We start from the raw sequence: 132333 nt of genomic DNA on the forward strand, positions 1-132333 counted from the left end.
TACTCAGTAACTCAGTTGGCTGCATTAACTTATGAAGTGGTAGCTCCTCTGTTTTCACAAAAGAAAATACAAAAACAACAACAATCAAGTCATGAGCATCAAAAGTATATTCCAATTAACTCATTTATTCCATGTATGCCACCTCAAGTCTATAAAGCTCTACACAACAGAAATCAACATTATTTTTTGGTACCACACTCACCAATTTAATACTTTTGTCTCATGGGTTACTTCACGCTGACAATCAGTGGCAGCTGGCCAATAGAGGGCGCTAGGGCGCCGCCCTCCCTAGTGGAGAGTGTGTTTTTATTTTTATTTATTTTATTTTAAAAAACTAATATTAACCAAATTACTTATATAAAATAAATATGTAATATATATACGTGTATATATACAAAAATATATATATATTAATTAATGTTCATTGGAAATGTGGGAAACGAGCGTTAGTCTACTCGTCTCTGCTTTAGGGGCGCTGGAAAAAGCACCCATAAAGCAGAGACGAGTAGCCAATCAGGGACTGTTGCTGGGGCAAGATACTTGCATATCAACGTGAATTTGGCCAATCAGCGTCATAGAAAATAATCCCAGAAGGGCGATTCTGAAATCGCATTTCGGGTAAATTTGGTTTGTCTCAGTGGTTGAAGTCTGATCAGTTTATGAGTGATGGAAATGACAATGACGGACGCTGACACCGCAAACAACTCTGTACGCTCCGTAAAAGCGTCCTCCGTGTAAATCCGTTCAAGAGGAGAAGTTTAAGTGAAAAATTACGGATTAAAGAAACTGGACCAGATCAGCCAGATATTAAAATCAACCAACAAGCGAGTGAAAAAGGTTAAACCTACACCAGAGGATTTTCTTGCAACTGTTACACCAGAAAGGCTAGAAAAGCTAGATAGTGGGAAGTAACGCGGTGAGTCAAAATCACGGGGGAATCAGAGTACCTTTTATTTGTTAATCAAAATATCGATATTTGGTGCCAGCCTATCGATAATTGTGTTGCACAAATCAGGACGACGATATATTGCCGTATCAATATTTTATCTCCTAATAAACACTAAACAAATCTTATCATTACTCAATTGTTTGGTATAGATTTAACATTTTAAGCACATGAACCAATTTTATAAACTGCAAACACCCCTCGAGTAACAGAACAGTCCCTCAAAAGGAAAGGCTCTTCACTTCCTGTTTGTAGTCACTTCCTGCTTCCTGTCACAATAATATAACTCCCAAATAAGGGGGTACCCAAAAATGTGCAGCACCATCTACTGGCTTCAGTGTGAACACAATTTACTCCACATGGCTACAACTTAAAATAATTAGCGCCACACCGTCTCCAGACCACTGCTTTCATGTTAAATATGAACAGTCAGTCAGTCTCATGTGGAGCATTTTTCTGACTTCTATTTGATACTCTTTCCCCGTACGTGTTTCTTCTTCTTGTTTTAGTTTCACATTTTAATTTGTGTTTGCTTGTTTAACTAGTAACTAGTTTTTCGAAAATTCTCACCCCTTTCATCCCGCTCCATGAAGCTTCATGAGGTTCCATGAGATTATCCTGAACACAGCACTTCTGCCCAGGCTTGGTTCTGTTTTAGGGCTGTGTTAACGTCTCCTGGGAGGAGGGGAACACAACTGAATTTACACATCAAAGTCTGTTTACAGAAAAAAGTTATAGGCTATGAAGCCCTTTGTGGCTTGTTGTAGACGGAGCTGTTTGAAATCTGATAAATTGCCTCTAGTGATGTCACTTGAGTCAGTTTATGTTGGGGCTAAAGACTACAATTAATATAAAATCTGGGCAGTGAAAAAGAAGTGAGCTTACCAGGCCTTGTAGCCCTCTTTTCAACTCGGCTCGAGGCTAGCTGCCTGAGGCTACATTAGCCCCTACTAGCATAACACCAAAGTGTCTGACAGAACTCCCTGTGGGTTAGTTGCACTGTGGAAAATGTAAGAGCTAGAGTACTTAATAACAATAAGAAATGGATTAAAATAGAAGATATATTTTGTTCTGTTGAATCAATTTTAATCCTTTTTTTTTTAGCATCATGAGCCTGGCAATGACATAGCAACAAACGCTAAATTGGTCAGATTATTCCCCCAAAAATGCCTTAAACCATATCTTTACAATCAGCTTAGCACAACCCAAATCTACATTTATTTTTAAGTGGAAACCTCTTGTGGTGGTAGTAATCTTTATCATGATGCAAGTCATGGGACGCATTTATGACGGCACATACTTTACGGAAACAGCAACATACAACTCCTGCTAGCTAGCAGCTGCTTACCAGCTGTGGCTAACTTTAGCTCAGCGCACAAAGCACATGAAAGAAGTACCTTACTTCAATTCACGATGATAACTGACAGCTTTAATGAAGCTCTTTTAGACTGTTGTGTTCTTCATCCTTCTCGTTAACTTCCATTTGTGGCAGCACGATATCTTCGACACGTTAGCATCCTTGTTGCTAGAATTAGCAGTCTGCACTCCCTTGTTTCTAAGTGATAAAAAGGTCAACTTGTCCATATGCAGTTGATTAGCTAGAATGCACAATAACATATAAAGCCCCTGGAGTTGTATGTGTCGTTTAAGGAGCCATTGAATCAACATATTGTGTAGGTATGAGGATGTGTTGAAATCGGTGCAAGTGTAAAGTCAGGGAACAAAAGTCTCACCACAGATTACATAACAGATTTGAACACAAGTGCCTATTTTCCCTCTGCAAAACAGAGTGATGCAAACCTCTGGGTATTTTAAGTTTGGAACAGTGCTTCACCATGCCCAGAAGTAAGTATAAGCCATACACCTGCAAATAGAATCACCAGTACAGCTTTTGTAATCTTCTGCATTTGTTACAGGCACTCTCGCCGACTCACACGTTTGTATGAAAGTCAAGAGATCTGAGGAAGAAGCTGCGGTGAGGTGCAATGTGTGGCTGTGATTGTTTCAGTCTCTAATCTCTAAGCTGCACTTCCTGTGACAGAATCCTCTTTGGCCCGCGTGTGTGAAACAGGTTTAAACAAGGAGTCCGGATGAGACAGAGGGAGAGAGACGGAGGAGATGGAGAGGAAGTCGGCTGTGAGTGTGCTTAGAGAGAGAGAGCGTGAGGGAAAGAGGGACAAGCCTGATTAAGCATAAGACATAAGTTTGACCCCAGGTGTTGAAATTAAAGAATTAAAGAGCAGGAAGATGAGAAATGTAGGTGTTTGTGTGTGTGCCTGTTAAATTTGTGCTTTCCTGTGAACATAATGTTTGAATCTGACCTTGTTCCTTCGGAACGGAAATAAAAGACCTCCCTTTTTCATTTTTAAGAATGTAAACAGCTTCCTCCTGGTCGTTTCTTTTGTCGTATTTAACTGTTCACGCGGATTTCTAACATTTTATTGTTTACTGCATGTTGTAATGTTTTTGGCTGCAGTTTTAAAGGTGTCTCTTTTTGGGTGTAAAATAAAACACTGCTACAAACAGCTTTAGTAAGGAAAACTACAGTTGTACAGCTAGCTCAGCTGTACTGTTGGTAGGATATAAAACTTTGGCCTGTAGGAGAAAGAAGAGATCAGAGAGGGAATAATGAGATTCAAACTCTACCTTCCACACCTGTCATGGGAAATGTGCGGTTGTTGAACAGAAGGTGGATAAGCTCTCCGCCTTGATCTTAACTCTTTGGGAATATCACAAATGCCTCCTAATATGCTAGACGGCGAAAACAGGGGGAAAATAAGTGAGTCATTGATCGTGCCGAAGGGTTTTCACAGAGTGTGGGCAGACCGAGGGTAAAACAGAAACTCTTATCAAGCTGTGGTTTGAAGTTGACTCAGTGGAAAGTGGAAAATGTTGACCACAACATTTAAAGGGGATGGTGCAGACTGTTTAAAATGGGTTTTATGAGGTTCAAAATGCAGCCCAATTGAAGTAGTATTCTCCTCTCTTTCGTCATTTGTTCTCGTCTTGTAATTTTAGGAGCCACGTGTTCCACCTTAACGAAGGCAGATCATGCCTCACACCTGCACACGAGTCGTACATCTTACAACCCTAGCCTGTCGTCTTGTATGACAGATAGTGTTGTGGGAAACACTGGCCTTAACGAGGAAAAATAGAGGGGGCAGGAGGAATGCATATCTGCATTATGTAAGTTTGGAAATGCTCTAATCTTTAATCACAGCGGGGGCTCTAACTAAGAACAGCATCTCACAAATGCATCGACTGTAGCTCTGCTGTGTGTCTGTTTATTCCCCATTTACACATTATTCTATAACCTTTGTTTTAATATGATTGCCAGAAAAGGTCACTGGTCCATGGAATAAAATTGAATCATTTAAGTTTAATAGTGACTACGGCTATTACGCGCCGACTCCATCGAAATAATGGCAAAGCCCCAGATCATTAAGAAGTCAGATGTCTCAGTATAAAGAACGAGTTCACTTGAGTGGCAGTTGCAGGCGATTCACGTGTCAGACAAACACAGGATTTTGATCCAGGAGACCGGAGTTTGATTATGTGAGACCAGAAGAAGAACATTGATTTATTTACTTTAGGTCATGTTTCATATCTTATGCATGTAACGTAACTTTACTTATATCATTAGAGTAACAGGACAAAATGTAACCTAACGAAATATAATGTAACAAAACACAACCTAATGTAACATAACATGATGTAATGAAACATGACATGGCGAAACACAATTTAATGCAATGAAACCTAACGTAACAAATGTAATGAAACACAATGTTATAACGTGAGGTGACGTAATGTAATATGACATGATGTAGTAAAACGTAACGAGACACAACAAATCAAAACACAATGTAACGATACAGCACAACAAAACACATTGTTATGAAACACAATGAAGCAAGACACAACGTAACGAGACACACAAGGTAGTGGAATGCAACGTAACGAGAAGCAACGTAATAAACACAAGGTAACAAAGACGCAAGTTGTCGAAATGCAACGTATAGATATGTAACGAAACGCAAAGCGAGACAACGCAACAAGACAACATAGCAAGGTAGCAAAACACAAGGTATCGAAACGCAACAAAACGCAGTGCAACAAGACACAAAGTAACGAAACGCAACGTAACAAACACAAGGTAATGAAATGTAAGGTATTAAAATGTTACGTATCGAAACATAAAGCACGACGCGACGCAACATGACGGAATGAAACATGACATGACAAAAGATACCGTAATGTAATGTAATGAAACAAAATACAAGGTAACGCGATGTACTTCACTCTTGTACACTTTCCCTCGGCATGTTTGTGTTGTGGACAGTAACAATCATCTAGTGTTGAAAAGTGGTCAGAGGACTTCATTTGTTAAATTTATGACTAATTTATGAATTTATTTTTATTTAGTTTTGTCTGGACACCACGAGCTTTCGTTGGCATCCATTTTGAAGTGCCTCTTTTTATGTATTTAAGCTGAACTGGTGTTTGACTGATTTAAAAAATAATTAAGGTTATAAACCTTAAGTAAAGTTTTAGTTTGGATGTTTAGGACTCTTATTTATTGTATCAACATCAACTGGTTTTGATTTGCCGAGCTGAGACTTTGTAGAATCAAACCACTCAGAAAGTTTGCTAATTTGACTGCTAACTATTTGTGGGCTAACTTTATGGATGTTATGTATGTCCATGTAAATTGTTGCTGGGCATGTGGTGCTGAATTGTAATTCAAAGTATATAATTTCTCTTCCATTTAATGGCACCAACACTGTGCGCCTCATGCAGCATTAAAGTGGAAGGGAAATACACCATAACTCCATAGAGGACAAAGGCGGGTACACACCAGTTCTTTTAATGCAGGGAGACACATAGCTGAAGCCACTTTCTGCACAGCCAAACGAGAGATGAATATAATCACAGACATATGGAGACACCCACTTACGAGATCAAACACATAAACCTGCCTTAAACCCCATCAGGAAAAAACTGCATCACTATAACCAGATGGGAACCCTGGATACAGAGCTGTCTCTGCCTCTCTGTCTCTCTCTCGCTCTCTCTCTCTCTCCCTGGCAAGCGTTCAGCAGTTTTGTTGAGCAGAGGGAGAAAGTATGGAAGCTGTCAGAGGCCATATGATGCTGCCTCTGCAGTTTACACACGGAGGCAAGAGGAGAGATTGATGACAAGGACACGGAGACTCCCAGAGGACGGTGAATCTCATACACCAAAGAGTTTAAGGTAGACGTAAAAGACACAAATTTATTTATCCAACAACCGCTGGGTGTTTCCTCTGTGTACCTTCATACCTGGACTTTTTGTCACAGAATGTGTGTGTGTTAAAGGTCACTACTGTCTCCACCACTTGGCTGACCTAGATTCAAAAGGCCCTTTTTGTGTTCGTGTGATGGTGTGTACATTCATGTGTGTGTGTGTTAGCCTGCCACTGTCTGTATAATCCCCCTGGTAGCATTTGGTTTCAAGCATAAGTCAGAGAACAGTCAGGGACTCGGTTTGCAATACGCCTGACCTACATCGGCTGCTCACAGTGTGCTTAAGATGACACGTGAAGTCACACTTGTTCCGTCTTCCTGCAAAATGTCTGTTTTCAAGGGCGAGTGTGTGTGTGTGTGTGTGTGTGTGTGTACAGGCAGCCTGCTTAGTAACACACAGTAGCTCAACAGTTTAGTAATGATGCTAGTTTCACAGAAAATGCTGTTGTCACATTAAGGAAAGGATTAAATTCTTCTTAAGCTCATCTCACCAGGCTGCCTCTCTCCAGGTGGTTAGGAGGAGAGGTATAATCTCCACACACACACATACACACATTTTACACACACACACACACACACTGACAGGAACACGAAAAGAACTACAGGCGCTGAAATGTAGCGATTCAACGTGCAGAAACTGACTGCTACAAACACGGCACAAACACGGGAAAAAACTGGTCCGGTACATGACACATACATTACACAAATACATCTACATATGCCCACACACGCACACACACACACTCCACCCATTTTTGGAGCTATATGGCAGCAGTAATTAGAGGTGCGACAGCCAGACAGGTAGAGGCGATGATAATGGGCTGTAGCTATTTCAGTTCCCTTCACCTCTCTGTCTCAGTCTCACACATTGTCTCGGGTCCAGGAGGAACTGAAACGGAAGGAGGAATTGCACATCCACACTCCCCGACACACGTGCCTCCCTTCCCTTATTCCCACTTCCCCTCTTCCTGGATGCTCTCACACTTTATCTCTCACTGTTTTTCTCAGCTGCGTTTCCTTTGTTCCCCGCGTGCGCCGAATTGACGTGATGTCAGCGTTTCCGTCGGCATCATTACTTCCTTCAGTCGGTTCCTCCGAGCAGCAGAGACGAGTGGGAAGGCAGACACTAGTTGAGGTGTTAAAAAAAAGGAACAATAATTGTCCAAAAGGGGATTTGAGGGAGAGGTTATAGCGCAGGTTTTTTGTGCCTGCGTGTATCTTCCTTCACGTCACACCCAGCCTGTCATACAGGTTGGCAGACAATTAGCTGCATATAGCTTAGCATAAATAAAGAGTAAAACAATCTTACCAAGAAAAAAGGACCAAAGCCAGAACAATGCCCGTAAATTAACTACTGTCTATTCAATAAACAAAGCTGAACTCGTTGGATATCACCAATTAAAAAATAATTTAATTTAATATTTTTTATTTAAGTTTAAACCTGTGTTCAATTTGATTTCCACTTTTGTCACTTGGCAACAAATTGTAGCAAAGCATGTTAGCATGTCAGCATGTTGATGACAATGTTAGCAAAGACATGCTAATTTCAAATCCCAGCAGATGCAGAGCTTTTTATTTGGAGTAGTTTGTTTTACATTGTTGATGATGATGATATAGTAAAAAATATAAATATAGAAAAGAAAATCTGCTTCTACACACCCTGTGTATTACCTCTGCTGCCTGTCCTCACTTGGGTCCGATCAGACTTTAAGATAAGATAAGATAAGATGGACACATCGTCTAGATCCTTGCTAGTGCTGTACTAACTCTCACATGTGCGTCGCTTTGGACAAAAGCGTCTGCTAAATGAATTTGTAACATTTTACACGACAAATGTAAATGAAATATTCGCTTTTTCCTTTTACCTCCGTTTTGGTCTCCACCAAGTCCTGAGAGAAACTCTTTAGCGAAGACAATGGCAGAAAGTTCTGAAGACAAGTTGATAGACCAAGTCTGCAACATACACGTCTGTACAACGTGTTATTGCCACCTGCAAAGCTAAATGGAAACAAGTCCGGGACCGTTACGTCCGTGCACGGAGGAACATGTTGGAGAAACAGAGCGGGGGCGGTGCCGGCCGTGTGTTCTTTCCACTGAACACACAAAAGCTGTCGCCTCTTCTGCCGTGATCTCAGAATGAACATAAAAGTAACCTTCTCAAGTGTCTGTTGTTTACATCCTGCATATACGGTAGTTGCATACAGCCTAAGCTCTCTGGTCTGCCCTCTAGAGGTATCCTCCAGTAACACACGCAGTGCATAGTCGAGTATGTTAACAATTACGTTCACGATGCAGCCGGTTGTGTTCGCGACATCAAGGTTTAAAAGCAGGTATATGTCCGGCATTATTTTACGTGCATGTGCTTGCAGCCAGATTTTATCCATCCACATGTGTATCTTAACAGCTGCTGTCAGCATTTTTGTCTGTACATGCATCTAGAGCCAGAACGTGCCACTTCAGTGTGTGTGTGTGTGTGTGTGTGCGTGTGTGTGTGTCTGTGTGTGTGTGTGTGCGTGTGTCACTATGAACATTTCATCTCAGCAGGTTTCCATTAGAGCCGTCCAGATTTAGCATATTATCTGTCATCTGGAGCGAGCCTGCTTTGACCTTGAGGATCTTACGGTACCCAGAATCCATGTTATACATTATTCTACTCAGGTGTTCCTCCTTTCTTCTCCCTCCATCCGGCCATCACTCACTCAGTCCTCCTTTTTTTTCTTACTCTACTGTACTTGTTTCTTCTTTCAGCTTGAAAGGACGCTTCTTTAGAAGGCCGACCCCCCTTCGAACCCCTCCCCTGAATTAATTTCCCTCTCTGGATGTGTCAGGATGTTTGGTCTGAAATAACCTGAGCTTTCAAAGGACTGTCATATCTGATCAGGAAAGACAGCAGCTCCCCACTTGGTCTCACAGCGTTATGCTTAGTGACAGTGGAGGCCTTCACATCAGTAGTTCAGTCGGCTTAGTCATCACCAAAGACGTGTGTTCGCAGGTGGAAACGTTGTTTTGACAGCGTTCACATTAGTGTTAATTAAATAATTCTGCAGCAAACAGGTAAAGTGCAATTTCTGCCGCTAGGACAAAACAATAACAAAAGAGTTAGCTTGATGATGTTGTCAAGTAGTGTTGGATCATGGATGATGTTATCTTCACCGTTAAACACAAACAAGGTACTTAAAGTTTTAAGCATGTTACGTTTAGTCATGTTTAGAAGTAACTTTGACTTCCATAAATAGATCAACAATTCTCTCTGATGTATCATCTGGTGTTTCCTGTGATTCCTCAAGATACAGGCGACCAAATTAGTAACAAGTGGTGCTCACAGAGGTTGCAAGCGCTGCTGGGTGCTGCTGCTGTTGCTTCAGACCTCCAGAAAGTGTGCCAGTGGGAGGGACCCTTTAAGAGGCCGCACTTAAAACGTCTCGTTTTAGACAGAGGCCAACCTGATGGGCTGCACTGAGCCCGATTATAAGATATATAAGTTTTTATTTTCAATCATGAATCATGTTAAGCTACTCCAGTTGAACCCCTGACTAAAAATATGACGCTGGAAATGAGCACTATAGGTCCTCTTTAAACACCTACACTATGTGCCACCTCAATAATATTGAACTTGTTTTCCCCTGTAGGAGTTGTTACAACATACTGTATGTATGTTTAAGTCTGTTTTTACTTTTTTGTGTATATTTGTGGACGCGTGTGTTGCTCTGTGCGTGTTTGCAAGAGCTAACGCACTTCCACATCACAAGTAGACCCCCCACTGTTGTGCCAAGATGCATCAAAGCATCTGCAGGATGACTTCAGGCTGCCTGATGGCAAAAGTCCCTCTAAGCCCAGTCGAACATCACAGCGTTGCATTCACGGCTTTAAGTTTTAAGAAATTCCTCTCATAATCATCTTCAGAAAATGTGTTTGTTTTTCTGGCCTGGTAGGAGAAAAAAAAAACACAAGCTCCTTAATTCCACTGAAATCAATCAAAAGGGATGAAAACTTGAACCAACACTTAACACCCCGTTGCCTGAAGTGCATTTTAAATAAGCCAATTAGTCTACAGGAACTTCTAAGCACTTAAGTTACAGTTAATTATACCTCATTAGCTAGAAGAGGAGTTGAAGTTAAGATACATTAAAGGGGATTTCCTCCTCATGCACCATTGTTCTTCTTTTGGGGAGATAAAACAAATTCAACAAGCTACACTATCTAAAACACAGATTTCACAGCGACACTTTAACTCCAACAAGAGTTTAGTTTTTGGTCAAATTATGTGAGGATCCTCTCCATGATGTTATCAAACATTTAAAATAACATTTTGGGCCTTTCACTTTGAGTGCACCTGGCTTGACTGGATCACCTGCGATTGCCCCAAAGGATTACATTGCAGCCATTACAGCCATGTTCCAACTGCTTTCTTAACCTATTGGAGCAATTTTCAGAACAGTTTGAAGCATAGACGGTATAAAGAGATTGGACGACATGACAGCTCCCTAAAAGTGAAGCCAAAATATTTCGAGCGCCCCCTGCTGACTGGCTGCAATATAGGTCATAAAGCCCGCCTCCTCTATGTTAACAGATGGGACATGAGTCAAACTATAAAACCAAAATACACGTCAAATAAATGTTTCTCAAACATGGTTTCTGTCATTATAGTTAGTTCTTATCATGCTGATTTACATCCAAGTGTTCATTTTTCTGACAAGTTTATTTTGAATTAGTTGTTTGATGCTTTAAAAAGGATGATTGACAGCTCTGTTGACAAATACAGCTCCTGCAGACTAGAGGAGGAACGACGAGCGGAGATGTAGCTAACACTAACACTACAGTCGTTGAACTTTCCATAACTGTGAATATCTGCTTCAGACCAACACAAGAAGCTGCTGTGCTGTTGACTGTGCTGATCTAAGCGATCTTTGATGTTTTTTAGTCAGTTAAATGTGTGTTTTGGTCGCGCAAGTGGTCGAACGTGGGCTGCACGGTGGTTCAATGGTTAGCGCTGTCGCTTCACAGCAAGAAGATTCCTGGTTCAAATCCTGGTTCGGACGTAGTGGGCCTTTCTGTGTGGAGTTGTTCTCCCCGGGTACTCCAGCTTCCTCCCACAGTCCAAAGACATGCTCGTTAGGTTCATTGGTGACTCTAAAATTGCCCGTACAGTGGGAATGTGAGCGTAAAAAGTTGTCTGTCTCTATGTGTCAGCCCTGTGATTGACTGGTCATCAGTCCAGGGTGCAACCCCGCCTCTCGCCCAATGACAGCTGGGATAGGCTCCAGCCCCCGTGCGATATAAGCGGTATAGATAATGGATGGATGAATGGATGGAACATCAATACCTCAGCTCCACCAGACGATCCCTTCTGCGACTCCAAACGCATAACATGGCAGTGCCCACCTCGGGGGCTGTTTTAGCTTCACTTTCGTACAACAAGAGGAGCTTGAGACGCATCATCCATCTTTATATACAGCCAGTGGTTTGAACCAAGCACTCATTTACACACCTTGTTCCAAAAAAACATAGAACCCAGATTGAAAAATACAGGAATTCCCCTTTAAGGGCATTCAATACCAAATGAATTGCATATACTTTTTTTATATATACCGTAGAGAGCCCAACTCCTACCCCACTTCAGCGCTAGCTTCTGTTGGAGAAGCTTGAGGGCGGATGAAAGGAGCTTTGGGGAAAAGACGGAGCAATGAAGGCGAGGAACAACCGGCATGAGTTAGCTCTCTGAGGACATCCAAATTCAGACATCTGACATCAGTGGTGGAGCAAAAAATGTACATTTAAGAGCTGTTTATTCACCCACACACACACATACACACTCTCTTTTGTTTTGGGCTTCAGTGGGAAGCCTGGGATGCCCACTGTTAAAGAGATGTTAGCCTGGCATCCTCTGCTCCCCTCCATTATTAGCTAAAGAGTTTTTATCAGCCTATCGCACGCCTCCCTCACAAGCCCACCCATATCCTGTTTTCCGCCCTCTTGTGACTCACTCTTTACACAGCACATTTTAACCACCGTGTGTGTGTGTGTGTGTGTGTGCGCGTGTGTGTGTTGTATCTGACTGTGTTGCTCTGTCCCTCTCATGTAGGCTTACAGATGCTGTGAGCTAGCTTTTTTCTGTGTCAGTGATTTATGCCTCTTCAGAGATGAGCAGCAAGGTTGCCGGTGTAAAGACAAGCAAGATAAATGTGCATATGAGCGTGCAATTATGTTCGGCTATGTAGCTCAATGCCATTAGCTTTTGTAATTTCACACACGGTGGGGGAACGAACACACAAAGGCCTCATGTTCCATTTTAAAGCTTTTTAAATCAAAGCTTTTTTATTTTAGTCGGAAAGATCAAAGGCGTCAATGTAAAGTTTATCTTGACAAATGAAAAGTACATCTGCAAATCGGCCATCTGCAGATACTCTCCTGTCATACTGAATATTTATAGATGTTGTTTAAGAGGAAGAGTGCAAACAGACAGAAAGAGCTTTGGCATTTTTTAATACAAAATATCATAAAATCCTGATGGTACTGTGCCGCATGTAAACATCGCATTGTAGAAATATTATTCATACAATTTCCAATAAAATAAATTATCACATTAAATATTTATATAGACTTTAATTCAAGGGTAAATCTTGTGAAGTAGCATTATGTCTAATGGAAAAATAAGACACTATGATTCACATTTTAACATTATTAAATATGTAAATATGAGTACTTTAACATCCAAAATAAATTAGCTCATTTTGTTTTCAATAGACGAATCCGGCGACCAATTTGTGTGTTCCGCCATCATCACTGCGGTGGCAACTCAGTGTCTGCTGCTGATGTTAGACAGCTGCCTCCAGTTACTGATAAAGGTAAGTTAATCAGGCCTTCTTAAAGGGCCAGTTCGGCGATTTTCAACCTCAGTCCTATCATGCTATTACGGGGAGCTGATGCCATTATGGTAGGAACAAAATGCAGTTTAGCTCTGTGCCTTTGGAGGACGCTATCTGCTTCTCCAATGGGCCCTGGAAAACCTCCACCAGACTACGTAAAACACGTCATCTGGCGGAGGCCAGGGAGCTCTCTAAACTACACATCCTCAATCTAGGACGCCCGCCTCTGATGTCATGTCTCGTTCAAAATCGTTACGTTTGAAATGTAGACTGCAGACCTGGAGATTTTTTAGACGATCCACCGGTATTTCAGATTCTGTACCGCCCTGAGCCGTTGCCTGCAGAGAAACGGTAGTATTTCACTCCAGCGTCTCTCTCTGGGCCGTTCCTTTCAGAGGGAGGGGAGTAAAATGTGACCATCCGCCACATATTTGTGATGAAGGGCTGTGCAATATAACGTTATTCTACTGGCTAGTTAGCTTAAATTATGTGACAATGTGCAAATACTACTGGCCCATTTTTGGGTAAACTAAATAGAGTAGTCTTACATGTCACTGTTTATAAAACAGGGCGTCTATCCTTTGCTGAATGGGCTGCTCACAAACAGAGCATGAATTAAGAGTATACCTACTTCTCCAGGGACCACTACATCACTGGAGACGCCACCGCAGTAATGACAGCTTGTCAACTTAATTCGCAGGATTATACCCGTTTACCTGCAGGAACCTCAACCTCAACTCTTATATAGTCTACCACGGCACAAGATTGTGATTCAGTGTTACATAAGTTCAACAATTACTTCAGAGAAAATGAATAAATCAAGAGCACAGCAGAAGTTCTAATGTATGTAAGTAATGTTTCAGTGATACTAAAGAGGCAGCAAACTGTTTAAACATTTACGTGGAGACGCACAGTGTATTTAAATAAACATGAGATTCATGTTTCCTCAAATTACAGAAATTCAACATTTTACTTAAATAAATAAAGTATTAAGTCTCTAGGAAAGGATCGTCTTTCAGTATATCTTTAGTTATTGATTAGCTGCAGCCTCCACTGTAGTGGTGAACCATTGATTATCATTACAACAAAAGGAAACTCAGTCCAATTAGACAAAGGTCAAACAAACAAATGTACTTCTCCTCCGAGACTTGGTGTCTGTGTCAGAGATATATCTATCAACTATCAGGTCCGAATCCATAATGAGGATCCTCAAATGTGTTCGTTGCTGTAGAAGCGAGAGCAGACCTCGGACCCGCCTAATGAACATATGAAGGAAATCAATACCGCAGTGTGTAAATAGAATAAATAAAGGTCAAAGTGATTGAAGATTCATTAAACCAGAGTGTGAGAAGATGCAGAAGGAGTTCTCTAATGACATACTGAAGCCTCCGTGATCAATTACATGTTTTTGCGCATGTGTATTCCCTGTATTGGACGTTTTCCAGCTGCTATAGGCAGGAGTCCCAGCGCATCTGAAGGTCAGAACTGTCCAGGAAGTCTGTGGAAAATACACTCGGGGGGCTTTGGGGGCCAATTGTGCAGGATTCTTCCTCCTTTATTCCTCCCACGGTGAGCTCCAACCAATCCATACCGTCCAGCCCGTGCTCCCTCTCGGCTGCCATGTCGAAGATATCCATTGGGGACGGGGGAGGGTCCAGGATGCTCGGAGTGCACAGCATCTGACTGTGGAGGTCATCAATCAGCGTCATTGGACCGCCAGGCTCCACCCCCAGGAGAGGCTTACCGGTGGTGCTTTCCAGGAAGTCCTCCAGCCGTCCACATCCAGTGTCACCGAGATGCTGCTTCTGCTCTGCGGTGTCGGCCGGAAGCTGAGGCACAGAGGATGGGGATGATAACATGTGGAGTTGGAAGCGGGGCGGAGAAGACATAGAGAGGTTTGAGTTCAGGCAGTCCAGAGAAGGGTCAGCGGCTGGTTTGGAAGTTGACGTCACTTCTGAAGGGAAAAACACAGTGATTTAAAAGTTTGTTGCTCCATATCAGGGGCGTATCCGGAGAGGGGTTATCTGATTGGACAACCCATAAAGTATGATTTTGCTCTCTCTTTGCTCTCAACAAACAGAATTGATTATAGTATTGCATCTTACCTCCTTTCTGATAAACGATAACCTTTGTATCTGTATCCTGAGGGCAGACACACAAATGATACAACACGTTACCTTCAATTCAAAGTCCTTTAAAAGTCGTTGGATGATACAAGTCGCCTTGAAATCATCTGGAGATAACTTACAACTTGGGTTAAAGGCGATGAGGTGTTTCTCCCTGGGAGAGAAGTCTCGTGGGGCTCGGAGAAAGGCTGCGGAGCGGGAGGCCCTGACGAGCGCTGAGCAACTTCTTGCTGGGGTTGGTCCACAGACATCTTAAGTCCTCCATTCTGTGCCTTCAAATTATTTAAAAATCGAAAGATTAGTACCTCTGACAAGGGCAGCAGTTATTTCAGTAACATATGAAGTCTTTCTTTCCTAAGCCAACCTTGGACTGTGTGTAAGAAGTGGACGTTGATGCAAAAGTGATGTCAACCACTGGTTTGCGGACAAACCGTTTTGAAGCCTTTAGTTTGGCAGCTTGAGTCGTTTATTGGAGCCAGATGTGACCATATTTGGTAGTTGGTGAAACTGAAGACATGTAAAATGCTTGCTAAACAGCGCTATCTTTGTTAGCAAGGTGCAACCAAATTCATGCTAATTTTGCTAGCAAACCAAAAACTCCACATCTTTCACAACTCTTTGTAATTTGGCACTCCCAACATTTTTAGGTTGGAGCGTTAGCAACTTGTCAGTCACAGGTTGCCACATCATAAAGCAAACCATTTGTGGGCAACTGTTTGGAGGCATTTGTTAGGTAGAAGTGCGCTAACCGCACATGCAGCGCCTGTTTTGTCTTCTTTTTATCTCACTTGTTTGCTTCCAGAATTTCAGGCATAAATACAGTATATCTGATTCTGATTTAGCTGTTGCCATGTTGTTGTTTATCAGGATGTGGCCATATTTGGACAGGTGTTAGAACTGGAGAATCACAAAGGGTTAGCAAACGCTAAACTATCAGCTAACAGTAGCTCTGTCTTGGTTAGCAATGTGCATCCAGTATTCCTGGCAACTGTGATATTAATAGAGATGCTAATTTGGCTAGCCAAAACTTAAAACAATAATGCACTTACTAAAAATAAGTAACAGTCAACCCGTCAGAGTTTTTAAGTTAAACAGAACTCCAAACACGTCATTCTTCAGGTAGCAGGGCTAACGACTTGTCAATCACAGGTAGCCCCACCCTGAAGCATAGCCTGCTTTATTGTGTATTTTACTCTAAACGCAACAATAATTTACAAAATAAACTGTATTGACTTGAAACTAGTGATGCTAAAAAACTCATTAAGAAAATGTTTATTAAAGTAATAAATCAAGTAAGAGGTAGAGTCAGTCTTTCATCGACTTCTGTACAATGAAACCTTTTCTCAAAACCAGTGGAGTGCCGCCTTTTTAGAGGTCAAGCCCACATTTATACAGTCTGTACCTCCAGCCTGGTATTACAGCTGTCATAAAAGGGGTAAAAAACTCTGCAAAGATTGCTCATATCAGCAGTATGTGGAACCAGCACACAATGTTCCACTAAAGGCTTTGCTCCGGCTCACCTACACTCAGCGAGAGACGCTGTATATCTCAATCAGCCAAGACGTTATGTCGTCTTTGTTCGTCCTCAGTGAACAACATTAATCATATTAATGGAGGATGTCGTTAGAGTAATTAGCAAAGCAATAATTATCAGCATCATGATAGTGTCTGACTGCGTTATCATGGACCGCTGTCACGTCTCAAACGGCATACATCATTAATTTCTGCCGCTATCGGACTCACTGGAGCACTTCTCTGTCACCCTCATGTTTGGCTCTCTGTTAGTGGAGCATTAGCAGTCTGCTCTGTTGTTCCAGTGACAGGGGCTGTGGGGCCTTGTTGAGAATGAAGTGTGTGTGTATGTCAGTATGATGAAACGTATAAAACAGGTGTGGGGACTTTTTTTTTTTAATATACATTAAATAAAAACTAAACATCTGCTGCTCAGCGACTGTTTGTGGAGGCAAAAATGGACCAGTCCTTGTGAGCAAAGCAAATATACCTTGACGCTGCCAACGCACTTCAATGGAGGCAAATTGGACTTTCTTTACTGCACTCATTGGATTGAAGGATTATTGTTGAATGTGGACAAAACAAAACCGTGTTCCTAAAGTCAATCCAGACCTCACTGTGGACAACTATACTTCTGCAACTATTGACCATATTCACTTGGGGGCCATTTTCCTCTGACGTCAAGCTCAGGGTGGGAAGCAAAAATGCTATGTACCAACACTTCAGCTGTGTCTCAATTCAGAGGCTGCATCCTCCGAAGGATGTGGTCTACCACTAAAGGCGAACTGAAATGAGATGGTCTGGTCTGCGGAGGATTTTCCTTTGCATTACCAGCTGTTCCCGCCCTTACCCTTGCGTCACCAAACACCGCTCTTGTCATCTAGCAACAGGTACCTAGCGGGCTAACTAGCTAGCATAACTAACGCCACGTCCTCGGCCGTTTAAGAGTCCGCCATCTCGTTTGAATTGGCGAGCGTTGAATCTCGGGATACGTTCTGCCGCGAAGGATGCACCCAATGGATTCTTTGTGGCTCGGGAAAAGGAGGACACATATGTCGGCCGCATCAGAAGGAGCCTTTGAAATGGGACAGCCTTCGACGCATCGCTGTGACGCAATCGGCCTTCAAATACGCTCTTCAAAGGATGCAGCCGCTGGATTGGGACACGGCTTTTGTTATCATTTCATTACATCCTGTTGAATTAACAACTAAAAAAACAATGGGTGGTTAAAATCTTGAGGGACATCGGGCCATAATTCAACGCCAAAAAGCTGATTCGATGGCCCATTAGCAACTGTTGGACAACAGCTAACGTTCAACCATTCCTTGCTTAAATTTCTTTTTGATCATGTTACACCAAACAATAATAAAAGGGTTAAATCCTAACCAACGGAGATGTTAGCTTAGATGTGCCTTTCCTATCATCTAGTTCATTGACAAGGTTACTTGTTAGCATTGTCTATCTACTTTCCAAGCTAACGGGCTACCCTGCTGCAGCTAACGGTGATGTTAGCTAGAAATAACACACCAGTCCAATCCTAGCTGCTGTGTTGGTTTCCTGAATCATTTACCTGAAGTGGGATGTGATTGGCTGCTTTGCTCCCAGGTGTGTCAGTTCTTTGGTTCTCAGTGATGTGACTGGTCAGTGCAATTAGGAAGTGGTTACCATTGCCGTCTGTGACCAGAGCCGGAGAGGACTCCTGCTTGAGGACATCCAGAGAGAAATAGGGGGAGGAGCCTGACTGCTGGTTAAGGTTCGCTTGAGGCATCTGTGCAAAACAGATATCAACTTTTAGAGGAAGAAACTTGATTTGTGCATATTTAACTTCCTACTTCTGCCAAAAACATGTTAGCACGAGAGCTGTGGCGACTGTTGTTGCACCTTATGTTGCTTCAGGTGTATCTTGGTCTGCATCTGCAGCTGTTCAGTCTGCTGCTGCTGTAAGAACGATCGTAGTTGCTTCAGTAGAACCTGTTGCTTTAGCTGCTCCTGCTGTTGGCGTTGCCTTGACAGTTGCTGCCTCTGCTGCTGTCTGAGCTGATGTTTCTGTTTCCTCTGCTGAGGAAGTTTCTGCAGGTTTTGCTGATTCTCCGGCGTCTGCCTGCTGCTCTGAAGCAGCTGCTGCCGGTTCTGACTGTCGTGTTGCTGCTCTTGTGAATGTTTCTGTAAGGCCGGTTGCTCGGCCTGTTGCACGTTGGTTTCCTGGAGACGCACATGTTGTTGTTGTTTTGTCTGTGTAATAGTCTGCTCTGACTTGATTTGCGGAGGAATTTGCTCTTGTGTCTCCTGAGTTTTGAACGAAGACTGTGGTAATCCATGAGCGTCTGGTATTTGCACAGTTGTCTCCGAAACAACCTCCTCTGTCTCGATGGTTTCCTGTTTGACAGTAACTTTTGGTACATCCATCTTACATGGTGGATAGTGAAATGAGAGCGGGCCACTGGGCTTATCAGGAGGTTCTTGTTTAACTCTTACAAGAACCGGCGGCTTTGGAACCTGTCCTCTTCCCTTACCACGCTCCAGCTGCATCGTCAGCACATCCACCACCCTCTGTATCTGCCTCAGCATGCTGGTCAACTCCTCTATCTGCTTGTCTTTCTCCTTCAGCATCTTATCTTTGTCTATTGTTACTACTGGAGCTGTGGCTGCAGTGGTGAGGCCAGGTGCTGAGGCTGCGCAATGTTTCTGCAGACCGGCTGGCTTTAAAGAGAATTGACAAGGTGCTGAGGTGGAGCACATCTGCTCCTCTTTAATATTTGCTGTAAGTGGAGCAGCTGAGCATGGCTGGAGGCTCAGCTGGGTGAGAGGTGAACTCATCTAGACGGAAAGAGAGAAAAAGAAGGGTAAACATGCAGCAGGAGCCCTTGAAATGGAAATATAAATAAGTGCTAGAGCTTGAGACGACTAATCTTACGTAATAGTCTCCAGCCATGCTCGAGCTAAATGCTAACGTCTGCATGATAGCATGTTTGAAATGGGGCTTTTAACATACTGATGTTGAGCAGGTATAATGCTCATAATGCGCACCGTCATGTGAAGCATGTTAGCTTGTTTCTTAAATTCATACATGTCATTAGTTTCGCGGATGTTTTGCAGACCAAAGATTTGAACACATCCAGATTTTGCGCTCGAGGACAAGTCAGGAGATCATTAAAAACTTCTCTGCAATCCGTCCCATAGTTGTCGACATCACCATCCCTACAGCCATGCCGCCAGCATAATTTAAGCACCTAAACTGTGCTAAATTTGACATTTTGATTCTGTGTTTTTAACTTTTCAGACCAAGCATTACTTTTAATTAGGGATGCTCTGATACCGATACCATTATCAGGTATTGGAGCTTAAGTAGTCATACTCGTAAAACTATGCCGAGTACCGCACCTGAATACCGCCTTACAGCTTGACGTTAGCCTCCCGTTAGCTAAGCAGGTAGGCGGAGAAACAAAGCTGAGTGTTAAAATGTCAGCAGCAGTTGCATCATTCTGTCGATTTACTTTGTTAGAGTCAGAAAGTGAAGAACATCTGATGAAAATGAAACATGCTTTTAAAGTCTTTATGAGAACTGCAATCATTAAGTACTCATATCGGTACTCGGTATCGGCAAGTACCAAATGTAAGGACAGTGCATTCCTACTTTTAATACACTTGACTTAGTATTATATTAGTATTAGTATTAAAACGCACCTTCATACTTAAGGAAGATATTCTTGCAATATAATCAGAATGTTGTTGTTTTTTTAAGATAATTAAGAGGACAGTGGACAGTGGCGGAATTGGGGGAAGAGAGAGCGGGGATGACACGCAGCAAAGGGCTGAGGGTGGGAGTTGAGCCTAGTCCACTGCATTGAGGATTGTAGTCTCTGTATATGGTCACCGATTCAGCTAGCTAAACCGGTGACCATAATCAGAATGTTATTAAATAACTAATTCAGGTGTGATGATCACATTTATTAAGTATATTAAACAAGTATTATCCGAAAATATAAGGTAATATACAGCATTCCATTATTAAAATAAATAGTTTAAAGTGATAATCTGGAAGATTTTTATGTAAATAAATGTCTGTTAAGTCTCTATCTATCACTGAATGAGGTAACACAATGGAGACTGAGCCTATGGCCCACTGATGAAAGCCTTTGTATTTGCAGTATCACAGACCGAGTGTCTGTGGTGACTTTCACTGAAAAAAATGACAAGCAGCGCCCAGTTAGTGACGCGTTTTCCATCACCCAGCAGTGGTTGGTCTGCCAGAGAGGGTAGGCGGAGCTAAGCGGAGTAAACAGTAATCTCCTATGGCTGAACAAACAAAGAAAAGATGGATGACTACAGATACAACTTCAACAATAAGTGAAAATCCAAAGAAAAAGAAACAAACTCGACGCTCAGATGAAGCAAACAGTCTGAAAAGGAAAGCGACCGTCAGCCAGGAAAATCAAGAGTTACAACCGGAGCCAACCGTGGACGTCACACATGCGACACTGTCTGGATATCTGGGAAGTGTGCTCCTGCAACTACTGTTTATCACCACAGGCGCCACCAAAGAGAACGAAACTGAGATCTTCATAGGCTACATCCAAATGGTGCCATGTAAAACAATTAAGAATCCATCAAGTTGTACTAATTATATATTCCTAAAAACACTGTACAATACTAGTATGTCAAGTACACTTTTATTTAGCAAAATTGAGAGATTTTTTTTTTCTTTTGGATATAGCATGAAGATCATTCAACATGCTCGATGTGGAAGAAGCTGTTAGTTGATAACCATGCTCAAATGTTTGAGGTGAGTATCAATACATATCTGGGGTTGTCAAAGGTTAGACTGTTGTATTAAAACAGCTACAGGAGACAGAATACTGACCATGTCATCCAACGGGTCACAGTTAAAGCTGCTGGAGCCAGGCGAGCAGTCAGAGGGGGTGAGCGAGACGGATGTGGGGGAGAATAAGGCTGGAGGAACACTGCAACCTGCAGCAGAGATACAGAAACAGGAGAGACATCATACATTATCTACACTGTTTTCTACGTCTGCCTTATCTTTTAACACTTGATACATAATTATGTGAGGAGCTGTAATTGATTTAATCACCTGACTGACCGGTCAGAGAAGATGTCTGATGTTGTTGTGGTGTGTTTTTCTCGTTGGCGGCGGTTGCAGCAGTTCTGGAGGATTTTCCTGCTGCCTCAGCCGTCAGCCCTGTGGTACCCCCTGCTGTCAGAGAGGAGGTACTGTCACTGCCTCCATTCACTTCCTGGTAAGTCCTCAGCCTCTCAATGAGGTCGACTTTGGTGCCGGAGACTGGCAAGCTGCGCAGCTTTAACTCAGACTTTAGTTCGGCAACCTGACAGACGATGAAACGAAAGAGACTTGAGATTGAAGGACAAGAGCGGAGCGAATACTACAGGAAAATTGAAATAGATAATAATATAGGAGAAAAGAAACAGCTCTGTGGTGACAACATCTTGTTAACAGACCCATAAGCTCTTGATAATAACCATGCACTTGTTTAAGAACGTTTTGTGCAGTTAACCTTCATTTCTCCCAGGTTTGGAGGTAAAGCCGTTGGTTTTGTCCCGACTACAGGAGCAGAGCTCTGATGCCTGTGACTGCCCTGGTTAGAGGGAGCTGTTGAAGGGGCAGGGACTCGTGGTGGTGAAGAGGAGGTGGTCGTTGAATCAGGGGAGGAAGAGGAGGATGACTGCTGATCAGGTCTGTTGAAGAGAAAGTCACAGAGAGAAGGATGTAGTCGGTCTTTAGAAAATTACATGCCAAGTAAACCTTTACAAAAGCCACACCCAGCCATACAAAGTAATGTATGTTTACTTGGGTGGTGCAGGCAGGATGGCATGGTAGTTGCAGTGCTGCTGCTGCTGCTGCTGCTGATTGATGATCTGGAGCTGCAAGACGAGCTGCTGCTGCTGGACGATTTGAGCATAAGAGGAGTCCAGATGGGGAGGAGGCTGCTTATCTCCCTTATGGTCAGGAGGGATGTACTGATGGTACTTTAACTTTTTAATCTAGAAGGCAACACATACAGAAAATAGCAAAGCGTTTAGCATTAGCATTTACTTCTACTTTTTGTCTGTATGTCTAAAAACAGAAGCAGAAATGTACCTTGGGTTTGTCGTCCTTTGGTTTCTTCTGTTTCTGTGCAGAGCGCTCAGAGTTTGGTTGAAGCTGGGAATAAAAGAAAGGTGGGATGCCGGTAAGTCTGTGCTGTAGCCTTTAAGCGGCTAAATGCTAACATTACCTGTTGAAAATCTCATCGTATACGATAGGAAAGACGTCTACAGACTTAACTTTGCGAGAAAACAGACAACAGCTAATGTTAGCAATCAAACACTGTCCTGCTAACATTACCTCTTGCTAAGAATAAACACACCGTTTCTATCGTATCGAACGACACTATCAAAACGTAATGTTAGCATTCAGCCTCCTCCAAGCTAATATTATCGTCAGCTAGCAGAATGCTAACATTACGTCTTGAAAATGTTATGAGATCTGACAGAGAAGGCATTTACAGATAACATTTAGCTACCATCAGACAACAGCTTATGTTAGCAATCAAACACTTCCTTGCTAACATGACCGTTAGCTAGAAATGTATATTTTTTCTATTATATTGTACACCATTAAAAGGTAATGTTAGCATTCAGGCTAGCTTACGATATTATTAGCTAGAAAGTAGCTCAATACTAACAGTACCTTTGGAAACTATTATAAGATAATACTTAAACTTTAAAAAATGCATAATACTTTATTATCTATGAGCTACCAGACAACATAATGATGGTTTCCCTGCGAACATGACCGTTAGCTAGAAATGTACACCTTTTCTGCCGTATTGTACAACACTATCAAAAGATAATGTTAGCATTCAGCCACTTCCTAGCTGATATTATCTATAGCTAGGCAGAATGCTTACATTACCGTTTAAAATGTTTATAAGATACGATAGAAGGTACAGAATAACATAGTTCAAAAACCATAAGCTAGTCAACAGCTAATGTTAGCAATTAACCACTTCCTTACCTATAATTAGCTAGGAATTTTTATTGTAGTGTTGAACACTATCAAAAGGTATGTTAGCATTCAGCCAGTTCCCAGTTAATATAAGTGGCTGAATGCTAACACTAGCTGTTGTCGGACGGTAGTTTATTGGTTGTCCCTTCTGTCCCTTCATACAACGTAGCCTAAAGACACAGCATGACGACCTCCGGCTTCCCACCCTGAGCATGATGGCAGAGGAAAATGGCTGCTGTTTTGCTGCTTTTACTCATGTTCTAAAATACTGAATTTAATATGCATATTTTGTTCCCTTCTCTTCAGTGCCATCGTACCTGTGTGGGAGATTGGATGCTGCCCCCTGGCTGTGTCTCTGGCATAGAGGGGAGAGGTAGCAGGAGCAGAGAAGACTCCTGGTTAAGCGGCTGTTGTGGAGACAGACTGTAGCCGCTGTCCTCATCATATGACAAGCTATCACCTGCAGGGTTTGGAAACTGCGTCTCTGAGAGAGAGAGAAGGGATTGTGTGAAGAGAGAAAAAGGGAAGGATTGACATTTAGGCAGATGATACGTCAAAACAAGCATCTCAGAACACACTACTCTACATCTTCGCTTGAGTGTGTGTGCCAGCCTGGCTTGGGCATGTCCCTACAGTGACAGGCCTGGCAGCAAGTTTTTATCACCTACATGTGAGTGTGTTGAGCCCTGTTATCCAAACATACTGCACTGTGCCAATGAACTAACACCCTGTGAGGCTCCCTGAAGTCAGCCAAAATTATCACCAGTTGTGTGGCCGGGATGAGCCAAGTTTTTATCCCTGAGATAGTTTTCATTCATCTAAGTTTACTCCGAGTGCAGCCAAGTAAGGCTCTCCAGCCCATTCATAATGCTTTATGAAACAGATGGCATCTGGCATCATCGAAGCTCAACTTGAAGAAAATGATTTAATTGTTATTCAGAAGATGGGATATTGTTAGTCTCTTAAAATGATTATTACCACGACAAACACTGAAAATATGATGAATCCAACCACCAAAAGGCCTCCGTATGTCTCGCATTAAAACAAACATAGCCGAGTAAGATAAACATGGACGTGTATTTGAGGAAAAGTGTGTAAAAATGAACTAAAAGACAAATGTTTCCATGTCAGCCAGCATCAGTTTGAGACAGATCCAAGCTGTGCCTCAGGGGTGTAACATAATCATGTCCTTATTATGCAGACTTCTGAGTCGTTGAAGGCTTTAAGGAATGAAGGTGCCTGCTCAGATCCCCTGGACTGAGAATAGAGACTCTCCCTCTGCCGGTGGGTGTGTGTTATTTAATTACGGGAGCTGCTGTGGGCCAGAGCAGACAGCTATATAAAATGACCCGCTGGTCATTAATTCACCATCAGCGGGCGATGATGAAAAGACAACATGGGGCTGATTTAACAGCCGCAGATCCAATAACGTGATGACTTTCCTGCTGCCGCTCTGTGCATTGCGCTCGGTTTGTTTGTATCTTTGCGTGTCAAACTCTGTGTAACTCAAATGTGATGCAATTGTGTTTATTGTGCAGCGCTGACAGAGACGGATAATCCACTGGCGCTGCACGTTATTGGATCTCAGCGCTCCTCCCGCCACACATCAATCAGGCAGCTGGACCCCGTGCGTCTGAAGTCCTCATCTAATATTTGACACAACCAGCGTCGGACCAAAGATATACAATCGAACGAGACAGCTCGGCTTTTTGTTTCTTTATCGCTGATGCTGTAATGGAGAAGGGTGAAATTGGGGTCCTTATATCTGTCGCTGTGCCCGAGTTGCTCTCTTTGATCAGTATTTAATTCCCCTAATGAATGAAAGATTGGATTTTATCACAGACATGGTGGACATTTAAAGCTGACTGCAGAGAAGGAAGAGATGTCTTCACTTCCTGTCTGTGTTGTCCTTACGGAAACCTTTAACTTCCTTTAGATAGTCACGTTTTTGTAACGTGGTTGTTGGTTGGTTTTACACATTAAATGCAAATGTGCATTTGCGGGAGGAACATCCTGTCAGGAGGCTTATAGTGTTGGTGTGTTTTGATATATCACACTTTTATATTTATATTACACCTCCATTTTCCTTATATATGCAGGGCATGTTTTATTTACAGTGTTGGTACTGGCCTCTGATAACGCCTAAAAGCGGTATTGGGTATTGGCAAGTATGTCACATAATACACTGATCCAAAACCATAACAACTTGAAGCCTCAAAAAATCAACTGGTTTTGACTGATGGAGGTTAGCGCTGTCGCCTCACAGCTAGAAGATTCCTGATTCGAATCCCGGTTCGGACATAGGAGGCCTTTCTGTGTGGAGTCTGCCTGTTCTCCCGGTGCATCCGCGGGTTCCCTTTGGGGCTTCCTCCCACAGTCCAAAGACATGCTCGTTGGGTTACTAGATGACTCTAAAGCCCTTTTTACACTGCCAGTTCAAGGTGGCCTCTGTCACGTTTCATCTTCTACGTAGAACGCACGGAGGCGGAATGGTGGGGCGAAGTCGTTCCTCCTCTGAGTGTTTACACCTCGCGCACGTTTTGCTTCCGCAACGTCAGAACGCTGCGTAAAAACACACACTGGGGCGTCTTTACGCTGAGGCGGAACCCCAGTGTAATAAGGGATTAAAACTGACGGTAGGTGTGAGTGTGAGCATGAAAGGTTGTCTGTATGTGTCAGCCCTGCGATTGACTGGCAATCAGTCCAGTCCTCGCGCCCAATGACAGCTGGGATAGGCTCAAGCCCTATCCCTGGATGGATTGATGGGTGGTATTGAAGGAGTACTCAGCCAATACTCGAGTCTAGGTATCGGAATCATTATCAGGAAGGGAAACAATGGATCTGAGAGTCTCTAAAAACATGTAGACAGATGAAGAGGCCCTGGAACATCAGGGTTTATAAGTTGTAAAGGCTACATGTGAGACATCCAGCCTAAGACTTGTTCTGCCACATTGTTGGTGTTGCTGGTGTTCAAAGTAGAAGGCGTCATGGTCAGCTTTTTAAAACACTAATAATAATAATATAGTTAGCTCCACTACTCAGAGGTAATTATAAGAGAGGAGGTAACTGTAGCCCATCTGACGATGGAAAACCGTCCAAGGAGCAGTTCATTTGGCAGGAAAATAATTGCAGAAACTCTGAACTGTCTTGGATGGACTCCATGTCATCATTTGGACGACCCTTAGGACTGTAAATGACAAATCGAACAAGGCTTGGCTTACCTATGATGGCCTGTTTAAAGCTGGGAGAAACAGGCAGGATGTTTTTGTGGATCAGCTCCATGGGCCCCGGCCGGTGGGAGATCTTATCGTTCAGATCATCAGCGAGGCGAGCTCTCTTCAGCTGCCTGGCCTGAAGCGTCGACTCTGCGGATGTCTCTAGAAGCACAAAGACACAATGGAAAGTTTTTTGCCAGTGTCCTAGGTTGCTTAAAAGTCATTTGAAAGACTTACTGAGGCTCAGGACAGGATGGATGTGGCACTCACCCTCCAGGATGTGCATTTTGATCAGTTCAGAACGCTCAGGCCGGCTTCTGATCTTCCTCTTCAGGAAGTCCTCAGTCTGAAGAAAGAGAAAAAAACAGTGAGAAAATCCCTGATAATTACTTATTCTCTCACAAACGTTTATCTTCTTAGATCTGTAGATCATATTGTTGTCTTCTTTTGCTGTCATCATTATCTGTGATACATGTTAAACCATTTAGGGCAGCAGACATGATTCTGTCAGATTCATCTCTTCAGTCCTGTTAGATAAACTCAACTGCCCCGTCATGACTGACTTTGTAATTTATCCACTAATTTTAGCTTAACTTTCTACTGTTTATGTTTATCCTTAACTATAAACTGGCTTAACTATTTATAAATGCCATTTATCAATTACTTTTAACTTAACTATTACAACCATTTACCAATTACTCTAAGCCAACTATTTCAATGATTTGTCTGTTATTTTTAGCGTACTAGTTCAACCATTTATCGATTACTGTTGGCCAACATTTTTAACCATTAATACCATTTTACTATTAGCCATCTTTTTTCACCATGTATCGATGACTTTTAGCCAACTATTGCAACCATTTATCCATTTGTTAGGGGCAACTACTGTATTTTAACCATTCATCCATCATTTTGGCCATCTATTTCATTCATCTATTACTTCTTGACAACTATTTTAACCATGTATCCATTAGTTGTGGCCATCTGTTTACTATCTATTCCTATCAATTACTTAAGGCCAACTATGTGAACCATTTACCCATCACTTTAACATACTATTTCAACCATTTATCTTTTACTTTTGGCCAACTATTTCCACCATTTACCCATTACTTTTAGTGTATTATTTTAACCATTTTCTAATTGCTTTTAAACAACTATTTCAGTAATTTATTTCTGACCTTTGGCCAAGTTCTAAACCATTTATCCATTACTTTTGGGGAACTATTCTTAAGATTAATCCATAACTTGAATCTAAAAATGTCAACCATTTACTTTAAGCCAGTGGTTCCCAACCTTTTTCCCTTGGAGCCCCCTCCGCTTGTATCTAAGGAAGCCTGAGCCCCCCTCGCCCGCACACACGTACACCAAAAAAAAAAAGTGATTAATTACAAATCTTTATTGGCAAAATTAACACCAATCAGCTGATAGTTCGCAGAGGTGTGGCAAAATTTTATTATTATTATTATTTAATTTTTATTTTGTGACAAAATAGCTACTATATTTGAATGAGGACCAAAAATATATTTTATAGTTGAACAGACTTTTGATTATCAAGTAAGTGCTTTCTAATGTACAAATCTAATCTTGACAATCTCAAAGCAGTCAAAGCCTCGCGCAGCCCCAGCGATCTTTGGCGCCCCCTTAAGGGTTGGGAACCACTGCTTTAAGCTAACCATTTCAACCATTTATCAAAGTATTTAAACAATTAATCCATTACTTTTAGACAACCATTTCAATCATTGATACATACTTTAAGCTAACTACATAAACAAGCTTGCTATTTCAACTATGAATACATAACTTTAAGTTAACCATTTCAACCATTTGTACATACCTGGTAGCTAAATGTAAAAGTGTTTTGCTGCTGGATAGCCCGTGCCGTGTTTGGAGCTGACTCTTTTTTTTCAGATGATTTTTGTAACTTCCAGTAACTTTCAGTTCAATCAAAGTAATTGTGTGAGTTTTCAAGAGTTGCTGCAATGATACATGAATGTGTTGAAATAGGCCAGTTGTGACTCCAGCAATCGAATCGAGGGATAGCACACTCACCTTTGCTCGTTCCAGGCTCCTTCTCTGTCCGTGGAAAGCAGCTGAACTTTTCAGGGCTTCAAGTGTAAATAATGACAGCAGAGCAAAAGTGGAGAAAAAGAGAGAAAGAGGACATTAATGTGTACGTAACGCCACTGAGGGAAAATGGAGAGCTACATGATTTTAAATGGTTCAGCTCCAGTTCAGTTTGAATAGTTTACTGATGCTGAGGGTGATTGCTTTCATATTACCAACTCTGTCCCATTTTCTCTCACTTCTACATCCATGTCAGTGTGGTGAATGCCTGCTCTAAATGTACTGGCTCACAAATTTTTAAACCATGACAGAGCTAAATGGAAAAACAGCCTGGGCAGCGGACCCATTTACAGGCTGTAAAAGACCAAAAATCTCAAGGTAAAGGGAGAAATGTATCCGGGCGTTCCAGTCCAACAAGCCTCTTTGCTGTGATGGAATTAATAAAATCTGTTCAGCGTTCATAAATGACTCGAGCAAGATTTCCTGTAGGCCTTTGATTATGCAAAAACCCAGGGATTAGTGGTGATAGAATTCTAAAAGCCTTAAGGGCTGTGATGACACCAAAACGCTACGTTATATGAGCAACACAGGACATGCAATATGAATATGCTTCTAAAACAAGCATCGAAACCTCAAACTATTAAGTAACGTTATATGACATAAAAAATATAGAACACAGGAAGGTTATTGGGAAGCAATGTAGACAAATATAGCATGGTGTGAAATTGCTGTAACCAGTATCACTATACCAGTTAAGATTTTATCTGCTATGTTTTTATTTGCTGACCAATCATAAGCCCGTATGAAGGAGGAACAAGGCAGTGCCAAATAACAAAATAGATATAAGGGTATACGGGGATTCATTGTTGGAGTAAACCAATTTTTGAGGTTGTAGTGATCTGATTAGGAAAACAACATGTCCAACATACAGCCAATGTAGACATCTTAAAGAGGGGGTACTATGCTGTTTCACATTTTAAGAGATACGTATAATGTTACAATGTTGGATATCCAGACTAAACGTGGGTGAAGTTTCAAATCTGTAGGTAAAAGTATGTTGGAGTAATCCCCAGGCTGCTCAGCTCAGGCTGCAGGCTGCTGTGAATGCCAGGTTTCACTTTGTGACGTCACAGAGTGCAGCCTCGGCAGGCTTCGGAGAGCTGGCCAATCAGAAGAATGCGGGCTTGTAGGGGCGGGGTTTCTTAATCGTTTCTGCATCGTTTTTTAAGTTTGGGGATGGTTGCCCTAGACAGTCTCTTCTTAACTTAGATGTGTGTCAGAGTCTATTTCCGATTGCTTCCTTTATCGGTTTACTAATCAAGGTGTGAAGTTTGCCCGAGAAAACTGCAGGGGTTAGTTGTTGCTTTCTCAGAGAAGTAGCTTAGCTCTAACACCTTTGCTCAGCCTGTTATTTCCTGTACCAGTGATTACAATCTTGACCGGATACCCACTCAGGTCAGAGAGGTTTCTACAGCTTTGTTGTGATACTCAGTTTTTCCTCTGCACAGTGAATAAAACATCATGTCGTCTAAACCCGCCGCAAAATTGGACCTTAAAGAACTTTCTTTCCCACAATGGCAAAGAGAAGAAACTGCAGCAAAAAATGTGCCTAATACTCACGACATGCAAGTCCAGTCATTTCCCATACTGTATAGTTGCATATTTATGCGTGCAGCTAAAAGTGCCACAGTAAAACAAGTTTATGTGCGGGTGCTACACACACATGCAGAACGTGAACGCTGCTGTGTACAGTGAAATGTTTTTCAATGTTTTGGCAGCACAGTAGTTTGAAATGAACCAATGACTCAGAGGTTAATGTGGGTGTTTTATTCAGAGGCCTTTTTTAGCACAAATTAAGAGCCTTGTTTGTGGCTCAGCGCACAGAGAAGGCGACAAAGATGTTTTCACTGAGCACGAGGCCTGCACGATATGAGAAAAATCTTCATAAACATATATTTGTGTGATCATTTTTAACTTTAATCAATTTTTTTACTTATTTGTTTGAATATTGTCTTTTTAATGTGTCTCTCTATGTTCCTGCCAAGGGACTACAAATGTGAAATAGCATTCTTGCTAACTCAGGCATGTTTACAACTTGTATCTTTACAATGATGTCCATCAACATGTTCTGTCCCTATCAAAAAAACCTGTGGACAGTACAGGATCTGTATGCGCCGCGTTCTGCGTGCGCCGCAGTTGTGGTCCGTCAGACGCCGTGCGCACTACCTCACAGCAGGCTGTGTTTGTGGTCCGCAGTGCAGCGGAGCGCTGGCCCAAGCAGCTGGATCCGCGAGATCACAAGATCGTGGGAGAACTGCATTATCGCGCAGGAATTGCGAAATCACGCGATAACATCAATGTTAAACAAATGACCGGATACTCTATGCTGTTTTAATGTCTGACTTCCTGTTTGGAACGATCTGCTCTGTTCAGCTTGACACGTGCTTGTAGAGGCCTCCGTCAAAAATGGACTCGACGCGTATACCCAGATAGAATATTTTTGTTCGAAGACCGTTCTGAGAATGTTACGGGTGATGTTTTTAATAGCAGGAGAACGTTCTCTGAAAACATTTTCAGAAATTTGCAGTGAGAATGTTCAAATCACATTTCATAAATGCTTTACAAATCATGTTCTGATAGTTCAGGCCTCAATAACATCCTGAAAATATCTTCAGAATGTTGCAGTTAAAACGTTTTCGTTCAAACATAATAATGTTAGCCAGTGTTATAGCTGCTGCTGTTATAGATGCTAGCTGGGGTAGGCACATATTTTTAGTGGAGCAGAGCGGAGAGACGCTTCTCAGACGTGTCGGAGACGGAACGTGGTGCGTGCGGTGGAAACACGAGCACTGACTAGAGTGGGCGCGATCATCTCCGGAGGTCGCGGCGCACACGGATCCTGCGGGTTGTCCGGGTTACTGCTGTTTTCCATATTTAACACAGTTCCTGGGTTTGTAACCTTTCGTCTGTTCTATATTCCAAACAATTCCTACAATCAGAAATGCTGCTCTTTTTCAACGCAACCTGCTTCTTTCTCCTTTCTCAGCCACTGTGCTAGCTAAGCACGTTAGCTGATGGCTAGTTGGAGCTTTATCCAAATGACCGAATGGTGCGATCGCACAGCTCTTGTAGCCTGAGCTCCATCTGATTGGTCAAATGTTTGCATGCTGAGAGTGAATACACGGCAGAGGCTTTTGCAACGTGTTTATTGACAAGGAAATGCATATTTATGTGCAGCCCTACTAGCATGTGTTTTAATTGCTGAAGGCCGGACTCACTAAGACCACTTCCAAGTACGAGGCGACGATGGCAGTAAATGTCGACCAGGGAAGAAACCACATGAATGAAAGTAATCGGCCTAAAATTAGAGCTGAGGGTCCGCACTTTAATTACATAACAACGTTTAATTTAAAATCCAATGTTCTGGAACTAACACAACAGAAAATGGGTTGTTTTTCTAATACTTTCTGACTGAACTGTACACACAGAGACACACACACACACACACACACACACACACAAGTGGTGTGACGAGATTAGCAACCCTCGGGGAAGACTGCTGGTACCTGCATAAGCCTGAGTTCACGTCGCTGAGCACTGTCACACTGCTGCTACACACTCACTCCTGCACACCCCGGGGACATTAACCCTCTCAGACCTTTCACCCGTCCACAAGGGCGCTATGTGGCCTCCTTAAGGGTCTATGAACCTGCCTGTCAGTCACCTACGTGAGGGGAAACAAGTGTCGGGACCGAGGGAGGGATGAAAGGCTGCAAAATTCGGAGGCGGGGGATGAAAGTGAAAAGGATGAAGGGGATGATGGAGAATCAGAAAACAAATGGAGGGGAGACGGGGAGAGGAGATAAATGGAGAGAGGCAGCTAGAAAAAAAATGAAAAAACAGACCAAAGGGCAAACGAAGAAGAGGAAATAGAGAGTGGTTAGATGAGGTCAGAGAGAAAAGACCCCATTATGTGCATGAGCGGCTGCATCATGGCTTCTTGCCACCCTGCTGATGCTAACCAGCATCGCTCTGTCTGTAGACTTCAGGAACATCTCTGGCTGTGGCTGCGTTTTGTGTCTGCTGCTGTGGCTGCTGCTGAGCAGAGCTTTCTTCTTGTTTGTTAACCAAACAAACTGTATATCACTTTTCTGTCCCACAGGTCAGCTGTTTAAAGATTCAGTCTCGTTCTCTTTGGCGGCACCTGTTGCGATAACCGGTAATTGCGGGAGCACACTTCCCAGATATCCAGACAGTGCTGCATGTGTGACGTCTACAGATGGCTCCGGTTGTAACTCTTGATTTTCCTGGCTGACGGTCGCTTTCCATTTCAGACTGTTTTCCTTCATCTGAGCGTCGAGTTTGTTTCTGTTTCTTTGGATTTTCACTTCTTGTTGAAGTTGTATCTGTAGTCATCCATCTTTTCTTTGTTTGTTCAGCCATAGTAGATTACTGTTTACTCATAACACTTGCAGAGACCGGAAAAGCAGCCACTTAGCTCCGCCTACTCTCTCTGGCAGACCAACCACCGCTGAAACTCTTGGAGATTATCACTTTAACTTTCAGCTGCGTTCATCTTTCTCTGTGCTCGTTTTATTGCTAACAAATCTTTGCCGTAAGCTCTACTAGTTCCACAAGTGCATTGAAGTTTGGTTTAGCTAACCTGCTAACCTTGTGTTGATGAGCATGAACTGAGAAAACATTGAACAAGTCTGAGAAGTGTATTAGTAAAGTGCTAGGTAGGGTATCACACCGTTGACTTGAAGTATTTAAAGAACACACCCTACCACACACACACACACACACACACCAAGGTCTCAAGAAACACACTCATGCAGCTAAAGATACACAGACACAAACAAGTAAGCTAAGTAAGCTAGCTCAGCTTGGATTGAATGGTTAGCATCAACAGAGCTCTAAATCAAACAATAAGTCAATCCAAACAAAAATTAATCGCTTACAATTTGATTATTGGTTAATTGTTTCAGCCATTTTTAAAGCAAAAGTGTTCGTCTACCCTCGTTAGCTAGGTGTGCGTTGCTAATGCTGTAGCTGGCTGATGTGGCTAAAATTGGGCATGATTAGTTAACTAGGTATTTTATCTCAATTTTATTATTGTTGAGTTTTCGTGAACCGAGTTATGGTTATGAATACATGAAAATACATGAACAATTGAATTATTTGGTTTTTAACTTATCAACAAACACTAAAAATAGGTTTAAAGTGTTGCGTTAGCCAAATGTTGCTAACACGGTGGCTTATTTAGTAGTATGACTGACTCAAAAATAGAAACAATAACTAATTTAGAGTACTGACCAACATTTATCGCTTAAAAAAAAGGATTGCTGTCTACTTACGCGGCATGATCCCCAGGCTGACCAACTCTTCTCTGGACCGTCTCTGCTGTAGCTTCAGCTGCAGAACTACACACGGACAAAGCGAAGACGAAGAAACAAAAGCAGATCGAATAAAGAGCCTCATTAAACAGCAATACATCAACTTTTATCGCAGCTCCCAGCCAGAGAAAGCCACAAAAGTAGTGACATTACTCATAACTGAGAAAGAACATTACACAGAGAGGCTCTCTGTCTATGAATATGAGTAATAAAGGAGTGCTGTTACATCTAAGGTGCTGTGCAGGGGTCTGAGAAGCTGTACAAAGGTTATGTCACACGCTCAAAGGGATCGCAAACATGAGCGTGCCCACTCAGACAGACGCACAAACTGTTTCCTGTTTCCAGTTTTGGATTAAAATGCAGCAAAACGCTTCACACAGTGTAACACAGATGTAGACACAGGGAAGTGGTTTATATGCACGTTTTTAACATTTTATATTTCCAGTGATTTACTTTATTTAGGGGAATAAAAGTTCACGTCCAGGTTGAACACAGACCCACAGCATCATCAAACTCCTAAAGGTTTTTTTCTTTTAGCATTTTTAGATCTCGCCTCCGCGCTCCCCTGTTCTGAGAAGCCATCAAACTTGTTCTGAGTCACCACGTCCCGAGCCAACCTCACATTTTCTCAGAGGACATATCTGCTAAAAAAAAAAGTTTCCCCGACTCAACTTTTAAGATGAAAAAATGACTTTGCCAGGAAATGTTCTGCAGATCAGCAGCTCCTGTATATCTGGGTCAGGAAATCAGCATTTCAGCAGTGTGACAACATCTGGACACTTTTTACTCACACAGCCTGACCATCCGCAGTGTAATATTAGCTCACACCTTCGTACTGCAGAGCTGTGGCTGAGGTGTTGCACGGAGAGGTACATGTTTCTCCAACAAGTTGAAGATAACTTATATACATGTAAACTGAATGCTGCATGCACACAATTAAAGTGCATGCTAAAACTCAATCAGAGGCCAGTTCCTGTAGACACAGATGCAGAGTTAAGTGTAAAATTCAGGCTTTAAGCTGATGTCAGAACAACAAACAGAAAAACAAATCACTGCACGGTCATACTGGCCACATGGGGGCACATGGTGTCACATGATCAGCAGTCAGGTGATGTTCATCAAAACTAAGAAACTAAAATTTTCCCCAAAAAATTAAAGATTTTACAGGATTTGCACCTAAATGGAGGGTCAAAGGTCTCAGTAAGTAAGTTAAGGCCACACTGTAACATCTATTGATAAGAAATACATTTTTATGCCACTGTGACAGGGGTGTTTCCAGAGGTGGCCTGAGTATCTGATGAGCTACCTCAGGTGCCACCTCTTAATCCTCAGCTGCGATTGGCTATCTGCCCCGTAAGAGGCAGGACTTTTGGTCCGAATATAAAACCACCCTCATTAAAGAAACATTTTTTTTAAAACTTTTTGAAAACCAAATCTTGTTTTTATAAAGAAAATCATTTTATTTTACCTTTTAAATAAAATCAAGGTTTAAGTATCTTTACATTAAATTGTCAAATTAAAATTAAAATTCCTTCAATTCCTCCAATAAATCATTAAAGTTAATTATCTCGAAGATCTCCGTTTCGTTGTCTTTGGCGGCCTGGTGACGAAACAAATTACCGCCATAGGTGCCCCCGGTAATTACCGGAGCACACTTCCCAGATATCCGGACAGTGCTGCATGTGTGACGTCCACGGTTGGCTCCGGTTGTAACTCTTGATTTTCCTGGCTGACGGTCGCTTTCCTTTTCAGACTGTTTGCTTCATCTGAGCGTTGAGTTTGTTTCTTTTTCTTTGGATTTTCACTTATTGTTGAAGTTGTATCTGTAGTCATCGTCTTTCAGACGATCTTTTTGTCTTTGTCTTCGGACATTACGCTCCGTGACACATTGTAGAGTACACTCGCTTTATAGAAGTGAGTATAGAAGTGGCGCCATCTGCTGTTGTGAACATGTGTTGGCATTTAAAAGTTTAATCCCCGAATATAAGACGATCCCACTTTTTTAGATGTATTTAAAGGGAAAAAACATGTCGGACCAATTTGGTATATTTTAATCAACTTCTTGGACTGTGTTGCAACAAGTTGCTAGTAGCTTTTGTGACATTATAATGTAGCACATGTTTCATGAGATACACATGAGTCTTTAAAGCTTTTTGAGTCCTTAAAGGGCCAGTTCACTGATTTTTAACTGATTTTGACCTGGAAAACCTCCGCCAAACGACGTGAAACACGTCCGGCCAGGGAGCTCGCTAAACTACACTTCCTCAATCTAGGACGCCCGCCTCCGATGTCATGTCTCATTTCGTCAGGTTTGAAATGTAGACTGCAGACCTGAAGATGTTTTAGACGATCCACTGGTATATTCTCGTCATGTTTTGGATTCTGTACTGCTCTGAGCCATTGCCTGCAGCAGAAACGACAGTATTTCACTCCAGCGTCTCTCGCTGGGCTGTTCCTTTCAGAGGGAGGGGCACAATGCATGCTGGGTGTTCGCGAGCTGTTTGTACGACTTCCTCCACAGCTATGGCGCCAATTTCAAATATTATCGCTTCTATCGATTACAGAGAACACCAGCTTTGACTGACAGCGGCTCCTTTAAGCATGAAAGATTTGTACGGTGTAACATCTGCATGACTCCTTGACACAGCTGCCTATTAACACGTCCAATTAGGAGTCGTGTTTCTTGCCACCTGCTGAATGTTTGTCCGAAGTATACTCTCCTTTTGGCAGACTACTGAATGCACGACTATGTTAACTGTTTACTGGTTCTGCGCAGGCAACGTTTGGGGTTTTCAGAGCTTAAAAACAGCTGCATCCAAGAAGCACAGATGAAAGCAGTGAGAGTGCAGCGTGCTCTGTGTGGGAGGATGAACCAAGTCTCCATTTGGCACCCTTATTTTGCCCGGAAACTGCATCCAAAAGCTTACATTTACTTCGTCCATACTCAGGTTCACAAAGAAACATCATCCCTCACATCACAGAACGCAGCAGTTCTTCTCTGTGGAGTCAGCATTAAATACAAGCTAGTCTACCCTCATGTCTCCGTACATGCAGAGTCGCACTTATCTTCCTGCTCATCTTGTTCACTCACTTATATGTTTAAATGTATGTTTTTCCACACAGTAACACACAGATGCGTGTTCCAGTGTTTCAGCAGCACTTCTGGCATGCCTTTGAAGCACGCGTCTGTATCATTGGGAGCAGGCTCAGTCGCTGCAGCCTATTGAAGTCAGAAGCAGCAGACAGTCCCTCTGCGTGTCCTACTGTAGCCTGAGATAAAACATCCCTTTGATTTCTGTGATGTGGACGCTGCTGACGCACGATGGTGCAGTTTCTCCCCGTGGCAGAAGGGAAGATTTAACTGGCTCCTTCAGGCAAACACGGGCAGACTAACAAAACAAACTCCAACACTCGTTACAGGAATGCATAATATCAGCATACACTCACACACATACTCAGGAGTGCACATTTTAAACGCATTGATAGCTCCATTTACGTCGTGTGAATATGCATTCAGTCATGAAACAAGCCCACGCACGCTCAGACATGCAGACGCACGCAAACAAAAAAGTGTTTTCAAGGCAGATGATTTGTGCCAAGAGATGACAGGCGAGTGATGCAATGTGCTGATACAGAATCTATTCTGGGAGAGTGCGCTCATTGCTCAAATGTCACTACATGACAGCAAGTGCACCTTCACTCAACCACACACACAATCTTACCAGCCTACAACATACAAGAACTCTGAATTCAGTTATAACTTCAAATGTGGGTCAAACACGGCTGAATGCCAAAACGCATTTGTCTTTAATGAGATTTTAAAGCAACTTAAAACAGGACGTCATCGGCTGTTATTTGACGTCAGCTGCACCAGCTCTTCTTTACGCAAATTAAAGGAGCAGTTCGCCTCTGGAAAAAGCTGCTGTCAGTCAAAGCTGGTGTCCTCTGTAATCGATAGAAGCAATAATATTTGAAATTGGCGCCAGTGGAGAAAGTTGTACAAACAGCTCGTGGTTTCGCCCATTCTACATTCCTACAGCACCCAGCATGCATTGCGCCCCTCCCTCTGAAAGGAACCGCCCAGCGCCCAGAGACGCTGGAGTGAAATACTACTGCTTCTCTGCAAGCAACGGCTCAGAGCGGTACAGAATCTGAAACACGACGAGAATATACCGGTGGATCGTCTAAAAAATCTTCAGGTCTGCAGTCTACATTTCAAACCTGACGATTTTAAACGAGACGTGACATCAGAGGCGGGCGTCCTGGATTGAGGAAGTGTAGTTTAGCGAGCTACCTGGCCTCCGCCAGATGACGCATTTTACGTAGGCTGGTGGAGGTTTTCCAGGGCCCGTTGGAGAAGCGGATAGCGTCCTCCAAAGGCACAGAGAGAAATTGCATTTTTTTCTACCATAATGACATTAACTCCAAATAATAGCATGATAGGACTGAGGCTAAAAATCGGCAAACTGGCCCTTTAAGGACCCTCTTTATACTTTATTTGTCTTTTTTGTACCAGTTCAACCCACAACATTTTTGTCTTACATAATGTAATTAAAGGTGGGTATTATGCAAATTTCAAGCTTCATATTTCACTCTGTGATACCTGTGGAGTAGCTTAGCATAATTTACTGTTAAAAAGTCTCATCATGTTTCTCACACTGCTGCTCTGTGCAGGCCTTCATACAGCCTCTGCCTGAAACGACTCAGTCAGCTCTGTCCCTTTAAGAAACCCTGCCCCTACAAGCCCACTTTCTTCTGATTGGCCAGCTCTCTGGAGCCTGCTGAGGTTGCACTTTGTGACATCACAAAGTGCAGCGTGTAGAAAAAACTGTGTGAAACCTGGCGTTCACAGCAGACTGAGCTGAGGAGCCTGGGGATTACTCCGACATACTTTAACCAACAGATTTGAAACTTCACCCACGTTTAGTCTGGACATCCAACATTGTAACATTATATATATATGTTTTATAATGTGTAACAGCATAATACCCCCTCTTTAAAGCAACCTTAACATAAATGAATCAACAAAGTTTGGTCACATGGTACAACTCAGAAACAACAATAAGACATACAGTACATTTGATATGGGGGTTGACAAAGTCGACTAAAATGACACAAGTGTTGCACCACACGTCATCTCAAATGAAGACCACTTTCAGGCATTGTTCTATCCTATCTCTCCTCTTAGCTGCATGCTGCTATACCGCTTGTTTTTCATTGATACTGTAGTACAGCACTTCCTGTACAGTCCCTGACCTGGGATACTCCTCTCTCTCCTCCTGGCTCTCTCTCGCACCGTTTTCTATTTGTGTCCATGTTGTAACCGCTAGGAACCCGATCCCTCTGGACAGGCAGCTGAATTAAAAGGAACACTACTGTAAATTGCAAACACACACGAGAGGGGTGAAACAGCTCAGAGGAGTGTGATCTTGTGGTTTCACTGGAGAAGAAGAGCGACAGAACTGCAGATGGAGGGACAGATTGAAGTGCTAGCTTATCTTTGCTACAATTCTGTCATCACAGCACCATCCCATCCACACAAAACACAAAAAGTGTGTCGGTTTAGAAGAATTAATACATTAAAAAATATATTTAATGTTATTTTTATTGGTTAGATTAAATTAAATCATAACACTTTCCACTTCTCTGGAAGTCTCAGGAGGTTTGCAGAGTTTGTTCAACTTGCTCTCATTTCAGCTGCACTGGTCCGAGGCCCGTGACGCTACAGTCACCAGGTTGCTGGGTTCATGTGCGCGAGGCAAAGCGTGCTGCGCCCAGTCTGGCTGAGCCTCAACTGTAACCCTGCCACTTGTAGACTATTTGATCCACCCAACAACCTGAGCCTGAAATATAAACCTGGAAGAGAGTCTAGGGCTGGCCTGTAAAGTCAGTGCAACTTATAATGATTCCAAACTGGCTGCTTACATTTAAAAAGCATCACCAAGTTTGACGTGCAGTAAGCATAAGACACACAACAGGTATCCCACCTTGTTTGAGAGTCTGACAGGCCCGGCGCTCTAACTCAAACCGTATCGCTCTCTCGTTCCTGCTCACTGGGGGAGGCCGGAGAGCGGCAGGGTCGATGCAGACGCAAGGCAGCTGTTCCAGCATGGTGATCAATAAAGTATGTTTCTCTTAATGAAACAGGCAAAAAAAGAAGAAGAAAGAAACAGGAAGTCGGCTTTAGCACAATGCACAATGTAATCCTCTTTGACAGTTGCCGAGTTGTTCAGAACAGATGTTAGAGAGAGTTTTCTCCTCCTCATGAAAATGGGCCTTTCCTGCCACTTCTTAAAAAAAAAAACTTCAGAAAAAAACTTGGGCTGCTATAACAAAGTCCTCATTGAATGCTGAAATGAAATCAAACTAGCATGTAGAAGCACGATGCTGCTGTAACAGAGCTGCCGCACAGTTTCAGAAGCTACAGCTACAGGACTGACTAAGAAGTGTGTGTGTGTGTGTGTGTCAAATGTTGACGAATGCGTGATCCAGCAGTCACTCACAGCTGTTGCTGTACTCACTCAAACGCTGACAGACACAAACAGGCGCACACAAACACACAAATGTACACATACACACATTTCGAGCAGAGCCCCTGCGCTCCTCGCCAGATTACTGTCACTTAGCGCTTGTGATTAGAGTTCAGCGTGGTGTCAGTGATGTCCACCTGTGTGAGCACCTACACAAACGCTAAAACACCTGCGGACAGCTTTTTTTCGTGTGTATCTTATTTTTTTGTTTGGCGGTGTTGCTCCCCACCAGCCTCGTCCTGTTTACCATAGGTGCTTTTCGACCTAAAGTACCAGGAACTTCTCTTAAAGGAACTACCGCCATTAAGACTCAAAGAAGAAGAAGAAGGTATCATCATTTGTGCGACACTACAGTTAGCCTGTTAGCATGGAGGAGATTCAACTTGTGCTGTGTTTAATTGTGCTTTGAAGCTCACCACCTCCTACTTCCTGTTGGCACACACAACCTCACGCCGTGTGTGTGCTGCAGATGTAACCGCTAAGAGTAAATACTCCACGGCAAGTCCGCTCCGTGAACTCTCCGTTTATGGTTCCTGTAACAGCGGCACCTCGTCCCGGTGTTGGTGAATGCTGTGGCTACATAAACGGACAGCAGGGTCTAAATTTAGTTCAGGGTAACTGATTAACCCCCTGAAAAGTCCGTGCTCGGGGGGTAGTACTTTCCAAAGGTCCAGGAACTTTAAGGGCGGGGCCTGCAGTGCTGATAGTTTCTGATTGGCCGAGTACTCGCAGCATTTAATTTCACCCGCCTTGTTTAAAAGACTGCAGCTGCCAGCTCACTGTTATCACCGTGCTTCGAGGTTGAATCTCCTCCATGCTAACAGGCTAACTGTAGTGTCGCACATATGATGATACCGGCCCGTTCGTCGCGTTTTATGGCGTCTTCTTTGTTGTATGGCCTTCATCTTCGTCTTACCGCCAGTGCAGTACTTTTATTGCTTCTCTAGGTCACTGATTTGCATAATCTTCCTGTGACTGTAGGCCGCTGTGGAAACGCAGACAACAATGGGACACAGGAAAGATTTAGTTCCTTGAACTGGTTCCTGGCACTTTTGGTGGAAAAGCACCTAAAGAGGCAAAAAAAAAGGTATACCTCCATTTCAGTCCTCTTACAGCTTATCTGCTTTCTCTCTCTTGCAGCCCGCCTGTCGTCTCCTCTCCCTGCCAGTATAAAACACCTGTCACCGTCCACTGACAGCTTCATTCATCTCCATTATTGAGGCTCTGTCAAAGCTGACATCAGACAATACGACACAGAATTAAAAGGTAAAAGAGCGTCGCGTCAAGGTTAAAAACAAAACACAAGCAATCTATTCTGATCTGTCGGCTACCATTGATGTTGCGTGGCTCAGTGGCTCTATTACAGGCTTTAATGGTTGCTACGTGAGCTGAAGCACACAAAAAACACTCCGACTATCTGTGTGTACATGTTAAATACGCGGGATGATGTATCTGAGGGTGTTAATATGCGAGATGTGGTGTCCACAGGCGGGGAGCAGATGAGTCTGACAAGGGGGGGGGGCAAATCAGGACTCTGATCCGCCATTACTTCAGATAAGGCCCCAATCAGAACGCTGGTAGGTGTGTGTGCGTGTGTGTGCGATCGTTTAACTGAAGAATCCTTGTGTTCAGTCTGTGCACCACTAATATATGATTTCATTTTCTGTATCAAATAGAGTATGACTGTATTTCAAGATGTATCCGCACATCTTTGTATCTATAAAGTGTGAGCTCGTAGAAGTCCCACCAGCTGAGATAAGAGCCAACAAATTGCTCAGGGCTCCCGGTGGACTGAAAATGTTCGCGTCTCTATCTTTCTCCTCCAGACACAGAGCTCAGTCTCGGATCAGTGTTGGTAGATGCAAATCACTCTTTATTAATTAACTGAGAAACAGCTCGAACAGTTCTGGCAACATTTCTCTTTAATCCACAAATGTGAGACTCTGAGGGAGCAATCTGTTTACATCATCAGAGAACGACGACTCATTTCGTTCAATCCAGGTCCTGTTATGAAAGTAGGAATTGTTTTCTGCTCAGAACTTTGCCAGACATCATTTTCTTACAGACTGTCTGGCTATGTGTCCATCAATGTTATCTCAGGGGAGGTCTGATCTATGGATCTGCTGAAAGAATTTGTTGTTGTGTCACTCAGAGGAGTTGATGAGACTGGAGGTAAAAAGTCATCAATATAAAGATATCAATCAAAAACCCTCTTACAAAATAACCAATGATTTTAATGCCAACCTAGTCTACTTACTATTTTGAGGTGGTACAGTTGAGCTACACCTACTGAGACTTTTTTAATGCTTATTTAATTTGTTTTGAGCCTTATTGGCCTCCATATAGGTCTGTCAGACTAACTTGTTTAATCACAATCTAAATATTAAATTTTGAAGGTACCAAGTGTGGGAAATGTGAATTGAAAATGAATAGTGACAGCCAAATATAGCCTTAACCATATAAATCATCTTCCAGTTCTTTCTATGTCCAAAGCCACCAGCAGAGAGCGACAAAATCAACACTGGCGCCTCCGCACCTGGGGGGAACCATTCATCTGGTCGCAGAAAAGGGGACCATTATTTATGATGGACCAACATGGCGGCAAAACTAAATGCATATCAAGCGCAAGGAAAACAAAATATGTTCGATTAATCGGTAATTAATTAAAGTGTTAACGTATAAAATGTGTACACTTAATGGACAGAATTCTCTTTTTGGTATCCACGACAAAACAGAGACGTCACAACGGTCAGAAAATTTATTTATCGTTTGCTTGTCGTTATTTAACCGCGTCGTTCAGTAAGAGCCACCGGGAAGACACTTAGTTAGGAAGCTTGCTTAACAGTTAACTATGTGGGGCGAAATCGACCCTCCCGTTATAACAAAACCGAGTTTGTGTGAGAATGTAGACAAGAGCATATCACCACCAGAAGAGCCGGTGACACTGCCCCGACCCCGACCCCGACCCACAGACACAGTGCAGCCACTGCAGGACACTGAGGTGAGACCAACGGCATCTGATTTGTTTACATTGTTGTTACAGCAATTGTAATTCTGCATTACTGGTTTTCTTTCTGCTTGTTGTGCCCTTGTAGTTCTTTAGCCAGGCTGAGTCCGTCTGTGTAAATGACATGCTGGAGGCTATAGCCAAGAGCGGAAGCCCAGTGAAGAGCCAGCAGATTGGGGACGCTGAGCTCACCCTGAACGAGCGCAGAGAGGAGCTGCTGCATCAGTACAGGAGCAGACCACTGGTGTTCCTGGAGAAGTACCATGTATGTGTACACAGTTTGAATCGTGTTGGTGTGTATATACTGTTATCAAGAGCTGAAATTGGCCTTTATGCAGAAATTGCGTCAAATAAATGTAACAGCATCTTTGAAAGAAACAGTGCATCACATAGCAGAAGAATTTAGGGCTCGAATCAAGAATCATGCTACATTATCTACTTGCCCCCGTTTTTAGGCCTGCCTGAAGCCCAAGGACCTGTCAGCGTTTGCCCACGTCAGCTCGGACCCCCGGGTTCAGCACTACGGCAAAGTGATACAGAGAAGAGCTGCAGCATGCACCAACAGGACCAGGGTTCGGAACCAGCGCTACGCTGCCCTCAGAGCGCTGCAGAGGGGTATGGACTGTATTTTGCCGTCTGCATTAACACATAAAAGTTTAGACTTCTTTAGCAGAATTATCTCCATGCTGTGCTTTGTTACATGTTTATTTTACTCTACCTGTTTTAAAATAACTAAAAATAGGCTTGTAGTATTGTGCGTAACACAAATCTAAAAGAACTACTGTTTTACTGCTTTTAACTGTTTGGTGTTGTCATCCCTCCTCTTCTTCCAGACGGTCAGTACTTCAGTGAGGAACAGATGCGGATTAGGGAGCCGCTGCTGTATGAACAATATATCGGCCAGTACCTCACTGATGAGGAGGTGAGTGACTGATTTGGTCCCCGTTTTGTTGTACTTGCAAGCAGGGGTGTTCCGATATTGTTTCTAAACCCAAAATCGCTTTTAAATGAGTGTTCAACTTTTATAATTGAAATCTAAAGCAGGATCAGTGATTCTGTTTATTTCCTGACTATTGTTGTACGTCCAAAGGAAAATGAACACTTCAAATACCAACCAGTGTAGCTTTCTGTTAGCCTTTGAGATATGATCGCTTTTAGATTCAAAGAAAAAATATCAACAAGTTCAACTCAACTGGAAAATCCTCCTGCCTCCTTGAATTCACTAATGTGGAAACATTTTACACCCATGAGACTTTATATTCTAACAGTAACATTGTAATAACTTTTACATGTACAAAGTATTCAACTCTTTATCTGAAAAAAGACAACACTCCTGCTGAGCTGTTCACATAATGGAAATGTATTGTCAACTGATACAAACACACAGAGCTAACCTTAAACATGCATGAGGTTATGTGTTGCGAGCTGCCCTAAACACCCAACTAAGACTTAATTCTGAACAGCTGTATCATAGACTGTATGAAAAGATGGACGACATGACAGCTCCCTTAAAGTGAAGTCAAACCCTCTCTATCGCCCCCTGCTGACTGGCTGCAGTATAGGTCGTAAAGCCCGCCTCCTTCATGTTAACAGATGGGACATGAGTCAAACTATAAAATCTAAATACACGTCAAATACATTTTTCTCAAACATGGTTTCTGTCATTATAGTTCGTTCTTATCATGCTGATTTACGCCCAAATGTTTTTCTGACAAGTTTATTTTTGATTTGTTATTTGATGCTTTAATAATGATGATTGACAGCTCTGTTGACAAATCTGGCTCCTGCAGCCGATCTGTTCTGGATTAGCAGAGTAGAGGAGGAACGGCGAGTGGACACATAACTAAAACAATCACTACAGTCAGTGCAGTTTCATATCTGTGAACGTCTGCTTCAGACCGCCACAAAGAAGCTGTTCTGCTGTTAAACACGCCGCCATGCGTTTGTTTGTTTTTTTCCCGCTAAGTTAAGTGTGTGGTTTTGGTTACCCGCCGATCTCTACTGCGCAACTCTGGCTCCAAATGACGTCATCAGGGCAAGATGGCAGCGCCCGTCACGGGAGATGCATGGTGCATCTATATATACAGTCATTGTTCGTATACATGCAAAAAGATTCCTCCTTAAACCTGATTAATAATGCCACAACCTGCATGTGTTACTCAGAAAATGTTAAGACGTTAAAATCTGGAGGCAAATTGGATTGTGGATTTAAATAATTGCGGCCCAAACGAAATCATTTGCATTTTTAGTGATTTCTGAATGTTTTAGGTGCTGGAGCGCTCCCAGGAGGCCATGCAGGATGATGCACAGGGAGCACCAGCAGGGGGCACTGGAGGCCTCGCCCACCTCCTCCTCAACTCCTACCAGGAGCGCCTCATCCAGAATCGTCTGCAGGAGGAGCAGGAGCGAGAGGAGGGAGCGCAGGAGGAAGAGGAGGATGAAGAAGACAACGGTGAGAGTGGATAAAATACATTTACATCTTCGTCTAAATGCTTCCCTCTCTGTGCTGTCGTTCATCCCTCTCTCTCTCTCTCTGCTGTAGATTATTCTCTCCAGCAGAAGGGGTGGGAGCCCAACCCGGAGGAGAAGGCTCTGCTCAGGGAGGAGTTTATCAGTCAGATGCACCAGCGCTTCCTAGACGGCAAAGACAAGGACTTCAACTACAGGTCGGCTACACCACCGCTTTATGCTGATTCCTGCTCTTTAATGGCTGCATTTGTGATGCAGTGCACTGATTTGCTTTACAGGATGTATGAGCTGTCAATCAAGTCCACCTGACTATTTTTGTGACTATATACACACTGAATGCTGTTTCGGATCGTTAGGGATGTAAATATTTTATGAGAAATTAAAAAGAAAGTCTAAAAGAAGTTTAGAATTGTTTTTAAACCCAACTATCTTCACATGTAGATTGTAAACAAAATAACTAATATATTTATAACTTAAAGAGCGGGTATTATGCTGTTACACATTATAAGACATATATATAATGTTACAATGTTGGATGTCCAGACTAAACGTGGGTGAAGTTTCAGATCTGTAGTTAAAGTATGTTGGAGTAATCCCCAGGCTTCTCAGCTCAGTCTGCAGGCGGCTGTGTAGCCAGGTTTCACACAGTTTTTTCTACAGGCTGCCTCAGTAAAATTCAGAGAGTTGGCCAATCAAAAGAAAGTGGGCTTGTAGGGGCGGGGTTTCTAAAAGGGACAGAGCTGACTGAGTCGTTTCAGGCAGAGGCTGTATGAGGGCCTGCACAGAGCACCTGTTTGAGAAACATGAGGAGTCTTTTTAACAGTAAATTATGCTAAGCTACTCCACAGGTATCACAGAGTGAAATATGAAGCTTGAAATTAGCATAATACCCCCCCTTTAATGTGTTGATAACATTGAGATTATAAGAAGCCAACAAGATTATAAAATATTTACTAATGTTGAATTTGTCTGAATATACAAATTAATAAAATAACATTTGCTAAGTAACAGTCAGTTAAAGGGGGTATTATGCTAATTTCAAGCTTCATATGTAACTGTGTGATACCTGTGGAGTAGCTTAGCATAAATTATAATTAAATCCTGCTCCTACAAGCCCACTTTCTTTTGATTGGCCAGCTCTCCGAAGCCTGCTGAGGCTGCACTCTGTGACGTCACAAAGTGCAGTGTGTAGAAAAAAACTGTGTGGAACCTGGCGTTCCCAGCAGCCTGCAGACTGAGCTGAGAAGCCTGGGGATTACTGCAACATACTTTCACCTACAGATCTGAAACTTCACACACGTTTAGTCGGAACATCCAACATTGTAACATTATATATATGTCTTATAATGTGAAACAGCATAATACCCGCTCTTTAATGTAAAGGTCACCCATAGAAAGAGTTTTTCAAAGCTTTTCTTTGCGTTGCTTAAAAAGTGCATATTGTGTGTGTGTTTGTGCATTACAGTGAAGTGGACGAGAACCCGGACTACGACAACTTGGACATAGTCAGCAGAGACGCAGAGGATAAATACTTTGATGAAGACGATGATGAAGAGGAGGAGGAGGAGGAGGAAGAGAACATGACAGAATAGCGGCTGCAGCAGGAGGAACGACTGTTTTACACTTCATTGGACTGTAAATACAAATGTGTAAAATAAGGGTATGTACTGAATGTTTTCATGTCACACATGAAGGCAAACACAGCCGGAAATATATGTTGTTTTTGTGTATTTGGCAGTATGTGTGAGCCTCAGCCTCCCTGGTCCTCCTTTTGGACGAAAATGGCTCAATAAAGATTGAAATCTGAGAATACACTGACTTCATTTCACTCTCAAATCACATCTATTTTCTCCTCAGGGTTTAGACAGAATAGGACACGTGGTGTTTTAGAGAATCAGGCACTACCAGGTAGTTAACACGAAAACCTCCACAGGGAGGCGCCCAGGAGGCGTCCTAATCAGATGCCTGAACCCCCTCATCTGGCTCCTTTCGATGTGAAGGAGTAGCAGCTCCACTCCGAGCTTCCTCAGAATGTCCGAGCTCCTTCCCATATCTCTGAGGCTGAGCCCAGACACCCTGCGGAGGACACAGATTTTGGCCGCTTGTATCCACAGTCTGATTCTTTCGTTCTCTACCCAAAGCTCATGATGATAGTCGAGGGTCGGAGCGTAGATCGATCAGTAAATCGAAAGCTTTGCCGTCAGGCTCAGCTCCCTCTTCACCACGAAGGAACAGTGCAACGTCCGCAATACTGCGGACGCTGCACCGATCCGCCTGTCAACCTGACGATCCATTTCACCCTCACTCGTAGACAAGACCCCGAGGTACTTAAACTTGGGAATTACACACTCGAAATCCATCTTTAGTTTGGAATGTGTGAGATTTTCAAAATAAGAAACTTCCTCTCCAAAAGCAGATAATATTTTTAATCCTGTACAAATAGACAGAAAACATATTTTTAAGAAAATACAGGAGCCACATATTATAACAATATAAAAAATCAATGCTGCAACATTTTCATAATTTTTTTTATATCATAAGTGAAGGAGCGTGTAAAAAAAACTGAGTTTAAAGTCTCATAAATCACCCTAAACAATCCACAGCTCAGACCTCTGGTAGGCTGTCGATCCCTTTGTAGAACTGTCCCGTATATTACTAATTAATATTAATAGGATGAGTCTTTTTTATTAAAAACTACCACTTAAGCATGTACCGGACAAAGTCAGTAAAGAGATAAGAGTAGGCACATTATCGGTATCGGCCGATGTTGGCTTAAAAATCGGAAATCGACGAGTTGGCCGATATCAGCCGATATAATTAACCGATAAAATAATGGGCTGCTGCATACTTGATTAAATGCCCGACCTCGGCGCAATGTCCCCGGCGCGAAGAAGACCTGCGCGGCGCAGCGTGATGACGTCACGTGTGTCTACCTGCAGCATGAGAGAGTTAGAAGCCAAAATGTCCGTGGTGTGGAAGTTTTTCAAAGTGTCCGAAATAGACAGCAAAACTGCTATTTGCAATGACTGCTCAGCTTCGGTGATGTGAGGAGGAGCCAAGGCAAAGTCTTTCAACACTACAAACTGGATTAACCATCTCAAGACCCGTCACCCCGACCGTTGTAACAAATGTGATAAGAGTATCAACATTATACTGTACGCTAATTCCAATACAGAGAGAGTTGATGATCTCTGCAATTAGGTGTGCGGGAAAAAAATATCGGTATCGGTAATCGGCTAAATGAGTTGTAAAATATCCGCATATCGGATATCGGCAAAAAATCCAATATCGTGCATCCCTAGATAAGAGTGTTTATATATTTCTCTTAATTAATATTAGTTAAAAACAAAAAGATACTGCTTTCCACGAGCAAGAAATCATGTGCTCTAAAGAGAGTTCTGCAGTTGCAGTGAGGTAAGTGTTGACATAGGCTGCTTCCCAACTCTCTTATTTGATAGCTCCTCGCTCCTCGCTCCTCGCCCGAACCGGAAGTAGTTCCGGAGCCGCCATATTGAGGACCGTCTCAAAGCTCTTATCGCTGCTCGGAGGAGCGAGGAGAGAGGAGGGAGGAGGGAGTTCCGAGGAGCGATAAGCGAGGATACACGAGAGCAGCCTCCACGGAAGTCTTTTACTGGCCGACACGCCCCCTTTCAGTTAGTGATTGGACGCTGCAGCAGATCAGACTGATGTGAAACTTCACAACATCACCGGAGTTTCATATCGCAGAGAGGAAGAAGCGGACCTTAAAACAGACTTTACAGGGCGCCTTGAAACCGACCATAAACAACGTCGGTATAATGAGTTGGTATCTGACAAGCTGAGATCGTTTAGAACGAAATATTAATCATAACTTGTCGTAAAATATATAAAATGCAGTGAATAACTGAAGATTTGATTTGTTTTCTGAGTCAACATCTGAGTAAAAATAAGTTGTCTAAAAATCAAAAGTGGCAAAAACAGATTCATTTCTATTAAATTTAATCTAAAAAAATACCTCTCGTCATGATCAGTTATTCCCCTGCTAACTTTTATTACAGATGAATGAATGAATTCAGAGGGAGCAGGAGAGTCTCTCTGTCAGCAGGTCACACTTTTTACGTGTGAGAGTGATCATCAGTGAGGTCGGGTTTGATCAGCGTGACGTGATTTCTATTTATCCTGAAACTTTGAGCCTAATCAATAATGTTCATAGTTCATGAACAGACAGTATTTGGGCTTATTAAATAATTAATTCAGATCAGATGATCAGTGATCAAAAATGTAAATAATGAACAAATAATATAAAGACACAGTGCTGGTAAGAAATGTCCGTCTGGCTCTGCAGCAGGAACACAGACTGCAGCCTGTTCTTCATGTGCAGGTGTTTGTTACACAGGTAACAGGATACAGAGAGGAAACACTGTTACTGTGTGTTTTATTAGAATTAATACAGTGCACAAAGCAGTTCATCATCTAATGCAGTAAATAGTTGTCATCCAGATTGAAGGGGAACTCCACAGCTGCCCTAACATGTTTATTAGCTCTCACCTTTATTGAAAGCGTCACCTGCTGTGGATTCCAGTTCTTCATTGTTTGTTTTGGTCATCAACTTTGTAGTAAGTTATTCCCAAAGTTTCATTCGTTATGTTCCTTTTTATGTTTCTTTATTTTCAGGGTGAAGTACTCCTCTTGCAACTTCAACACTTTCATCTGCATTTTGATTTTCTCTCTCTTCAACTGTTCGGTGTCCAGTGTGTCCAGATAACAGCTGGAGGATGGACCCTCCATCATGCCAGAGCTCTGGATGTCTTCTGAGGTTTTGACAACGCTGTAAAGAGAAATGAATTATGTCCTTGCATGTAAATAAGCATCGTTGTTCATCTAAATAATGTAGCTGTAAGAGCGTACCATTGCTGTAGCATAAACGTCATCATTTGTGGCGCAGCGTCTCTCCCTGTTGCTTCTTTATCGTCTTTGCAGAGAACAAAAGGAAGAAATATTAAATCAAATCTTTAAATTCTTAAACCATCTTATAGGCGTATTTTTATTTGAAGCTGACCTATCGCGTCTTCTGTGACTTCCACAGTTACAAACGACAAAGGGTCCGGGCTGAGGCCGACGCTGCGATCGCAGTTTAACTCACAGGCTCCAAGGATTTCCGGTTTGACCCCTGATGCCGATTGAGTCGCTTCAGTTTTGATTTCTCTCTGTTCAGCGCTGTGTGTGAACATCTGCGGAGGATCTGGGTGTGTTGCTTCACCTGTGGTGAAGGTGACATCCGTTGTCAAAGTGGTGAGTTTTCTCTCCTCTTCATACTGTGCGTCCTCATCCAAGTCATTATACCCTCTGTCTTCACAAAGAAAACCCAGGTTACTAAACACTGGAATTACAACGTAAAATAATGATCTGTCAAACATTCAAACACGGTATATATATCACAGGATATACACTGCTCTCACACCACAGACTGTATAAAAAGATGGACGACATGACAGCTCCCTTAAGCGAAGCCAAACCCTCTCTATGGCCCCCTGCTGACTGGCTGCAGTATACGTCCTAAAGCCTTCATGTTAACAGATGGGACATGAGTCAAACTATAAAACATGGTTTCTGTCATCATAGTTAGTTCTTATCATGCTGATTTATGTTTAAAAGTTTATTTTTAATTAGTTATTTGATGCTATAAAAAGGGGGCGTGACCTCATGATTGACAGCTCTGTTGACAAATCGGGCTCCTGCAGCCGATCTGTTCCCAAGTAGCAGGGTAGAGGAGAAACGATGAGAGGAAACTTAACTAAAACAATCACTACAGTCATTGAAGTTTACATATCTGTGAATATCTGCTTCAGACCAACACAAGAAGCTGCTCTGCTGCAGACTGAGCCCACCTGAGGGGTGTTTGACGGACGGGGCGGGACCTTGGTACCGAGGCTCCACCAGCCGATCTCCACTGCACAGACTCTGGCTCCAAATGCGCAAGATGTCAGCGCCCACTTCCGGGGGTATTTTTGATTAATTTTTGTACAATTAGAGAAGGTGGAGACGCGTCGTCCATCTTTACATACAGTCAAACACAAACACACAGCATCATTTACAAACCGAATACTGGGCGCGCCGTGTCGTTGGACTGACGATCGATCGTGGCCTGTGACGAGAGCACATACAGAATCATCAAAGTACTGTTCAATGATACAAAGACTTAATAAAAACCATAAATGTTAGTGTGCTTCAAAAAAGTAGGACACAAAAGTGCACTTCTTTTTCAACACTGTCCAAAAATTTGGGAGTACCAAGGACAGGCTGAACAACACGTTTTCAGATTGGCAGGTTTGTAACGTCACAAACCTAAGGAGCCAATCCCGTTAATGGATGGGGTGACTCTATACATATCATTATGTGTAACCTATGGCAACCACTTCGGTGATGCGAGAGCCAGCTGTAACCGTAATTTTTGCAAACTCACTACTGACTACTAAAGTTAACGTTACGACTTCTAATTACTACATATCAAGCTAGCCAAGTTTCACCAAGTTGCCACTAAACGATGGCAGAGACAAGTTTTGTTTTCGCGACAGAGGGGGCGGTTTGAAATTTGCATAGTGGGCGGGGCCTATGCAGACTCAGGAGAGAAGAAGGAGATGCCTTGGGAGGATTTTTAGAAGGAAATTAAACATATTTTGCAGAAAAAACATATTAGACATAATTTATTATTTCAAGCAGAGCATTTTATGTGTTAAAGCATGACTGGAGCTGCTCTTTAAATGTGTATGCGTGTGTGCGTATTATACACCGAATTTGATGGTAATTATTTCCATTGGTCAGTTAAGGGAGGAAAAATCAGCATTTCGTCTGATTGATTTTGTTTAATTATAATCTGCATTCTGTTTCACTTCAGTGCTAAAACACTATAATTTAAAAAATATTATTTATTACATTATTTTTTAAGTACAAGAGACTTCAACAAAAGCGTACACCCCCCCAAAATTTCACACGCTAAGAAATCAACTCCAAACTTCTTCTTACCTCTGCGAGCCTGTCAAGGACAACTTTAAGTTTCATCTGCAAAGCACTCCTCCAAATTTTGTCTTTCAAAGTCTTCACTTCTGTCTCCCGTCCTGAAAGAAGAAGAGTAAAATTAACGCATCCTAACAAGAACCAGTTGGTTTCCTCACGTGCTGAAATTAGTCTTTCTATAGACGATTGTTCCTGTAGGAAACGTCACCTTCAAAGACACGGTTGTCTCGGTCGTTAACGGCAACAGCAGGCACGTTTTCATCTTCCGTTTCTCCGTTTTCCATTTCATCCTCTTCTTCACTCTTATCGTCTCCTCCCCCGTTTTCAGCCCCCGCCCTCTCCTCCTCTCCCTCCTCCGGGCCCAGCACCATTTCTTTGCTGCTTGGAAGACAGTCAACATCATCCTCCTCCTCTGCCTGTGTTTCTGACTCTTTGACAGGGACAAAATAAAGCGTTTATAACACATTAATACCAAACTTTGCCTGCACTCTGATTATTGTTGTTTTAATTCTTGTTTATGTGACAGTTGCAGGAAAGACTGACCTTCAGAGGAGCTGTCTGACGAGCGATTTGATGACTTTATTTTCCTCTGCTGGAACGAGGTAGAGAAAGACTTCTTATTAATAAAGTTCTACACAACAGTATCTTGATGTCTGACGTTCAGTTACCTTTCTTTCCGTTCCTCTCCTTGTAAAGCCCTTCGTGGTTAAGGAACCTTGCTGTGATAATAGAAGGAAGTTTATTTGACATTTGTTTGGATTTTTTTAATTAAGAAGTGAACGTTTTCACCGGCTCTTTGAAGACGATTAAATGTTTATGTTTAGACCAGATTTCACCTGCTGCTGTCACAAGATTCATCACAAATTCACACACATATTAACGCCAAATTTCAAGTCTCTATCAGCTAAAATAATTAAATAACTGAGCCGTGCATCACCGTTGCCAACATTTTTTTTTTTGAAAAATAGGCTGACCAAGATTCGATGCATTCAAGCCGAGCACTCAACGGTCGGCTACCAAATTCTCTCAGGTATTAGAGTCGTTCTGCCTTCACAGTCAGACCTGCACAGCCTAAGAACCTGGGCATGCGCAGTCTTTTTTCTTCTTCTGTGGGGAACTCTGTGTCCGTCTGGTTAACGTAACACAGCTCATAAAGCTCGGCGTTTATGAATTTTGTACGAAAAATAAAATGTGTTGACATTACATCTTTGTGTGGACGGTATTCAATCCACCGATGCAAAATGATTTTTGAGAAATTTCGCTACAATCATCACTTTCGTCACCATTTCACAGCTAAAATGAACAAAATAAATGATTAAACAAAACGTGTTTCTGACACTTTGATGTTGTAACCTTATTTTAGCCGGTTGAAAAAAGGTTGAAATTTGGTCTTAGACATTCAGACCTGATTTCACCCTGTTTCAACCAATTTTCAAAGTTCAGTTGGTGCTCGCTGGCCGCCGATGATCGCTCCTTTTTGTGCGTAAGAAGCGCCAAATGATGCGTAAAACGCCCCTTTTTCTGTGAGCGCCCACGCAGCCAGAAGCAGAGGAAGTTTACAACCACCTTTGTGATCCGTTATCTCCAACCGGGTTACTGGAATTAATTTCTTGCATTTTGACAAACACATTAGGCACACAGTGGGGGAAAATTTTAAATGTCCGACTGTCCACCACTAACATTTTAATCCTGTGTCGTTAACGAAAATAAAACATACGTGTCGTCAGAGTTTTTATTATCAACGATCTGTTTCTAGCTCATCGTTTACGAACACTGGTAGACTATTTAAGACATAAAAAAAAAAAATCTTACCTCAAGCCAAAACTGCAGAGGCTTGTTGTCGTAGTAAATACTTGCTTTCCATTTTTTACTTTGGCCTTTCCCACCAAAGGTTTCAAATTCAGAGGGAGTAAACCAGCTGCCCTCACACTCGATACACGCCTCACCTGAACATAGAAAAACAACAGATAAACAGGTCAAAGAAAAAAAAGGAAATAAATTATGGCGTTAACCCAACAGTTTTAGTTTGTGCTTACCGCTCTGTAACTTTTCTACATCCAGGGTGCCCGTTTTGTTTCCACAGGTCACAGGCAAAAGTTTAAGATTTGGCAGAAATTGATGTATTTGTTCTGTAGAAAAAGTGGCACACCCAGTTGTCTGTCAGCATATTTACCAGCAGGACGATAAGACAATACTGTGATTGTGCTTTCATGTCATAGTCAATGTTCAACTTATAGTACAGATTCTGCCCGCTTGTGTTTTTAATGCGCACAATATTCTAACTACGACAACTGAACACTCAGCATTTTCTTGCCTCTCTGGTTGAAAGTGTTGCATTGGGATGGGCCCGGTTGCTCATTGTATGCCTCACCTTCTTCTTTCTCCTCCTCCTCGTCTTCTTCACTGTCACTGGTGATATAAATGATTCTCATCTTAAGCCTTTTGCTGGTTCTCCTCTTCCCATCTTCTTCTGTTTCTTCGTCTTCTGAAATGGGTCTCGTCCTCATTTTCTTCTGCAGTCAGTCTTTTCAAATTAAAAGAAAACTACAATAAAATAAAAAGTTGGCGTCAAAACATGTGGTTAAGATCTATTTTAACTTTAATCTGACCACATCTGGAGAAAGGCATTTTCACCTGAATAATCTTCCTCAGAGAACTACAATCTCTTTACGTTTTTCTTTTCTTCGGGAAGAGAAAACATTTTCTTTTTTGTGTATTGTGTTCACGTTTTTGGACCACAGTATATCATCAACTGTATTTCATACAGTATTTTAAGCATCATAGTCTAATGTATTGTAAGTTTAAATAATGTTAAGCTTTTTATTGTTCCTGCACAAATTACAATAAACATGAACATGCCACTCCCCAATATTGCTAGTCCACAATCCATACATGTCACAGCCACTTGGGAGAGGTAACATCTCGGCATTACATATTTGGACTCACTAGACTACTATTGTAAACAGCAGCAAGAAAGCGACATCAACCAGCTGTTCTTTGACACATCACATAAAACACAAATTAAAAGTCGTTGATAACGAGCCGAACACCGAACACCATTCGTTTCATCCTTCAGACATTTAAATCTATTTCCGCGTTCCCCGGCACGCGCTCAACGCAAGATGACTGGGCTTAACAATATAGTGGGCTTTGATCTCTCCTTAATGGCACGAGCTATAGTCACGATCTTTTAGATATTAATCGAGCAAATTAATCGACCCTTACCCTTGGAGGTGGTTTCGCTGATCTGAAGTGCCCCAGTCAGAGATTAAGTGGAAGGCAAACCGCCGAATCAACCGTTTAAGCTATGAATGTATGCAATATAACTTAACTCGCGAAGCATTTCTAGCTGCTATGGCTGATAAACGGCACATATAGTATTCAAATTCACTTACTGAAAACAGGAAAGGACGCACTGCTATACACTCATATCGGTGTATAATTACTCTGCAACGGCTGCTCACAGGAAACAGAAAGTTTGAGTTGCAGACACTCCTACAACTTGCAGACACTCCTACAAAATCAATGATGTTCAGCGTTAAAGCTACCAACAGAGGGCGCTGTGATCATTAAACTGTCCCTTAAGGTGAGAAGCCACTCAAGAGGCAGGTGACATCATCCATAGAACATCCAACCCAATACAGCTCTGATAGCAGGATATATGATGACAGCCTTTCATGTAAAAATGGCTGAGACTCTGGCAAGCAGATTTAATCAGTAGCGGTAATAACAATTGCAGATGTCAACAATTGCTTTTTTCAACATAATGTTGTTTAGACTAGTTGAAATTCTAATTACATATATCTACAATTCAGCTCACTAGTCACAAAGTACTGCCGTGCTTTCAACAATGACTTTCTTACTAGTGGAAATGTTCATTGTAGATATCTGTTACTTAATTACAGCTAGGCATCTACTTATGTAATGATGTCCCAGTGATGCCATAATGTTAATTATGAACGTATGCTGTTCTTTTTCTACAGTTACATTTTAGACGAGAGAATTTTCTAGGCTAGAAGTTACTATAACTGTTGAAACCATTCAGTGACATAGAGTCTGTGCCATTTAGCTGACTATTGACCTCGTTACTTTTGTTATTGATAAAAAACAAAACAAAAAAAAACGAGGTAAATAGATGTTTGTGGAAATGATTACAGATATTGTGGGAACGTTGTGATGCCAAACATGGAGGATAATGAGGACAATGATGAGGATGAAGAGGAGGACTGCCCTACTGAGCTGCGTTAATACTGTAAGTTAGCATTGTGAGCTAAAAGTAAGCTACTTTTGTCATGTGCTGTGTCTCAAGCTGATGTTAGCTAGAGCTGGCAGGCAGCTGCTTGCTAGCTTGAGTTCTGTGTGTTGCTGGTTCCGTACAAACATCAGAAGACTTTTGTACATTTAGTAACATGTAATACAATTATACTCGCAGCATAATTAAATCACACTTTTCTGTAGTCATAGTTGGTAATTGTTGTGTCAAAAATAATTAGCTATAAACATGACCTAATTCACTGCAGTTCAGTGTTTGCTTCGAGCAAATGGTGAAATAGTTTGCACTGGAGAGAAAAATAATTGCTTTCACCATTTGTTAGGGGTAAACAGTGATTGTTTAATAAGCGTTACAAATTATTAGCATGTTAAACCAACATTTTGTGCTAATTGTATGTTAAAAAGAGGATGACTTGGATGCCACTGACTTCTAAAGATGGTAGCTTCAGCTGAACTGCATTTAAGCACAAACATTAACTGGATTTTGTCCACATTCACATACATTAAATGGTATCAGGAGAGTTTATATGTTAAGGCCAGCATGGATAACACTACACATTACATATTAATCATAAAATACATTGAGTCTTTGCTCGAGTAAATCATTTAATATTCTGTTTTTAAACTTGTTGCAAATTAAACATTATTAAATACAACCTCAAACCCAGTGTATATGAAACATAACATCATATATTCATTCAGGTTGTGTTACATGACAGTGCATTAATTCTTAATCATGGGAGAGGGAGAAAGCAATAAAATATAAAATATTAGATTTGTTAACGATGTATGTGGGATAAAATCTGTCACGTAATTAAAGATGCGTTATAGACTTGAGTAATAGATGACTAACAATGCATCAATACCTCAAAACTATTTGTTTTTCTTAGAAAGCCATGGTATCTTTCCTGAAATAAATGGAAAGTCTCGGAAGTGAATGCAAATTGGAATAGCCATTACTACGAGAGGCCACATGTATCGTACTAGGAAAGTCCACAACACCAATAGCATTACCAGGGTGACACTCAAAGTTTTCCAAATGATGGAGTTGCACCTGGTCTCCTTTTCTGCAGTCAGCCTCGCCATTTCCTCTTCTTTCCTCCACAGATCCCTCACTTTCATCTTCAGCTCTTTCCCCTGGTGATGCTCCTTCAGCTCCCTCTCCTTGTGGCAAATCTCAGCATCTCTCTCTGCCAGGATGCTCTCCTGCCTTTCCCTGATCTTCCTCTCCTCTTTGGGATACAGGGCGCTGTGGTAATGACCCCCTCCATTCAGGGCCACCAGGGTCTGAATCTTCGTGATGAAGCTCGTCACCTGGGTCTGGTCTTGTGGCTTCTTGTTGTTGAAGACGTGGAAGCCGCCACTACACTTGCGAATGAAGTTGCGGAGGTTGTCGTCGCTCTTAGTGATGATGTCATTTATAGTTTTATCCTCCAAACGATCCCCATGGGTGAACAGCACGATGGTGTAGTCCCAAACTCTGGGGCCAAACATTGCTTCGATCAGTGCCTGGGTATCTTGATCTTCCTGGGTCATCCGTCCTAGAGGGACTACAAGCACAAAGGCGTGAGGTCCTGGCTCCTGGAGTTTGACACTCTTCAGAATCTTTCGCACAATTTCTTCTCTCTTGCTGTCTTTCTCGAAAAGGCCGGGTGTGTCAATCACAGCGACAGGAACATCCTCAACTTTGCCGGTCTCATCCGCGGGCACATCCTTGACTGTCCCAACCTCCTTTTCACAGTGTAGAGTGACTCTCTTCACGCTCATGTCTGAATTGAACTCGTGTCTTCCAAGGATGGTGTTCCCACTGGAGCTCTTGCCTGTCCCACCTTTCCCAAAAAGCATGATCCTCAAGGGCGCTGTAAATTCAACAGACATGGCATGAGTGATTACCTGGAGAAATCTGATGACCATGTACGAATGCCGTTCATCTCTTTTTCCTATGTTGCTCACTTGTAAGTTTTGACCAAGACACACACTGCTAAACATTTTCAGTTTGAGACATTGTCTCTTCAGTGCTCTCTGGAGGACAAAAGATGTAACTCTGATACTGATTCTAAATCTTCCCACATCTAGTTTGACATTTCTGTCCTGCAATTTCTTTCTGGTTGGACCATTTTAAGTTGAACACTTTATTAGTCAAGTGTACATATAGCTTACTGTTTTACTCCTTTCAACCTATCAAATGGCAAAAAGAAATGTGCTCTCACATGGCAGCACACACAACGTGTTGTGCCCTGACTGACGTAGGAAAGCCAGTGTAAGCTTTTGGTTTGTGTAATAGTTTTAACGGTTTCCTTCCTGGCTGAAAACTCCCTCCTTTGTTCCCCTTTTGTTGCAGCTCAACGTGTGCTTGATCAAAGTGAGCCATATGAACAAGAAATAGAATTAATGTAAAACCCAGTTTGTTTTAAATAAATTTGGCATTTGTCTCCAAGTGTAGCTAAAAGCAGACAGACCTACTGTAAGACTTGTATTTAAACTTAATTTCAGTACTTACTGTTCATCTTGTCCTCTTGGTCTGCACCCGACATGCTGTCAGAGAAAGTCGCCAACTTAAACGTCCGAATCAAGGCAGCTTGTAAAGCAGTTTCTGAGCGATAGATCGAGTTTAACTAAAGCGTCTTTGTTCTGATCCTCCCCCTTCCTGCTGTTGTAACGTGAAAGTGAAAGTATGCAGAGAAAATGCAACAAGGCTGAGCATGTGCTCAAAATGTGTTATGTTTGTTTCCAAGAGCGAAGTGAGACACAAGAGAGGCACCTAAAGCAGACTGTGACAGCAGAGCTAGGGAAGTTTCATAACTTTACTACAGCTAAATCACAATGCTTTTATGATAAGGCAGGGGATAAAATCCACAAGAATCAGTCCAGGAATAAACAGGAAAAGCCAGCCTTTCCCAATAAGTAAAAAAGCCAGGTGTTAGCTGGTGTTAGTGGGTCTTTTGACCAGTGGGAAAGCGGCTTAAAAGGGCTGTTGTCAGCTCTGTGGTGCTGGGCAGCCGAGTCTCTGTGGCGCCACATTTTGAAAAATCACCCTCATTGACCCTGGTTTTGTCTTTGACGTAGACAAAATCATGAGTTAGCATGATGAGGAATTCAACTTCAAAATGATCTGCAATTATTAACAGTTGTTCCTTCCTGTCGGCCTTCACAAAACTCCTTACCAGGATTCTGCACAAATTCAGATACAGGTTGCATTTTCACACCAAATGAACAAAGGTTCAACAGAAAACAAAGCCTGGCAAGCAAGGCTTACCTTGGGTTATTAAGCTACCACACTACTGACCACCAAGAGGCTACAACAACTAGCCATGACTACCCATCAAACCAGGGTCTTTTTAGCTAACTAGACTATATGAAGAAGATTTGGCTGGCAAATTAAACAAAGCCAAACTAAAATAACTAATGAGTCAATTCAACCAGACCACATTTCCTTTGTGATCAGGAACGTGGACACCAATCAATCGCCTCTCTTTCTCTAAAACACACCAGATCAACACTGAAATGTCTAAGCCTTAAGTTCTGACAGTACACTAAACCTCTCTGGGCAACTCCAAATGACAAATAATAATAATACTGCTGACAGGCAAAACTGAATGCACACCCTTATTTTCTCCCTGCAGTGCAGAGTAACTTACTTACCAATAAGAAGAAACAGCTGGGGAAACGGCATTGAGAATCCAGAGCAGCACAGGAAACCAGAGGGCTTGGCCGTCATAATAAATGTTACTTTCAATCTAATAGTTGGAGGTTTTTAAGTTCCAATCGGTACAAGTTAATCAAACACAAAGTGCTCCACACACACAAACACACACATACAAAGCAACATACCCTTCACACCCTTTGAGGGGTAAATAGTTGTGTCATCAATGGTTACACATACATGCTCATAATTCTGTAACATCTGCATTATGAACATAATTTTAGATGTAAGAAAGTAATCCCAGATGCCATACCTGATAGGGAAAATAGAATAATATGTCCGATATATCTGATATGCCGAACACTGCAACAAAGTACATCTGCAGTAAATTTTATAAAAGCAACTCTGACTCAGAAGGCATTCCTCGCTGCTCTGACTGATGCATGGCTCGTATTGTATTTCATTTTAGTGTCTTACCGCAAACAGAGTTAGAAGAAGAAAAATAACACACTGAATTATTCATACATGACTGTTTATTGTGTCCATGTACAATTATCACAAACTGTTTTTCAATCAAATTTTCTTTTATTTTTCTTTTGCAAAATTTACAACCACTAACGAAGCAAAAAATCACTAACTTCATTAAATAATTGCCGGAGTAAATCATTAAAATCTCAGTTCCTATTAATGCAAAAACATACTACATACAAAAACAGAACATTAATTATTCCAAATGAGCAAGAAAGTTATAAAACTTAACAATTTATTAGGAACAAAGTCCACAACAGTAATTGAAGATCCAGTATAGACTCAAGTATGTGATGAATTATTTTTAACAATGCTTTGCTATCTCAATCAATCCGTTAATTGTTACTTATTCATATAAAGTAGAATTCAGTCTCTGATCAAACAACAACTGTGTTTTCTCCAATATTGATGGATGTGGAGCAGAGAATGTTGTCTGAATTGTAGCTGATGTTTATCCTCTCCACTTCTTCCATACATAACTTCAGTGTTTATGTTGCAAAAACACACCGGGAACCAAGTCATTAGAAGGGGAGGTTTACAAAGTGTTAGGCTGCTCTTTTCCACATCCTGACCAGTCCTAAGCTTAACCCAAAAGGCAGCTGGACTTGGTTGAAGTTCTTGCTTCTTCAGTTCTAAACTGACTGGTTCTAACTGCCTGGTTTAGAACTGAAGAAGGCTTTCCAGTGAGAGGTGAAACGTCTTCAAGAACTTGAACAAGTCCAGGTGCCTTTTGGATTAAGTTTAGAATTACCATGACCTGGATGACTGAGAACCTTCACAGACATCCTGATCAGTGACTCATTATCATATGTAAAAAAGAAGCACAAATCTAGCAAGGCTTGCAAATAGGCAGCTGAAGAAGTGAGCGCCATCTAGAACTAAGGAACTAAGAACTAACTAAGTGTGACCTCTAACCACTAGAGGTCACACTTGTGGTTTGAGAACATAGACTGTAAGGGTCGTAGCCACCTTGACATCACCCATTGGCTTGTCTGCCATTTGGCCACTGCCATGTTGGTTTTCCAGAGCGAGAAGTGACCCTGATTGGACAAGAGGGTGGTGCTGGAGAGGAGGAGTTGGTAAACACCAATTTATCATGGCTATACAAGCTGTGCCTGTGGCTAATTCAGTAGCTGAACTATCTAGTTACCAGAATAGGATTCTATTTGTGGTGATATCTGACCAGAGTTCTTTATTTATTAGACGTAAAGAAGCTACAAGAGTGTGTAGAACGCAGTGGACTCACCGCTCACTCACCAGAACCTTTGGTGAGAGATGACGGGGGAACAACACAAACTCTGTAACCTAAAATGAACTGCTGTTCTCATCACTACAGCCCGCCATCATCATCTGCGGGGAATAGCCAACAACAATCCTCACTCCCATGCACGAGCCTCCAAAGATAAATCAATGTAGGACAAATACTGCTAGCTAACAAACAAGCTAATAAACCAGGTACTGTGAGCAAAGACACAGATACCTGCTTATTAGAGCTAAAACTGAATAACATCATACTATATTTTCACTCTACTCTCACTTCTTTCATTGTCTGTTTGTACAATACACTGCACAGCAAGCTAAAATGCAATTACAGTTGAGATGTTAAGTTTGGTGACTGAAATGTATCGGGCTGTAAACATGTTTAATTCTGCTGAGGAACAGCAGGATTTGGATCATCCGCATTGGCTGCCGCTTGTTCAGGGTTGTGCAAAAACCATGCCATTGCTATTACTATTACAAACAGGATTAGGAGTGATCTTAGGAGTGTTCTCAAAGTGTTCCAAATGTTGGAGTTTGTCTCCTCTGCAATCACCCTGGCGTTTTCCTCTTCTTTCCTCCACAGCTTCCTCATATTCACCTCCAGCTCTTTCCCCTGGTGATGCTCCTGCAGCTCCTTCTCCTTGCGCCTGATGTCAGCATCTCTCTCTGCCAGGATGCTCTCCTGCCTTTCCCTGATCTTCCTCTCCTCTTTGGGATACAGGGCAGTGTAGTAATGCCCCCCTCCATTCAGGGCCACCAGGGTCTGTATCTTCGTGATGAAGCTCGTCACCTGTGTCTGGTCCTGCGGGTCCTTGTTGTTGAAGACGTGGAAGCCGCCACTACACTTGCGTATGAAGTGGCGGAAGTTGTCATCGCTCTCAGTAACAACATTATTTATGGTTTTTCCCTCCAAACGATCCCCATGGGTGAACAGAACGATGGTGTAGTCCCAAACTCTGGGGCCAAACTTTGCTTCGATCAGTGTTTGGGTATCTTGATCTTCCTGGGTCATCCGACCTACAGGGACTACAAACACAAAGGCGTGAGGTCCTGGATCCTGGAGTTTGACACACTTAAGAATGTCTCGCACGATTTCCTCCTTGCGGTCTGGCTCAAAAAAGCCGGGTGTGTCAATCACAGCGACAGGAACATCCTCAACTTTCCCAGTCTCATCCACGGACACATCCTTGACGGTCCCAACTTCCTTTTCACAGAATCGAGAGACTCTCACCACCCTCATGTCTGATTTAAACTCGTATCTCCCAAGGATGGTGTTCCCACTGGAGCTCTTGCCTGCTCCACTCTTCCCAAGAAGCATTATCCTCAAGGGCTCTGTGAATTCAACAAATAGGAAACATATTACTCCAAAAATGTCTTTGTTTTTACAAGAATTTTTTTTGCCCTTTTATGCCTTTATTTGAGAGAGAGGACAGTGGGTAGTGTGGAAACTGGAAGAGAGAGTGGGGATGACATGCGGCAAATAAGTCAAACCCAGAGCCACCCCAGAAAACATTGTTGGGTGCGCCAGTTTACCTCAGCGGTCAAATCGCTTTTCCAATATACAGTGGCTGCAGTCAGCGGTCCCGGGTTCAGCTGCCACGCTTGGCCCCTTGCCACGTCATCCCCCATTCCCTGCTTCCAACACTATCCACTGTCCTCTTCATGAATAAAGCCCAAAAAATAGCCTTCAAATTTCATTACAGTTATTACCGTGACCACCATTGTTCTCATTTGTCATATTTGCTAACTTAGCCTCACCACTTAATTGGAGTTTAACAGTGACAACAACACGTCAGCTGATGTTAAAACAAAAACACCCACAGAAACTAACAATCTTGATACGAATGCCCAAGATGTATTTTGTTTCCCTTTTAGTTGTGTCCAAGATACAAACTGTGCTGAACATTATGAAGAGCTGAAAGCAGCTTGGCTTGTGCGTTCTTGTGAAACTATGTTATAGTGACTGTTTATAAATGTCCTCAAACCTGGTTTGGCATGTCTCCTGGATTAAGTGTTACAAATGGGTACATGTAAGCTATTATTGGTGTATTAGCTCTGGTAAACATTTCTCGTTTTGACTGCAGCGCACCGTATTTCAGACCGGGGGTCTTGGAGGCTCAGGGGTCTCAGGCTTGGAGCTGTCCACTAGTAAACGGATCACCCAGGACACATGCGTAATACCAAATGTGAAAAGGGCCATAGTTTTCTTACAGCTAAAGGCCTCGGTCTTTAAAAGACAAAAACAATTTCCCCCAATTTCCTTGTTCCGACCTGCCTGTGGCTGATTGACATGTGGTTAAAAACTCCAGTGATGAGACATGAGGTCAGGGGTTGTCCTCTTACACAAAAGTAAAGTGAAGTGTCAGTTTATATTTTAATCATTCAGCATTTTGAGCAGCGAAAATAAGAAATACACTAACTAAAAGATTTAAGCAGCAAGAGTTAATTTCCATACTTACGTTTCTTCTCATCCTCTCGCTCTTCAGCAGGCAAATTATCAGCGTCCATGGCAGACACAGATCCAGCTATTTAAAGTAGTCAGCTACAATGACTATAATGTCAGAGTTGAAGCAGTTAATGACCGAGTTCGTCTGAAGTTGTTTGCGTATCAGTCCTCTCCCCGGCGTCCTCTCCGCTGCTGCTGCTCAAATGTGAAAGTGAAAGTATGCAAGGGGCTGGAACAACTGCAGGACTGTTGCTCAATAGTTAATAATACCACATGGGACAAAGAACAATGTTCTCTAGATAACTGTCATAAGAGTACAACATATGTGCAGTAACATTTTGATCCGTTTAACAGGAGTATTGGGGTTAGGGTTAGGGTTGTGTCTCACTGTCATAATCTGTACTGACATTTCTGATTTAGTAGATGAGCGCAGTCACTGCAGTGAGTTAATCCATAAATAGCAATCTGGCCTTTGAACAGCCTCTCATTTGTTGGTGAACTCAAAGGGTCACATGGCTGGTGAACACCAAATGGAGACTATTGAATGTGTTTGCACTAGGAAGTACCACTGCTGGGGTATGAGAACTTCAGCTGACTTAAAGCTCCATCTAGTGGCAAAAAACTGTCATTGATTTTGAAGACAAGAAACAGGCTGGTTTCACATTGTCTCCACTCAAACAACACTCAATTGGCAATATATTCATTGGTTGCTGTAATTGTTCCTCCGTTCTAATCCTATAAAGAGATACCTTCATGTGATGATGATACGAGTCATGATACGAGTTTTCAGTAGTCGTTGTAACACAAGTCATCCCAGCCAATCCCTCTATGCAGCCACGGATCGATATCCAGCTTGGACAAACTGAACTCATACACTAAGTCTGCCCGGAACCTGGGCATCATAAGTGACGACCAGCTAACCTTCAAGGTTCACGTGGCCTCGATGACTCGGCCATGTCGATTTGCCCTGTACAACATCAGAAAGATCAGACCCCACCTTTCAGAGCACGCAACACAACTGCTGGTCCTCACAATATCGTGCATTGATCACTGCAGCTCCTTACTGGCAGGCCGTCCTGCATGCACATTCAGACCTCTGCACATGATCCAGAACGCAGCAGCGCGACTGGTCTTCAAAACAGCACGTCACTCCACTGTTCATATCCCTCCACTGGCTCCGAGTTGCTGCTCACATCAAATTCAAAACCCTGTTGCTCGCTTACAAAACAACAGAAATGGCTCCTGCCTCCCTGCTAGTCTACACTCCCTCCCGCCCACTACGCTCTGCCAATGAAAGGCGTCTGGTAGTCCCATCACAACAGGGCCCTAAGTCGCTAACTAGACTCTTCTCCTCTGTAGTCCCCCGGTGGTGGAACGAGCTACCAAATTCCATACGGTCCGCAGAGTCCCTTTCACCTTTAAGAAGAAGCTAAAGACCCAGCTCCATCTGACCTTAATGATATTGACGCTATTGATGATGATGACATCGAGGATGTTGTTGATGACGATGATGACGCACTTGAAGCCGTTTGTTGACACATACTAACTTTGTTTCCTCCTGTCTTGATCGTTGCTTGTGTTGTATTAACTCTCAGATGTACGTCGCTTTGGACAAAATCACTGCTAAATGAAACTGTAACATTCTAAAGTGTAAGTCATTTTTTGATTAAAAAATATTTGTTGAACATGGTAATTCTTCCTCACTGTTTTCTCCAATATTAACATATTTTCATAATACAGAAGATTAGACACATCATAGCAATTACAAGTCATTTTCGTCTAAACCAGTCAGACAAAATCTTTTAAGCTGAAGCTTCAAGGAGAATTTATTTTATTGGTAGTCAGTGCTGTAAACTGTATTGCACTAAAATGTAAAGCATGTCACAATAACATCCCGCATCACTACGTTTAGAAAAGTGAACAGTTCATAAGGTTTCATTCATGTCTTTTCCTTTTCAGGCTGAGACTCTGCAGGAGTATCATGAGTTCATGATCTCTGGATGTGATAATAAAAGTTTACTGAGCCCCTGCCCTCCAGCCTTTCACCCTCTCACTTCCGATCAGCGAGTCTTTGAAGGAGGGCGATGACTGTGTCCTGCTTGGAGGAGAGCAGCTCCAGGGCTGTGGCTATCCTTCCGAGGGACTCCGCCATCCGCACCTCCCTCCTCTCGCGCCTCTTCTCTCGGGCTTCCACCCTGCGGCGAGCCACCCGGTCCAGGTAGGCCTGCTCTTCCTGTCTCTTCAGAATCTCTTGGAACGCAGCGGTGCCGGGTTCACACTCGTTTCCTTTCTGGTTCTGACCTTCGGCGTTAGAAGCTCCGGACAAGGCTGTCGCGGATAGCGAGGTGGGGAGAGAAGAAGCAAGACAGGAGGAAGTAGGGGAGAAAGAGGAGGAGAGGCCAAGGAGGTTCTGATTGTTGCAGAGTGGCGCATTGCTAAGGCGAAAGGGGATGACAGTTGATGAGAAAGACGGAGCTTTACGGCCTGCGTAGCGTGATGTGCCGAGGTCTGTGTTACCCGTCAAGCCGAGGGAAGGGGAAGTAGAAGCCGTCTCTGTAAAACAAGGCGAGGAGATAAAAGACGGAGATGGCACAATGGAAGCCGGGTGAATGCTGGTGGTAACAATGTCACTGTTGAGGACGATCAGGGGCTTGATCTCTGGAGCGTGTGTTGGGCTAACGGTCGCTGTAGTCATTGAGGCAATGGCAGCAGTGCTACTGATCATGTGACTGCTGATGGCTCCCTGACCTGCTGAGTCCACACAATCAGACGGAGCAAAGTCCCCATTAGGGTGGATGATGGAGACGGGCTGTGGAACCTGTGGCTTTGCAGCTATCTTTGCTAAAGGACCAGGTAGCGTAGGAACAGTGTTTCCGCCTTTGCTTCTTTTGTTGTTGATGATCTGAGTGCCGACTGTGTCACAGAGTGTCGCATCCATCAACTAGAGTGGGAAAAGACAAACACAAGGAAGCAAAAAAAAAAGGGAAAAAATATACTGTGGTTATTTTTGGTAACCGGATCAGGTGATTATCGGTTGATCTAAAACACAGTCATTCACATGATAGGGCTATCTTTTCATTTAATAGGCTCCATATGCTGCTGCTGATAACGAGGAAAGGACTGGATTTCCTGTATTGAGCCATATTACACAACAGTGTCAGTGTATCTGCTCTAATAGTTCTGCTTTTGACCTGAAAAAACTAGGTTCAGTTTATTACATGGAGTTGTTGAATACTCGAGTCTGATTGGTCGGTTACTTCATTCTATAGTCTGTTATTTTAAATAACAGACTGTTTCTATGGATGCAGCTCTTATATGAGACTCTGGAGGATCGCAGAAAGCTGTGTGATAGGTGGGGTAATGCAGAGCGAGTGGGTCCTCTGCATTACACTCTTGGGCTTTATTTCCCCAATAATGACCCACTTGCTGTACATTAAGCCATGTTTTACAAATGAAATCTTCAAACTATAGCCGCTTTCCCACTGGACAAAAACCCCGCTAACACCCGGCTTTTTTGCTTAGTGGGAAGGGTTACAAACGGCATTCAGACCCGGGTCAAATTACTCTGCAGTAGACCCGGGTAGTTATCGCCTCGGCTCCGATCGGCAATGATGGGAACACAAAACCTGGGTGGACATGCTAATCTCCGCCCCCTTTCCGGCGCGATGCTATGACGCGCCTCTTTGTCATCTCAGCTAATCTCGAACATTGTTCCAAATTTGTCGGCGACAAGTTTGATAAACAGACTGAAAGAGTAATCAATACAATAAAGACCTAACCACCGTAACATCTTCACTGTTTACTAACCCTGTCTCCGGCGCGTTTGTGACGTCAGACGGTGATGTAGCAGAAAAGAGACCGAAAGCAGGCTACTCCACTGACAACGGGAAAAGAGACAATCCGCATCTATAAAGCAGGTCTTCCCGTGTCTGATTAACCCAAGTCAATGCGCTAATTTTGGTGGGAAAGGGGTTTTAAAGTGAGTGTAGAAAGTAATAGGGTGCCACTGGGAGGTTTATTCTGTATACTTTCACTATAAAACTTGGTTTCTGGGTCAGAACTCAACCTGATCCAGTTACACTTTAGTCCAGTCCAAATTAGCCCCAATTTTTTTATGAGTTATTGGAGGTTTTCAGATTTAATCCAACCATTTTGGGCATTTTGCCAGTGTGAAAATAGAGCACAGGAAGCAAAGACTTACATCAAAGAACTCCCAGGAAGTCTTAGCGTGTCCCGTCTCGCGGCTGCGGTCTTTGACCCTCTTGTATGTGACGATGAGGTTGTTCCACTTGCGGCGTATCTTTTCCACAGGCAGCATGTGCCCCTTGGAGGCCATCTCCTCCTGGACGCTCTGAAAGAGCTGCGAGCGCTCCCGCGTCTCATACAGACCCCAGCGGCGGCCGACTGCCTCGATCAGACACAAAACTGCTTTGGAGGAGAAATCGGAGCCGGAGGGGAGCGTCTTCTCTGAAGGAGCAGGAGGCATCGCTGAAGCTGGGAGAGGACACAGGTAACTTTGACTTTAAAATGGTAATGGGAGATCTTAAAACTTACATAAATTGAGCTTTTCACTGCCACAGGTTTACACACCTTTAACAGGGACAACTTAAGCCTCCTGTGCACCTGTCCATCAGGTGTGCATGATTATTATCTAATTATGACGATGGGAGTAGGTTTAAGAGGACACACTGACAACAATCTCAATGAAAGTATCATACTCCTTCACTTACCTGGAGCTATCTTCAGGTAAGTTTTCCCATCCCCTGATGTGGCGAAGAAGCGGTCAGTACTCACAGGATCTTAAGGTGACAGATCAAAGATGATGATAAAGAAATAGATTCATAATTTAAAAACAGATTCAATAATGGAAGTAAATACCCAAACACCACCCAACTTAAACTCTTATGTGCTTTAAATTTAAAGATAAAGTTACGTGAAGCATTATTATAAATAAACTATGGTCTACACTCACAGAGCAGTACAGGGGTAGTTGTCGTGGCTGCATGCAGCTCTGTGTCAGCCAGCTCCTCTGCAGTCTGATCCCCTCCTCCTCCTCCTCCACCTCTGCATGCGGTACCTCCGCAGGGCGCAGGCGACTCCTGGCTGCCCAAAACCAGCGCAGATGTGTTCTCATCGACAACCTCGGTCTTCACATGCATCGCTGCGACGTCGCTGCTGCCTCCTTGCAGATTTCCCTCCATTACTGACACAGACAGACAAACATGAGCCGAATGGAGGAGAGGGAGACTGTTCTGTCTGCGCAGGCGCTGGATTGGGAGAAAGTTTGAGAATCGCAGATCTCAGTCGGCGATGCGGAGTTCAGCCTCGATGTGTGCTACGAGAGTCATGACTCCCGCAAACGTTGGTCACGCGCGTGCTGGAAGAGCGTCATCCTGTGTTTCATGAGGGGCAGAGAAAAGGCTGCGCTGTGTCCCTCAGACGACGGATGCGCAGAGCGGCTGCGCAGCTCTCAGCACAGATTTGCTGCTGGCAACTGTGACAGTGACGTCAGCTGACCGCACACAAACACAACAGCGGGGGGAGGAGGGGCTCTAGCAGGCCCTTCAGCCCCCTTTAAAACGCAATTTTGTCTCTTTTTATTGAGTAAAATATGTTATATATATGCACATTCAGAGACTATAATTTGGCATATATTTATATTTATTAAAAAATATACAATCATATTTTCATTTACTTAATGATGTTCTAGTAACCCAGTGATCAGTGATGATGACTGTTGACTCTGCTTTGTTGCCTACCTAAAATAGCTACAATAAGTTTGTGCTAGTGTGTTAAAGCTTGTAAAGGACTGTTTTACTTTTGCTATGGATAAGAAATGAGGGAAAGTAAATAATTTTGGTGGTGACGATGACAACCAGCACATTTCAGCAATGGCACTGTAACGTGTCGGGAGACATGTTATTGCCACAGATGTAGGATAAAAAAGACGATGTAGAAGAGGACTGTCACACCGAACTGCATTAATACTTTCTGTTAGCTTTGTGAGGTATAGTGTCAAACAGGCTAACGTTAGCGACAACCGGCAGGCAGCTGCTAGCTAGCTGGAGTTTTGGACTGTCATACCGAATTGCATTAATACTTTCTGTTAGCTTTGTGAGGTACTGTGTGAAACAGGCTAACGTTAGCTACAATCGGCAGGCAGCTTCTAGCTAGCTGGAATTTTTGACTGTCACACCGAATTGCATTAATACTTTCTGTTAGCTTTGTGAGGTACTGTGTGAAACAGGCTAATGTTAGCGACAACCGGCAGGCAGCTGCTAGCTAGCTGGAGTTTTGGATTGCTGTTTCCATAGTAACATTAGAAGACTCTGCTCTACCATAAAGTGTTCAACTCAAGCATTGCTGTGGTGGTGTTTGCTCACAGCTTAAATATTTTGTAAATCCACAGATGCTTTCTGTGGTGACTTTGTAATTGTTTGTGTTTGTTGTTACATTTTCTAAGCATTATGTTTGTTGCACATTATTTTGTGGAATTTTCTGTGCTTGTGTTGCAAAGTAATTTCAATTATATAATTATTTATTTATTATTGTTTTTGCTCCCCTGATCACAAATCCTTGTTCCCGCTTCTGTTCTTTGTTCCATTGTTCTGGGGGAAACCTAAACATAACACACTTTGTGACTCCCCCACTCTTCCAACTCCAAAGAAAGGCCAGTAGAACATACAGTTTGAAAACAGTTTATTATCTTTGGAGCTGAACAATGCCCAAAACAACAAACAAAAGTTGGCTTGAACAACCTTTAATCCTTCAAACCAAAAACATGAGAAGAAGTTAGCGGCAGAGAACAAGAAGGGGCTTCTCACTCCTACCAACCAGCTCTGAAATGCTTTATGCTTAGAGTGGATCATTTACAACAAAACTATTAACAATCACTTTTAAAACTACAAATTCTATGGGAGGAGATACAAAAAACTGTCGCGTTAAAACAGGTAACAGATATGAGTCAGGGTCAAAACGTATGTCATGCTAGTAGCAGCTAATGTAGCCTTGACTCACAAATCGAGATGAGGTCTGGTAATCTCACTTAAAAATGTCAGTCTCACTTCAGCTACGACTGACATGACACACATCTCATATAAGTAACTGTACTTCCCAAGACTTACCTTGTTGTGTAAAATTGATGAGGTTCATCGTAAACAAAATATAACATATTATTAAAACTGCATATGCTAACACTTTTTAAAACACTGTTTACTGTACAAAATAAAAAAACTACAAACAGTAAAGATAAAAACATAAATAAAAATAAAACATAAGCAACTATTTCATGGAGAACTTCACATGGAACTTCAGCAGTTGTCTTGGGTGGGATGTACACCGGTATTGTTATGATATGACTGAATTCTCTTGGTACATAGTATGGTTGCAAACCAACTGCCAATAATTCAATATCTGGATAACACATCTTCTCCTTGACAGCAACACGAGCAGGATTACACCATCTCTGGTTCTCGAATAAAGCCAGACCCCCTCTTTCTCTCTTGCCACTAGCTTTAGCACCTCTGTCTAGCCGTATGTGAGTGAAGCCAGGTAGATCCACGCTGGAGTCTGAGATGTTTGGATTCAACCAGGTTTCAGCAAAACACAGAAAACTTCACTCATGGTATACTTTCCGAGCCTTCACCAACATCTCCAGCTCATCACCTTTGTTGGGCAGAGAGTCGACCCCTCCCATGATGACTGATGGCAGAAAGGGCTCACTGAAAGTAGCTCTTCTCTTGAACAAACTCTTCTCCCCACAGAAATATCCAGCAGTTGACAAAACATGATAAAAATACAACAAAAATAAAGTAAAGATTCAGAGAAATTCAGAGCTACCAGACTTTGTTGCAACCAGTTGAAGCGCATGTTCTAGAATGTAATGCAATACAGGAAGGAACAAGGCTGTGTGTGTTTTTAATAATAAAAATTGAAAGTTTAACATCAATTCTTTCGTACATGTTACGTTAAAATGTCTGGGTGTTGATAGCGACATTTCTGTAAAAGGATCACACGTGTCGTACTGTTAGTGAGCAGTGGTTGGTCCATCAGAGAGCGACAGATTCTCTCCTTAACGAGCGAGGACCAACAACACACCTGCAATTACTGCTTATTGTCATACATTAAACGTTATGTCATCTCAAGTAATTTAATTATACTGTAACGCAACACTATATTTTACCCGTAACTGAGTGTGAGAATGTAACACTGTCAATCGGTTAACAGTCTATTCCCGGATTTTGAACACTGTCTTGAGTTCTCTGTCAAATTGCTCCTTCAGTCTGTTTCCTTTGGTCAGGAACTCAGCATTATCCTGCAAAAGAACATAAGAGAACCCATCACTGTAATATTTCCTAAAACATAAATCTTTTTGAAAAACTTAATAGTACCACTTTTGAACAAGCTCCTAACCCTGCATGTTATCCTGAGGTGTTCAACGACGCTGTAACTTACTTGGTTGTATGAAGCACAGTTGCTGAAAATGAGCTGGACGTCGGACACAAACTCTCCGACGGTTTGGTAAAGTTGCTTCTGGAGTTTGTCTGTTATATTCTCCAGCCACATCGGAGTCTTGATCACAGTGGAGTAATCTTTTAACTGTGGGTGCAAAGCAAAAGAGACACAACCACCATCAGGACAGACCTGCAGATACAGACTTCTCAAGTAGCCGGATTATTAGGTGTATTTTATTTGATATAAATTATATAACGTAAAACTAAAATGAATAGTCTCGGCCTTTATTTGCTTCAATCCAGGAAGTCAACCTGCCTCTGTTTGGAACAGGCCTCTACATGAGACAGGCTTTAAATGATTTTTGATCAAAACTTGCACGGCAAAGATGGAAAAAATATTAAATTTTTCATTTAAAGCAGTATGAATATTACCTGTGTACAAAATTTGGTTATCAAATAACATTGATCATCAATGACAAATCACTATAGCTGTGTCCCATTCCAGGGGCTGCAGCCTTCGAAGGAGGCGGTCCACAGAGGATGCTCCATTCATAGCCTGCGTAGACCGTTAAAGCCGAACTGAAATGAGACGCTTTGGGATTTCCTGTTTCCTGCGTCATCAGCTGTTTCCGCCCTTAACCTTGCGTCACCAAACGACACTAGCTAGCGGGCTAACTAGCTAGCATAACTAACGCCACGTAACTTAACGTATTATTATTACGTATTATAAGATAATATTATTCATTTATCATTTTTATTTTATTTATTTTTCAAACATGTGTAACACGAGCTATTGGACTGAGTTGAAACCAAAAACTTAAATTTAAATGTGTATTCCTCGGTTACTTCAGAGTCCACCATCTCGTTTGAAGTGGCGCACAATGAATCTCGGGACACGTTGGGCCGCGATGGATGCACCCGATGGATCCTTCGAGGCCCGGGAAAACGAGGACGCATTTGGCAGCCGCATCTGAAGGAGCGTTCGAATCGGGACTTCGACCCGCCGCTGTGGCCCAATCTGCCTTCAAATACATCCTTCGAAGGATGCAGCCCCTGAAATGGGACACAACTTGTGTTTTGTATGTTGTTTAACTTTATTTCCATCTGTACTGTTTTTTGGGCTTGATGAACTTTTGGTAGACTCTAAGATGCCGAGCTAGGATGCTGTGGATCCGCTTGCACATATCAAGCTCCAGCTTATCGTTTATCGTTTACCTTCTTTCCGCCACTACGAGTACTGGCCTTTATACCATCTTTCTCAGACAGAAGTTAAAGTTCAGCTTTAGCTTTTTCTCTCACTTCTTGGGATCAACAGAGAAGTTTCCTGCTGCAGCTTCTCCTGATTTTATGTTCTGCAAATGTGACAACTTACACTGTTTTCTCCATGTCGCCATATGACCAGTAAATGTGACGTGTGGCATTTGAATGAAAGTAAAAAAAGCGGTGCTTCACTGCTCAGACAACGAGATAAACGATGTATACAGAGAACAGCGGTGATTTTTTAAACGTTCAGCTAAACCCAGCTACAAGGATCGGTTAGGAAAAGGAGCTTTAATTAGGAAGACCGTAAACAGTAAGCAGCTGTAAGGGAATAGAGCAGAAAAAGACTTACATAGAGGCGTGGGTTCGAAACAAATGTTTGTTCCTCATCAGCGCTGCACAGAAACAGGAGCAGATACTGGCAGCCCTGTTGATGTGAGAAAAGAAAATAACGGCAGTTTGAGAAAAAGATAGGTAGTAAGATGTAAATGAAAGAGAGTTACAGAGTGTCCCTACCAGCATGTTTCGTGATATTTGACGGGACATGACTGCTTCCCTTTCCTGCTCCTCTGAGAAAAGCCACAGCTGAGTGGTTCTGAACACACAGAAGGTACACATCCACGGCCTTGGGTCCCTGCTCACACACATAAACACACAAGTGTGAGGTCTGTAATATTACTGAATAGAACACAAAGATGTTTTTTTTACATTCCAAAGCTAATATCTAAGTTTAATGCTAAGCTCAGTTAACCACATAGTATTATCAGCTTGAATTAACATTAAAGAGGGGGTGTTATGCTGTTTACATTATAGGACATATATATAATGTTACAATGTTGTATGTCCAGACTAAACGAGGGCGAAGTTTCACATCTGTCGGTAAAAGTATGTTGGAGTACTCCCCACACCAGACATGTTTTTTTGCACACTACACTTTGTGACGTCACAAAGTGCAGCCTCAGCAGGCTTCGGAGAGCTGGCCAAGCAGAAGAAAGTGGGCTTGTAGGGGCGGGGTTTCTTAAAGGGACAGAGTTGACTGAGTCATGTCAGGCAGAGGCTGTCTGAGGGCCTGCACAGAGCACCAGTGTGAGAAACTAGGATTTTTTTTTAACTGTAAATTATGCTAAGCTACTCCACAGGTATTACATAGTGAAATATGAAGCTTGAAATGAGCATAATACCCCCCTTTAATGGAATGGAAATATTAGGTCTAATATAATCTCACAAAACGTTATGTCCTAAAAGGTGAAATTAAATATTTTTTAACAACAGAAATACGGTAGATATCGATACTGTACATACCAAGATGAAGTTTGTTGGGTTACTCACATTACAATGTCTACTATGTTAATCACATGACCCAAAAAACAACTGTTTACACAGAAAATCAACGATAAAATTATTTTTTTTCTCTTGGTTGTCTCAAACGTTGATAAAAGCTCACCCTAATATGGCGTCGTCTACGAGAGGCAGGTGACATTTCTGGTGGAAAGAGCGAGGGCATTGATCACACACCACCAACTCTTCTTCTTCTTCACTTTTACAGATGAAACACTCGTCATCATTCTTCCGGTTCTGCTGCAAGGACAAACATGACAAACATTCAGCAATGGTCTGTTTGTTTAAAAAAAAAAAGGGAATAAAAATCGATGCAGAACAATCTTACCATGTCTTCAGAATCTGGTTTGCACAGACTGCAGGAACACAGCAGTGAGTGTATCCAATTCTGGTAGTTTGGGTGGAAACACGTCTGTTATTGCCGTAGCTGACCAAACCTGTGCATATATTATGTGCTCTCTGGTTACCTCTGTGATGACAGAAGAGAGTGGTTTTCCCTCACACTCGATGGCTTTCCTCCAGGAGGAATCCATCTGACACGACTTCACAAACTCCATCGGGGTCACCCAGCTTGTCTCAGTGCGAATGCTTTTCCCACGACTCCCTGGTGGTGAGAGCAAATTCAGCAGAGACATTATTTGCTCGGTCTAGCTACACTGTTTATCACACTGTATCCAGAGAGACATGTCAGACATTTAAAGCAGTAGTACACCCATCACCACCTCCTTAATGACAAATCAACCACTCCAACCAACCAATCAATTTTATTTAATGAAAAATGGTGCAGTTTGGACCTGAGATGGAACAAAACGTATGTCATCATCACAAAACACAACGGTATATTAGCCAAACAAAATGACCAGCAGGTGGCAGTGCATACGCGGAAAATATTTCCTTTACAATTAAATGCCAATTCAACAGAAATACACTTAAAAAGTGCAACATAATTGCAACTGCTGTCAGACTCATCAGGTTTCATGACTGTAAATGTAGCTTTAGCTAGGATCACCCGATCAGTGGATACATGGATACACGACTACTGCCATCATGTCATAGAAAACCCATGTCCTTCAAAATAAAAGCGCAACATAGACTTTTTTTGCCACAACTTTTGTTTTTGTCACGCACACACTGAAAACAGCTCTGCGACCCACTGTTGGGTCCCGACCCACCAGTTGAGAACCAAGGATTTAAAGGATAGACACAGAGATGTCGTTAATTTAATTTAATTTAAGTTTACACTAGATTTTTTAACAATTTGATTGTACAATTGCAATATTCATTGTACAGCAATTGCCATGAATTCAGTCATATCAATAAATATCAATAAGACATAAAAGGCCAAAAAATAAATCTTTAAAAAAATAAATAAAAAAACACTGACTGAAGCAGTCTTATGTTAAAAATTAGTATTCTTCCTACGATCTTCAGCACCCAAAAGGCACCAGGACTAGCTGTGAGATGAGCTACTGCTAGCTTGTTTGTCAGCGCTCAACTTGTATTCCGCTAAGGATTCCTTTGGCGTTGGTGGTTGTTTACCAGGAGCCAAATTATCAACAAATATGCCCAAATCTTCCCCAAAAAAACAACTTGTTAATTACAACCAGTAGAGACAAGAATTAAGGAGATTTAAGTTTAAAAAATGTGCGGGGCTTTGGGGGCTAACTTTAGCTAAGTAACCCGCTAACGTAACACGCTAACGTAACCCCCCACTAGCTTAATAAAATCCTTCATCCTTCTGGTTAAAATATCAGGATAAAATGACGGTTACCTCGCTTGAAAGTCATCAACTATAGTCAGGCTGAAAGCGGCGGCACTTAAGGAAGACTCCGATGAATTTACGTCTTAATGTTCGGTAAACAATGAGACTCATGTTGGCTGATATGGGAGTTGGATGTGGTTTTAAATGAGTAGTCTAAGCCTTATTGAACAGACACATCTGTTAGAGTAGCGTACAGTCATTAAACAGGATGTACAGAAACAGGTATGTAGCTCTTTGTAGAGGGGGATTAAGTGCGATTACCTGATGCGAATCGTTTCATGTGTAAAGTGGCAGCTTCAGCTCCACATGTCACTTTAAACACCTTCGTGCTAATATCAGGGCCGGCGTCCGGCTGTTCCTCCGTCTGTCCTTCTTCACCTGTAACAGACGCATGTAGAGAAAATAATAACGTATATGGTCATGACTGATACTGTTAGCATACATGTAGTTCAACACTTAAAATCACTTTGTAGAATGCAGCACCTGTGACGCTTTCTTTACTGCTTGAAGAATCCTCCTCTTCCTCCTCTTCCTCCTCCTCTTCTTCATCTCCTTCATCTTCAGAGACTAAAAAGGAGGTGAATTAATTTAGATAGATAGATAGGAGAGACAGACTATCAGACTTCTTTCGGCAGATTGATATGATTATAGTTAGTCCTCTGGATTTTATGAATAGAGCCGAATGACCTAGCAACGGTCTGTTGTTCATAGCAACAGTCTGTTATCGAGAAATAGCAGACCCCGGAATGCCGTAATACAATAGAAATCAAGTATTTAACACAGCCGTGTAAGATGGATGGATGGACGCATAGATAGATAGAACAAACCTGTGACTAAATCATCAGATGGGAACAGATCTTTCTTCGCCTGGCAGGGAAAAAAATGTACACACCTAAGATCAGAATCACTCAAAAAACAGAAGTCCGAATGTGTTTATTTGCAAATTTCATGTATTTTCAGTCTTACCTTTTTACACCCTCCTTTAAAGCTCGCTGATTTCAGGTGCCCTTCCTTCAGGAAAATATATATATATATATATAATGTTTCACATAATCTTGTTTATTCAAAAAAAAAAAAAAAAGTCTTAACAAACCTGTATGAGCTTTGCCAGAGGTGTCTCCTTACATCGAATGCTCAGCTTCCAGTTCTTGTAGCTATTCTTCCCTGAAAACCTCTCAAACTGAGAGGGAGTATACCACTTTTTGCCGACTGCAATGCACTTCTCCCCTGAAACATTGACAGGATTGGGAATGTGTCAGCCGTGAATCATCTGCTGTGATGGCCGATACAATCAGATCAAAAATTCAATTCAATTTGATTGATTGATCTTTCAATCAATTTATCCAATGTTTTGCTTTCCTTTGTAGATAAGGCATTGGTAATAGTATTTATTTTTCTACAGTTCTTGATTTTTACTTTGACCCCTGACCTTTAGCCAGCCTGCCTCTGCTCAGCATCCCATCCTGCTCTCCACAGGTCACCGGCAGCTGGGACTGGTAGATGGGCCAGGTCCAAATGTCGCTTTTCTCTCCCTTCTTCAGGGGAGAAGCTGGAAAAACAAACTTTAAATTCTTACTTTCAAGTGTTACATGCATATCATTTTTTACAGACGCGTTCCACAGAGGTGACTTACAAAAGTGTAATTTCTTGGACTTTTTCCTTAGACCTAGAGTCAGCTGAGATGATGGACCCGACTGCTCTTCATCCTCATCATTGCACACACTCCTTCTTCTCTGTTTCTGCTTCTTTTTAGCTGAGTGGGCTTGTGTTTCCTCTTCCTCCTCATCTTCTGAAAGCTCCTTCCTTTTACCGTCCTCTGTCTCTTCTTTCTCTGTCCTCTCAGGCAGTTTTGTGTAGAAACGAAAAGACCCTGCAATGTTCATTGATATCACAAGTATATGAGCATATTGCAATTAAAGGAATAAAGATGGAAAAAATCTTATCTGAACCAGTTCATCCACACATTTTGTCTTTAGTTTATCCCCTTAGCCCGTAGGTTGAAAATGGTTTTATCTTTCAACTGTTTAGTCCTATCCACTGTTAGCTTACTAGTTTTACCATGATTTATGCTTTTAGGCATTATCTACTTATCAAGTATTTAAGTGCTTATAGATTCCTTATAAATATCAAGTCAAGTTTGTATTAATTTTTAGTTAGCTATTCAACCGTTTTTTCTATCTTTTAGCTAGTAGCTAAGACCTCTAAGCTAGCTTGCTAACAAGTATTTATACCCTCTCAATGGCCAAACTTAGTGTTTAGCTGTTACAAGGTGATACATACATATTACAGCATAAAACACTCAGAAAAGTTTTCCAATTTAGCATAGTTTAGCATTGTATACCTAGCATTGTTTTGGCTAGTTGTCCACCTGGAAGTGACTGTTGTTACAGCGACATTACGGGGATTTGATATACACCGATCAGCCATAACATTATGACCACTCACAGGTCTGGTAAATAACATTGATTATCTCGTTACAATGGCCTCCGTCTGTGGGTGGTATGTTAGGCAACAAGTGAACATTTTGTCCTCGAAGTTGATGTGTTGGAAGCAGGAAGAATGGGAAAGTGTGAGAATGTGAGCGACTTTGACAAGGGCCAAATTGTGATGGCTCGATGACTGGGTCAGAGCATCTCCAAAATTGCAGCTCTTGTGGGGTGTTCCCGGTCTGCAGTGGTCAGGACCTACCAAAAGGGATCCAAGGAAGGAAAACCAGTGAACCCATGACAGGATCATGGCCGGCCAAGGCTCACTGATGCTTGTGGGGAGTGAAGGCTGGCCCGACAGAAGAGCGACTGTAGCTCAAATTTCGGAAAAAGTTGATGCTGGTTCTGAAGGTGTCAGAACACACAGTGCATCGCAGTTTGTTGTGTATGGGGCTGCGTAGCTTCAGACCGGTCAGGGTGCCCATGTTGACCCCTGTCCACCCCTGAAACTGCCTGAATATAAACCGCCCTGCCACACTGCAAACATGGTTCAGGAATGGTTTGTGGAACACAAGTTCAAGTTGATGATTTGGCCTCCAAATTCCCCAGATCTCACTCCAATCGAGCATCTGTCGGATGTGCTGGACAAACATCCATGGAGGCCCCACCTCCAACTTACAGGACTTAAAGGATCTGCTGCTAACGTCTTGGTGCCGGATACCTCAGCACACCTTCAGAGGTCTAGTGGAGTCCATGCCTCGACGGGTCAGGGCTGTTTTGTTGGGAAAGGGGGACCTACACAATATTAGGCAGGTGGTTGGAATGTTATGGCGGATCGGTGTATGGGTACATCTAGTTGGAAATGTGCACTACTGGGTGGGGAGAGTGTCAACATGTATTTATGACTTATGAAGGCATTGGACATGAGATTTCTGTACAGCTTCATATTTTTGAAGAGATTAAGGGAATATTTGAGAAAACCTTACAAAGAGACTTTTAATGATCTGAAGTACTCTGAGTGTTTCCGTTTGATACTACCTTTTGATTTTTACATGTTGGTTTCTTTCTAAGTTAAGAACATTTAACATGAGCAAGGAGAAATGGCAAGCAGAAAGACTATCATGAACACCCAGATGAGCATAAAAAAAAAGAGACTGACCGTCCATGAGGCTGTTGCGCAGCAGTTTCAGAGTGGGATACTGGTTCATGATAGTCTCCTTGAAGACACAGCTCCAGAACACTGTTATGTGCTGCGCTCGCTCCCTCTCCAACCAGTCCAGAAGTTCATAAAGAGCCTTCTCTCTGTTACCTTTACTCTTCATGCGACTCAACTTCTGCACACAGAAAAGTATAAAGACATTTAGAGTTGGAAAATTTGACCTCAAATCCATCCATCCATCATCTTGTGCTTATCCGTGTCCGGGTCGCGGTGGCAGCAGGCTAAGCAAGGTGACCCAGGCGTCCCTCTCCCCAGCAGCATTTTCCAGCTGCTCCGGGGGGATTCCGAGGCGTTCCCAGGCCAGACGGGATATATAATCCCTCCAGCGAGCTCTGGGTCTGCCCTGGGCTCTGCTCCCAGTTGGACGTGCCAGGAAAACCTCCAAAGGGAGGCACCCAGGAGGCGTCCTAACCAGATGCCCGAACCACCTCAATTAATTGTCATAAATACTTAACGAAACAACATTTTTATATTTTGCAATATGTCACTATCACCTCATTATAACACTGAGTACTTTCATGTTGTGGCTGAAACAAACACTGTATGTAATTCAAAGTTTATATGTGTCTTCTGTCAGGGTTAGCTTTATTTTTGGGGTTATTCCTTCACATAACTTGTTGTGATTGCAGCCATTTGGTGCTCCATTATTTTATTATTATTACATTGTTATTATATATTATATTTATCAAGGGAATTACACAAGTGTATTGTTAATTTAAATTTAAAGGGTCCCAATGTTTCTGGGGTTTTCTGTAAGAATTAGTTTGCTGTAAATTAATGTATAGAAAATGTCTAAATACTGCACTGACCACACATTATAAACTAGAATATAAAGGACTTAAAATCTGCTCTAATCAATACTTTTTCGAACAATTTGTCAAAGATTATGTGTATACTTATAGTGACAATCCCACACGAGTTGTTGGAGGCCCAAAAAAGAGCTAAAAAATTGGGAATATTAGACTCAAATTTGTCAAGTGGCCAGAAACATGACTCAAAATGAATGATAAAGTATTTGTAACAAGTCTGCGTGTTTGCAAACAAGTAAAGATGTGCCAGTATTCTAAAATATCAATACATCAGTAAATGAGAGTTTAAGGCACTTTCCTGGAAAAGTGGGCCCTGAATCAAAATGTACTTTTTTGTTTTCGTTCTTCAGGAGTTAATTTAACTTTACAAATCAGCACGAAACAAATGTCTTCAGTCTTTAACTAAATTATTACTTAATTTAAACAAAAGGCTAAACACAAAAACACAAGTGGCAGAAACAGAGGGGGCCCCTTGGGAGTTTTATCCAGCCCTGGCATTAGTTTAATGGGTTTCACTGCACAAAGAGGTGAATTCTGGAGCCATGTGGACTATTTTTTGTTTAAATAATTTAACAGCAGTTTGATGACTATGGTAAATACTGCACATTGGCCTAGTGTCCTCAAATCAATGTCATATTAGTATTTCTATGGAAAAAGGGTTTTCCAATAGCTTCCATGTCATGTGACCCAGTGTCCTCAAATCAATGCCAGAAGTTAATACTCACTTGGACAAATAAGACACCTTATTTTATTTGATGTTATATCTCTCTCAATTTTATATATCAATATATTGATGAGTTAGGGTTACCCTAGTTGTATTTTATAATCAAAATTTTTATATGGGCAAGTCATGGACATGGATATAAATATTAGTTTTGTGTCCATTTCAAAGTAATTTATTGATGGTCCCTAAATCAGGCTCTGCCTGTTAAGTGGTAGGGCTCGGAGTTCAGCTAACCGTCCTAACACTTCAAACTAACTTCACCGCGCTGTGCTGCGGACTGATCCGTCAGTTCCCGCGCTCACGTCATTTAAACAGTGTCGCGCTGAGGACGTAAGTGCAAGTGCAAAATGTTTCAGTGCCTTACCTTGTATCTGTCCTCTGGGACCAGGTTGTGATCCCTAAGCTGGTTGATGAAGGTGTGCGGGTTCTCCACGCAGGACATTTCTGTTTTATGACAGCGGAAAAATCGCAGCAGTTCATCGGGCTCCAGGAAGTCCAGCGGGTCCATTGTTGTGTCGGCCAGTGTCGCCACTTCCACACCCCTTCTCGTTTACAAAAACACTAGAGATCAAAACTGCTTCAGTGCCTAATTGCAGTTATATAACAAATATACTTTATACTTTAGTTATATAACTAAATAAAGTGCTTCATAGAAGCTTCCCCCAACGCCCTTTTACCATGCAATAATTAATTTCGCATACACTTTCCGGCTCTGCTCTGTAGGTTCTGGAAAACGTGAACCTAAATATGTTTTACAGCACTCGTTTCAGATATTAAAACAAAAAGCAGGTCGCAGATTTACAGATACATGTAAATATCTCCGTATCCGGCCGGATCTGACCACAAATGTTTTCTCACTTCCTCCTTCTCTTTCCCTCCCAGTGACGTTTGGAAAGTGAAAGTTATGATTTATCTGTTGGTTCGTCGCAGTTCTGGTCAGTGGCAGCAGGGGGCGTCATCCACCACGGAGTTATTGCTGAATCCTTTGCATGTTACTAGACTTGGTGATTTCTACATCAGTAAATTTTGGCTATGTTATTAATATAGTAAAGATATCAGCTGATTTATTGACTTGCTTGTGTTGAAGAAACCAACAAAATTTGACGTGGAAAGCGTCCAAAACCTGACCTGACTAGCAGTGAAAGGTAACTTTCTCAATACAGTGATTATTTTACACTGCTATTTTATACTTCAACTCCACTACATTTAGATATTGTACTGTTTACTCCACTTAATTTATCAAGAGTCGGATAAATAATACAACAAATAAGTTGTGATGTTATTTAGTCAGGAAGACTTTACTGATGCTGGTGGAGAAATTCAAAATCTACCGAGCAACAAGTAAAGAAGGTAAAGTAATTCAAACAGACGTTTATTGTTTACAACTTAACGCAATGCACACATTGATGCAAATAATAATAATCCAGTTAATGACTCTGAAGAAAGGCTGTTTTGCTAAATAAGTACTTTTACTTTTGGTACCTTTTATGCGAACGTCTTCCGCCTTCGGCAGTCTTGGAGATCTGCAGATGATTGACAAAAAATAATGTGTATTTTTTCAGTATTTTTCCCTATTTTCCATGTGACATACTGCATGTAATAACACCGCAATCCTCAAAATGAAACAATCTAAAGGGGTAAAAATCAAGTTTTCAATTCAGTCATTTGTCATGCAAGCAGGAACTACTTCCTGTTAAGGATCCACTTCCTTGTTTGCTACACAGAGTAAATCAGCTAGGTATAAGTATAAGCTCTGAGTTTCGCCCAATATAGTGCTATTCATTGTGTTATCTGAAGGTTTAAATGGTCATATTTTCATCCATTATAAATATAATGGCAGAAGTTGACCGCTTATTTTGACCTTACATGGCTTGTACTTTTGAAAGATGATAAATAAGAAACTGGAATTATTCTGCATTTTTATGTAAGATTTCATTTAAAAAAATTGAATATTGCAGATCAACCCTTTGCTCCTTGTTACCAGCTTTGACCTTACAGTTTCACTTCATATAAAGACTCGTAAAATGACTTCCACACAGATATATAAAACCTATAGTTTATTTTATTCCTCAGTCAGTCTCTGGATCGTTATCTAGATCGTATCCTTCCAAGTCGTCATAAATGACGTCTCTGTGCTGACCCTGACAGGTCTGCACCACCTGTAGGACGGCAGCAAGGCGGCGATCAAGAGCGGAGAGGTGTGCTTCAGACAGGAGGGGGGCCACGCCGGCCAGAGGATCCCGGAGCAGGGACTCCCGCATGACATCACTCAGACGGAAGCCCGGGAGGGACAAGAGGTGTAGGCGGAGGAGGGTGGAGCGACGGATCCTACAAGGTAACGAGAAACAAGAGACACAGGCTTCTCATTTTCTCTGGGCCCCATTTTAAAATGTACAGTTTGCAAGTCAAACAACCAGCAGACTTTTTTTAGTTTTACCTGCAGCACTGTTTCAAAGGAGCCAAAATAGACGGCTCATCCTGAGAGTGACGCCCAAACCTGCAACGCGTTATCAACAAACATGTCAGTCACAACAAAGTTTAACTGTTCCCACAATGACAGACACACACGTCAGAAGTGAGACAGATGTTAACATTGGCTGCTCTATGGCAGTATAAGTGTACTGCATGAAACTACTTTGCGTGCTGCTGCCTCCACTATAACAACAACATGATGACAGCATGGTACTCACGCCCGTCCGTGATCCAGGTGTATGAGGAACGTCTCATTGCCGAATTTCTCAAACGTCTCGTAGTGATGTCTGTCCATGTTGCCTGTGAATGAGAAACTTTAATTACTATTACCACACCGAGAGGCCTGTAAGCCCCCTAAACTGATGACTGCAGAGTTGAGATTGAAATACAAAGACTGACTCATGAGGAAGTCCAGTACGGCCATGTCTATGAGATCCACCAGTCTGGTGCCGTGGCTGTAAGGAGGCGTCTGTTTCACGGTGTCACAGTAGGCCGGGTTCTTCTCCCACCTGAGAACAACAGAAGAAGAGAATCAGATGGGCCAAAGTGATTACAGTCATTCATAAGAATTTATTTAAATTTCTAATTAACTTTTGTTGCTTTAAAACAGGATTTTTACCAACAATCTGGTAGTTTGTTCACAATGTTTGAGTTTTAGCAGTTAGCATCCGCTCAGGCTGAACAGGAAGGAAACTGCAGACTTCAGGGTGAACTGCTGAAGGTGTCTGTGGCGACTTTTGCGGGAAAAAATCACAAGCGGCGCCCAGTTAGTGACGCGTTTTCCATCAGCCAGCAGTGGTTGGTCTGCCAGAGAGGGTAGGCGGAGCTAAGCGGCTGCTTTTCCGCTCTCTGCAAGCGTTGCGAGTAAACAGTAATCTACTATGGCTGAACAAACAAAGAAAAGATGGATGGCTACAGATACAACTTCAACAAGAAGTGAAAATCCAAAGAAACAGAAACAAACTCGACGCTCAGATGAAGCAAACAGTCTGAAAAGGAAAGCGACCGTCAGCCAGGAAAATCAAGAGTTACAACCGGAGCCAACCGTGGACATCACACATGCAGCACTGTCTGGATATCTGGGAAGTGTGCTCACGCAATTACTGTTTATCGCCACAGGTGTCGCCAAAGAGAACGAAACTATAATCTTCGAGATTTTAATGTGATCTTATTTTATCTCAATTTTTCATTGACTATTGCTTTCTAGTGACACGTAAGACACGTCGCATTAACCTGAGCTCCTGCACATACACATGTTTGAAAATGTTGTTAAATGAGTTTTACATATAGGTGGTCACTCACCCACACATAAAGAAATTAAGTACGTATATAAAAATAAATAGATTAATAAAATAAATAATATTTATATGCCCATTTAAACATGCAAACATATATACATGTCTACAAACATCAGCTTGAGCAAGGCACCGAATCCTCCAACTGCTCGGGGCGCATGTCCATGTGCAGCCCCCTCACTCCGACCTCTCTCCATTAGTGCATGTCCATAGGGTCCTGTTTGTGCATTTGTGTATTTCAGGCCCGTGTGTGTGTGTGTAGCATGTTTGTAAAAACAGAGTGAAAAAATAGAATTTCCTCTCTGGGATTAATACAGTATGTCTTCTTCTTCTTCTTCTTCTTCTTCTACACATATAAGGCCTATGTAGTGACTCATTAACACATCCTCTAAAAGCATGCATTCATACATGAACACATACTGACATATAAAAAAGACCATTTGTATATTTAAACAGCCTGATATTAGCTCCTCATAATGAGTTCCATATATTGGCCTTAGTATTGATTACACTGGCATTAAAGGTGTGTGTAAGCATTACAATATAACGTTGTGTTGCAGTTCTTCATTCCGGCCACTGAAGGGCAGTGAAGACTCACAAACACAAACAAAGAACAGACACTGAACTTTAAACTCTACCAGCAGCAAGGCTACAAATGTCCAAAACCGCACACTCTCAGTTAAATGCTAAAATAAAACTTTAAAAGCTGAGTTATTTCAAATGTCTCCAAAACCAAGTATTTAAATGCATACAGCCGATGACAATGACATTGCTTTTAATGCCATCATTGATACCTTTGAACGAAAGTTTCAACAAGAGACTGATTGAAAGTAGTTTACTTACTTTGCTAGCTTGGTACGGCTGTAGGAGCGTCTCCATGGGGACCTCCAGGACCTGCGGGGGGCTAAGGTGAGGTCAGGCAACATGGTGGCAAGAGAGACCTCCAGCGCGTGTGGCTGACCACAGACCGGGTTCTCAGATGAACAGTAGTACTCACACTGGCCGTAGAAGCACACGTTCCCCGCTGGAGGCAGCCAGAGAGAGGACAGCTTGAGTTTAGTGGTTGGTCAGTTTGTGTATAAAGCGTTTCTTAATGATATTACCTAAAGTAAGAATATACAAGGTAAACATACAGGGTCCCAGCATTGAACCTTGTGGAACTCCGTGACTAACTTTGGTGTTTATAGAGGACTTATTAACATGTACAAACTGAGAACAATCTGATAAATAGAATTTAAACCAGCTTAATGAGGTTCCTTTAATGCCGAATAAGAGTTCTGATCTCTGAAACAGGTTGCATTGCTTAATTGGGTCAAACGCAGCACTAAGATCTAAGCGAACACGTATATATTAACGTTTAGAAAGTTTACCAGGGGAAGTAAAGAAAGTCCTGGACAGCCGGTGGTCGGTGGTGATCTCTCTGATCTCTGTGGTGACATTAATGAGTCGACCGACCACTGGAGGAATCCTGTTAAAACCAAGCACTCTGGGACAAGACCACAGAGAGAGAGATGGGAATAGATGTATACATAAAAAAAGGGTAAAGACAGAGACCGTCAGAAATAAGAAACGGCTAATGGAAGGACACTTTACTTGGATCCCAGTATTTACATGGCGGCCATTTTTCTCTGACGTGATGCTCAGGGTGGGAAGTTCAAATGCTGTTAAAATGTTATCCAGCTGTATTCCAGGCTGTACGTCATGTAAATGTAGGGTATCCGACAACAGTTATCATTTCACTGCTTCTCGATAGATACATATTTAATATTAGCTACTGATAGCTTTCAAACACGCTAACATTACTCTAGCTAGGAACTGACACTTTTCCTATTGTCTTATGTACCACTGCCAAACTTAAAAGCAGCTTTCAGCCACTTTCTAGCTAACGGTAATAATATAAGTGGCTGAATGCTAACATTAGTCAGCAAATTGGTTATGAAATGTGTTGTTTTAGCTTAAATACGGCCAGATTTCCCACTGCGTGTGTTGGTGGTAATATGTCAGATGCCCTAAATTTATATGACTTAAAATGTGGAACAGAGCATCACAACATGATCACAGCATCGTAGCTTTCCACCTTGCATGAGCGTGACGTCAGAGGAAAATGGCCGCTTTGTGAATATGGCGAATATGGTGACACCTGACTCATTACCTGTCGAGGTGAAATGCAGCAATCTCAGCGTTGTGTCTTTCAAAGTCTGAGAAGTAGAAGAGGTTTACGTCCGTCTCTGCATCTCTGTGCTGTCTGCGGAAAAAAAAACACACAAACACAATACATCAAGCTTGTTGCTAAAGGCTAGACGATACGATATTATTGCGATACTTTAGTCAGGATACGGTAATAAACATTTTGCAGTATCATATATATCGTATATTTTTAAACCTTTTTTTTGACTGTAAATTTTGCACACAAGGAAAATATTTCATATAGAAATCTAAAGTTACTGTTTTCATGTAAATAAATGTCTGTTAAGTCTCTATCGCTGAATGAGGTAACACAATGGTGATTGAGCCTATGGCCCACTGATGAAAGCCTTTGCATTTGCAGTACATAGTATCATTATGGACTGGGTGAAAAAAATCTCAAGCAGCGCCCAGTTAGTGACGTGTTTTCCATCAGCCAGCAGTGGTTGGTCTGCCAGAGAGGGTAGGCAGAGCTAAGCGGCTGCTTTTCCGCTCTCTGCAAGTGTTGCCAGTAAACAGTAATCTACTATGGCTGAACAAACAAAGAAAAGATGGATGACTACAGATACAACTTCAACAAGAAGTGAAAATCCAAAGAAAAAGAAACAAACTCGACGCTCAGATGAAGCAAACAGTCTGAAAAGGAAAGCGACCGTCAGTGAAAATCAAGAGTTACAACCGGAGCCAACCGTGGACGTCTGGTTATCTGGGATGCAACCGCCTTTTATCACCATTAGGTGTCGCCAAACAGAATGAAACTGTGATCTTCGAGATATCTCCCTTTAATTAACTTTAATCAAACTCAACGCTGTCTATTGGGCGGCAAAATCAGTTGTTTCTGTTATTCTAGTACCAAAAACTTTAATTTGCATTGCCTATGTTAGCATAAAAAGTAATATGATAAAATAATGAGATGTATATTGATACAATCCTAACAAACAAAATATCAAGATACCTCAAAACTACAGTGTAAAGAGTATTAGAAGAATTGTGCTCTGCTGTGCTTCATGTGTTACTTTATGAGAAAGCTCTCGGTGTGATTCAGCAGTCGGCTTATATGAACTGTTAGCCTGAAGTTCATCTGTCAATCATTTGTGTTTCCAGTCACGGCGGGATCTTACTTCATGGGTTTCAGCAGAGCTTGGCCGTAGTTCGGGAAGGATAAGAGCAGTTTGAGCTGCGTGCCTCCTGTCTTCTGAACTGAAAGTGAGCAGTGAGTTGATGTGAGAAACAGATATCAGACATATTTCAGTTCTATAATTTAGTGCTTTGCAGTACAACTGTTTCACCATGTGGTGGCCTATTACATAATTACACCACCAACTGCCACTGGATCTTCCATTCGGTTCATCTCTGCAGCAAGACACAGATAAAATACTTAATGAAAGTGGTTTTAGGGAAACATTATTTCTCGCAGTTTAATTCCCCCCGTAGTGAATTATTCATATAAAAACCTATGAATCATTTTTCCAACCCTGAATGTCTCCGTATTCGACGTTTGCGATACTCTCGGCATGAGCTGTTTGTAATTGTAAATCATTTTCACACCCCTGAGATCTGTGAATCGGACGGTGAGACACGCTCTCTCATCCAGCCGGCCTCCTCGCCCACACTTCAGACAACAAGGCGGTGTGAATCAAAGCACTTTGTTCTTTCTGGTGAACCAGAACAACGTGAAGGTCTCAGACGTTCAGAGGAACAGACGGCTCCGGTTGTTGCATGAACTCAGAGGGGAAAGTCTGGTAAATAATTCAAAAGATATACAGTAAATCTCCTCCTGTTCTTTTGCACTTCTAACACCTCTTTGTAACTCTGATTCTGCTCTGACTTGTGTGAGACATATTTACACTGTTATGAGTGTGAATAACACAGCCTGTAGCTCAGTCTTAAATCTGCACCGTATGACACGCGTTATTCACCCTGCTGTGCTGACGAGAGGGACAGTGTCTGAGAACACTAAATGAGCATGTGCGTGTGAAGTTGTGTGTCTCTTTGTGTGCTCATGCCAATCACTGTATAAAAAGATGGATGACGACTCTCCATCTGCTCTCATTGTACGAAATTCATGCTGAAATATCCCCTGTGACGGGCGCCGCCCTTGCAATGGTGACGTCATTTGGAGCCTGAGCTTCACCGTAGAGATCGTCTGGCGGCGCTGCTGTAGCCACTTCCGCTAACCAAAACACACAGCTTCTTGTGTTGGTCTGAGGTTAACGTTCACAGATATGGAAACTTCAATGACTGTAGTGATTGTTTTAGTTACGTCTCCTCTCGTCGTTCCTCCTCTACTCTGATAATCCAGAACAGATCGGCTGCAGGAGCCGTATTTGTCAACAGAGCTGTCAATCATCCTTTTGACAGCATCAAATAACTAATTAAAAATAAACTTGTCAGACAAATGAACACTTGGACGTAAATCAGCATGATAAGAACGAACTATAATGACAGAAACCATGTTTGAGAAAAATGTATTTGGTGCGTATTTTGATTTTATAGTTTGACTCATGTCCCATCTGTTAACATGGAGGAGGCGGGCTTTATGACGTGTACTGTAGCCAGTCAGCAGGGGGCAATAGCGAGGGTTTGGCTTCACTTTGAAGGAGCTGTCATGTCGTCCATGTTTTTTATACAGTCTCTGGTTCGTGCCTGCGTGTGTGTGTGGGAGTGAGTGGGTGCAGATTTGAAAAGTTAGTGGGAGGATTATATTTGTCACGCTGCAACAAAAGCTTCAGATTTAGGACATTCGATCATCTGTTTTCTTTTATATAAGACATCTGCCATTCTCATGTTTAATCTCTATGAACTCACATGTGACTTCGTATGCTGCGTGTGGTTCGTGTTCTGAGTTGAGTAAAGTTTTAGTCCAATGGATGCACTGCGATTGTTTTCCTCATAAGCTCAGTTAAATCTGCGGACAAAAATGAAACAGCTGTTTCCTGCATGGATTTTGGATGGCATATGCCAAGAAGTGCTTATGCTATTGTGTCAACCATTTAAAACAGCACAACAGAAAGCCACATTTCAATTTCTGACCGACTGTCCACGCCTCCTCTTTGTTTGCTTTCCCTCCTCCCTCCTCCTCTTCTCTGACTGAATGGATTTGTCTGTCACCACACTGTGTGCTGAAGCCTCGCTGGTTTAGTCTTTTATTCTGTGGAAATCTGTGAGAAAGATTTCAAAGTGTGTGATGTTAAAAGCATTTTCATACATCAGTGAGCCTCGGTTATATTTACCCAAAGATCAATCATCCAGCATGTGTGTGGATGTCTTTCTAAAAATGTAATCTTGGCTGTTCTAAATATGAACTTTGGCACACTTTAGTGTATTCACTGAGTGGGAACTTCTGGCGTCGCCTCTGGCTCTCTCAAAGAGAAACTTGTTTGTATTAAAGGATTAGAGTTTAAATGAGAAAGCAGCATGTTTGTGACTTTGTGAATGTGTCAACGTGACATTTAAATCCGGCACTACTTTAACAATTCAGGCCAAATATTGCACTTTATCTGTGCGGCCTTGAACTCAATGAGATAACATCACATGTTGAACTATGACCAACATGGCGATGGGGGCACTGAAAAGGCAGGTTAATCTAATTTATAAGACACATTAGGATTCCCTAATAACTGACTCCTCAGAACTTAAACAGTTAAAAGTTCCAGTGAGAAGCACATCTGTCTGGCTGACACTTCAGGATGTATTTTTAGGGACAGAGAGATAAAAGGGAGGGTAATTAAATAATCCTTCACCTTCATTTAACACCTCTCTTCTGTTCTCTTTGGGCCTCTCATCCTCTCATCTTTCACTCCTCCCCTCCCTTTTCCGTTCGCTTACCAGCTCCGAGGATCCGCTGTGTTGCCAAATAGTGAGTCAGCCGGGCGAGGTTGGGGTCCTTCCTGTTGTACAGCTCCCAGCGAGAGATACCCAGGTGGAACCTCAGCCAAGGAGGGTGGGTCTCCACGTCGCTCGTCCAATTGACTTTGTCGTAGCCTTCCTCCTCCTGACTGGTGCTCTCCCTGGAGGAGAGCAAGTGCAGGTGATGAATAGGCAGAATGAATGGATGTAGGTTACAGTCTCAGAGATATAAAACTGTCAATGAGAGGTGGATGGAGCCTCCTGGTTTCAAAAGTGAAGCCGAGCACATTAAACCTGCATTCTTTCTCATGACCAGCAGGGGGCGACAAAAAGACAGCCATGACGCCCCCCCCCCCTTCTCACTCAAATGTTTACCTCAGTAAACATTTGAGTTTCTGGTCTCAATCAGTAGTGTCAGGTCTTCTTCAAGACAGCATGATGCTCCCATCTTAAATTAAACAGAGGGTTTGCTTCAGGGCATGGCTACCTGTAGCTGAAAATTTGCCACCACTGTGACCTGACTAGGATAGAGACGTAACAATGGGCATTTCCACCCTTTAGTCCTTTGGTACTCTGGCCCACAAAAAACAACATGGCGATGGCCAAAGTGTCGAACTCAACTTTAAAACTTTAAGGCAAACCGTTGGGTGACGTGACGGTAGCTACGTCCACTTCTAATTAAATAATCATGGGTATAGTGTGTGATGACGTTATGTAACAGTAAATTGCAACAGCAGCCAAAAGAGAAATTGTTTTCATGGAATTAAAGGGTGACATTAAAGGGGGTATTATGCAAATGTCAAGCTTCAGTAGCTTAGCATAATTGACTCCTCATTTTTCGCACACTGCTGCTATGTGCAGGCCCTCATACAGCCTCTTCCTGAAAGGACTCAGTCAGCTCTGTCCCTTTAAGAAACCCTGCCCCTACATGCCCGCCTTCCTCTGATTGGCCAGCCCTTTTGAAGCCTGCTGAGGCGGTGTGTAGAAAAAAACTGTGTGGAACCTGGCGTTCACAGCAGCCTGCAGACTGAGCTGAGAAGCCTGGGGATTACTCCGACATACTTTTAGCTACAGATTTGAAACTTCACCCACGTTTAGTCTGGACATCCAACATTGTAACATTATACATCTTTAAATGTGAAACAGCATAATACCCTCTCTTCAAGATATTGTGAAATACAGTGTACAGCCACGCTAGACGCTCTCTAAGGCCTGTTAATCATTCAAGTTAAATGCTAATGTCAGAATGTTAGCGTGTCCACCGTGACAATGCAGAAATGCTGTTTGGCATGTTTACATGTGTACTCACATTTTCCAATTCGCACATAATTGCTAGCTGTCTTAGCTCAGTTTTTTAGCAAGTTCACCGGCTCATGATGGCGCTCGTCAGTCAAAATCAATAGATCACTAAATACAGTAGGGTTCATCCTCGGAGCACCACGAATGACCATGCAATCTTATAGTAGCTGAGATATTCCCAACGAGACCAAATCGGACCTTCATAGAGCTATGCCACTAGCATAGCTCTAAAGACCTCATCTCTAAAGTAAGCTAAACTGCTAAAGCTCACATTCCAATGCAAGGTTGCAGTGTGGGAAACCAGGCCACTGCCTCCCAAACACTTAAGAATCTAGAAACCGCTGTTTAAAAGATTGATGTGTTTTCTCTCCGTCTGTTTCACTTACTGGCTATCATTAATGATGTCGTCTTCCCTCTCCTCTTCCTCACTCCCTGAATCTCTTGCATATTCATTTTTCTTCACCCTTAGCAGCCAATCATCTTCTCGCAGATCTGGGCGTGGCAGGTTGTACACCGAGTGCTCGAACAGTGCCTCCAGTTTAGAATGACCTTTGACCTTTTGGGTCTCCTTTCTATCTCCAATAAGTTTATTTTCTTTCTCAGTGGCATCGTTGTATGAGTGTTTCTCTTCAGGGCGTAAGGCTTTGGCAATCAGTTTGTGATGCTCCTCATTCTGGGGGTTTGTTGGCAGTTTGTGTGAGGAAGAGGCGGTTGAAGAGGAAGAGGAGGAGTGGGAGATGGACTGAGTATCTGTTCTTGCGATGGAGGATGTGGAGGTGGCGGGGAGGATGCAGGCTGTCTGGAGGACAGAGAGACAAAAAAATGCCAGAAGGATGTGGAGAGCGAGGGACAGACACGCCAGAACCAGACAGATGGAGCGAGTGGATCGGCCCAGGTTCTGTCTTATCATGCTGAAGGAAACAGAGGAAACAACACAGAGAGAGAGACATTTAAAATCCAAACAGACGTGACGCCCTGCCAACCCTTCAAACCTGATCATGATGAAATGTTTTCTAATCATTGCGTTCCACAGATACACACACATGAAGGAGTGAACAAAATAAGAAAACACCCGCTGAATACAAATGTGTCCTTTGAAGTAACTGGGCTGTACACTCAGCGGTAGTTAGGTAGGTGCCAATTAGTTAAATGAAACCTGTGAAAGAGGCCTTACATACAAAATGAAGCTTAAATAAAATACAACATGATTAAATGACGCAAAGAAACATTCTATATACAAAAAATCAAACGGTTAACTAACATAACTGACCTAAAGTAGTTTACAAGGAGACTCAGTTAAGCTAGCAGCTCTGTTAAACCTGGGACCAGCAGTTTCTTCAGCTAAATGCTAACATGCTCGTAATGTAAATGCTAACATGTTAAGCAGGTAATCATCTCAGGAAGCATGCTAACATTTATTTTCTACTTACTACAGAACAGAGTGGTTCTAAGAATGAAAAATAGCTTTGATGTCGTATGCTAGTTATGTTGTGGTACCGTAGCCTAGCTTGCTAACTTCCTCTGTAGGTTAGCCTCAGTGTAATTCAGGTTCATTTAATACAGAGTAACTGGTAGCTTAGCTCAAGTAGTTTACCCAACACTGAATTTTCGCAACATTTCTGCAGTGAACAGTTAAACGTGCTAGCAGCATTCACAATAGCTAGCAGATTTTTATAACATCGCAATAGCAACTCGCCTTAAAAAAGATTCAGCAGCATTTTCATGCAGTAAAACACTTTGTTTTTCTCTCTTAAGTTTCAAAACAATTAAAACTAATTATGTTTAGATTCATTATTGAGATATAATTAAAACCTCAGAAAACCGACTGTTTCTACATGAATTGAACATTATCCGACTTTAATGGATCAAACCCCACTTTAGCCTTCTTGAAAGGGAATATACTAACTCTACACTTTATTATTTAGCCCTCATACGTACATTATGTTTTAGTAAGCTTTTATTCTCTATGCTAAGAAGCAAAAATATACACTACACTGATTAATTTAGATTGTAAGACAGACAGTTGGATGGGCATAGAGAAATTAACATTGCACAAGTCAAGAGGAAAACTGTCAGATAATCATTAACATCAAATCCTGAAAGAAAGAAAACCTCACCAGGAAAATCAATACATTATTGAACAACTTGCTGCTCCCAAATTCCCTGTGTGGACCAGCAGGCTGGAGGAATCACTTACATCTCTTTCCCGTCAAGAGCCTCTTCCTTCTTTCCCTCTGTCACGCTCCCCTTCCTCTGTTAATGAGGTAGATATTCAGAGCTTTTGCTCTGTTCTTTCCCAGGATGATCGTTTGTTTGTTATCATGCGGTCACAGCAATCCAAACAGAACTCAGAGGACCTTCATGTCAGCTGAGGTGACCTGTGTCTTTGTGACCCACAGTCTAGACGAGGGGAGTGATAATATAGTGGCCAGAGGTGACCTGTGTCTTTGTCACCCACAGTCTAGAGAAGAGGAGTGATAATATAGTGGCGAGATGATCTTTCAGACCGCCAGTATCAATGACGAGTGGGTGATAACGGAGGTGCTAAACAGCAGTCTGGGGGTGATGATGCGAATCAGCTAGCTAGGGAAATGCTCTGGGTGGGAATCCCAAATGCTGGTATTATGTTGTACTGCTGTGTTTCAGGTTGTAAGTTGTATAAATGTAGTTTAGCTGACAATAGTTATGATGTCATGGTTTCATGATTGATCTGAAAATACAATAAGCTGTGTGCCAATCCAGGGGCTGCAGCCTTCGAAGGCCGTATTTGAAGGCTGATTGCGTCACAGAAGATAGATAGATAGATGCATCCTTCGCAGCCCAACGTATCCCGAGATCCATTGTGCGCCAATTCAAACGATATGACGGATTTTAAGCGGCCGAGGAATACACTTTAGATGTTAAAGTTTTTGGTTTCAACTCAGTCGCATAGCTAGCTTTACACATAAAAAAACCCAAAGGGCCCTTGAAACAAATTGTTAGGTTGTTACGTAACATTAGTTATGCTAGCTAGTTAGCCAACTAGCTACCTGTTGCTAGGCGACAGGAGAGGCATCAACAACTGAAACAACAATGAACAGTGAAAATCTGGAGGGAAGCTAGCTAGCTAGCTAGCTTTGGACAGAGCCTGGCTAGCTAGTTTTAGTTCATATGCTAGGCTAAGCTAGCTGGCTGCTGACTGTAGCTTTGTGCTGGTTGACCACATTTTATTCTGTCCATCTTTCTCCTTTAATTTGTAAAGTATTGTATTGGAGCACTGGCCTCCCTCATGTCTAGAGTTGTGTGCTATTAATGGCTGTCTTTGGTTTTGACTCTTGAAAGGAAACTCAAGGTGGAATGTGTTCGTTTTGTAATTTCATGAAAGCTCTTTTTTGTCAAGCAAAATGGCGTGCTTTCACACTCAATGAAAATGTAGGAGATGTCAAGAACAGTGAGCTTCATCTTCTGTTGTAAAGTGTTCGATATTAAGGTACACACACACACACACGCAGAGTAATGGATTCAGATTCTAACGGTGCCCAGATTAAATCAAATATTCATCTCTTTAGCACAGTCTCTCTTTTTGTCTTTCTTTGATACCGTGCCCTCTTCTTTTCTCCCTCACAAAAACATCTATTAGGCTACATCTCCTGCTACGACTGTAAACCCTTCTCTCTGACTTTCAGCGTTTTCTCCCCTCTGAGGGTTGAATAATCGTTCTCTCGCACACAGCTAATTAGCCAACTATATGTTTCCATTAATTAGCTGACTTAGCTCTGAGAGATAATGTATTATGTATGTTGAAGCCGGTCCCAGCAGAATAGGCTGGTGTTTTTTTAACCTGCGGCAATGTAACGTTGTTGTATGTGCAGCTTCTTAGTGTTTTAATACATGTAAACAATTGTTAAATGTCACTAATGATGTAACGATTTAAACAGAGAGGCAGAGGGATTAGATAAATATTACATGCTTGAGTAAATTTGGAAAATTCAAAATGTGAGCCATGGCAATGTCTCCAAATATTCGTTATAAAGATGATGTCCTTAAAGTTTATGTTTTAAAGGTGTCGTTATGGTCTAAAGCGTCATAGTGGTTTCACATAGTGTCTGGGAGTGTATTTGAAAGTGTAGCCATGTTTTAATACAGTTTCCACATTGTGTACTATTATATTAATGCTGTAATATTAGCTGTTCAACATTAAAACAAAAGAAGTAGAGCCACGTAGGCAGCTCTGTTAGGCGTAGCTTATGCATAATCCTAGTTTGGGCTAAATGCTAACATCCATCCATCCATCCATTATCTATACCGCTTATCAGGGTCGCGGGGGGCTGGAGCCTATTCCAGCTGTCATTGGGCGAGAGGCGGGGCACGCTCTTGACTGATCGCCAGTCAATCACAGGGCTGACAGACAGAGACAGACAATTTAGAGTCACCAATGAACCTAACGAGCATGTCCTTGGACTGTGGGAGGAAGCCGGAGTACTCAGAGTGAACCCGTGCATGCTCAGGGAGAACATGCAAACTCCACACAGAAAGGCCCGCTATGTCTGAACCAGGATTTGAACCATGAACCTTCTTACTGTGAGGCGACAGCGCTTAAGTGTTATGCTAACAATGACTACATTAGCACGCTGGTGTTACTAAACAGAAAGAGCAGGGTTTGCAGACTTTTAGTCATAAACTAAATTGTAGGACAAATTTTGTCGTAATTTTTGACCTGATGATGACACTAAAAGAGAGGTCAAGGGGTCAAGAGAGTTGTTTCAACTGATCCCACAAGGCCCATAAATATCTGAACCTAATTCCAGGGGAGTCTATCCAATAGCTCTTGAGCCATTTTACTCAAAACCACAAAGGTCAAATGTGGCATTCAAGGAACAGTGAGAGGACTTCCAATGGCAGGAGGATTCATCCTTTGGGAACCATCTTCACTCAAGGGATGAATCAGTACAAGAGTCGGATATAAGCACAGCAGGTTTGACAGCTTTTGATCTATCAATGTGGAAAAAAATGCCCTGACAAGCACACATTTTAGTAAAGTTGCCGTAAAGAAATTGTTCATACACATTGCCTTCAACACATTTATCACTTCCTGAACAGATTTCAAAAACAAAAAATCTGCGAGAATTAATTCCTGTTTGGTCAGTTTGCTTTCACACCACAAACAAAACCCGACCAGAATCTGCGAGACAACGAGCCGAGACACAAGATTTTTGTAATTGTTTGGTCTGAACCAGGACATGATTGACAACTCTCACAAAAGCACAAGTAAACTGTATTAACTGTCACTAAGTTCGTATGTTTACAAAAATATCATATCAGTCGAGCTGTAGTTTAATTATACATAATTTCCAGCCGATGTTACACAAAGCTGAATAAATGTTGTTTTTTTGGGAAAATAGCCTGTATAAAAAGATGGACGACATGACAGCCCCCTAAAAGTGAAGCCATCTCTATTGCCCCCTGCTGACTGGCTGCAGTATAGGTCATAAAGCCCGCCTCCTCCATGTTAACAGATGAACATGAGTCAAACTATAAAATCAAAATACACGCCAAATACATTTTTCTTAGACATGGTTTCTGTCATTTTAGCTAGTTATTATCATGCTGATTTACGTCCAAGTGTTCATTTTTAGTTTATCTTTAGTTAGTTATTTGATGCTGTAAAAAGGATGATTGACAGCTCTGTTGACTAATCCGGCTCCTGCAGCCGATCTGTTCCAGATTAGCTGAGTGGAGGAGGATTGGTGAGTGGAAACGTAACTTAAACAATCACTACAGTCACTGAAGTTTCCATATCTGTGAACGTCAACCTCAGACCAACACAAGAAGCTGTTCTGCTGTTAAACACGCTGACGTGCGGGATCTTTGCCGTCGGTACGTTAAGTGTGTGTTTTGGTTAGTGGAAGTGGCTCAGCCGGTGGATTTCTACTGCGCAGCGCTGGCTCCAAATGGCGCAACCAGCGCTAGATTTGAGCGCCTATCACTGGGGTATTTTGGCTTCAATTTTGTGCAATGACAGCAGATGGGGACGCGTCGTCCATCTTTATATACAGCCATTGGTTGGGGACTATTTTAAGCTGTACCCGAGTGAGTAACACAGTCATGATGATATAGGAACCATGGCAACGAGAGGCTCATTGGTGTGTTCTCATAAGTTTTGGACGGTAATGCTCAGAGGTACATGAGGTAGCTGGCTTTGCTACGCAGGCAATAGTAGACAGTAGGTTGAATTTATGATATTTTTTTGTACTTTTCATGGTTTTTTAAAGCTTAGATTTATCAAAGACGACAGAGACCACAGGCTAATGTCGACCTTTGGATGGAGAGACGTGCTAGCAAAGAGCATCTAAGAGGCCTCAAATAAGGGCACAGAAATAATGAGAGCTGACGTTCAATAACGCTTCGGCCCATTGCCAAACAAAAGATAAATGAACTGTAGTGTAGCTTTATGAAATGTGACACCTTATTAATCGGCTATTTTACATTTTCCGTCCTCCCGAGGAGGATCCGGGGTCGTGTCGTGGTCAGCTTCCTCTCAGCAGCAGAAGGAAAGACTTTGCTTTGTTCAAAGATGCTTTGATCAATAATCTTACAGGATGTCAGGAAACCAAATGTTACAAGATATCTAAAATTTATATTGCTTTTAATTTCCTTTCAGCCTCTCTTCCTTTTTTATTGCCTTCACACGCACACTATAAAACACTCACAATCAAACAGCCAAAACATCCTTCAAAGCTTTGAAGCTCCCGTTTCCCTCACAGCAGTCGCAGCTTAATGTAGGTTGCTTGGAAACAACCCAGAATTTGGCACCTAATTGGAGCGCGTTTGTGCTCCATCCAGCAGGCAGGCAGGCGGACGGCGACTCTTGTTGCGCAAACTCAGGATAATAAGACAAAGTGAATTCCAGATCAGTTCTGGCACATTACATGGAGGGAGAGCAGCAGAGGGACTGTCGGATCAGGCGGACGGTCGACCGGCGAAGGCTCTGGGGAGCTAACGTGTGTTTGTGCGCTCTTGGCGTACGTGTGTTTTGTCCTGTATGCGTAGAACATTTGTCTGCTTGTGTATTAGTTGTGTGTGCCTGTGTAAAAACTGCTCAAGCGGCCTTCTGAGGACCCAAGGGTGCAAGACTTTTTTTCTAAGGTAGCATGAGCGTTGGATCTAAAAAGAGCAAAGTGTTTAATCACATGAGGCGATGTTTGAAGCGGCTCTCTCTCTCGCTTTGTGTTTAACCTACAGTATCTGTTTGCAGGTGTGTGTGTGTGTGTGTGTGTGTGTGTGTGTGTGTGTGTGTGTGTGTGTTTGTGTGTGATGCAGTAGAAGCGTTTCATCATGTGCAGCCTGCTGTTTGATGTGATGGAGAGAGCTCCTTGGTCCTTTCACTCATCCTCCTACTCTGTCTCTTCTTTTTTTCCTCACTCTGTCGCAGCTCATCTCTCTATCCCGTCCTCTCACCTGCTCTTTTCTGTCTCCACCTCCTCTCTTGTTTTTTTACGCCTACTCCCTCTCTTCCTCCTTCACCACTCCTCTCTCTCTCTCTTTCTCTCTCTCTCTCTAAGCTCACAGGCCCATAGTCTTTGAAAGCATTGACTCCTGTGGCACTGGCTGCTTCACACTCAGTATGGATGGGCATAAATATTTCATCTAGGGAGAGAGAGGGAGAGAGAAGAGTGATGGAGGCGTGGGGAGGCGAATGAGAGAACATGAGAGGGAGAAGAGATGGAGGGAAACAGGTGAGAGGTACAAATAAAGGCAAAGAGGAACAAACGCAGATGGAGAAGAGAACAAAATAAGAGAAAAGATCGAGGGAGGGAGAGAGGTGAGATGGATGCTCCAGGAGATCATGTGGAGAAACTCGCCGCGAATACCAACTAGAGTCAGAGCAATAATGTGTTTGATTCAGAGAGACACGCTCACTCCTCCATGAACAAGTTTACAAGTGGAAAATCATATAAAACCTCTACAGTGCTCCCAGCGGAGTAATTCCAATCCTTCTCGTCGCCTACATTTCTTCACTCCATCCATGTTTTATAACCTCTCATGCGTTTCTCTCTCTCACTCCCTCCCTCTCTCGCTCGCTCATCATCAATTTCAAAGTGACAGATTGTGGGATAATCTAATCCTGCATCCCTCCACGTGGGACAATCTGTGTGGAGTTGTGTTGCATGTATATGCATGTTGCGGTGAAAGGAAAATGTGGGGCAATTAGGGTATAAGGAAACACGTAAGGAAGGGCAACAAATTAGGATAGGAAGTGTATCCCGGAACAACCCCTGCTTGAATTTAGAGTAAGACATAAAAAGGACACATAAATTATGTAAATGCTATAACTGATTAGGCTCTGTGAAAACAACTCAATTTGCACAAGACACTTTGTGTTCCAGCGAAATGTGACAGAATCTGTTGACTGTTGGATTCCAGCAGCTAACATGTGCTCCTCTGAGTGGGTGAGTTCCCCTGTTAGCTGTTTAACTCGTCCAGTTCATTCGAGGGTTAGCAGTCCCTCCAACTAGGGTGAACAATTCCTCTATTGACACGGAGTACGTCTATAGTAACTTAAGTTTATTGTTGTGACTTATTGACAGGCTGCAAAAAAGAGTAACACTTGATGTAAGTTGCTTCTGTTCAAAGCTAGCTTGTTAGCTAACAGTTGTAAGTCTGCTAAGCACAAGGTGTAACTTTCCTTGTTATTTATTGAAGAAATCGTCACTGTCAAACTACAACATGGCACAAATTGCTTACTAATTTAGAAAATAACAAACACAGATAATAAGGCACGGTTTAACAACCACTTTTTTAAAAACTGAAAATGCTGAGTCATTCTGCTAGCCGCTAGTAGGAAGGACACAACTGCAGATGCTCAAAAGCAGTTGGTGCTGAACAATGATTTGTCTCGCTAAAGTTAGCTTACAGGAAGGAAGGAGGGCTAGCAGGTCACAGGAAAAAGGCACCAGGCAGGTCTATGTTTAACAATCAACAAAATACCAAGAGCAAACTTTTTAACTCGCCAAGTTTATTAGAGATAAGCCGGAGGTAGGATGTTAAGCTCAACGCACTGCACAGATATAACAGATGTATACCAGCGTGTGAACTTTATGAACATGTTAGTGTTGTGACTCAATGAAATACTACAACAAGCATTGTACAGGGCTGAATTGGTCAGTTAACAAGCAAGCTAGCTAGCTAGTTAACGCTGGCTGTATTTGGTTTCTCCTTCCAAGCAACTCAACTCAAAGTTAGGAGGTTACTAGCTAGATATTGTGATGTCTGGCTGATCTTACTTACTTTAGGTTAAATGGATATTGGTGACAAACTGATTGTTACCTTGGTAAAGATGTGGTTTCAGTACAAACAACTACATCCTTGTGTTAGATAGGTGGGGCACACAATGATTACCTGCCTCAGGAGTGGTGTGTTAGCGGGGTCATGATTTTGCTTTTGGCACCAGTGCAGATCTCGATGTTACCATGGATGGTTTTAGTTTGATTGTTGACAACAAGTTTCTACAGTAAAAAGCTTGGACTTTATTTTAGTGAATTGATACATTGGTAAAGATAAATTAAGGAAAATGACGTACGCTCCCGAGCACTCTTGGGCACAATGGGGTCTAAGGGGTCATCATGTATGTTAAGCAATTTTTATTGACTTTTGATTGACTTTTTTTTTTATTGTTTTCAATTTGACTCTGTTACTGTTTTGTATTTTTTAAAGCATTTTGTAACACTGGTTTAGTAACCTCTTTGAAAAACTTTTTTTTGCTGTAGTTGCAATTGGGAGTTCAGTTCCCTACCTTTTTTTAGAGAAACAACAATTTTCTGTAAGATAAACCTGTCAGCACTTAAGTTTCCTCACAACACTAGGAAACATAAAAACAAAGAATGCTTTGCTTACGGCGTTGAGGGAATTTCGCCCTCTTAATATATCTAAAAAAATTACCTAGCAGATGTTGAGGTCAGGTACCATCGAGTATGGGAAAAACATCCAATTTACAGAGACACAGCCAAGGACTGAAGTCAGTGCTTTGAAAACGGTTGTACAGGAAAGATTGGATCTGCCCTGGGTCGCTCTGGCCTGGCAAACATGTGCATGTGTTGGCTATTCTGTCACTGTCATCACCCAAGCACTGGGACTTGTTTTTCAGTAGAGCCCTATGCATGGTTTTGAGTTTGAGACAATTTCCACAGAGGTCAAAGGTCATCACAGCTTACAAACAGAGTACTCAAGCCGTACCAGGATAGCGACACTGGGACAGGCAGCATCGCAGCAGACTTTACAATGAGTGTTCAGTGCGTGACGCGTAATTACAGCTCACGACTCAGAGAGCTGCACAAGTGTCGTGCTGCTAATTCATGCTTGTGATTCTTAGTTAATGAGTTTTATTTAGAGAGATTGCATGGTGGAATTGGACGCTCCATTACTCATGGAGTCAGACTGAAGACGTGGGTTGTGTGTTTTTTTTCCGTGACTGTTTGCAGATACTGATGATAAGAATATTTAGAGGACGCATGGGGAGAGGGAGAGTCATTTCTAATTTTCTCAACATAAGGTTGTCAGCAAAAGCCAAGATTGCAAAATGTGTGTATGTGTGCATGAATTACCCGTGTGTGTGTGTGTATTTCTTTCTTGATAAAACTGATTTCCACCAGATGGCATGAAAAGCCCTCGAAGGACACGCGTGTGTGCTCGCTCAGAAAATATTTGGAGGACAAAACACAGACTTGGATTAATTTTTAAACAAGCCCATTGAGAAACACACACGCACCTTGAAATGCAGCAAGACGATTGGAGGGTGACTGAGTGCAAACTAATTTATATTTCAGATGAAGTTATTAAATATTCTCAATCACTCCACATTACCTTCTGAGCAATGACTGATCCCAGCTAACAAGATGGTAGCACTCTTTTGCAAACATGCTCATTCTTATGTTCTGATGACAGACAAGCAGATTACATTTGGCTTTCTATTAACTGTTTAAATTCGTACACTTTCGTGTTGTCACTGCATTTTTTCACACTCTTCTTCCTCCACTCATCTCCTGACACTCATTTTTCCTCACAAGTCCTCATTACTAATGTTTTGTATGTTGTGTATGCAGTGAATACATAATGGAAAAGTAAAGATGTGTTATAAAAATACTAAGTTTTTTAGAATTTATCAGGTACAAAAACTACTAGAAGAACTGTGCTCACTAAGTTGCCAAAGTTAGAACAAAACACTTGACAGCTTCTCGCCTGGAGCCAAATGCCCCTGTCATTTTAAACTGCAAAGAAAAGATGATGCACAAGCATAAAAACAAGAGAACGAATTAAGTAGCCAAGTGTGTGAGTTTAAATGAACATTTAAAAAGTACAATGGACAGGGAGGGAATCATCCGGGATGTGCTTTAAATGTTAATGACGGCACAAAGTGGATTGTCACAAACGGGCACGACCAGGAGCTGAACAAGCGGCGTTTTCACACGCTTAGACAGACAGACAGACACACGCACTTGAGGACACACTTCAATATCACATGCTTCAATGTTAAGTTCCTAATGATAATCGGTAGATCCTTGATATCTTCAGAGATGGTGTAAACTTCATTGGGGTAATCAAGTGGGCACCCTCCTTCCTTGGTGTTTCATTGACAGGACCATGACACGTCCAGAGGGCTCACGGGCTAGACCCGTCAGGCAGTGTCTGCTTTTACCCCTTCTGCTGTCTGATGGTAAGAGTGCAGGCCAGTTGGGTTCTTTTCTCTTTAGCCAAAGCAAGTTGCTTTAACCCTCAGCAACCTGTGACAGTGATATGAGGGCTTGTCGGAGGGCCCTGTCCCCGGACTCCCATCCGTCGCAGTAGCCTGGTGGTTGATCTGTTGATGTCCATTAGCAGTACCTGTGTTTGCCAGCTTTTTTGTACTGCCTCTTCCACTATATCTGAGTACTTCTATTTTTGTGTTAAAACCTTTCACCATCTGCAGTCTCCCATTATACCATTTGTACAAGATGTAAAGCAGCTTCTGCAGCGTTGACCCCATGATCATGTCTGGCCTTTGGTTTGGTTGTTATGATCGCCGGTTGGTCAAGCTGCTGGTCTTGGTTGACCGTCATTTTCCAGTCCTGAGTTGTGTCAGGCAAGTCTGAATCCCTTTTTTGTAGATGGATTCCTTAAACTGTCCTGGTGGCACAAAGGTAATGAAGTTTGGTGTGCCAGATGTTGGCGCAGAGATGGCATTGGTGATTGTCCTTCGTCCTTCCAGGATAATTGGCAATTGCCTTGTTATGTCTCTAGGTATAGCGGCCTTTGGACACTTACCTTGCAGCAGGTGACCATGTGCATTAGTGTCGCTGGTGTTTGGCAGAGCAGACATGATGGATCTTTTTAATCCACTTATGTTCTTGGGAATTGGAAGTACATCGACAAGGCAATCTCTGCCTTATTCCATATATCTCAAAGATCCCTCAATCCCCCAATATTACACCTCATCCACTGGCCCTGCTTGGCCTTTGAGACTGCCTTTGCACATCTTCTGCCTCCTCTTGCTGTCAGACCTCCGCTACAATCAGCCTTCCTTTCTGGGCAGATGTTGCCTTATGCCTTGCCGGTCACCCGCACTTAAACCCACCTCTCCCACGCTGCGCCCGACCTACAATGTCTCTATTCCGGAGAGCAACTCTGGCACTGTGAGACACACGAGTTCTGAAAGTTAGGAAGTTCATTCAACTTCTTATGCACATGACCAGCATTGAGATTGTGCTCCATCCCAATAAACTGGCACAGCCTCCATAACAGAGCATAAGTTTGTCTCTGTTGGGTACTCTAGCCAGAGTCACGCAGCTGCTCTCTCTGTAACACCACCAGCATCTAAAATCTAAGCGGAGGATCATGTTCCTGTGTTTTTGAGCTCCCATTTCATAAAGACGCAACTTGTTTAGGGAGTCTAACCGCAAGGGGTCTTCTCAGTTACTTCATCAGTTATTATTAATCTCCAGTCGAAAAGGAATATTAGCTTTGATGTGAAATCTCTCTCTGACTACCAATTGAAATGTATGCGGGCAAGAGTGTATATTTGGGATTTCATTTAGCAACAGAGATGTGACAAAATAACCAATGAAATAAGCAAACGTGTGTGAAATAATGCTTTGTCCAAAGTCCAACAAAACAGTGACCGAGATATAAAACTTTTACAACCTCGAGTTAGTCAAGACTGTTGGATTATTTTATACCAACAAATGGCATCAATCCAAACACACTAATAACAAGAAGATGGGTGATTCTCTAGTACAACTAATGGCAGATGCAACAAACCAACATTTGTGATTGTGAGGGTGTGCATTTTTGTGTGCATGCATTTTTAACATAAGCAGCCTCGCAGGAAATGAAACCCTTTGCGTCGGCAGTATTACAACAACCATACTTTGCTTATGATGTTATACACGGCCACCTACCTGTACTTGAAAGAATTCTGCGTTCAATCTGGGAGGATGAGCGGGGGAGGGGAAGGAATGTGAGATGCAAAGTGGGTGACAAAAACGGAGGAAGAGCAAAGCGTGTTCCTGTCCAGATGGAGCCTCTGTGGGGATTTTGGACTGTGAGTGTGTGTGAGTGGAAGAAGAGTAACGATTCTGGTACACTGCCATGTGGAGGCTGAGTGGGTGGATTACCTACTCTGGTTCAAAAGGGAAAGTGATGAGTAGGTGGATTTAAAGGATTTAGATAGAAAGTGGTTGTGAGGATGATATCTAAATGTCAAAATGCTTCTGTCTAGGGTGAAGACTATTCCACCAAATAACAGCCCAAATATGAACTCTATACGTCATGAAATTAACACGGTTCTTCAAACTATTTATGGTCCGATTTTTCTGCAATAGACATTGTAATACCTGCAGATTCGGATTGACGTTGTAGGGTTCTGGAATAACTCTGTCATGGATTGTCTCTGTTGTTAAGTTATATAATAAATTCATTCGAGTGTTCAGTTATCACTTTTACTCACCTCACCTTTACCTCCCGTGTACGTAGCTTTACTTCCTGCCTTTGTGTGTTTTCCCGCCCTTGTGATTGTGTGACCCATCCTAATTCCTTAACCTGTGTCTGATTACCCTCAACCATGCATTTAGTCTTTAACTGCGTCCAAATTTGGGGGATATATCCTTCAAAGGCCGTATTTGAAGGCCCATTGCGGCACAGCGGCACGGTCCAAGGCTGTCCCATTTCGAAGGCATCCTTCAGATGCAGCCGACAAATGTGTCCCAGGCCACGAAGGATCCATCGGTTGCATCCTCTGTGGCAAAGGGTATCCCAATATTCATTATGCACCAATTCAAATGTTGGCCTTAGCGGTCTACGCATTCTTCGTAGACATGTCCTTTGAAAGATGCAGCCGAAGAAGTGAGACACATTCTTTGTCTTCCCCTTCTGTGCCGGTTTGTTGTTTCTAGTATGGATTCCTTATAGTACTGTGTGTTTTCAACCTTTTGCTTATATTTGATTCTTGCCTTCCTCCATGGACTCAATAAATATAAAACATTTTTGCCATTTCTTAAATCAGATTCATCTGCTTTTGGCTTTGTTTATACCAAATGTTATCGACTGTCATTCAGTGTTAAGTTAATTAAACACAAGAGAGGTTTGTTTGCTGTTTAGGCAAGAAGTTCAGGACTTTCTGTGGATCATTTATTTCGAGGGGGAACTGATCATTGGTGCTGTTTCTTTTAGCTCAGGTCCCTTGTTGGTGTATGTGGTGGTTATTTTGTTGACAGTTTCGGATGAGAGTTTCAGAGCGGTTTGTATAAAGTTTTTGAGCATGGTGTCTGGATTTTTTGGTTGTGCTTTTAGGCATTTCTGGTCTGTATGTCTATAGCTTTATTTTTGATTACGTCTAGAGGTCTGGAGGTCACGTACCAGGTGGTGACTGTCTGGTGAATTCGAAGCCTGTGCTCAACCCTAGAATCTCTTAGAGGAGCATCCTTGAAACTTCCTGTTTTTTACCTGTAGATTCGAGCATGCTGTATATCAGTGGTGCTCAGATTGTCTATGTTGGTGTATGAGTCTGTTTTTATGTCCTGGTCTCTGCTTTCCATTGCAGATTTCTGTTGACGAAGTAACAATCGATAAAGTCCATTTTATGTGAAATTTAAAAGTCTGCTTTTGTCTGTAAGAGCTGGAATAATTTGGTTTAATAGCAGAAGTTAAGACGCCAGGCCCTGCCATGTTGAATCTAAATCTGTCAATCTCATGGCATTTCAGTGCCTTACTTTTTAACCTTGTTGTTACTACTGTACAAGCAACGGTGGGTATCACCAAATCAACAATCTTTCAGCTAACATTCCACCTGCTGTGATGTACAGGTGTACTCCAGGACACGCTTAAATCCCTGCTTGAGTCACAATGTGTAGAGCAGATGGTTACACAAACACTGGTACCAATTGACAGGCAGGAAGGTGTTGTTTCAGGTGCCCATGTAGTATGACGTTTTTGAACTTACAATGTGCAGTGGAAGAACATTTTGTTGTAAGTTTGAACACAGCCCGAAGCAGAAATATGTTTTATAATTTCAAATGAGACACTTTGATAAATATTTACCGGGGCTGTAAATTAAAAAATTGAAACGTTTTTCACCCTTAAGACAAATCCCAGCAAAAGAACACTTCATTTTGTGATCAACAGAACACTTCCTGGAGCTGCTCATTCAACATGCAGAGCAAAAAAAAACAGCTCAGAGGCTGAGTATCTGCTCGAGCTTTTTAAAACGTTAAACACATCTTAATAGCGAAAGACGAGCCGATTAGCACATGCAGTGACATAATATTTCATCTTTCAGAATACACTAGTTTGTACAGTATGGCGGCCTGAGAGGCAAACTCGCTGTTTGTTGGTCCATCCATTTCATGGATTATATGGGATTACAATCTGTCCATTTCTAGATGGAACATTATGGATTAGATAGGGATTGGTAATCCAACTGGTGGCCGTGGATGATATGTGCTGGATGCAGGAGACAGCCGGCCTGGTGGTCACAGAGGTTTTGCAAGAAGTGGAAGGTCAGAGGTTAAGTCGCTGCTGCAGCCAGGGTACAGTATCTATTTGTGTCGGCGTGTCCTGTGCTTTCCCAAGCGGCGCTGCAGGATGACAATGTACTGATGTCTATGCTCATTAACTGAAGCATACAATTCTATGTGGGATACCGTCTTTTGAGGTGCGAGAACATAAAAATAAACACAGTAAAAACTGAGGAAAGAATCACACACTGAGTTTGTGTCTCGTTAGTTTGCTGCCTCTGAGAAACCCAGAGAAAGAAACTACTGACTGATGGCCTGCAAAAAGCTGCTAGGAACGAGCTGTGACCGGCAATTTCGTTAAAGCTACGGTGCCAAAAATAAAAAGTGCACCCGCAAGTCTGCTGCATCCCATGGTTAAGAAATGTCTCAGCTGTGATGCTTGGAGCTGTAATGATTCCAACCTATGAGACTTCCACAGTCTCACTGGTGGATGCATCACTACTTGTTTGGCGAGTAAGTCTTCAAATGCAAAGATTTACGTCCCAAAGTTTGCAAATATGTCAGATTAGCTACGGCGGCAGGAGGTGGAGGGTATTAGGGTCTTAAGCCCCCCTGAGAAAGGCTGACATTTTCATCATAGTAATTTTCTGATTTAAAATTTAAACAGATTTAAATGTAGATAACAATCTGTAAGGTTTGAATGTGTAGGCCAAAATAAACCAACGTTTCTCTACTAGCTTCTTGTCTTGGAGTTAATACACGTGACAAATGAATTCAGTGAAATGCAATAGTTTCGTGCTAATCAGCTGATCATGTTACTTTTGTTATCGGTAAGAAACATGGGAGAGTGGATGATGTTGGGGGCGACAATCACAGATTGCTAATTTTAGCAATGAGGATGCTAACGTGTTGGAGACATTGTGTCAATCATGGAGGATAATGAGGACGATGAGGAGGACTAAGACGAGGACTGTGAGATTGAGCTGCACTAATACTGTGAGTAAGTGTTGTGAGCTCAAAGTAAGCTACTTCTGTCATGTGCTGTGGGCACCAAGCTAACATTAGCTAGAGCTTGAAAGCAGCTGCTAGCTAGCAGGAGTTGTATATCAGTATAGTAATTAATGATATGAATCAGGATTAAGACGAGGATTGTCAGGTTGAGCTGCTTTGATACTCTAAGTAAGCATTGTGAGCTCAACGTAAGCTACTTCTGTCATGTGCTGTGTGCCTGGGCTAACGTAAGCTACAGCTGGAAGGCAGCTGCTAGCTAGCAGGAGTTGTGTATCGCTAACAGTAATTAATTATATGAATCTGCTTTGCCAAGTCTTGTTTCCCTTTCTTTTAGCTCCCTATTTCAACCAATAAAAGTGTCACAGCCTCAGCAAAATATGCAGCATCAGCATTGAAGGGGTTATTATTGCACTGAGTCAGCAGTTTCTCCCACACAGCAGGCTACAACCTGCACAGTAACCAGGCTAGCAGGTCTGAATCAGAGATGTGTGACAGCAGCCAGCTGACTGCGGCCGTCCGGCACAAGCAGCAGAGCCGCTGATGGTCTTAAGTTGTAAGTCCATTACTAAAGGAGAGGATTGCGTGATCAAATGACGCTCAGTCGTGTCTCATCCACTTGAATGGTTGGACAGATTGACCCACGCTAATTAGGGATTACAGATATTGCTGTCCTTGTTCTTAAACACTCAGTGCTGTACAGTGCGACTTAGATACCGGACCTGTTGGCAGGATATTTATCAGGCACACACAGGCCCAAGGGAGAACCAAGACTGACAAAACTAATGTTGCTTCCCTTCTGTCTTGAGGCAGTGAAGCAGAGAATCTGATTTGTTTTTAATCCCTGCTCATAGCGATTTGTTTTTACACAGCACTTGTATGCTTGTACCCTTCGTTTTTTCCCAAAGGTATTTTAAAATGACAGTTTGTTTGACAGCTTCCAGGAAAAGAAGTCGTGTTGGGGTGTCTTGGCTGAAGAAATGGTTGAGAAATGTGACACCAGAATACAGGGACTGAGTAGATGACAGCTGAGGAGGAGGAGGAGGAAGAAGAGAGGGGGAGTGAGAATGGAGGATGGCAGAGAAGTGCTAAAAGTGAGAGAAGTAAGAACAAAATATTTTTATATACTTGTAAAAAAAAAATGGAGACAGAGATTAAACAGAAATGGCAAAACAGGATGGCTAAAAACAAGATGGCTAAAAACTTGATATAATGAAATGAAATAAACTCGCAATTTTTGGGCTAACAGTTCATACGGTTATTTTTTGGACTTTAAAGGAATTTAAAATAATAGTCAACTTTCTTGGCAATAACATTAAACTGACTAACACGCATGACTTAGGTGAGAAAATCGATACCACCCTCATGTTTGCTCGTGCCTGAAGGCTTCCGCTAAAGCAGCTAGTTAGCCTAGCTTAACAAAATGATCGCATAAAGGTAAACATCTATCCTGGCTCTGTGTAAAGTAAAAAATCACAAACTAAGGGGGCTCAGTGCATCATCTACAACGCACAATCTTCATATTCTACTGAATCAGACGTTTTTAGCTGAGAAGCTTCTTCTAACTGGCAACTCAGAGCGCTACTGCTAGCTTAGCTGTGATACACAGCACAGTGCTAGCTCATTTAAAGTATAGCAGACTGAGAAAGCGACAGCAACAAGCATGAAGAGATAACCGACCAAGCCATTAACCTGTTATACAGTGCTTTAGACATGGTTTGTGGTTTACACTGAACATTACAGGCTAAAACAACAGACTAAATGTCCTACTGAACTGAAACTGATCTTCCCTGACTGAGCTTGAGAAACACAGCACAGGACAGAAGAAGCTTTGAGCTCACAACGCTGACTTACAGTATTAATGCAGCTTGATCTGACAGCCCTCGTCTTAATCCTCCTTATCATCCTCCATGTTTGGCAACAGAGTTGCTGTGTTCGAAATACTGTATACTACTGCATACTGCGTTCGGCGGTAGCATGTAGTATGGAGGAGCTTTTCAAAGTTATTTTGCAGTATGCTATGGCAGATGCCAGTTTCGGTTTTAGAAAGCGGAAGCAAACAAAAACCGTTGCTTCTTTAGCTATAGCGCCCCCTTCTGCTGGAATGCTGCTTCTGTCCGTCATTTCAACTGCCACTGTGACGTTCCAGCGCTTTGCATTGTGGGATACAGTAGGCGAGGTAGACTGGTCCGACGCATACTGGAGATTTTTTCCGAATCAGTGCAACATCCAGGTATTTTTGGCACACTGTAAATTTTGCTTTTGTTTGCATACTGCATACTACATTTTGGCCAAATCATACGTACTGCTCGTATAGTATGACATATCGAACACAGCAAGTGTCTCCACTATGTTAGCAATTAGCATCCTCATTGCTAAAATTAGCAGTTTAACAGTGATGTGGCTAAAAGACAAAAGTGACCAAACTACACAGTTAGCAACAAAAAATTTAATCTGAGCTCAACAAAATAATACAAACCAGCCAATCAATTCATAATTTCAACCAAGAAAAACCAAGAATGACCTCTAAAGCGGATGAAGCAACTGCTTCCTGCCAAGAAATATTCCGACAAAATCACAACCTGTCACACTTGTGTTTTATTAATGAGATTTGTAGGTGCCGCCATGAGAAGATTTTGTTGCCTTTGCCCACAGCCAACGCATGGCCCCCATGTTAATAGTCTTTATGTTAAGCTAAGCTAATTACATTTAGCAGACAGCTAAACAGTAGACGTGGTAATCTTCAGAAGCGAATAAAACAAGCCTTTCCCAAAATGTCAAACTGGTCTTTTAAAATCTTTCTGACCGAGTTTAAAGTTACTTTTATGTTCAATTTATTAAATTGAACAGCTGTTTATGTTTTATGTAAAAGTTTTACATAAAATGTGTTTGTATTGACTGGATTGAATATAAATACACATCATTCTCACTGGACACAAACAGAATCTGGTTTGTTCTATCTTCTATACACTGTCTGTTCTCTGAATATCAGGTCAGGAGCCCATTAAGCATCTAAAACGTGCAACGGAAATAGAAGCAGTTTTTTCACGGCTGATACACAACTGATGACTCACTCGGTCTCCAAAATACTCAGTGTACTCTTAACTCACATAAACACCTGGTGCACCTGAGGGAGAAGGCCGCAGGCTTTTCTCCTTCAGCCCGCTCCTTTAATTTGCTTCAAAGGAGAATGAGGACGAGGACACAGAGGGATATCTCATGTAGAGTCAGTGGAGTGCGTGCTTTCACAGGTCGGTCCCAGCTGTGTTTAAACCACAGGAGTTTTCCTTTTTATGAAAGAGCATCCGACAGATCCTCTCACTTTCTGCACTTTTTAGATACAGAGAAAAGAGACACATTCTTTACATCTTAAAATCAGGACTTTAATTAAGATGTTGAGGTTTGTACACGGCACATATGCAGACCAATACAACACCATACAAGACATAGACATACAGTATTAGCAACAACAACATGAGAAAAGACACATATGAATGCATACATTCAAAAAAAATAACATGTAAGAAAAGACATCCACTGCCGATAGAGTTAAAAAGCTTTCAGTTCATATCATTGTAAACTTAAAAATGCCACACAGAAAGCTCTGGCATGAGCTGAACAGACACTAAGCATAATATTAATAATAACACTGCAGACTGGAAGGCATCATCAAAGACACTGTGAGGCAAAGTGAGGTGATTTTGACCCGATTTAGCATCAGCGTGGCTGCAATGAGCCTGAGTTTTAAAACCAGGAAATGTGCAGAAACACTGACGCCTAATAAGTTCACAGCACCTCGCTGTGTGAGTTTTCCACCAGGACAGTAGATTCGATGATTGTTTACATGGGTATAAACACCCTGACAGGCACTTTCCACTCGCTAGTAGGGAGAGCCAGTGTTTTAGAAATGATAGAAACTTAAAACTGTATTTAACATCGTTATATTCATCAAACCGAGACATATGTGGCGCACCGAGGCACGATGCAAACACTCATGCATGGAATGTACTGGAAGGTCGGAAGAGTCGGAGGTTGCAGGTTGTTCATTTATTAAACCACATTATTGAGAGGTTGCAAACATAAAAACCGGATTCCATTATCTTAATTGGAAATTAAAGAGGGGGTATTATGCTGTTTCACATTTTAACCCATATATATATTATGTTACAATGTTTGATGTTCAGACTAAACGTGGGTGAAGTTTCAAATCTGTAGGTAAAAGTATGTTGGAGTAATCCCCAGGCCTTTCAGCTCAGACTGCTGGGAACGCCAGGTTTCACACTGTTTTTTCTACACGCTGACTCAGTAGCCGTCAGAGAGCTGGCCAATCAGAAGACAGGACGCTTGTCGGGGTGGGGATTCTTAAAGGGACAGAGTCGTTTCAGGCACAGGCTGTATGACGGCCTGTAAAAAGCACCCATGTGAGAAGTTTTTTTTTAATTGTAAATTATGCTAAGCTACTCCACAGGTATCTCAGAGTTAAATATAAAGCTTGAAATTAGCATAATACCCCCCGTTTAATGTATGTGTGTGTTTTTTTAAGGTTGCATTACCTTAAAAACATAAACCAAAAGTTGTCATTGATTACAGCACATACTGCGACCTTCATTTTAAACTTGCACAGAATGAAATAAATGTTACAGGTAACTAAAAATAAAATAAAACATTGCACTCAGGAAGGTGACCTCCTCGGGGAACAAGACTTCTTCCTTTGGGTAACTTATTTAGTGAACAAAAGAGACCCTCAGGCTTAAACAGACAAACACAAGGAGACACCAGCTTCCGAAAATAATGCAGGAGGCATCGTTTGTGACACTTGTGAGCTACACAGTGCAGTGGCAACACATTACAGGTAAATGAACACATCATGCAGAGGTGAAAACAATGTGGCTTCAGTCCTTAAAACGGCCTGATCGGTCTAATTTTGATCCCTCTTTCCCTTTCCTTTCATCACCTATTCTCAGCTGCCGTCTACGACTTTATATTCCCAACACTTTCCCAACATGTTTCATTACCTCACCTTGAATCAGAACTCTTAAGCTGTTGTAGCCCTCTGACCTATTTGGACTCATGGGGGGATTTCAGCTGTCTTGAAACAACTTCTGGCAGCTGTAGCGTAGGTCAAAAGCCCCGAGGCTACACAAAGTGTAAATAACTGATTCAATTTCCTCTCAGTTCAAGATATTCCGGACATGTACGCATGCCAGGTGTGAAGTTACCACGAGCTGCTTGCTTACTTTGATTAGCATGAAGAGTGGGAACAAGGGGGGAAAAGCTATCCAGGCTCTGTTCAAAGCTAACAATGGTACCTAGCAGCATCCCAAAAGCTAGCTAACTAGCACACCAATGCTTGTTTGTTTATGTCCAAAAACCAAAGAGTAAAAAAGACAATTAGTTTTGGTATTGATTAATTTGTGATTTGTTAACTTTGGGCAGAGTTAGGCTAGCTGTTTCCTCCTCCTGTTTTTAGTCTTGATGCTAAGCTACGTTAGCTCTCCCCAGATTCCTATTAACACAACAGATTGTTATCTTCTTATCTAACTTATAGCAAGAAAGTAATTTTTTTCCAACATGTTTAACATTTCCTTAGCTAGCTAATGGCTAGCTTATCATAATACTTTTGGTTAGCATATCATAACTGTGTTCATAATTGTTAGCTAGCAGAGGGTTAAGGTGTTTGCCAATGCTCTCATATTACCATCAGTACCTTTCGCTTATTAGGCTGCTAGCTTGTTTGCTAAGTAGCGTAGTGAGTTGGGACCAATCAGTACATAGGAAACAGATCTTAGAATATATATTGTTTTACTTTAAGGAGCTGACAACATGGGAAGTGAAGTAACTGCAAAGCCTCTACTCATGTCATGTAAATATATAACATCAATTTCACACTTTTGTACATTCTTGTCAGTCCATGCCACAACACGAGTTGTTTAGAAAACCTTGAAAGCGCTACAACTTCACCCCTCCTGCGCCCGTCTTCCACTTCCCCTTTCCTCCAATCCTTCCCCTATCTGTCATTGAGAATTCCTCTTGTGTTTACTACACGGCTCCCCGGGGTCTTTTGTTGCGCCGCCGTGAACCTCAACTCCACTCTCCGTCCAGGGGGCCACACAGCCCTGGGTCACTTTCCCGCAGCGAGCCAAGCTAGCCACCTGGCTGGAGGACAGGACCCGGTCCCAAAGGCCCACCTGGGACAGCTCTCCAACCAGGGCCTGGGAAGAATCAAAACCTCCTGCCAGAGAATCCTGGAGAGAAAGTGATATGAACATGGATGGATTACAGAGAGGAAGCTTGAAAGAAGGTGACATCATAGACAGACAGGCATGGACTGTTTTTCTGCTTTGGGCAAAACTGGAGACTTTTTTGAAGATGGAGGAAACTTGACAGAAAAAGACCAGAATCAACACTAGACTAGAGAATTAGTCACTTTGGGAGGTTCTTTTGGCTCTGGATGAGGGTGCCCGAGGCCATTACCCTTGACATTGACAATTACGCAGAGAGGTCGGAAGACGAGCGCTATGTAAGTATAGGCCATTTACATACCAATTTAGCTAGCTGCAGTCTTGGAGGCAGTTAGCTACCGCCTTATGACAATTTAGCTTCTGGGACGACTGTTTTTTGGGGGGTTTGGGTGTAGCCAGCATTTGTTTTAGGGATTTGCGGGTCAAGATTTCTGAGCATTGTCATGGTTTAAAGTCTGACTAGCACCTTGAGATACAAGAATTGAGTTGAAGTGGAGACACCATGTCTACAACCCGACCTTTATAGACCGTCTGTTTATTGAGATAAATATAGTGCGAATGATGATATTTGATAGCCTCCGGTGTTCGGCCCCGTGTCCAGTGTCTGGTAGAAAAGCACTTGTAGGGCGCTGGGGAGCGCAGGGATGAAGTGCTTGTGCGGTGAGAGAAAAAACACTGCACCTGGGTTATGTTTCTATGACAACAATAAGTTTAACTTACAACACAGCTACAGTGTAGTAAGTGTAGGGCGATAAAAGCACAACACTTACCGGCAACATTTAGTGTCTGGCCGATCTTCTTCCACAAATGGGCTTTTCTCTGTTGTGATACTGTTTGTTTGTTTATCGTACAGCTCCGGGTAGACAGAAACAGACAAAACAAGTTGCTCCTTCATGTTTGGTGGTAACCAGGGTGACGAGTGGCGCCCTATATGATAGGTTGCTGGTGGCACGTTTTTCAGGAGAAGTTCAGAGAAGTTAAGAGGTTTCCACTCGAAGCGCTCGGAGCGGCCGCAGAAAAAAGGCGGAGCGCTCTGAAAAAAGACGCTGGGTGCAGCTCTTTTTCTCTAGGCGCCCGTGTGCGCTCTGTCCTCATTGGGAACAAGTGAAAACAGACGCTTGCAGCCATATGTGGACACGGGGCCTTACATTACTGCCTCTGTGTTTTGCCTCTTTGGCTCTACACACGGACTGTTTTCTTGCAAATAGCTCATGCATGTAGCAACACGGTTGATGGTACCACTCTGTCTCTCAGTCACCTACAGAGTCTGTACTCGCACTCGCAGTGAGTAAAGACCTGTTTGCTGGCAGCGCTGTATTCAGCAGTACTCTGAAGGGCAAACTAAATTGGATTTCCTTTCAGTAACCTGCCAGCCTAATGTGCCTCTAATCAGGTAACACTTAATGTATTCAGTCTTTCGTGCATTCACCTGCTCCTGGCCCAGTATGAGCACTCCTCCAGGCCTGATGTGATGTCCCGCCGCCAGTGCGTGACCTTCGCCCCTCAGCTTCCCTCCCTGGTACGCCTGCCAGGCTCCTCCCTTCGTGTTCCAGCTCACACAGATGTGCTGCCAGCTGCCTCTGGAGAGGTTAAGAGGCAGCTGCGCCACCTATGGAAGAGAAAAAGGCCAATTTAGACGAATGCTGAAGGTAAGACTTGTCTTCAGGCTGCAGCTCTACAGCTAATTTACATCCCTCTGACATCCTATTTCTTTCTTGCGTCTTCAGAAATTGCCTCTTATACACTAGTTCCCCAGTCCCAAAGACATTGTGCTGCCTTCAAGGACACAGAACTTTCCCTCCAGGCATGCATTACCATAATATCCCCATAGAATTGTACCTTAAGCTACAGCGCTGCTCTCCGCCGCCCTGCAGTGCTGTCAAGGTGGTGCATTAGTTTGTCATTTGGAAAGCTGAATGACTCTATTTAGCTTGTCTGCTAAATTGGCTCTTTCATTTTGATGTGTTCTGGTTATTTGTATGCTAATGCTGCTCTATATCTCCTGTTAGAGTCATAACACGTTCCAATCAAGACTATAATGCTTTTGATTTGCAGCACAACTTGTAGAATTTCAAAAAGTGAGCGAGCCGACAGAAAGCAGAAGTGAAGCTCGTACAGAGTGATTCTCATTATAAATTACGAAAAAACAAAAAATAAACTTGTTGCTTCAGGTCTCAAACACTTTGTGTGTCTGAGATTAGTGCTGCAGACTCTTGGATCCAGTCTGTGTTTGATAAACAACATTTTTATCCTCCAAAATTGTTATTATTATTAAAACACTGTCATCGATTTGGTCTTTAAATAATTTTTTTTAAGCACATAAATTCACTGTAACAACCTCCCACTGGTAAGCAAATGTCTTGCCTGCCAATATATTCAAATGATGGTCAGTATTCAGTAATGGTGATTAGAAATATAAATCAATATTAATATAATCAGTATCAATATCTGAACATCTTTTCATTGTAAACAGTTTTTCAGCATCTCGACCAATTAAAATAATGTTCTGTAGGATGTGTAGCTGACGCTGATGAAGACTTACTTGACTTGTATGAAACTGATTTTTTACTGTAATTCTGTCAAAGTTTTTCATGTTTCTCTTGTTATGTTCGTGATTATCAACCATACGACTCGGAAGTTACTGTAGTTGCAGACAGAGAGAGAGGCTGTGTTCCAAATCACATACTATATACTACACACTACATACTACACACTACACACTACATACTACATACTATATACTACACCCTACACGCTACACACTACATACTACATACTATATGCGACACCCTACACACTACATACTACATACTATATACTATATACCACATACTACACCCTACACACTACATACTACATACTATGTACTACACACCACACACTACATACTACATACTACACAATACACAATACATACTACATACTATACACTACACACTACACACTACATACTACATACTGCATTCTGCACTCGGCGGTAGTATGTAGTATGCCCAAACAGCTGAAATCACACTCAGGATCATGTGAGCCCAATGACCCATCAACTCCAGAGCGTGCTAACTACGCTCGTTGCCATTACTTCAACAGCCCAGGTTGATGACTCCCCCTTGATTACACATCTATTAGCATACTAATGACCTACAGAGGCTTCTATTTCTAGCTCTGTCCACCAGTCAGTTTAGAACTGAAGAAGCCTTTCGGATGAGAGGTGAAACGTCTTCAAGATCTTCTACCAAGTCCAGCTGCCTTTTGGATAAAGCTTCCAATCACCATGACCTGGATGACTGAGAACCTTCACAGATGTGTGGTACGGAGCTGTACGCTACGCAGGGCGGCAGTTTCTGGTTTCAGAAAGCGGACGTAAACAAACAACGTCTTTAGAAAGAAAGAAAGAAAGAAAGACAGAGAGAAAGAGAAAGAGAGAGAGAAAGAAGAGAAATAAAAAGGAGAAAGAAAGAGAGAAAGAAAGTAAGAAGACAAAGAAGACAAAGAGAGAAAGAAGACAAAGAAAGACATTTCAACTGCCGCTGTGACGTTCCAGCGCTTTGCATTGTGGGATACAGTAGGCGAGGCAGACTGGTCCGATGCATGCTGCTGATTGTCTCAGAATCAGTGCGACATCCGGGTGTTTTTGTCGTACTGCACATTTAGCTTTTGTCTACATACTACATTTTGACCAAATCAGTACGCCCTGCTCGTATAGCATGTGATTTCGATCACGACCAGAGAGAGAGGAATAGCAGGTGAAAACAGCACATTTTTCCCGTCAGTCATTTTGCTGCTGGCCCTCCAGGCAGCGCATTAATAATTGATTAAATTACCCCACTAAGAAATGTTATATCTCATTTTATAAGGAGAAAAAGAGACCCTGATTAATTGTTTGTTTTCTAGTTTTCTCTGTGTTCCATAAAACTTTGGTGATGAAGAAACGTGACTATGGACATCAGGAGGAAGGGTTAACTGTTTTATAATCAGTAGTTACAACATGTACTGGATAGACTGTAGACCCTGAAAGGAGTGTGGGGATGTAACTATACATGTGACTCAATAAATAGTCTGAAATATGACCCTTTAACCATGACACAGATCTCTTTGTGTAAATCAATTGCATCCAGGAAGCGTTCAGATCAGCTCAATGATACACTTGATGCTCAGCTTATCTTTGCAGATTGACTGACATGTTACCTTGTCGTTGACGAGCAGCTCGGCGGCGGTGTGCAGGCCTTGCAGCAGCACGAGCTCGTTCGGTTGTTCAGGAACAGCGTACGACAGAGGCGTCCCGATTCCTCCCTCCGCGGGCCGCAGCCACAGGCAGACGGTGAAGGCTCGCAGCTTAGGGATGGAGTGTTTCACCACAGCGTACATGTAGTTTGTCCGCGTCGGGAAGGACAGCCTGTAACCCTGTGGGAACGAGTGCCCTGAGACACCTGGCAGAGCAGAGAGAGAGCATTAATAAAGGAATGAAAGTGAGGATAAATCAGCGAGTTTAAACACAGTGTTCTGACTTTTCTCTCACGTTGTATCTGCACAGAAGCAATGCATGAATTTCATAATCCTTCTGATCTTTTTTCTTTATTTCACATAAGTTATTCATCATAAAGAAACCCGGTGGCTTAATTTGATTAAGAGGAGTACAAAATGAAACATGAGGTATCTTTATGCCGCATTTTTCTCATCATTAGTGACTTGAGTCATCGTGGAAACGACAGGGTTGCATTGTGACACCTTTATTTAATCATTAAATTTAACCCACATACACACACAGATTCTTTTATTTCTTTTTTAGCATTTATTCAAATGCATACCTTCCTCCAGTCCGGAAATACGGTGTTGTAGTTTATTTATGCCCTGGTCGATTTCTTGTCTGTGTTTCTCTGTTTCCAGCCGCAGGGCTTTCCTCTCTTTGTCCAGCAGCTCCACCTTCCTCTCCAGCTCCCCCTCCAAGTCCTCCATCCTCCAGGGTCTGTCAGCACCTGCTCTGTGCCCGGGGTCAGCAAACTTCTCTGGGCCAGCAGACATCACGCCTTCCCCTGGCGCCCCTGAGGTGCTGCTGTCCGTCTGGTTGTGAGGAAACGGGCCAATGTCTGACTGCAGAGGAGGGAGACGACGGATGAAAACTGGTTCATAAAGTAGGTTTTCTTTTTTTTTTACAGTCAAAGCAAATCATGTAAACTTTTCCTCCTGTGATGTTTAAATGTACCCGGGTAATTCTGGGTTTTACATTTACTATTTAATGAAAAGATCCTGGCTATAGACGGGATTCTCAACTCACGAAGAAAGCATGTAAGGAAAGTTATTAGACCTAATTGATTTAGCTGAATGTTACATAATGCCTGAGGATATATCTAGGGGCTAATTTAACACTCTTTCATCCTTAAAGGAATAGTTCAACATATTTTTAAGGGCTTTTTCTCAGCTGTTAGGCCACAAGATAGTCCTGCACATAACTCACAACCCCAGTAAAGATAAGATAGAAGTTCATTAATCCCCAAAGGAATTTGTAGGGCCAGATTGCTACAACAAAAATGCAAAGTATGTAGGGGTTATAATGCAAAGCACGGTGACTAATAGAATAACAACAGAAGTATGATACGTTTTTTTACTAAAGAAAGTGAGCTAAGTATAAAATGTTGTATTGTCAGAGAAAATAAGAACTATTGTTCCAGATGATAAATGTTAAGACAGCACATATTAAACATAATTGTACAATAATTAAAAGTAATATTGCACAAAATAGTGGAAGTAAAACCACAATTTGTCGTGTTTCTTAACATTGCTTACGCTTGGTTTTTGTACGCATTACTGTAATGCTATGTAACATGATAAGCAGTCAACTTTAGAGGAGCTGGTAGGTACATTTTGTTACTTTTGTATAGAGCTAGGCTAGCTCTTTATGCTAAGCTAAGCTAACGTGTTTTAGCAGCATACTGAACAAACAGGCATGAGTGTGGTATCTATCTTCTTGTCTCAGCAAGACGAACAATACTGGTATTTACATTTCCAAAAATGTCAAACTATACGTTCAAATTTGGGATTTTTTCCCGTTATGTAAAAGCATAACAAGGTTTAGTTACCCAATAGAGATGTAGCATGCTATAGTACCATAAAAACATGATTATTTTAGGTTTTCTTTGTTGTTTTTGCCATGTGTAAACATATCTTCGTAAAAGTAGAGTGGTGTGACTACAGCAGGGTGTTAAACTTAAAGCACTCACTGTGACATTTAATTATACGAAAAAACAACAAAATGTCTGCATCCAAATGTCAAACATTTTTGGGAACGAACAGATCTTAATTAAGCCGAGCTGAGCCGACTCATTTCTACAGGGATTTCTTTTCAATTAAGTACAGCACAACAAATAATTGCAAGTCAGAAAAGGCTGCCAAGAGAACGGACTATTTCAGTCAACACCAAATTACTCCAGGCCCTGCTGCATAATGGTTCCCTGAAATAAACAGCCGTACCTCAGGGGAGGGAACATGGGAAATACAGACTCTGCTGAATTTCAAAAACCTGCAGGGTCCAGTAAATATCTACCACACATTTTTTTAACCATGTGTAGTCACCACAAGGGATTTAAGACAGAAAATATAGTACTCTGAAAAATACATAGAGCCAGTGTGCACTGTGCTCACCTATATCGATGTAGGCTGTAGAGGAAGAGAATAACTTCCTACAATGATAACTATATGTGAAAATACCAACATGCTGTAGAGGAGGATCAAAGACAATGTAAGCCCTGGTTTACAGTATGTTACCTAACTGTTTATTTAAAGATAGGAAAAGAGTTCAGGTATTGATTTTTCATCCAAAAAAAGACACACAATGGATGAAATTTTAAATGTCATATTCACCTACTCCTGTTGAACATGTAGGTTTTATTAGTAAACTGTCGCCATATCCCTGGAAACATTATCTAAGGATATATTTACATTTTGTGCTAGAATCCTCATTAATCACTCATCCACTTTTTTGTAAGTAGTCATCAAGTTATAAATTGTCTTTGTCTTTAAACACAAACACATTTGCTGTATGTTTTTTGTTTAAAAGTTGATGTCTTTCAAAAATATAGGTTGTACTTTGCTATAGCTGTCACACTACTACTACACTAAATATGATGCATCCACTATTGTAGGTCAGCACATGACAGGTGATGTGTTTTGAAATATATTTGACAGTTCTGTTGTTGAGCTCTGTTACTGAGACCGTCTGCCATCAGACAGCAACTAACATTAGCATTCAACCACTTAGTAGACTATATTGTTATTAGCTAAGAAGTTGCTGAGTGCTACTATTACCATTTGTTTATGTTACATGAAAGAATAGGAAAGGCACAAATTCCAAGGTAATGTAATTTTAGCTAGGAACTGGTTAAATGCTAGTATTAGCTAACGGTCTGTTAGCTAGCTTTCAGCCACTTCCTAGCTAAGAGTAATATTATCAAGTACATGGTTGAATGCTAATGCCATTTGTCAGTGCTGCATGATATAATAAGGAAGGTGTTTATTCCAAGCTTATGTTAGCTAGGGAGTGGTTAAATGCTAGCATTAGCAGTAGTCCAATGGGAGCTAATGCGTTATCAAATGTGTGGTTTTAACTTGAAATATGGCAAGATGTCTGCCAGAAATTCTTCATCCTTTTTCCTTTCTCTTGCTTATCAATCAAGAAGCAGTGAATTAGTAATGATTTGTCTGATTACCTACATTATTATACGACTAACAATCTGGAGCACAGTGTTACAACATTAGAACACATTTTAGCCTCCAACTCTGAGTGCTACATCAAAGGAAAATGGCAGCCATATACAGAGAATGGAAGGAGTGCTGCGAGGCAAATGGAAAACTTTTACAATGTCTGCACCATTTGAATCCAATTGCTATGCATACAGAGACGCTAGCATTTTGAATGCTAATGAGGTGTGTTATTTTAGCTTGCCACTTTTTCCTGTCTGATCTGTGGCAGGGTATTGGGACTATTTTTCTGCTTTTAGGGAAATGCAGTGGTGTGAGAATAAAACTAGGGAGGTAAGGAATTTAACATTAACAACTTTTATTTGACCTGAGTAGTATTCCCACATGAGCGCTCTTCTTGTGTATTCACCAGTACGCAGGATGTGATGTAAACACGACTCTGTGCTACTGAAGTAGGCCAAGTACCTGCTGTACAAAGAAACGTGACAGGGATGGTGAAAGAAACAGCGTGGGGGCGAGAAAAAGCACACTAGCTCCAGTATTGTGTTTTTGGTTAAACCACAGATCACCATGAGACGTCAGATCTATATGGAGGTTTTCATCTGAGAGTGGCGGCATAAAAAAACAAAGAAAATGACCTATAAAGACATGTCCTACATAAGCTACCAGCGAGTGAGGAGTACTATACTGCAGAGAAGCATGTTCAGTCTGCGCTTTCAACAAATATAGGCAACTCATGAATTATGGATGGTATGTCTACAGCCAAAAATGAGGTTATACATCATCGGATTCTGGTCAGATAAGGGCACGTTTCATGTTACTCCCCTCTCCTCCCCCACTTATTATTATCTTCATCCCCATCTCCCCTCTCCCTCCTGCTTCTCTGTTTCCCCCTGCCTCATTTTTCATCTCATTTGTCTCTCTGTTTAATTTTCAATCTCAGTCTGTTTTCTTGGCATGATAAATTAGCAACCTTGCCAAAGCATCCAGCTCCTGTATTGTTAAATAACTTAGCAGATGACAAGTTACGATGTGCCAAATCACTACATGTTGATAGTGATTATATAACAAGTATGCGGAGAAAAGAGACTCGGATATTCTCTCAGATTCCTGATAAGGTTAAAAGATTTTTTTACTTGTAAGTATCTTTGCTTGAGGTTATTGTTGTTTAAAAAGAAGGACATCTGGCTCCCAATATCTAATATCACCCACAAAGGCTTTTTGGATAACTCACTTGTCCTCATTCAAAATTGAAAGCCCTTGCTTTCAAAAACCACTCATGCCTGCACAGGAATACTAAAAGGGACTTAGAAGAAAAAAACATAGCTATAGATGTCCACTCTGATAGTCGGCTATTTACAGCAAAATGTGGCCATAGTCAGCGGTGTAACAGCCAAATGTAGCGAGAGTAGGAGGAATTATAGCAAATGGAGCAACAGTCAGAGGTATAACAGCAAAATGAAGCTATTGTTGGAGGTATGACAGCAAAATGTAGCTACAGTTGGAGATAAGACAGCAAAATGTAGCTAATGTTAGTGGTATTAAGGCAGATTATAGCTAACGGTGAAGGTATGACGGCAAAATGTAGCTAACGTTGTATTAGGGCAAAATGTAGCTAATGGTGAAGGTATGACGGCAAAATGTAGCTAGAGTTAAAGGCATGATAGCAAAATGTAGCAAATGTTGTATTAGGGCAAAATATAGATAATGGTGAGGGTATGACGGCAAAATGTTGCAAGAGTTAAAGGCATGACAGCAAAATGTAGCTAATGATGGAGGTATTATGAAGGTATTTCTTCAAAATATAGATAATGGTGAGGGTATGACGGCAAAATGTAGCAAGAGTTAAAGGCATGACAGCAAAATGTAGCTAGAGCTGAAGGTCTTTGGCAAGTTTTAGCCGTTACAGTTGGGGCTATTACAGCAAAATATAACTAACGCTGAAGGTATGATGGCAAAATGTTGCGCGAGTTGGAGGCATGACGGCAAAATGTAGCTAACGTTGTATTAGGGCAAAATATAGATAATGGTGAGGGTATGATGGCAAAATGTAGCTAATGGTGAAGGTATGATGGCAAAATGTTGTGAGAGTTAGAGGTATGATTGCAAAATGTAGCTAATGATGGAGGTATTATGAAGGTATTTCTTCAAAATATAGCTAATAGTGAAGGTACGTAGGCAAAATGTAGCTAACGTTGGAGGTCTCACAAAAAATGTAGCTAGAGTTGGAGGCAGCGTGGAAAAATGTAGCTAACTTTGGAGGTATGACAGCAAATGTAGCTAACTGAAGTATAACAGCAAAATGTAGTTGGAGTTGGAGGTATGATAGCAAAGTGAGGCTAAATGTAGCTAACTTTACAGGCGTTACAGGAACTTGAGTTAGAGGTTTTATAGTAAAATGTAGCTAACGTTGAAGGAATGACAGCAAAATATAGCTAACGCTGAAGGTATGATGGCAAAATGTTGCGCGAGTTGGAGGCATGACGGCAAAATGTAGCTAACGTTGTATTAGGGCAAAATATAGATAATGGTGAGGGTATGACGGCAAAATGTAGCTAATGGTGAAGGTATGACGGCAAAATGTTGTGAGAGTTAGAGGTATGATTGCAAAATGAGGCAAAATGTAGCTAACTTTACAGGCGTTACAGCAACTTGAGTTAGAGGTTTTATAGCTAAATGTAGCTAACGTTGAAGGTATGATGGCAAACTGTAGCTATATTTTGAGAGTTTGAAATAACACAGCTAAAGTAGGACGTATTGCAGCCAAATCTCGCCTAAGTTTGAGCTTTACAGCAAAATGTAGCCTACTTATGAATTGTAGGTATTAAAAGGCTATAGTAATAGTATGTGTATTATTAATATTCAGTTAAGTATTCTGTTATCGTTCTTGTTTAATCTTAGCATTTAGACATTCATTTGAACCAAACATTGCTGCTTGAGGTTTTTCCTCAAGTAGCCTGTTGTTTCAGTTGCCTGCAGAGGACGATTTATGTGAAGCGGTGATTTTATTCACTGCCTACCTCCAACTTCTCTATGCGGTCTTTGAGCTGTGTGATAGCCTGCTCCAGTTCATCCACAGCCCTGACGGTGAGCAGGTGGGCACTGTCAGGCGTCGAAGCCGGGCTGTCCCGCACCATGATCCGCTCCAGGTGCGTCTCCTCAGCCGTACTTTTGCCCCCCAACAGCCCCGCGGAGCTCCCTCGTCTGTCCGCCCCGCTGCTCCTGCCGTCCAGTCCCTTCTCGCACTCGGATAGTTTCCCGGTCAGCTCTTTGATGGTCCGCTGGTCTGTTAATATCTGGTCCTTTTGCTGCATGACGGTCTGCCGGAGCTCCTCAGCTGTGGTGCGGAGGTAGCCCCAGTCTTCCCCCGCGTACAGCGACGGGTCATCCGCTTGTTGCTGAAAGTTTTTCGGGTTACACTCCCCGGCGGGGATCGGCGTGCAGATGAGTCGACTCACTGTTGGGTCGTGACCGGTGAGTCCAGTGACCCCGTCCAGCCCGCTGAGCCCGATGTTGAAAGTCGGTGCTTCTGAATCCGGCGTTTCAGAACCATGGAGAGCGCCCAAAGACCCGGGCCGGGCCACGGAGCCCCCCGCAGCGGGGGTCTGCGCCGCCGTGTCCGTATACAGCGAGTGGTTGTCGGTTGCTGGTTGCTGTTGCGCCGCGGCAGCCCTGGAGGATCCTGTGTGGACGGCTGCGATGATGCAGATAACAGCTCCGATGAAGGCCACCATCCCGGCGGCCAAGATGATAACAATGAACTTCAGGGTTGCGGCGGAGGGGATCGATTATTAGAAAAATCTAATAATTACACAATGATTGAAAAACCAAAAGCTCCAAATACAAAAAAAAGTATCAAATTCCTTTTTTTCTAATATAGTTAAAGAAAAAAACGCTCCTCACGTTCCTCCTCCACCAAAAGAACATGCGGTGAGAAAACGAGAGTTCCGCACCATAACTGAGTGATCATGGAGTCAAAACATGAGAAGAAAGCAGTCTGTTTCACCTCCTCCCCCTGTGCAGCGCGCATGTCCTCGGGATTCAGGCGAAATCCAGCCTGTTAATACTGAAGCAGAATGAGGGGGAGCGAGAGAGGACAGGAGAGAGAGAGAGAGAGAGAGAGAGACCCTTTCATGCAGTCTGACTGAACACTTCTTGAACATTTTGTCTTCCTCCTGCAGCCTAGAGATAACTTTCACAGCAGTGTTTAACCTGTAGTGTGTGGCATCAGATTTAGACGTCACGATATCGATCTGATATCTAGAGTTAAATATCGGCAGATACGGATTAACCCTCTCACACCACGGAGAAACAACCACATTACGGGTGGAAAAAAATCTCTTTTTCCTCTACCAAGACTGTTGATTGTTAGAGGGCTCTTAGATTGTTGGTTTATTGGTGCTCTATTGGAGGCCGATACTGATACCGGTATCAGTATCAGCACAACAATATTTTAAACTAGAGCTCTCCTGCATGTATTACTACCGGTAGATTAGTTTCTTCCCCCCGCTGGCTGTAATATTTCCTCGCTCAGCAACATATTACAGGCCTGCTATAATGTGATGTGTGGCTGGCCATAAGTCAGCTCCAAGGCTCCCTGTGGAAGAGATCCACGGCAGCAGAGACGACAGAATGATGGCTCCGGGGGGGGCTGTGTGAGTGTGTCTCATTAAACCAGGCTCAGCAGTAGAGAAACATGTTAATCTCACTGCGATCCACACACGATTAAAAAGCAAATTTATGAGTGAGACTGACTGAGAGAAAATGAGAGGTGGAGAGACAGGCAGACGCAGGTGTGAGAAAAATCTACAGTGCGGGGGATGTGTGTGTGAATAAAATTAGTGTGCGGCGTGCGTTCTCACACGAGTATTTAGAGGGATTTAAGCTAAGACTTCTCACAGTCGCAGGCACTAAAGGCTCTAATATAGTATGATGTGAGAGGTGGGAAAGGCGTGAGACATGGAGCCTGCTGCTGAATAAATGTAAGCTGGGAGGAAGGTGCAAATTCCCCTCACTCGTGATACTTTTGAGAAACTTCCCCTTTAATTTGTTGTGGTTTCATTTCTTATTTTTTAACAGCAAGAAGGTTCTTGCTTCGAGTCCCGGTTTGGACGTAAGGGGCCTTTCTGTGTGGAGTTTGCATGTTCTCCCCGTGCATGCGTGGGTTCCCCCTGGTACTCCGGCTTCCTCCCGCAGTCCAAAGACATGCTCGTTATAACTCTAAATGGCCCGTAGATGTGAGCGTGAAAGGTTGTCTGTCTCTGTGTGTCAGCCCTGTGATTGACTGGCGACCTGTCCATGGTGTGCCCCGCCTCTCGCCCAGTGACAGCTGGGATAGGCTCCAGCCCCCGCTGTGACCCTGAACAGGATAAGAGGTACAGATAATGGATGGAGGGATGATTATGCCTCTCCAGAGGGCGAACTTGTTGTGTAATTTTTGTTGAAGCAGTTTAATTCAACTCCAGGTAAAGTGGAGACCGACTCCACCTGAGTAGATGGCAGTCAGGGTGTTTGGGAAAACAGCACACTGGTTGTCTGTTTGTGTCACACTTGTGTCTTGTGTTGTCTGCAGAGAACCATTGGTAATATACCTAATGAACTGTTTGTTGAATTGAATTGTTTTAATGTATTTTATTGGCCTTTTATGCCTTTGTTGACAGAGAGAGGACAGTGTGGATGGTGTTGGAAACAGGGGAAAAGAGAGCGAGTATGACACGGGGGGCCGAGGGTGGGAGTCGAGCCAAAGGCTGCTGCATCTGGGACTGTGACCTCTGAATATGGGGCACGCCATTTAACCGCTGAAGCTAAACCGACACCGCATATTTGTTCATTCTTTCTTTTATTTATATGACTCAGGACCGGGATAACACAGTATGGAGAACGAACAGAATAAACAGTATTTTCAAAAAAAAAACAGACAGCAGGGCGAGATTACTACTTAAACAAAGGAGGGGCGTTCTTCCAAAATGGCTTTCACTGCAAGGTTTGCAAATCCTCTGATTCATCTCCAACCCTTTAAAGTTGTAATCTCGAAGATCTCAGTGTCATTCTCTTTGGCGGCACCTATGGCGATAAACAGTAATTGAGGGAGCACACTTCCCAGATATCCAGACAGTGCTGCATGTGTGACGTCCACGGTTGGCTCCGGTTGTAACTCTTGATTTTCCTCGCTGGCGGTCGCTTTCCATTTCAGACTGTTTGCTTCATCTGAGCGTCGAGTTTGTTTCTTTTTTTTTGATTTTCAGTTATTTTTGAAGTTGTATCTGTAGTCATCCATCTTTTCCTTGTTTGTTCAGCCATAGTAGATTACTGTTTACTCGCAACACTTGCAGAGACCGGAAAAGCAGCCGCTTAGCTCCGCCTACCCTCTCTGACAGACCAACCACTGCTGGGTGATGGAAAATGCGTCACTAACTGGGCACCGCTTGGGAAGTCGCCACAGACACCCAGTCTGTAACACTGTAAGTACAAAGGCTTTCATCAGTGGGCCATAGGCTCAATCACCATTGTGTTACCTCATTCAGGGATAGATAGAGACTTAACAGACATTTATTTACACGGAAATCTTCCAGATTATCACTTTAAAAATCTACCAATGACTTTAGGAACTCCTTGAGTTCATTTTAAAATGTAATCTCATGCAACAGATGTTTTTCCAATTGAAGCTCTACATAAATGTCACATGATGTCGCACGTCTGACCTGGCTTTTGTGTTTCCTCTGCTGTGGCTGCGCTGAGAAAGATCACTTCACCG

At 42.3% G+C, this 132333-nt stretch overlaps 8 protein-coding genes across 13 annotated transcripts; 1 reads left to right on the plus strand and 7 right to left on the minus strand.

Annotated features, from left to right (window-relative positions):
- Positions 1-14545: 14545 nt before the first annotated feature.
- LOC138603956 (myocardin-related transcription factor A-like) lies at positions 14546-34420 on the minus strand. The gene is made up of 15 exons (XM_069675737.1): positions 34399-34420; positions 29027-29082; positions 27245-27320; positions 26981-27136; positions 24106-24243; positions 22851-22921; positions 22560-22753; positions 22267-22447; positions 21834-22077; positions 21597-21685; positions 18617-19552; positions 18306-18503; positions 15346-15495; positions 15203-15239; positions 14546-15051 (listed from the first exon to the last, which is right to left on the minus strand). The coding sequence occupies exons 1-15, from the start codon at positions 34403-34405 to the stop codon at positions 14546-14548; spliced, it is 3039 nt and encodes a 1012-aa protein (XP_069531838.1). The 5' UTR covers positions 34406-34420.
- A 9147-nt stretch (positions 34421-43567) lies between these two features.
- On the plus strand, positions 43568-48237 carry ccdc97 (coiled-coil domain containing 97). Its single transcript, XM_069676254.1, has 7 exons — positions 43568-43968; positions 44063-44239; positions 44430-44589; positions 44808-44896; positions 46243-46426; positions 46517-46640; positions 47909-48237. The coding sequence occupies exons 1-7, from the start codon at positions 43819-43821 to the stop codon at positions 48033-48035; spliced, it is 1011 nt and encodes a 336-aa protein (XP_069532355.1). The 5' UTR covers positions 43568-43818; the 3' UTR covers positions 48036-48237.
- A 2320-nt stretch (positions 48238-50557) lies between these two features.
- LOC138604212 (neurofilament medium polypeptide-like) lies at positions 50558-56900 on the minus strand. Of its 6 annotated transcripts, none has more exons than XM_069676081.1 (12): positions 56832-56900; positions 55808-55980; positions 55473-55565; positions 55249-55382; positions 54105-54155; positions 53980-54025; positions 53645-53866; positions 53446-53537; positions 52522-52567; positions 51482-51772; positions 51331-51394; positions 50558-51250 (listed from the first exon to the last, which is right to left on the minus strand). In XM_069676081.1, exons 2-12 carry the CDS (start codon positions 55941-55943, stop codon positions 51058-51060), a joined length of 1368 nt encoding a protein of 455 aa, XP_069532182.1. In that variant the 5' UTR covers positions 55944-55980; positions 56832-56900; the 3' UTR covers positions 50558-51057. The 6 variants fall into 6 exon arrangements, with proteins under 6 accessions (XP_069532182.1, XP_069532183.1, XP_069532179.1 ...); XM_069676082.1 differs by having other exon boundaries at positions 51566-51772; positions 53980-54028; XM_069676078.1 differs by having other exon boundaries at positions 53980-54028.
- Positions 56901-58038: 1138 nt separating this feature from the next.
- Positions 58039-65756, minus strand: LOC138603957 (GTPase IMAP family member 8-like). Its single transcript, XM_069675738.1, has 4 exons — positions 65599-65756; positions 63540-64471; positions 60209-60323; positions 58039-59567 (listed from the first exon to the last, which is right to left on the minus strand). The coding sequence occupies exons 1-4, from the start codon at positions 65645-65647 to the stop codon at positions 58582-58584; spliced, it is 2082 nt and encodes a 693-aa protein (XP_069531839.1). The 5' UTR covers positions 65648-65756; the 3' UTR covers positions 58039-58581.
- A 1661-nt stretch (positions 65757-67417) lies between these two features.
- LOC138603958 (uncharacterized) lies at positions 67418-70881 on the minus strand. The gene is made up of 4 exons (XM_069675739.1): positions 70558-70881; positions 70316-70384; positions 69787-70079; positions 67418-68526 (listed from the first exon to the last, which is right to left on the minus strand). The coding sequence occupies exons 1-4, from the start codon at positions 70784-70786 to the stop codon at positions 67636-67638; spliced, it is 1482 nt and encodes a 493-aa protein (XP_069531840.1). The 5' UTR covers positions 70787-70881; the 3' UTR covers positions 67418-67635.
- A 1423-nt stretch (positions 70882-72304) lies between these two features.
- On the minus strand, positions 72305-84434 carry LOC138604154 (nuclear body protein SP140-like protein). The gene is made up of 16 exons (XM_069676019.1): positions 83941-84434; positions 81984-82158; positions 80032-80268; positions 79828-79947; positions 79492-79625; positions 79365-79409; positions 79226-79265; positions 78882-78965; positions 78660-78776; positions 77104-77240; positions 76965-77024; positions 76743-76876; positions 75815-75932; positions 75651-75725; positions 74040-74183; positions 72305-73899 (listed from the first exon to the last, which is right to left on the minus strand). Exons 1-16 carry the CDS (start codon positions 84082-84084, stop codon positions 73813-73815), a joined length of 1851 nt encoding a protein of 616 aa, XP_069532120.1. The 5' UTR covers positions 84085-84434; the 3' UTR covers positions 72305-73812.
- Positions 84435-85645: 1211 nt separating this feature from the next.
- Positions 85646-95585, minus strand: LOC138603959 (extracellular serine/threonine protein kinase FAM20C-like). The gene is made up of 10 exons (XM_069675740.1): positions 95062-95585; positions 93356-93537; positions 90649-90727; positions 89496-89588; positions 88714-88829; positions 88187-88367; positions 86448-86557; positions 86267-86348; positions 86014-86073; positions 85646-85904 (listed from the first exon to the last, which is right to left on the minus strand). Exons 1-10 carry the CDS (start codon positions 95583-95585, stop codon positions 85646-85648), a joined length of 1686 nt encoding a protein of 561 aa, XP_069531841.1.
- Positions 95586-114997: 19412 nt separating this feature from the next.
- On the minus strand, positions 114998-129579 carry nptxra (neuronal pentraxin receptor a). Its single transcript, XM_069676120.1, has 5 exons — positions 128600-129579; positions 122693-122975; positions 122073-122314; positions 119317-119496; positions 114998-117890 (listed from the first exon to the last, which is right to left on the minus strand). The coding sequence occupies exons 1-5, from the start codon at positions 129311-129313 to the stop codon at positions 117660-117662; spliced, it is 1650 nt and encodes a 549-aa protein (XP_069532221.1). The 5' UTR covers positions 129314-129579; the 3' UTR covers positions 114998-117659.
- Positions 129580-132333: the final 2754 nt, after the last annotated feature.

This window comes from Semicossyphus pulcher, unplaced genomic scaffold (genome assembly GCF_022749685.1).
Source record: "Semicossyphus pulcher isolate SPU_LCO1_2020_fin unplaced genomic scaffold, fSemPul1.0.p SCAF_25, whole genome shotgun sequence".
Classification (NCBI taxonomy): Eukaryota; Metazoa; Chordata; class Actinopteri; order Labriformes; family Labridae; genus Semicossyphus; species Semicossyphus pulcher.

Bases quoted from the DNA above. Each gene is read 5' to 3' on its own strand.
- LOC138603956 (XM_069675737.1), bottom strand. The intron at 27,137-27,244 runs GTGAGTGCCACA...TTGTGCTTCTAG, and splicing joins CAAAATGCACATCCTGGAGG to AGACATCCGCAGAGTCGACG. The intron at 19,553-21,596 runs GTCAGTATTCTG...CTTTCCGTCTAG, and splicing joins GTGACCCGTTGGATGACATG to ATGAGTTCACCTCTCACCCA.
- ccdc97 (XM_069676254.1), top strand. From the start codon at position 43,819: ATGTGGGGCGAAATCGACCCTCCCGTTATAACAAAACCGAGTTTGTGT. The intron at 44,240-44,429 runs GTATGTGTACAC...CCCCGTTTTTAG, and splicing joins TGTTCCTGGAGAAGTACCAT to GCCTGCCTGAAGCCCAAGGA. The intron at 46,427-46,516 runs GTGAGAGTGGAT...TCTCTGCTGTAG, and splicing joins GGAGGATGAAGAAGACAACG to ATTATTCTCTCCAGCAGAAG.
- LOC138604212 (XM_069676078.1), bottom strand. From the start codon at position 55,943: ATGAGGACGAGACCCATTTCAGAAGACGAAGAAACAGAAGAAGATGGG. The intron at 54,156-55,248 runs GTAAGATTTTTT...CTATTATCACAG, and splicing joins CTCTGCAGTTTTGGCTTGAG to CAAGGTTCCTTAACCACGAA. The intron at 51,251-51,330 runs GTACGCTCTTAC...TTCTCTTTACAG, and splicing joins ACGTTTATGCTACAGCAATG to CGTTGTCAAAACCTCAGAAG.
- LOC138603957 (XM_069675738.1), bottom strand. From the start codon at position 65,647: ATGGACGCTGATAATTTGCCTGCTGAAGAGCGAGAGGATGAGAAGAAA. The intron at 60,324-63,539 runs GTTCCTCAGCAG...AAGACGCTTTAG, and splicing joins CGGATGATCCAAATCCTGCT to TTAAACTCGATCTATCGCTC. The intron at 59,568-60,208 runs GTAAGTACTGAA...TTGAATTTACAG, and splicing joins CCAAGAGGACAAGATGAACA to CGCCCTTGAGGATCATGCTT.
- LOC138603958 (XM_069675739.1), bottom strand. From the start codon at position 70,786: ATGGAGGGAAATCTGCAAGGAGGCAGCAGCGACGTCGCAGCGATGCAT. The intron at 70,385-70,557 runs GTGAGTGTAGAC...TGTCACCTTAAG, and splicing joins AACTACCCCTGTACTGCTCT to ATCCTGTGAGTACTGACCGC. The intron at 70,080-70,315 runs GTAAGTGAAGGA...GTCCTCTCCCAG, and splicing joins TTACCTGAAGATAGCTCCAG to CTTCAGCGATGCCTCCTGCT.
- LOC138604154 (XM_069676019.1), bottom strand. From the start codon at position 84,084: ATGGACCCGCTGGACTTCCTGGAGCCCGATGAACTGCTGCGATTTTTC. The intron at 79,410-79,491 runs GTTTGTTAAGAC...ATTTTCCTGAAG, and splicing joins CTCTGGCAAAGCTCATACAG to GAAGGGCACCTGAAATCAGC. The intron at 75,933-76,742 runs GTGAGCTTTTAT...GTGTGTGAGCAG, and splicing joins GTAGACGACGCCATATTAGG to GGACCCAAGGCCGTGGATGT.
- LOC138603959 (XM_069675740.1), bottom strand. From the start codon at position 95,585: ATGATAAGACAGAACCTGGGCCGATCCACTCGCTCCATCTGTCTGGTT. The intron at 89,589-90,648 runs GTAAGATCCCGC...TTTTTTCCGCAG, and splicing joins GCTCTGCTGAAACCCATGAA to ACAGCACAGAGATGCAGAGA. The intron at 86,074-86,266 runs GTGAGTACCATG...AACGCGTTGCAG, and splicing joins CACCTGGATCACGGACGGGC to GTTTGGGCGTCACTCTCAGG.
- nptxra (XM_069676120.1), bottom strand. From the start codon at position 129,313: ATGGTGGCCTTCATCGGAGCTGTTATCTGCATCATCGCAGCCGTCCAC. The intron at 122,315-122,692 runs GTATGCATTTGA...CTGCTCTGCCAG, and splicing joins TATTTCCGGACTGGAGGAAG to GTGTCTCAGGGCACTCGTTC. The intron at 117,891-119,316 runs GTGAATGCACGA...CTTTCTCTCCAG, and splicing joins TCATACTGGGCCAGGAGCAG to GATTCTCTGGCAGGAGGTTT.